Source organism: Halichoerus grypus, chromosome 2, assembly GCF_964656455.1.
Source record: "Halichoerus grypus chromosome 2, mHalGry1.hap1.1, whole genome shotgun sequence".
NCBI classification, from domain to species: domain Eukaryota; kingdom Metazoa; phylum Chordata; class Mammalia; order Carnivora; family Phocidae; genus Halichoerus; species Halichoerus grypus.
Window position 1 is genome coordinate 47,305,510 of NC_135713.1, and position 144,179 is coordinate 47,449,688.

Sequence of the window (144,179 nt, forward strand, 5' to 3'; positions counted from 1 at the left end):
TCATATTAGGGGGAAAGTTCCATTCCCTTTCACCTCCTGCCTTCCTGTTTGGGATCCTTTTGTGTGAGGGCACATTAGAGCTATGACAGCCATATTGCAACCTTGTGGGACAAGCCAAAAGAAGCCACAGAGACTCTAATATCTCATTTCCATGAAGCTGCCGAACCAACCATCAAACAGCCTAAATCCAGATTTCCAGTTATGTGAACTAATTAAAAGTCTTTAATTAAATCACTACTTTTTAGTATTCTCTTACTTGCAGCTGAATACCATCTTTCTAAGACAATGAATAACTGTGCCCTGAGAAGGGTCTCCCATTATTTTTAGGTACAAAAGGACAGAGAGTTTCCTTTTTACCAAGTTCTTTATTCTGCAACAAAGGTTTCCACTTAATCAGTCTTTCATGTTTCTTTTATAATCTTAGCATAATCTCATTATCCCTCTGATGTCTCTGAAAGATTAATAGCACCCCTTTGACCCCCAGACATTCTTTCTCCGTTTATCTTTTCTGTTTTCTCATTAATACTTTCCACAGACCAAATATTATATCTTGGTTTTTAATTACTTTAATGGGCCTCATCCATAGTAATTGGGACATTTAGGTCATTATCATGTCTCCTCAGATCTTCTTGAACAATTTTATTGATCATCTCTTTGAGCAAAATCATGTGGGGGTACTAGACCCACATAAACTTGTAACTTAGGCCAAAAGTTGTCCTGATGAATTAGCAACAATTCCTTCTGGTGTGAAGCTGCCCTCCCTTTAGAATTGTGGCTTACAGTCATTGCTGTGCCTTAGTGTTATCCGAGGTGGTCTAAGAACTCCTGAGAGCCAGGTCTCCCCCATGCGCATTAAAATCAGGATCCTAGAGAGGAGTCAAACATCAGTATTTTTTATTACTGAAATCCCCATATGATTTCCATGTGCAGCTGACTTTAAAAATCAATGCTTTAGGCCAGTATTTCTCAATTTTTAATGTTCATACGAATAACATGGAAACCTCATTAAAATGCAGATTCTGATTCTGGGCTCTACGGTGGGGACCGACCTTCTGCATGGATAACAAGCTCCCAGGTGATATCCATGGCATGGTCTGAGCCCCATGTTTTGATTAATAAGGGTCTAGCATCTAGATTTAGTAGTCTATTTTAAGACTGGATCTAAACAAATTAAATTCCACTTGGGTACTATTGCAGCAAAAAAATGATCACTGCAAGAGAGTCAAGAACTCAGAGGGTGGTTGTTTCCATCTCTGGTTTAGTTACAGACTTAAGTGGACCAATCATCCCAGTTTGCCTGGATCTGTAAACATGTTACAGTCATTAGGGGCTCCTGAAGGGATTCCCAGCATGTGGGACTTTGAGTTTTAAAATGGGACAGTTTGGTCACCCTCATTACGGCGGTGTTCTTCATAAAGCAACAGAACAGCCAGGCTTTGCACTTCCACATTCTCATTCCTCTTTCTGGGAACGGCAGTCCACCACAGGGCCAAGGGTGTGCTGGGAAAGATGGTTCAAGGGAAAGAAATGCTGAGTTGCATGCACCAGGAACTTAATGTGACCTCAGAAGGGTAAATAATCAGGCAGATCCAGGTGGACCTAGAAAAATCCAAGAACAGGTTTATGACATGGCCACAGAGAGAAGTTCAGGAGACATGGTTTAGGTCTGTGCTCTGGCACTGGGTTCCTGTGTAGCCTGGGGTAACTCAGTCCCCCTCAGTCTGGGCCTCAGTTTCATCAGATAAAACATGGGAGTTGAATTGCTGGATGAGTCGGGGTCTTTCCTGGACACCCAACCCCCACTCCACATGCAGCACGGATAAAGCATACAACCGCCGAACAGCACCTTTCCAGCTCAGATGGAAAGTAAACGCCTCTTCTGTTTCGTGAGCAGCTATCTCCAGCATGCTCCAAGACCCTCATAACAATATTAGCATTCATCTTAGTCCAGCATCCTTCTCTTCGCTGTTCTTTGATGTTCAGAGAGCTGAGAACTCACAATGCCTTTTTTTTAAATGACTATAACATGTTTACAAATCCAAATGAAATTCTATTTTGAGACCCAGCCTTTTGGTTACAAGTGGCTTCCTCCTTCTGATCTTGCCTTCATCCAGGGAGCTCACTTCTCAAATTTTTGTTTTCTTCAGAGAGACAAAGAGTCTCTCCAGCCACCCATTGCTGGATTCCTGTTAACCTTTCATTAAGCCTGCTGACAGCTGGCTCCAGCTCTTCATGAGTTGGTTCAACACATTCCCATTTAAATGTGTCCCACCTGGCTTCATTAAGATTCCTGCCAGGTTCTCCACTTGTGGCTTCCTCTGCGAATGCAAATAAGATTCTGAGCAAATAATATGGGGACAAGGGAAGATTGAGCTATAAAGGGGTTGGGATTGGAGAACCATCAAAACACTCAGGCTGCCATGGATTTGAGCAAACTAAAATCCATTTGGACCCAACGGAGGCCAATACTGCAGTTCTGTATGCACGGAATGTTAAATTAAGGCCCTTGCTGTGAAGTACAGGGTAGTGGTTAAGAGTGTGGAGTCCTTCCAGCCTTGTTCAAGGCCCTGCTCTGTCATAGGGGGTTGGTCCATGTGACCTTGGGCAGGTTCCTTCGCCTCTCTCTGCTTCTGTTTTCTCCACTCCAAAAGCAGGAGTAATATATCTGTTTTACTGGGCTGCTGTGAGGATTCCACGAGAAATTGGCCTTGAAACACTTAGTAGGATACCTAGACCATAGCAAATGCTGTTTAAGGATTGGATGTTATCTCTGATTTAGTCTAGAAAGGCCAAGGTCAAGGTTGCAGAAATAGGTTGTTCTAAACCCTCAAGGTTGGATTGTGGACCCACCATGTAAAAATCAGCTGTAAGAACCACGTCTCCATCAAAGTCCTTCCTTGTGCAAATGGAAAATCAACACTGATTCCATTCTGTCGCATTTCCCATGTGTGTTCCATCTCATTTAGGTTTTTAAGCTCTCTAAGTGAAGTGATCCTCTCTCCTGGGCCCTAGATACTAGGAAGTTATTTGTAGGAGACTACCAATTCATCCTGATTACACAGAGAGGGAAAGAGAGAACTAGACCAACAATCTCCCCTGACCAGGGAGTCTCAGCGTAAGAATTATGTATTTATTAATTCATCAGTTGGTAAAACCCACACCCTACCTCCTGGACTTTGGAGTCTCAGACTGGTTGCCTTGTTCCAGCCTGTGGCCACGTGTTGCTTGCCCAGGACGTTATCCTAACTAAGTTGGAGTGGTAAAGTCTTCAAGTGGACACAGGCATGTTGCACTTAGAACAGCCCCGGCACTTCCTTTGCCTCACTCATCTGTGGCAGCTGCCTGGGGCCTCAGGGTGAGCCCAGGTGCTTCTTCCACAGCAGAAGTCAGGAGACAGGGTTCTCTGATCTGCATTTAGAAAAGGAGATCTCTGCCACAGCTTGGAGAACAAATCGGAGAGGGGAAGGACTGCAGGCGGGGAGTCCAGGCAAATGCCAGCTTCAGTGAGGTCTCTGACACCCACCTCCACTGGGACCTTTGCCTACTGCCGCAGGAAACTCCTGACTCTGGGCCACCACACCCACCCCCACAGAGCCCTGGTTAAGGGAGAATTTTTTCTCAAAAAAGAAAAGGTGAGCCAAAATTATGGTGCGGTTCTACATCGCTTCTGGCATTATTGATGAGACTCAGACCCAGGGTTGCTCCCACCATCCCTGGAGGAGGGCGCTGCACTCCGAAAGTTGGGCATAAACAGAGAGATACAAATGCATAGGAGGCAAAGGCAACTAGGGTAGAGAAGGAACCAGAAATCGTGTCCCTGACACAGGGCAATTTGGAGAGACATGAGGCCCTCCTTCCAGTATCTGGAGCGCTGCCAGAGAGAAGAGAGATTACACATGTTCTGTGTAAACACAATGAGTTCCACTACGATCCATAGGCAGATGCTGTCCAGAGACAGACTTTGTTTTAAATATTTCTAAGTCTCAGAACTACCTGAGATTGAATGATCTCCTTTAGATGTGGTAGTGAGCTCACCATCACCGAAATTATTCAAGCACAGTCTGGAAGATCACTTAGCGTGATGCTACCCAGGAGATTAAAGCACCCGGCAGAGAAGGTGCCAAAGGTCTCTAAAGTACTTTCACTTGTGACATTAAAGCAAGACTGGATCATGACACCAATGGAATAGATGGGGCTTTAAAAACAAAACAAAACGAAACAACACATTCTAAGACTTATTTTGACAATTCCCACATCATGCCCCGGTCCTCAATCCTGAGAAAAAGTGGCACATTAGAGCGTGAAAAGACCATCTTCGTCTTCTCTTCCATGCTGCATGTCATCAAAGTTGTTTTTACATTCTCCAACATTGTCTAGCCTGTAAGGAGAAAAGAGAGGCTGAGAATGGGAAACACCAGGACCAGAAAGAACGGGATGTTGCTAACTCACAACGCAACTAACCATGGTTGTTAGAGTGAAAAGGGCTCAGACTCCAACCTGTCTAAGCCTCTCCATTCACAGATGGGAAAACTGACGCCGCGGGAAATAAAGGGCTTTTGCCAGTCTATTCCAATAAGGGAATTAAACGTTTCTATATTTACATTAGCAAAATATAAAATCAAGATCAAAATGTGTGTATGACCTTGGAAAGCTGCCTTGCTGAGTCTCAGTTCTCCTACTTGTTAATATTTATTTGTTAATATTTTCGTATTGATGCAATTAAGTGAAGCCACAGTCTTCATCACAGTTTACACCAGATCTTTTCATTTCTTTCCCAAAAAGCTATAGAACAAGACAGATATCCAAAATCTCTTTCCAAAGACTCTTCAAACTATTTAAAACAAAACAAAACAAAAAACTGCTCTTATGGTCTAATACTGGGCTGAGGAACCAAATCCCAGGAATGATATTCTACATGTTTCTCATTTTCCATCCTGCCAACTCTCTTCTACATAAACTCCTGTTTAACAATGTCCTTTTAAAATGAATCACCCAGGGATGCCGTGGAGGCTCAGTCAGTTAAGTGTCTGCCTTTGTCTCAGGTCATGATCCCAGAGTGCTGGGATCAAGTCCTGTATCAGGCTCCTTGCTCAGCGGGGAGCCTGCTTCTCCCTCTGCCTGCCGCTCCCACTGCTTGTACTCTCTCTCACACAAATAAGTAAATAAAATCTTAAATAAATAAATAAATAAATAAATAAAATTAATTGCCCAGAGTTGAACAAATTCTGAGCACAGAGGACAGAGACATATCACCTTCATTCTTTTGCATGCCATGCTTCTATTAATGCAACCTGCTTTTATATTTGTATTTCAGACAAATATAACATAGTGTTAACCAAGACAGAGGTTAAAGTGAGTTAAATCCCACATCTTTTTCACCTCTAATGTCACACTTCTCCAACCCTGTATTTAATCAGAACACGAGCACAAGTCATTAAACCACTGAGTAGTATCTAATCATTTGTAACAGCTTGTACAATCATTACAACAATCAGTCATGCAAGATGAATTACCTTGTGTGTTTCGGGAACCAACTGGTTTTCATGACTTTCCCTGAAAAGACAAGGCCATGGGATAAGCAGAGTAGCTGTGCTAGAACATGTGAAATGCTGGGAAAGCCCAAAGCTGCCTTACCAAGAGTGGAGTTGGACCAAAGGTGAGAATTGAGGGAATGGTTTTGGCAGGGAAAGCTGTTCCTTTAATCAGATCAAGTGATTGCTTCTTCGGGCCCCAAGGCAGTGCCCATCAATTACACATCTGTTCCCATGTTGTGGGCAATAGTGTTAAGCTGCTTCATTCTTTTTTTTTTTTTTAAGATTTTATTTATTTATTTGACAGAGAGAGACAGACACAGAGAGAACACAAGCAGGGGGAGCAGCAGAGGGAGGCTTTCTTCCTAGGGCAGCCCTAGCCAGAGGAGGAGGCTGGGCCAGGGTTTCCCCTGCCCTAAGACAATGATGATAATAATAGCACTTTTCACTTAAGGCAGTCATGAGAAGGAAAGCAGACACATCAGGAGTATAACAGCAGGACTGCCAGAGATTGAGTTTCCAGAAAATGAAGGTGCTCTTGTTTTTCTTTTCCAAAATATAAACTCCATCAGGAAGATGATACATGAAGGCTTTAGCATCCGAGGGAGAATGAGTTTCCCTGTTACCTCCTTGAGCAGGATGGAGACAATGATGGAAAGGGGACTCTGAGGGAAGGAGACAGGGGCAGGAAGCAGAATCAGTCCACGCCCAGATCCTCCTAGAGGCTCCACAGCTCCAAAGGGCACCATCCCACCCGGGGCCTGCCCTCCTTACCTCGAAGGAAAAACGCCACAAGCAGCACCAACAGCACGAATCCCAGGGAGGGAATGATGATCATTAGCAGGGCGGAGCTGAGGGCCCTTTTTACCTGGTGAGACACGGGGAAGGCGAGCCGGCCAGTCCTTTCTGAACATTACCCCCACACGATTTTCCTGTCCCAGTCATACCTTCCACTCGCCAAGTAGCTTCATTGCTTGTCCCCCCAGCCCCACTTTGCCCCATAGGGCTCAAGATCAAAACAAAACAGCCTTACAAATCAGAATTTCTTGGAAAATCTCTGAAAACCTGGAACATTTACCCAGACCACCCAATTTTCCTGTCTTCGACCTCAGGCATATGCTCAGGCATATGTTCAGGGGTGTGAAGATAGGAAATCTTCTACCCAGCCCCAGGCAGCTCTCCTCACAGCTGACTTAGACCTCCGGAGGCAACAAGATTCAAGAGAAAATGGAAGTCAATTTCAAATTTTCTACAGCACAGGTTCTCAAAGTGTAGCCAGGGGACCCATGAGATCAAAATGATTTTCACGAAACATTATTTGCCATTTTCACTGTCACTCTCATGAGATGGACAGTGGAGTTTTCCCTGAGGTGACTTGACAAATAATGTGCTGAGGTCATCCTTCCGATGCTAGAATATGCAGGCAGATAAGAGAATTTCTGCCTCCCAGTCAGGGATTCATGAGATTTGCAGAAACGTAAAACAATTCACGAGATTTGCGTAAAACGTAAAACATTCACGAGATTTGCAGAAACGTAAAAACAATGCCACCTAATGCCATTTTTCTAATATTTTTTCATTTGGGAAAATACAGTTATTTTTCATAGAATGTTACTTACGTCAACATATCATGGGTTTGTTTTGTTATTCTTGCTTTTAAATGAATTAATAAACATTGTTTTTAATTTCTGTTTTAATGTTTATGAGTATAAAGGGGTCCTGACACCTTTTCTTGACACAGCAGCAAGGAGGGGCAAAAATCTCCCTCTCAGGAGGGAGGAGGGAAAGAAGAAAGAAGGGATGGGGGGGCCTTCACTTTTCCCTTATAGGTGTCGATTCTGCCTGCAGTTTTTACTTAAAGCAGCTTGAATCACTTTTGTGATAATAAAAATTAATGAAGGGTACACTCAGCAAATAAGAAGGATGCTGGTGGCAAGTGTCGATCCTGCAGGATGTCACTAATCCTGGGCCACACAGAAGGCACACAGAATGATTTTGCCATGATTTTGTCCTTTTTATTTCTTTTTGTTTTTCAAAGTGTCTGCACATAGAGAGGCAACGATAGGAACGTTATTTCTGCCAAGAGCACAAGGCGCCAGCCTACAAATTGCTCAGCTATTTCCCCACAGTTGCTGCTCAGATATATTTGCCTCCCCAGTTCATTTCTGCAAACCTCTATTCTGGATTTTAAAAATCGAAGTCACATGCTTCAAATACTTCACAAAAATTTTACCTGTTCTGATTCTACTCCGTTTGGCACAGACATTTCTGTCTCCGTTGCTGGGAAGGAAAAAGGGGGGGAAATGTTTATATTTCCTGTGGGGGAATAAAATACCACATCCTGCAATAGGCATTTCAAAGCTCATCTGGAATTTTAGTTGATGTGTTTAATCTTTTAATCCCATCTTTCCTTTTTTTATATAATTTATTTACAAGACATTTGTTTTGAGATGATTTTATCTGAAGCTCATCTGCTATCCAACATTATCCCACAGGAACATCTCCATTTTACAGATGGGTAGAACGGGGTACTAGGCCAGCAGGCGATTGGGTCTAAATTTTCGGCAGGTGCCAGCAATGCATCCGGGATTTTTACCCAGTAAGAAAACGTGTCTATCAGTTAACAAATATTTATTAAGCATTTATCATAGGCCATGTACTCTGCTAGCTGCACCATCAACCTTGTTGACGAAATTTACAACTTAGTGCAGAAAACCAAATCTAAGCAAATAAGGTGAATAGTTGAAAAAAATAATGTTACAATTGTGCAACATTCTGGGAATAAATAGTACAAGAAGTACAATAAATAGATATGGATAGGGACATATCACAAGGATGGCTGATCTCTTCTGGAGGATCAAGGGTAGGTATCCTTGAGAATGTAAAGTTTAAGCTGAGTCATGGGCTCATTTATTTATAACTGATAGTTGAGTTCAACAAGCGAGACACTGTGCTAAGCACAGTCCCAGGCGCTTAGAATCCTAAGATGAATACAGCATGCCCCCCCCAACCACGAAATTCACAGTACATTAGAGAATGAGGACCAGAAGGTCATTTCGGCCTCATAGGCCACGGATAACGATGGGCTGTGAGAGGCTGCTGGGGAGGGCGGGCAGAGGGAGAGGCACGTAGCCCAACGTCGTACCTCAGTGCGAGCTGCTAGGATTAAACTCCTTGAGGACAGTGTCCCTCTCTACTTGCTCAACAGGGGAACCCTAACACAGCCTGGCACACACTTGGTGCTCAATAAGTGTTTGTTGAATGAATAATATTTGAGCTGAGTTAAGGTTGTGTAAGAATTAGCAAAGAAAGATGGTAAAGGCCTTTTAGGAAGCGCAGCATCAGCAAGGCCGTGGAAGCATGAAACAGTGTGCTTCTGGGTGGAATGGCAGGCAGCCGTGAAGGCAGAAAATGCGGGAGCCGGGTGGGGGGAGTGGCAGGGGATGACCACAGAGACGGGCAGGAACCGGTCAGGGAAGGCCTTTGTTTCATGCTGGTAAGTCTCTGTTTAATTCTGTAAGCAGTGGGACACCACAGAAACATTTTAAGCATGCTATGGTCAAGTTAAGAGGATAAGGAAATAGCCAAGATGAGATGATCAATTACCATCTGATCCCAGGTCTGAAATTCAGAGCTAACAGAAATGAAGGGAGAGAGACAGATTTTAGAAATGCTTAGCAAGGAGGATGTGGACACTGAACATCGAGGTGAGAAAGAAACAAGTCTTAGATAACTCGCAGGTTCCTTCTTGAGACTCTGGGCCATTGCCCCACTGTCCTCCTAGACTGGGCACAGCCAAAGCAGAAGGGTCAGTCCAGGGAAGAAAGATGCCGGGTTCAAATTCATAGTCATTGCGTAAGGGACCCGAGAGACACACGTAAACACCACTCGCCTCACACGCAGTCGATGGATCGAATCTGAACCAAACTCAGGGAAAGGTTGGAGTTGCAGATACTGGTTCGGGAGTCATCAGTCTCCCGGGAGCAGTTAACATCCACTGAATGTATAAGAAATCCAAGGGTTGCATGTCCAGAGAGAGAAGAGCAGGAATCCTAAGAAACCCTGGCACTTGAAAGGTGGACAGAGAAGGCAAACGAGAAAGAAGTAGAAGAAACCAACAGCAGGGAGCAGAAAGTGAGACCAGTGTCATGGAAGCCAGGGCAGGAGAAAATGCCTAGAAAGGATATGAAATCGTATGTGCAATAAAACCTGCCGATAGAAACAGAACATAAAGCTGCACAAAGACAAGGACTGAGTATAGTAAAAATCTAGGTGAATAATTACTGAAATTGATCATTGTTTCTCCCAAGTTTCCTTGTACTTGAGGCGGAAGAAAAAATGTGATAGGTTTTCTAAGGCTCATAATTTGGTATAAGAGAGCTTATTTGTTCGACAGGAAAGTGACTTGTTGAATGCCTACAAGCATAAAACTCAGAGGGGAAAATTCAGCATGTTTTCATATCCTACAACTCAGTTATTGTTGTTTTTCTCTCCGCTATTATTCCCTAGAGCTGGGAATTGCAGGTAAGAATTCAAAACTCCTACCCCTGTTCTGTCAAAATCCTATAGTATTAAAATCATTTGTGATGGATAAGACTGAAATTGGAAACCATCAAAGAGAAAAGCCAGCCTAGGTCAGTTTTGTCAGAGCTAATCCGTATTTTAAATTGGAATTGTCTAATGGCAGAGACATTTTGCAAACACAAACACTGTGGGGTGATACCGACCCCTACTTCCTCTCCTCCCTCCTCCTCTTCCTCCTCCTATTCCTTTTCTTCCTCCTCTTCTTTCTCTGCCTCTTTCTCCTCCCCTTCCTCTTTTTCCTCCTCCTCCTCTTCCTCCTCTTCTTCTGAAAATGCCAAAAGCCCCAATGAGAAGCACTCCAAAGCCACAGTGTTAGATGGTATTAGACACTGAATAGCAACAAAGAACACAAGTGGATGGTGATTTTTGTTCCTTGTGGAACAGCGATGCTAACAGCTAGGGGATGGGGTAGACAAGTGAAGACTACTCGTTTCTGGGTGTTCTGTGCTATCGTGGCCCTTACATTCTTAAGACCCTGAACTCTTAAACAAGCACATTCAGGCAAAGACAGGAGTGCCCCCCACCCCAGACTTGCAAGAAAAGCAATTCTGTGGGAGGGGAACTGTGGTAAGTTGAATAGTGTCCTCCTCAAATGTATGTGCACTCAGAACCTACAACTGTGAACTTGTAGAAATAGGGCATCTTTGCAGATGTAATTAGTTTAAGGATATTGAGATGAAACCATCCTAGATTTAGGATAGGCCCTAAATCCAATGGCAGGTGTCCTTATAAGGAGAGAAGACACAGAGAGACACACACAAAGAAGGCCACGTAAGGACGGGCAGAGATTGAAGGGATGTGGCCTCAAGCCAGGGAATCCCAGGGGCACCAGAAGCTGGAAGAGGCAAAGGGAGGATCTTCCCTTAGAGCCTTTAGAGAGAGCATGGCCCTGCTGACACCTCAATTTTAGGACTTCTGACTTCCAGAACCATAAGATAATAAATTTGTGTCATTTCACATCACTACATTTCTGGTAAGTTTTTATTTACAGCATCCCTGGGAAAATAATACAGAGACACAGTAGTCATTAAGATCTTCCCCTGGGGATGGGCACAAGGGATGCAAGGAAGAGTGACCTTTTATTTAAAAAAAAAATTTTTTTTTTAAAGATTTTATTTATTCATTTTGACAGAGAGAGACACAGAGAGAGAGGGAACACAAGCAGGGGGAGTGGGAGAGGGAGAAGCAGGCTTCCTTCTGAGCAAGGATCTGATGCGGGGCTTAATCCCAGGACCCTGGGATCACGACCTGAGCTGAAGGCAGACGCTTAACGACTGAGCCACCCAGGTGCCCCTCACTTAAAAATTTTTTATACACTTTGTACCTTCACCATATATATGTTTTCTACCTAAAAGAAATTAATTAACATGTAATAACAATAAAAGAATCTTCAACTTAACTATACTTTTCCCAGCTCTATGGATTCACCAATACTTGATTAATAATTAGATTTGCCTACGGGGTGAGAACATACAAAATATGGACCCTCTTGGCAGAGTTCTCATTGTAAATTAGTAAGTTGGCTTACCAGTTTAATTTTAGGCTCTTGATTGAGTTCTTGATAGGCATGGGTATTCTGGCAAAATGGAATTCTTGCAAAACTGAACCCCAGACCTTGGAGTGCTGTGAAGCTACACCTGGGCCTCCCCCACCCTTCACTGAGTGTCTGTGTATCCCACATTTCCTGACTGCATGACCTCAGGCACGACATCACCTCTCTCTGAGCCACAGTTTATTCATCCGAAAATGCTGGTATTGCACAACTGATCTCCTATGTCCTTTTTATCCTTTGTATTTCTGGATGCCTTTTTACAAAGAATTTGAATGACCCAAGAAAATGATCATTTCACAGTAATTTTTCAAAAAGGATGAAAAGCTATACTTAGTATAGGAATTGAGTATGTAAATACTTAAGAACATACAAACACATGCATACCTCTTGCTCCACAAAGAAAATTTAAAAATACTGAAAGACTAAATACATCTGACTTTGAGTGGAAATGTTATAGGCAATTAAAATTTTTTTCAATACTTTGTATACTTTCTAAATTTTCTCAAATGAGAGAATTTTAACTGTAAAGTATATACCACGTGTTAATCACTGGAAACTTTGCAAGATGCCTGAGTCAAGAGCAAACCCTTGGGGTGTGTATCATTTCTCTGAAGCAATGCCACAGTGACCTTCTAAGCGAAACTTTGAAGATCGCTGTTAGAAACCCATTAACTCTCAGCTAAAGAAGAGCTGGGTGTTGCTATTAGTAAGACACACCCCTAGATATAAGTACTGACATACAAAGATGTTCAGGATATATATATATATAAAATGAGCTTTTTTGTTTTTTTGCTTTTAAAGAATGAATGCATGTAAAAACCAGGGAAATCCAAGTAGAGTTTGTAGACTTGTTAATTGTATGATGCCAATGTCAATTTCCTTCTTTGACCATGCGCTATAGTTATGTAAGATGTTTGGGGGAAGGTGGAGGAATGTATAGATTTCTCTGTACTATTTTTGCAAGTTTGTGTTGATTCTAATATTGTCTCAAAACAAAAAGCTTTTAAAAAGTGGTTTAAATATCAGCATTTCATATGGTTCAATCTAATATATGCATGATACATAGTGGCTTTGCAATAAAGATTTGTTTAACAAAAATTGTTCAATAGATGTTAAAGCAAGCTTTAAAATTATTTTGTAAAAGATTTTAGAATTTTTGTAAAAAATAATGATAGATGTTACTATGTCATTAGAAAAAGAAAATGATCCGGAGTGCCTGGGTGGCTCAGTTGGTTAAGCATTAGGCTCTTGATTTTGGCTCAGGTCGTGATCTCAGGATCCTGGGATTGAGCCTCATGTTGGGCTCCAACCTGTGCATGGTGCCTGCTTGGGATTCTCTCTCTCTCTCTCTCCCTCTCCCTCTGCCCCTCCCTTGCTCTCTCTCTAAAAATAAATAAATATTTTTCAAAAAGAAAAAGAAAATGATCTGAAAGAATATAGCCCACACTGTTAGAGTAATTATTTCTTCTTCTTGGTCATTTGGGGTGAGGGGTTGGGAAGAATGTTTGGAATGCAAGGAAATTTCACTTTATACTGTTTTACTGTTTTCTTTTACAAGAGCATATACTTGGGGCACCTGGATGGCTAAGTCGTTAAGCGTCTACCTTCGGCTCAGGTCATGGTCCCAGGGTCCTGGGATCAAGCCCCGCATTGGGCTCCCAGCTCAGTGGGGAGTCTGCTTCTCCCTCTCCCACTCCCCCTGCTTGTGTTCTCTCTCTGGCTGTCTCTCTCTCTGTCAAATAAATAAAATATTAAAAAAAAAAAAAACACAAGAGCATGTACTTATTTTAGAACATATAAAAATAAAGTGTAAATGTGAAGACAGTAACATAAAAACACTCCCTTTACCTTTAAAGGACTTATCATCCAGGGTAGGGTAGGAAGCAATATTCAGTGCCTGTGCTGGAAGAGCCCTGTTGAAAGACTCACATCTGCTCTTCCTAAAGAATGTGTACTGTATCTGGATGGTGTAGATCAAGGGTTGGCAAACTATGACCTGAAGGTCAAATCCACTCTGCTGCCTGTTTTTGTATAGCCTGAGAGCTAAGAATTGTTTTTATATTTTTTAGTGGTTGAGAAAAAAAAAAAAGAATAACTCATAACACATGTAAACTACAGGCAATTCATATTTTCCATGTCAATCAATAAAGTTTTATTGGAGCACGGTGGTAACCATTTGTTCACATTACCTCTGGCTGCTTTTGCACAAAAGGGCCAAGCTGAGTAGTTGAGACTAACAGCATGGCTTGTAAGGCCTAAAATAGGTACTATCTGGCCTTTTACAGGAAAAGTTTGCTGACTTCTGGTGTAGTTATCAGAGCATAATTTTAATCTTAAAACCTTCAGACCTTCAGACCCTAGGGTGATGAGACTTACACTTCAAGGTGGTTATGCCTAAGGTGGTAGACTCGAACCCACCCACTAAAATAAAACTATGTGCTCTTTGCAGATCTGGAATGGCATTGAATTTTTAGATAAGAAAATCTTTTAAAATCCATTTTGAATTATCACCCCTGTTCCCATCCCATTGGGCAGAAATTGGCTTCAAAATTACTAGGTACTCCCTATCAAAATCAATTTATTGAACACTACAGTGTGCCTGGCATAGTGATAAGCACTTCATGTAAAAAGCATTACATGAAGTGATAAGCACTTCATGTAATGCTTATACAGTCCATTCTACAGACATATCAAATGAGGCTGAAAGAGTTTAAATCACTCACCCAAGGTAACATACATAATAAAAGGAAATTTGAACCCAACTCTGAATGACTCAAAAAATCATGATTATAACCACTCTGAGAGAAAAGAAAAAGAGCATATTAAAATCCTATTTGAAAATATAAATTTTCTAGCCAGTGGGCTTCATGCCAGAAATCAACTGGAAATAAAAGCACTCTATCTTCTCAGTGGGTACATTTTAAAACTGATAGTACATATTTTGACTCATCATTAAATTCATAGACACAAGGACTCATCTGTCTCTACTTTTAAAACAAATTTAGTTCTGATACAAGTCAACTCGATACAATCTTAACGTAATCATAGAATTTTTTAAAGTGACAATGAATCATGGAACACTACATCAAAACTAATGATGTATTGTATGGTGGCTAACATAACATAATCAAATAAAATTTAATTAGTAAACAAACAAACAAATAAATAAATTCAAGTCCCTAGGCAAAAAAAAATGACAACTTCAACCCTCCAGTGGTTTTTTTCCACGGCAGCATCTGGCTTATGCTGCCCCCTTCTGGACCACTAGTGGTATGGTCTTAAAAATTCCAAAGGAAAGAAAAAAAGATTCCCCTAATCCGTCTGAGTATTTTAGACTTGAAAAGAATTAGAAATTATCTCCTCTGAGACCCCCCTCTTTTTTCATCATCAAGAGAAAAATTAAAATCTAGAGACAGTTTCACTTACTCAAGGTTTCACAGCAATGAGTAAGAAAGGAAATGACTAGAACCCATATTTTCTGAACTTGCCTGGCAGCACTCCCGCAGATTTGGAATTTCAAAAAGCCTTTTGAAAATAGAAACGCACATTTATTGAGTTCACAGACTTCCCTTAAATTTTGGAGACCCCTGAATGTTTTTAATATGTGCAATGATCAAGAAGAGCACTATATACTTAAATAAATCAATTATTACATACTTGAGTCAGATGTTCCTTAGCACCAGGGGCAAAATTGGGTGAGGACCATTTTTTTTTTTTTAAATTTTGAAAAGGAACAGTGGGCAGATTGTTTTGGCACCCAATGTGGTTCCTAAAGCAGAAGGAATGGTAAGATGATTTCACATTTCATGCCGATGAGGTGACAGAAGGAAACCAAGGACTGTAGAACACCATTAAGACTCACTGAGTTCCAAACTTGGCCTCAAGCTTCCACTGCCTCCAAGGATTCCCCACCAACAAAAATGTCATCATTCTGAGAGCCCAGAGTTGTCACCTCAGGCTCCTGCTCTCATGTGCCAATATGTGAGGGTCTCAGTGATGCATAGATAAGACCCCATCCCTAATCCTTCCCCCCCAGACTCCTCCCTGAAGGGCAATGTCTGGCACGGCTCTTCCTACACCCAGCTGATCAATAAATCTTGATTGAGGAAGGTGGCAAAGTCCTCATTTTACCAAGAAACCTCAGAAGCATTAACAACAAGAACAATAATAATAAATGGACACCATATATCAAGCACTTAACTATACTACATGCCAGGCACAATGTGAAGGACTTCCATGTTTGATCTCAAAAAATGCTCTGCAGTAGATTCCATTATTGTTCTCACTGCACAGTGAGAATCCTGTGACCTAGAGATGTCAGGTGACTTGCTCAAGTCATGTAGCTAGGAGAGGAGAGAGCAAATCTCAGACCCAGGATTATCTACTCGCAGAGCCCAAGCTCTTATCCTCTGAGCTTTACAGCCTTTGGAAAACATGGCAAGTGCTCACACACACTTGCTATGGAAAGATCAGTGCTGGAGAGTGAATGATCTTGCTATTTCATGGCACAATAGGAAGGATCCGTTTGGAATGGAACCCTAATCTTTGGCTGCTTTGGTGGATGCAGTTTCTGGAAAGGAGATTCTATTATTATTGATGATGATGATGATGAGCACAATGTAAGCAGCTGAATGTGCACAAAACACTTTCACATTTATTATCACTTTTGAACTTCGAAAGAAATCTACTGATGTAACGCCTGGGTGGCTCAGTTGGTTAAGCATCTGCCTTCAGCTCAGGTCATGATCCCAGGGTCCTGGGATCGAGCCCCACATCGGGCTCCCTGCTCAGCCAGGAGTCTGCTTCTCCCTCTCCCTCTGCCCCTCTGCCCTGCTCATGATTTCTCTCTCTTTCTCTCTCTCTCTCTCAAATAAATCAATAAAATCTTTTTAAAAAGTATTTAAAAAAAATAAATCTACTGAGGTAAGTAAACTTGGGCAAAATTATTGAAAGAGGAGGAACCTGGAACTCAGAGAGTTCCCATATCTTGCCCAAGGCTGCATAGCTAGTAATGATTGCTAGCAAACGGTAAAGCTTTGCTCAGTGGCGGTATCATAGCCAGCTAGGTTTATCTGAGGCATGATTATTGTTGATTGAAAACTTTTCCCAGTGATATCTGATTCCACATCCCACGTCTGCCCGCCCTCTGCTCTGCTGCTGAGCATCCCAGGGTTCACAGGTTGCAAGTGCAAGGAGGCTCTTGCCAAAGGGTATTAGTAGCTTTAGTCAATGACTTGATCACAGTGCGAGAACAGATGCTTCACCTCCTCACAGAACTTGCTCAAGTGTGCCATTTATCCTACCTGCTGGGAGACCAGAGATCTCTCCAGTGCCTAGCTCCGTGTCAGAGGAAAAGTTTGGTCAGAGTGGTCACCCAGCTCACTTGGTTATCCAATAACGAGGACCCATCTTAGGACTGGCTCCCTGTTCTATTTCAGTGGCTGACATCTTACTTCTTTTCCACTCTGCTTGCTTTACCACGGTCGTACATCTCTTAAAGCTTGGCAACACTCTTTGTTCTTATTTGGTTGACCTTTTTGAAGGTGAGCGGTTAGATGTTAGAATTACACAGATTCAATCCCAACTTTATTAGTGAAAAGATATCATTTGTACGGTTGGTAGAATAGAAATGCTACTGTGAGAAGAATCATGAGAATCCATTCTTTGTCCTTTGCCTTTATCCCCAGACTGCCGGCCTACCAACTGATTCGAGCCTGTGGACAGCGTGGCCATGAGAGATAAAACAAATCAGCTAATGCCTCGCAAAAAATGTTGACTTTGAAATCAACTGCATCCAATTTCTTTCCTCCTAAAAAATGGCATTTGTGAGTGAAAATGAGCTTTGGTTCATTCCCCTGCCTTCCTCTGGTCCTTCCGCTGAACTTGTACTGAAAATGGTAATTCCCCCTACAACTTCCTTATGTCCTTGATCAACCCAGGACCCAGAAAAGTGTCAAGTTCTGACACGGCTCGATTTTGTCTTTAATGAAATAGCACAGTGTAGGGGAAAGAGTTCTGCTTTAAGAGTCAGAAGAGAGTCGTACCCGGGGCCTCGTTCCCACTTCTCTTTGAACTTTTTTATGCCTGTGCCTCAGTTTCCTTCTATGTAGAACAAGGAGTGTGCACTACACCAGTGAAATCTAAATGCCTTCTTGGGGCCAGGGATGGGCTGGCTTCAAAAGAATCTCCCGAAGAAGTTTGTAAGCATACAATTTCTTGGACCCACCCCCAAAGGTTCTAATTCTGTAAGTCTTGGGTAGACTAGAGCAATCTATATTTTTACTAAGCACCCTGGGTTCCAGGCCATGGCCAGGTCTGGTATACATGGACTAGATGCCCTCGAAGTTCAAGGTCTTGGTTCTGTTCTCCTGTCCCCCTGGGAGGTCAACATGAGATCAGATTGCTCCACACCTTCATTTATTCTAGCCTCACTCCCTTTTCTCTTACCTCCATTTCTAGACCAAACCCTCATTTTTGACTGATCCCCCTCTCCTACACCAGGACCAACCTTGCTCCATTCACTATCCCCCTCTCTAAATTATTCATCCTCACACTTCTTGAAAGAATACCTAACATTCATTCTTTAACAATTGCTCATCTTGGACTTCAGTGCCTCCACCCATAGAACTAACACTGCTCACCTAATGGTCCCCCTGTCACAGTTCACAGCCACCTAAGTGCTCATCCTACTTGACCAGCATTCTGAATTTCCTAATATTTGACTACACCCTCTATAATCTTTGTCAGGCCAGCCCTCTCCGCACTCATGCTCTCCTGGATCCCTTCCTACTTTTGTTGTCTCCCTCTCTGCCTCCTCTCCCAAAGTAGTTGTTACTTTATGGGCTTGTACCTCTTCATTTCCCTCTTCCTCTCACACAATATCTTCAGGTGATTCCACAGGAGCTTCAATTACCCCTGTGCTAATGAGACACTATAATAAAGTGCTTAGAAGTTCAGTTTCAAGAGCCAAAAGACCCAGGGTCCAAACTCTGGAAAATTTCTTTCTTTCTTTTTTTTTTTTAAGATTGATTTATTTATTTTGGAGGGAAGAGGTAGAAAAGGGCCAGAGGGAGAGGGGGGAAAGCAGACTCCCCACTGAGCATGGACCCTGACCCAGGGCTCAATCCCAGGACCCTGAGATCAGGACCTGAGCTGAAATCAAGAGTCAAGACGCTTAACCAACTGAGCCACCAAGGCACCCTCTGGCAAATTTTTTAATGTCTCCAAACTTCAGTTACTTTATACTTTATAATGGACATAATAATAGAATCTTTCTCACAGATCCAGACAATGCCTAACAATGAGACAATGCACCTAGGCCTGGTATATAATAGGCACTCAATAAGTGCCATTTATTATCAGTGATTCCCCAAATTGTATCTACAGCCCTGAACTGTCCCCTATGAGATAATATATATTAAAGTATTGGTTAAGTAGCAAGTCCCTGTTCAGCAATTTTAATGTGAATCACAGGAATTATTATTTGATCAGAAGTAGATGTCAATCATCAAAGACACCCATCCCCACCCAGGCATCCATACGTCAACCCAGCTCCACATTTCCAGCTGCTCATTAGACATTCCTCAGGGGCCCTTTGAACTCCAGCTCTCCCAAACAGATTTCATTCTTCCTCCTGGGGTTCTTCACTTGTTAACCTGTCACATCGATCTAATCTCCCAAGTACAGAGAATCTGTCATCCTTCATTCTTACTCGGGTTACCAAGTCCTCTGGATCTTAACTCTGAAGTGGCTCTGACTCTGTCTCCTCTCTGTAGTTACTGCTGCCATCATTCTAGTCTAGACATTCATCCCTGGCCTGAATTATTACGGGAGCCTCCTGGGTAGCCTCTCTGCCCCCAGGCTTGCTCTCTCTCATACATCTTCCACACTCTTACCAGAGCAGTGTCTCCTAAAACAGAATTGGAAATGTCATTCCCTAGCCAGAAAACATGAATTGTTCCTTATGACCCTGGAATAAAATCTAAATTCTTCAGCCCATCAATCAAGTCCTTTAAGAACCTAGGCCATTCTCCACTTCCCATCTCCATTAGATGAAACTGGACTATTAGACAATCTCCAAAGACTTCATGCTCTTATCAAGTCCTCCTCTCTTTGCTCATGCCATTCTACCTGCCTGTTTACCCTTCCCTGCACAATGAAATGTTCTCATCCAAGGAGGAAACCTTTCCATACTTCGATCTCAAAACAACTGGATGATTGTTTGCTCTGCATGGCCTGTCCATCCCACTAAAGTGTGACCCTTTGTGGAGCAGATGTCACAACTTATTCACAGAGAGGCCACTCAATCGCCATGTTTAATGAATGACACATTTGAAAAGCTTTTACCAAAAATCATGCTGCCTATTTCCACGTTTCCAAACCAAATGCCAAGATAAAGACAGAAAATCCTGTCTCCAACCACTTTGTCCTCTGAGACTCCTTTGACTCCATGGAAAGGCCAGCTTGCTCTGGACCATGAAGCTTGGGATGACTTTGTAAAACAGAAAGATCCAGGAATAGAACAGATCTTTCTAAAAGCGTTCCCTCCCCATTCTCTCACCATCCTACCCTGGGACCAAGAAAAAGTTACTGTAAGAATCTTAAGAAAGGGAAAATGTTATTATTATCAAAGCATGTTCATTTTTTCTTAATTTTATTGGATTGACAGCAAAGTCCTCATGCATATATGGGTGCCTTAAATTTGAAATGGTTTGGTAGCTTTGACTTCATGCTAGTGATGGGTATAATGATCTATTTGGGGGCTGAGAAAAAGTGAATCCTAATACTTTAGGAGAAAATATGAAATCCCTCCTTGGGGAAGCTCTGTTGAGAGACAGTGGCTGCCAATCCTGGAACAAAGGCCAACTACACATGGGATCGGAGAACTGGCCTCTGGTCTCAGCTCTCTTCCCAAGTCACTGCAAGGCCTCTCAACTCACAAGCCTTTCCTCGGTCTCAGTTTCCCATCTTCTCAGTTTCCTGGTTTTCCACAGACAACACCGCTCCCCAGGAGTTCAGAAACACAAGTTTAAACCCCCTGAAACCTGGGTGTGAGTCTCAGCTCTCCCCCTGTCTAGCTGTGTGATCTTGGGCAAGTCACTCTACATCTCTGAGCTCCATTTCTAGGCAGCCTTAGAGTGGATGTGAGGATTTGTCAGCCTGGATGGGGCTTCTTCAGAGGATGTCTGCAGCAAACGCCTTAAAAGTGGAGGGGGCACCGAAGCAGGAGATACATACTTGGAGTTGTCTTATAAAAGGAATAATAACACGAATCTAGAAATTCTCCCACGACACACCCAACTACAGCTCTTTTTCCGGCATGACTCGGTTTCCAAGCCTCCATTATAGAGTGGAGCCTCCCTAGACTGAGCAATGTGAGAGAGACAAAACAGTTGAGAAGCAGAAGATGAAAGGTGTCCAGAAGCAGGAATGAAACCAATAATTGGGAAATCCGAGGAGGATTTAAAAGGGACTCAATGAAGAGATTTCAGAATCTCGGATTTCCTCCAATCGCGAGTAGAGAATTACTACCATGAGATTTTAAAAGCTTTTCTAACTTTCCCAAGGTTGTAATTTTGTCACTCATTGGCTGTTTCCCTGGTATGGTTAGCAGTGAAAAAAAATCCTTAAACCAGAAAGTGTCTGTACTTCTAAGGAAGAACTAGGCGGCTGCAAGCTGGTGGCAGTGGCCTCTTGTCATCCTGCCGGAGTGGCCTGCAGACGAAGGTGTGTGAGTAGGAAGAGCAGCAGATGTGGAAAGAAGAGAGGAAATAGGAATCCGGCAAGATGACTATCATTTACTAGCCACTAATTAGGTCCTAGGTATCTGTCTCACGCATTTCCTCACTGAACAGTCCTATGAACTAAGTACTCCTGTTATCATCACTGTACATTTTGAGGAAACAGAGATTTAGAAAAGGATAAAACAAGTAACTCACCTGAGGTTCTGGAAAAAACAAAAAACAAAAAACAAACAACCCCCCCCCCCAAAAAAGCACCCTGCACACACACACACAAAATGTCAGAGCTGGGATATAAGCCTGAGACTTCAGACCCCATGGTGAGTCCTCAAGCCCATTCAATGCTTCCTGGGAGACAGTGAGGAGAAAAGACTAGGAAGAAAGGATCGGAGATGTTACTGAGGCAGTAGAAGGACCAGAGGCATAATGAATGGAAGACTTAATCCCAGGCCTCATGATGACAGCTTCAGGGTCCCTCCCCAGTTAGAGACTAGGTCCTAAGGGAAAAATCTGGGACCATTTCACACATTCCTCCTACCAAGCAAGAAATGAAATTAACCCTCAGGCTGGACAGAATGATTTGAGCTCCTAAGCACCTAGAGGGGTCAGAGTTTGTACTCCTCGAACAGACTCTCTTCAGTTAAGGGGAGAAACCTATGAGAGTTTTTATTGTTGTTTGTTTGTGTTTGAATTGTGGTTCCAAACCATCTGGAGCTTTGCAGCTTTCCTGGAGAATCTCAAGAAATGTCCTAGACTATTCCCTCCAAAAAATGTGTGTGCACATATACACACAGAATTATATATGTAATTTCAGGGGGTTCATACCACACTCCAGCCAATCCACAGACAACCCAGGAGCCCATGGCCACAGTTTAAAATCTTTGAGGTCTAGGTGTGAGTCCTAACTCTCCCTCTGCCCAACTGTGTAATCATGGGCAAGTCACTCCACATCTCTGAATTCCATTCTAGGGAGCCAGGGAGTGAGGATGAAGAATTGCCACTCTGGGTAATGCTAATTTTAGGGAATAATAATTTTGACCAGATCTTCTTTGGATTTAAACCAGCCCTCATCTATGGAAGGCTTGCCATCCAAAATTACATGAAGAAATGAAGAGGGAATCAGGGATATTTAGCCAAGAAAAAAACCCACAGAAGCATGTGGGCTCCAAAATGGATTGAAACCATTTTCATGGGAATGAAGAAGTAGGATTCATTCTGAATTATTCTGTAAGTGGCTCCAGAGGGGGGTACTGGTTGGGGTGTGGCGGGGAGGGAAGCAGCTCAGCCTGGTGTCAGAGTGGCATCACAGTTGAATAGACACGGTTAAAACCAGGCCGCCATTTACTAGGTAAGTTAGATAACTGTCATGGACTCTGAAACGGAAGTGACAATGGTATCTATCTCCTAGGATTTTGTGAAAAGTCAAATGAAGTAATGCACTTAACATGCACAGTGTTAAAACAAAGAGAGACTTCAGTGGGTGTCAGCTTCTCTAATAGTCTCTGACCCTCCATTTCTTTGTCTGTAAAATGGGGACATTATCTGTACCCGATCAGAAGGTCACTGTGAGATTTAAATCAGAAAATGCACATTAAACACCCTTAATACAGCACCTGACACATAATTAACTCCTCAGCAGGTGGGAAGTGCAATTATGATTACAAAGTTTTCGTGACAAAAACCAATGGGAAGAGAGGACAGTAAAGGAAACGAACTTAACCTTTTATTCCAAAATGGAAGGCAAGGCCTTAAATGAAGGGGGGGAATCAGAGGGGGAGACGAACCATGAGAGACTATGGACTCTGAGAAACAAACTGAGGGTTCTAGAGGGGAGGGGGGTGGGAGGATGGGTTAGCCTGGTGATGGGTATTAAGGAGGGCACGTATTGCATGGAGCACTGGGTGTTATACTCAAACAATGAATCATGGAACACTACATCAAAAACTAATGATGTAATGTATGGTAATTAACATAACATAATAAAATAAAATTTAAAAATAAAATAAAAATTTTAAAAATTTTAAAAAATGGAAGGCAAGGCAAAAAAATATATATCTAAGAGCAGGGACTCAGAGCTAGACTTCCTGCATCTGGCACCTGAGAGCAGTGTGGCCTTGGGAAAGTTGCACAAAATAGGGATATGAGCATCTGCTAAGGAAAAATTGAATGAAGTGACCCATGAGAAGAGCTTGGCTCTGCACCAGCACATAATACGTGTTCAATAAATCCTGGTTTCTTCCATAATAAGTAAAGGTAACACAGAGATAGACCTTCTTATAACAAGTTCCTCTCCAGCAATGCAGCCTTTAGTGGCTGCGAGTATTCTTTCTCCCCTGGAATTTATCAAGGAAGAGAGAACTGAAATTACCAGGGATATTACAAAAGAGGGTAAAACATCAAGATGACCCCTTGTTCCCTTGCAATTCAATGTAAGATAGTTTGAGATTTAAATGGACTGAATGATAGATAACATTTTGAAAACTCCTTGCCCACCCTCCATCATTTTTCTAGTTGCTACCTTCTCTTCTGCCAGAAAATAGCCCCTCACCCTCACCCCATGCCATGGACAAAGAAAGTTTAGATCTTGGGCATCTAGCTTCCCTTCAGTTCACAACAACTAGTCCAGATCTTCTGTCTTCCTGCTGGATGAGGGGGTGCATGCCAAAGCTTTTCAACATTAGATCACCCTTGCATTTCATCTTGATTTATACTCTTCCTTCAAAACGTATCCCCCTTTCACTCACTCTTGTCTCTCCCCTCCGATTGTTGTCTTCTGAGCTTTTGTGAGTAATGTCCCATTGCCTCCTTCACAGAGTTAAAGAACTACCATTTTCTGGCTAATAAACATATAGAAAGACACTTAAACTCTTTGTTAATCAGAACAACAAAAGCATAAGATGACATTTTTTTCCTGGGGAGATCGAAAAAGATTAAACAAATGGTCATATCAAGTGTAGGGAGGATGTAGGAAAGCCGACACCCCGTGGATGGGAAAATAAATTGGCAAACCCTTTCCGGAAGACAATTTTGTGATGGCTATTAAATTTAAAAGTGCACATTTTCTTTCAGCCGAGCACTTCTCCTTCTTGGTCACCCCCCTAGTGAGAGAAACACTGGCACAGACACTTAAGGAGACACCCACATACAAGGATGTCCCCTGCAAACTACTTATGGTAATGAGATATTAGAACAACCTCAATGTCCCTTAGTGGGCAATGGATACTATAAGTATCCATAGTATAAAATACTATACAGCAATTTAACATAATGATGCAGATCTACATGGACTGGAGAAGAAAGTGGTCCAATATGTAACGTTAGGTGCATAAAACAAAATGCAGAAGGCTGCGTACACTAGGACAGAATTTTTTTAAAAATCCACACACAAAACAAAACTGCATTTTTCTGTATCTATACACACACATAAGCAATAGAAAAAAGATCTGAAGAATGCTCATCTTCAACTAATAACAGTGATTATCTCAGAGGAAGGGCTGGGATTCAAGACAGGGAGTCAAAGAGCATGTTTTTCTACTCTTTTTATGTATCCCTAACAAAAATACATTAGTGTAGTATTTGTGCATTCTACCATAAATTACTAATATATTTTTAAGATGAATGAGTGATTTTCTGGCATTTCTAACTTCAAGGCAGAAGCAGCTAAGGAAGAAGGGAAATCCCAACAGAGGGGTTTCAGAAATGAGGCAGAGGAGGGAAGAAGTCAGCTCGGATGCTGTTTGCAGGTTTCACTTTCATCCTAGCTTGTGGGTAGATGGAGGATGTGACCACAATGGAACCAAAATAGCCGAATTCCAAGACAAGCAGGCAGATGACAGATCAGATCGTTCCCACAGTCAGACAAAACCACCCTCAGGAGCATAGCCCTCTACCTCTTGTCTGAGGAAACGTCACTGAGTCACTCATTTCCCACGTTGACTCCTGGGATGTTGACTGGAGAAACCAACCTTCGGACTCTGGGGGAGAAAAAAAAAGGGAAAGAGAAAACAAACTTCAGTAAACACCTGTCATTTTATTTTTGGTGCTTCACTGTCCCCTAAACTAACTTGTCATAAAAAAGAAAAGAAGAGCTAATTAAATTTTACTGAGCATTTAGTACATGCTGGACAGTGTTCCAAGTGATCTACACGCATTCTCTCATTTAATCCTCAGAAAGAGACACAGGATAGGTGTTATTATTAGTCCCATTTTACCAATGTGGAAGCCAAGGCCCAGAGAGAGAAAATAACTTTCCCAGAGTCACACAACAGATAAGAAGCAGGACTTACACCCAGGCAGTGTGACACCAGAGCACACACATGACCCCCCCCCACCCATACTAGTCCCCTATGTTGTACTAACACAAGAACTGATTGATTTTTTTTTTACTCCATAGATGTCTGCTTTCTTCTACTTGATTATAAGCCCCATTAAGTAATATCTACCCACTTGAGCACTTACTAACATGCCAGGCACTCACCTTCAGCCATCAGTTATACAACACTCCAACTCACCTGGGAATAAACCAAGGCCAGAGACCCCTGGCAAAAAGGAGTAGAACAGGGAGCCAAGGCTGGGCAGTTCTCTCTAGCACCCCCATGGATGAGAATCATGCCTTATTTTTAGGGTATTCTCTGCCCTTGGGCCCTAGTAAATACGTAAAGAAGGCTTGAGGGATAGATGAAAGGTCACATGAATGAAAGAATTCTCCCTCTACTACAGAAAGCTAGTGAGTCAAGTGAGAACATCCCTCAAGGGGATCTACAAAGATCATTGTGCTTGGAATTAGGCCGAGACAGCTAAGCACTAGCTCGCCTAGAATAGAAAGGCAAATATTCCAGAGATGTGCTACCAGGAAGAATTGCTCAAACAAATCAAGGTCAGTCCCAATCTCTCTCTCCCTACCTCCCTTTCTCTCTCAAAGCCACAAGAATGAATGAGCCACAAATGCTGTCCAATTTGTCCTAGGTGGGGCTCATGGCACACAGGAACCAAAAGTCATCTCTAATCATCTCATTCAACAACACTTTACTGTCCTCAATGTAGGAAATGAGAAAAAGAAAAAGAAAGCCAAGTGTCCACATACCTTTGGATGTAAGTAAGGCAGTGTTTCCAGAAGTCACCTCAGTGCTTCTCTCAGGGTCAATGGAGAGAAAGAAAGTTTCTGACTCTGGAAGAGAAAAAAAGTTCAATAAAAGGGAGCAAAAAATAAGTGTTTGTGCTGAGTGGTGGGATTCAGGGATATTTTTATAGTTGTCTTTGTGCTTTTTTATATATTTCAGGTTTTCTTCAAGGATTGCATGTAATTTTTAGGATCAAGGGGAGTAAACTACAAATGTTATATTTTAGGATGATTATTTTAAAGGCCAAAAGAATAAAAATACATACAAAAATTGACTGGTTTATGGTTCATGGACTTTAGGTGACTACTCAGAATATAAAAGAATTAGCCAATTCAATATTGTCAGGCTATTTAAACTATCGAGGCCTTACTGAGGCAGCTGAGACACCTAAGAAAGCCTTCACGCTATCTCTTAATGGTTTTCCAATATTCTTACATCAGAATCAGAGGTTGAAACACGGTGGGAGCTTTGGTAAGCCCCGTAAGTAATGGAGCTAGTAACTCAGAGAGGTTCCAAGATGCAGGATCAAAAAGGATTGGGGGGAGGGAAAGGGGGGAAAAAAAGGAACAGAATGGAAGGGAGGGAGGGAGGGAGGGAAGAAAAAAAGGAAGGAAGAAATAAGGGTAGAACTAGTTCATCATCAAGGAACATTTTAAGACATCTAGAGGCCTTTCCTCAATGCCCAGGCAGAGACTTAACCCCTGGCAGACTGAAACTGGATTCTGACCCCGGGTGACATTTCCTGGTTCTTCAATAAATATCTCTAAGATTCCTGGAAGGTCAACTGGAGAACCAAAAAAAAAAAAAAAAAAAAAAAAACTGACTTTCAAAAAAAAAAAGGAAAAAATAGGGGGAAAAAGAAATGATAAAACAAAGAAAAGGAACAGGTTAGTGAAACCACATCCTCACTGACACCCCCACACACAAACACACGCGCGCACACACACAGTTATAAGCTGAATTATATTCCCCAAAATTCATATGTTGAAATCCTAACCCCCAATACCTGAGAATGTGGCTATATTTGGAGAAAGAGGTAATTAAGATAAAATGAGGTTATATGGATGGGCCCTAATTCGTTATGAGTGGTGTCCTTATAAGAAGATAAGTTTAGGTCACACACATTCACAGAGGGAAGACCTCTGTGAAAACACAGGGAGAAGGTGACCATCTTAAGCCAAGGAAACAGTCCCCAGAAGAAATCAACCCTACTGACACCTTTATCTCAGACTTCTAGTGTCCAGAACTGTGAGAAAATAGATTTCTGTTGTTTAAGTCCCCCAGTCTGTGGCATTTGTTATGACAGTGTTAGCAAACCAGTATACACACACACACACACACACACACACACACACTGAGACCCAAGAGCAAGTCTCTGGACTGCCCCATTCAGTAAAAAGAACCCTGTTTCAAGGGATCCAAGATACATCTGACCGGCAGAAGGGAAAGAATGGCCAAATGTACCATGTACCTGCAGTGAGGATGGGCCCTTCCATGGAAAGCTCAGTGGTTGGAAGCACTGTGGTGGCTTCAAAAAGAAAGGTTGATGTTGCTGGAGGGTATGTCATTGCCACTGTTGTGAGAGCAGTGGTGGTTCTTGTCTGAAGTCGTGTTCTGGTTGTGAGCTCAGGTAGAGTCATAGCTGTTGCTGGAAGCACAGCTGTGGTTGTCGTCAGAGCAGTGGTGGTAGTTGGGAGACGCGTTGTTGAGTGCCTGGTTGCTGGGGCTGTAACCAATGGAAGATACGTCTGGTACCAAGCAGAGACGGAGGAAAAGGGAAGCATACAAATATATGTGGGATCTGTCCATTTCTCTCCATTTCTGCTGCCCTCACCTGGTCCACTGACCTGGACCACTGTAATGCCCATGGAAGTTGGGTTTCTTACCTCTACTCTTGGCCTTTCTGATCTGTTCTTCACACATTGGTTAAAATAATCTTTTTAAATGACAAATAATTATGTCAGTACCCTGCTTAAAACATTTTACTGGTCCTCCATGCCCTTGAGATAAAGGACCCAATCCCCAACCTTGGCCCACAAAACTCTATCTGATCTGGCTCTTTCTTTACAATCTCATGTCTCCACTCCACTCTTCTTGCTTTTCCCCAGCCCTCTGACCTTTCTTCATCTCTCTGAACAGTGACCTCACACTGGAGGGACTTCATACCTGTTACTTCCTAGCCTCTCCCTTCATTAGGCTGACTCCTACTGAGTCCTCTTGTTGCAGCTAAAAGGACACTGCTGCAAGGAGGTCACCCATATTCGGCAATCGCAATTAGGTTTCTTGGTTTTGCACTTTACCTTGGTTTTCATACTTTACCTTCACAGCATTTATTGCATTTCATAACTGCACATTTTATCTGATGATTATGGTTTAACACTTGTTTCTCCCATGAAACTGTAAGCTCCATGAGGGGAAATCTGGTATTTACTTTGTTCTCTGCTACAAATCTAATACCTAGCCCAGTGTCGGGCACATAGTAGGTTTCCAAAAACATTGCATCAATGAGCAAATGAACAATTGCATCAAAAGTGAGCCCAAACATAAAATTTCAGTCAAGCAAGATGAAGAAGCTCTAGAGCTCTGCTGTACAACATCGTACCTGTAGTTAACAATAATATATTATACACTTGAAAATTTGCTGACTTAGAACTCATCTTAGACGTTCTTTCCACAATAAAATAAAATTAAAATCTAAAGAAAGTGTGCCCAAAGTATGCAACAAGGGGTGAGAATATAGTCTCTTTCAGATATTAAAGATAAGTTTATGCCAACACCACTCACCCCTAACATTTGAATTTGGGTTCATCAGCCACTGTTATTCTGTATGTGCTACACTCTCTTAAATATGACAAATTTCAATTAACTCTAACAGATTCCAGTGAGCTTAGAAATGACCCATAGATATTGAGTTCAACAAGTATTTTATAAAATAATAGCTGGTTATACCAGGCTTGAAAAGAGAAAGCTTGGATTAGCATCATTTAACTTCAATAAAACTTCAATAAATCAGAAAAATACCTCTTTATCACAAAGCCACTTTTTGAGAAAAATACACTAATGTGTATGAAAGTTCTCTAATGAGAAGCATCCATATAAATTATTCTCAAAGTTTATGGGGTGCCTGGGTGGCTCAGTTGGTTAAGTGACTGCCTTCCGCTCAGATCATGATCCTGGGGTCCTGGGATCGAGCCCCGCATCGGGCTCCCTGCTTGGCGGGAAGCCTGCTTCTCCCTCTCCCACTGTCTCTCTCTCTCTGTCAATTAAATAAATAAATAAATAAAAATAAATAAATAAATAAATTGTTCTCTAAGTTTAGAGTGCATTGGAGTCACCTGAGAATCTTGTTAAGTACATGGCTGTAAGCATATGACCTTGCCTCCCAAGATGCCTACCCAGTGAGGAACAAAGCACAAGAATCTTCCATCTTTGATGCAGGTTGAACACAGAGCTTACTCTGAGAGGCTCCATTCCAAACAAGCAGGAAAGCTGATTACTGTTAGCATAATTCAACCATAGGCTGCCTTCCATGCAGCTCAAATCTTTAAGGGTTGCACCCTATTCCAATTTCATCAAAAGCAACTAATAGTAACAGAACGAAAGGCCACCTAAAAACTGTTATGACTGTCTCCAAATCTCACGCCCTTTCCCCTCTGCTGGAAGTCACAAACTATTGGCTGATGGACTGAAGCTGACCCATGGACACATTTTATTTCGTTTACATGGTAGTTCTTTTTTTAATCTTTGCCAACATGCAAAAATCAATGTCATGCCCATAAAAATTGGGAGATCCGAAAGCACTGCACATAAATTTCTGCAAAGTGGCAATCTCCTAGATAAGAATCAGATGCCCTCTGCACATTGACCCTGCAATTCCCTGCTTGTTTTCTCCATGTGCCCTCCACTCATTCATTTCTAAGGTCTTCTTGGCCCCCATGGGCATTTGCTCCATCCTGTGGCTCCTCTAGCCATAGAGACACAGCTTAGATTTAATCTGCCCACTCATGCTTAAGCACCTACAGCCTCCCCAACACCACCCACTGAATCCATTCCCCATTAACTGTTGGATCCCTCCTTCCACAGACACAAGCCCCTTCGTGCACGCACCTCTCCTCAATTGCAGGCGAATGTTCTTCTTCACATCATTGAACCAGCCAGGGACCTCTATGCGGCAGCAGTACACACTGCTGTCACCTTCATTCGTGTTGAAGATGGTCAAGGAGACATTGCCTCTCCAGATACTGCCCTGAAGATCATATTTTGGTGACTTCCTGGACAGTACCCTCATCCCATTGGTGTGGAGAAGCTCCTCGCTGCATTTGGATTTGGGACACTCACCCTTGCCCCAGCACATGCTGTTCCTGCTGTGAGCCCAGGATGAGTACTTACAGGGCAAAGTCACCGTCTGACCCAAATACGCTCTCACAGTCTCTGGTACAGGTGAAGCTGTGAGGAAAGATGAGAAAAATAGACTGTGTGGTTCTAAAATCTTTCAAATATGCTACACAGTGTTTGTGTAGAACGATGCTTCCAGGATGATGAAAAGAGTTATAGTGTATATCTTTTTAGCCTAATTCTGATGTGCCCTTAGCTGCTGCTGAGTCCCTAACTCCACACCCTTTTGTCCCCTAACTGGAGACAGTTGACCCACATGAGTGTCTGAACTCGTCTCCACAACAAGACATTTTGGTTGATTTAAAAACTCTGATCTTGGGGCACCTGGGTGGCTCAGTCAGTTAAGCATCTGCCTTCGGTCAGGTCATGATCCCAGCCCACATCAGGCTCTCTGCTGAGCAGGGAGCCTGCTTCTCCCTCTCCCTCTGCCCCTCCTCCCTGCTTGTGCTCTCTCTCTCTCTCTATCAAATAAATAAATAAAATCTTTTTTAAAAATAAAATAAAAATACCATTCAATAAACAAAAAAATTGATCTTGAGTACCATTCAATAAACAAAAAAATTCTCCAATGAAAAGGCCAACTCTTTAATCCAATTCCACTAACTAATATGAGCAGATCCAAAACCAGCACCCTACCCACTGTATCTCAATAAGCAGTGAGCATGTACTACAGACCCAAATGCCTCAAATGGGACTCCCTCCACCCTCCAATCCAGAGAATGCTATGGCAGTAACATAGGCTTTTGGACTACATTCTGTTTTCCTTCTCTTCTTTCAGTACTGGATACAGAAATTAATTGCTCTGGACTATTTATTCATTGTTAGAGAATATGAAGTTAGGTGAAGTATGAAAACATTTTTAATGTGAGAACTGGAAGGGACCACAGGAATTAGATAGAATGGCAGCTGTGACATACAGAAATGCTGGAAGTTTAGTCTTACCAAATTAGCTGTGTGAGATGGGAGGTATCACTATTTCTAAAATGAAGTAGTCATCTTTGCCAGCTTTGGCTGCTCATCAGCATGACCTGGGGAGCTTGTTAAAAATGGAAATCTTATTGTCCAACCCTGAACCAGAATCTCTGAGGCCAAGACCCATGGAAAAAATATGCATAACCAAATTCTCCAAGTCATTCTGATGTCGTTTGCTACTCACAGTGTTTGAGGACCACTAGACAAGCTCTTCTAAGATAACTTCCATCTCTGAGAATCTGTGAAACATTTTCACTGCTGCAAATATCAAGCCCACTGGTTTAACAGAGTATCAGCAATTGTTTTCATTCCCCACCCCCAAAAAATGCTATTGAAGACAGGCTGAAGCTCCAGATCATCAGGACTCCATCCTGCTCCCACTGGGGTACATAGATCCTGCTTATTGTTTTCTCCAATGTAACTTCCTGTGAGACTCTCCATTCACTAATTTTGTGGACCCATTTGGCTCAGTTGTATAAGACATGGCCAGCAGTACCAGGTTCCTCTCTGACTCAGGTGTCAGGAATGTCCACATATCCCTCTCTAGAAGAAGGTGAGCACAAACCCTAAGAGTCACCAAATTCAGACCAGCCTGGAGCCTTCCCTGAAATCACAGTTTCTTCATTTTGTCGTAGTAGAAATGTTTCAATGATTGTAAATGCTCTGGAAGTCTCTTTTGCCCACCATGAAACAAGGAAAAATAAATAAATAAGAAATTCATTGTCATCACCTTCACCTATATTAGCAACACAGAACATATGCTCCTAAAACTAGTAACTCCTACAATATGAGCTTGTCCTATATTTGGAAAATTAATAACAAATATGTGTAGGAACTATTTCTGCTGGAAATTGGACAGTTTATTTTTCCAGTATCATAGTATAGAAGGAGGCATCCTACTACTCAGGAGGAAAAGACCACATAGGGGCGCCCAGGTGGCTCAGTCGTTAAGCGTCTGCCTTTGGCTCAGATCATAATCCCAGGGTCCTGGGATCGAGCCCCTCATTGGGCTCCCTAATGGGCGGGAAGCCTACTTCTCCCACTCACACTCCCCCCGCTTGTGTTCCCTTTCTTGCTGTGTTTCTGTCAAATAAATAAATAAAATCTTTTTAAAAAAAAAAAAAAGAAAAGAAAAGAAAGAAAGAAAAGACCAGATAGAAAAATTGACAGCAGACAAAACAGGCATAGATGAGGAAATGTGAGCAGCCGGTAAATTTCACCTGGAAGACAGGCAAAATTTTAGAATGCCAGTGATATTAAGGTTGGCCAGACAGGGACTTAGGAAATGACATAGACTACTGGAGTATACTGGAATAAAATAGGAGGTTAATTGGTAGAGCCACATTGTGGGGCAATCTGGCAGTTTCCATTAATACTGAACATGCGTGTATCCTAGCTAAGTCTTAGCAATTTCGTGTTTTGTTATGCACCCTAGAAAAACACACTTGCAAAGGAAACCTATTTGTAAATGTTTGCTGCATCTTTCATGTATATGTGAATGAAATGAACAATGTGTGCATGGGGAATGGCAAAACTATGGCATACGCATTCCAAGGAATCATGAATGAATCATTCATTCCCTGTAACCATTCCAAGGTTAGTAAAAGTAGAGCGATCTATATCAGTTGACATGAAAACTCCAAGCCTTATTAATGTATGAAAAGGGCAAATTCATAACAATACATAAAACATAAAAGCATCTGTTAACATAAATAAAACAGTTTGCATTTTTTTTTTTTTTTTTTTTGTGGGCACAAACGAATGAAGGTAAATGCATAGAAAAGTGTCTGGTGGGATATACACCTAACTCATTGTACCAGTCACCTCCATGATCAGAGAAAAGGAACTGGGGCTGGAAGTAGTAGTCAAAGGGATTTTAGCTTTATAACGGCTATTATTTTTTCACCAAGAGTGTTTCTGTATCACTGATCTAATTAAAAATTAATATTAAAAAAAGGAAGCAGGCAATTTGGTGCAGCAGAAAAACACTCATTAGGCTTATGTTGTAAACCTCATTCTGCCAGTTAACTGCTTTTGTGTTCTTGGAGGAAAGCCACAATAATCCTGCCCTCATTATCATCAAAAGACAAAGGGGATATATAATACTTGCTTCAGAAATAGTTCTGAGGTTCACATGAAATGAAGTATCAAATACCACATGAAATTAATAAAGTACTGGTACAAGTAACCAAGCATTTCAGAATTTAGAAATAGGATGAGAAGCTGTTCCTTACTGTTACAAAAATATCTTGGAGTACAGGAATCATTGGCATCAAGTCAATTCCCCTCTTTGGAAATTACCCAGGATGGTAGGTGCAACGAAGGTTCTGGTGCCCGCTGGTTTCCTTCTCCAGCTAGTGACCTCAAGAAAGGTCCTTTACCAACCTGGGTTTCAGTTTCACCATTTACAGAATAAAGGGTTTCATTCCACATCTTTTTTTTTTTTTTTTAAGATTTTATTTATTATTTATTTGAAAGAGAGAGCATGCACACAAGCAGGGGGAGGAGGGGCAGAGGGAGAGGGACAAGCAGGCTCCCCCTGACACAGGGCTAGATCCCATGACCCTGGGCTGAAGGCAGTTGCTTAACCAACTGAGCCACCCAGGCGCCCCTCATTCCACATCTTTTAAGAGCATCTCCAGCCCTGATTGATCCTTGGTAATTCTGAGCAGTAGCTCTCTTCTAAATTGGTCATTTTAGAAAAGGCACAAATGAACAGCACCAACAGACCATTCTCCAGGTGCAGCTTCCTTCAAGTAGGATTAGAGAAGGCCACACAATCAGTGTCCAGCCAGTAGCAGGGAATGTGGACCTAGACTCCAGCAACCTTCAGCATAATAAAACCTCCACACCTCAACGTACTCAGGACAAGATAAGGACCAGTGAAGACACAGATAAAGAAAGTAACAGGGACGCCTTCATTCTGTGAACTCCTACAGAGTCTGGGAAGAGAGGCAATTAAATGATCATTTACTACAGGGAGATAAGTTCTCTGATGAATGACTCCATAGGAGATAGGAACTCAGAGCAGAAACACCTAAACCACTCCAGAGGCTCTGGGTGCTCAGGAAAAGCCTCACTTGGGTGGAGACCTGAGAATGCATATAGTTTCAGAGTAAAGAAAGGCAGAAAAAAATCAGCATGACAAAGTTTTGAAGGGTAGAGAGGACACATTTGTTTTCCTTGGAATGTGGGTGTTTTCTCACGCAGCATATTGGAAAGATCATGTGCAAATAACTATGAACTTTTAAAAGTGCTAAGGACATTAGATACTATCTAGTTCTAGAATCATGGATTGTTCAAACTGGTCTTACCAAAGTCCCTCATTTCATACATAGAAGAGCCAGAGCAATTTCAACAGGTTCCTAATGTTAATGGTTAGTGACCGAGACACAACTGCAGCTCAGTGTAGAGCATTTTGCCCTATGCTGCCAGGATGCAGAAGTCTAAGCTGGCCCAAATTGAGTGTGTACATCTGCATCGTCCAAAACCTGGAAACAATGTGCAGAAAAGAAACCTCACCTTGAAGCCTCATCCCCAGCAAAATAAAACAAACAAAAAGCAAACTATAACTCCTGAAAATCAAGAGGAAAAATAAGAATTATAATAAAAGCACTTGTAGAACAAATTCCCCAGGCTCCGACTGTGCTAATAACACCTGCAGATGAAATTTCTTTTCCCCATTTCATCTGACCCCTTATTTTGTGTTTCTTCTTAAATGGTCATTTCTGATATGAACACAAATTATCCCACCCTGAAACTCCAAAACCAGTCACAGGATAAAATAACAAGGAAGGGGAGAGACCCTACAAAGAAGGAAGCCTGGAAGGAAGGAGGAATGAAGCAGGCTTCTGCTCTACCGAGGCCCGATCAGCCATGGGAATCCATCACAGGATGCCAAGCTATCCAGGGACTCTTGCATGGAAGGATTCAGAACACTTACTCAGAGAAAGCCGCCCAAGCTCAATCAGCAGCCAGAGAATAAGAGGCCCTTTGGACATTTTGATGGTTGGCAGGCCCCAGGAGTCTGTCTGTCTGTCCAAAGCCCATTTCTTATACTCCAGTGAATGCTGACAGGGCAGGACCATTTAGTTTCATTTCTCTTTCTGCCTCATAATCTTCCCTTTCCCCCTCCTGAATGGTCTCCCTCAATCTGGAATGTATGATAAAATGTGCTGAGCACTTTTCTCCTGGCCACTAGCCTATGTACAAATATGTGCATGGATAGTGCAGTTGCACCTGTATTCCTTTGTCCATGCATATCAAGGGATTTCCTACTTGTGTGTTAGCATCCATGCATGTGCTTGTGTGTATGTGCATGTGGTAGCTGTGCTCGAGCTACAGTCCTCCTGGCTACTGTGCAGCTCAGAATAAAATGCAATGAACTCTCCTCACTGGCAGCTGTTTATACATAGAATCCTCATAGGGGCCAAAGAAAAGTTAGCCTAGAATTTGCCTCTGCTCCATTTATCTGATTCACCTAGTTCTCCATCACTCAGATTTTTGGTTCCTTTACCCCATGGAAAAAGAAAAGCAGGACTGCAATCAACCATCACATAAGCCAAAATCACCATTACAGTTTACTAGACAAGGAAAGAAGAATTCAATAGAAGAAGCATACTGTGGCCATTACAGGATGGGCTCAGGTATTAAAGAAACCCAAAGTCAGGACCCAATTCTACCACTTTTTAAGTGAAGCCACTTGATAGAGAAGAGCATAAAAGATAATTCACGAACCAGATTACAAGGCTTGACTCTAAAGATACAATGATCTATCCAAGACCACAGAACCAGTTAGAGAAGGAACCAAATCAACCAGATGTGTTTTCTAAAATAGACTTAGGGGCACCTGGATGACTCAGTTGTTAGGCAACCAACTCTTGCTCTCAGTTCAGGTCTTGATCTCAGGGTTATGAGTTCAAGCCCCATTCTGGGCTCCATGCTGGGCCTGGAGCCTACTTAGAAATTAATTAATTAATTAATTAGACTTAGATCATCATCATTGGTTATTGAATCCTTAGTTATATACCAGGTACTCTGCTACATGATACAGATGTATTATTTAATTCTCACAACCATAAGAAATAGATAATATTTTTTCCCATTTAACACATGAGGAAACTGAGGCTTAAGGGAGCTACATAAATGACATTGACAGCTAAGAAGGTGTAAAAACAGGACTCAAGCCCAAGTCTCCCTGATCCCAAAGTCCATGCCCCTAATCACTACACCCTCCTTTGACCTGTGATCCTTAGGGTAATACAGACATGAGACCACCCATACCAGTGGCTGGCCAAATCCCACCCAGCCCCAGAGAATGAATTTAAGGATTCACAAATGCTCTAGATTTAAAAAAAAAATCCTCATTTGATTGTAACCCACTAAATGAGCCTCAGACATTCAACATTGCTCACGGTAAAAGTATTGGTGAAAATACAAATATCAGATAAGACTCTGGACTCAGAGAAGCCAGAAAAACAAGGGGAAGGGATGAAAATAGAGGGACTTGGAGAAAACCTTCCCATTGAATACCCATTGAATTGTGGAATCCTCTTCCTAGGGAACTGGGGGGTTTAATCTCTGGATAAACTGAATGGCCCTAATAAAACACTTACAGATATTGATATTTAGGTATCCCCCAACAATATCAACACAATTGTCCTTCAATAAAGTTACCAGTGCATAAGCCTCAATCTTATATGCAGCACTCCTAATTAGTTTTTAGTGTGTCACTTTAAATACAAATAGACAACCAAGGATCTGAGACATTTGGGGAAAGTCTTCAGTATGAAAAAGATGACAACATCCAAGATGACTTTTTCTACTCACATGTATAGCAAATTGATAGGATGACTAGAAGCCCTAGGAGCTGGACAGGCAACCTTTCTCTCCACATGGCCTTTCCTCAAGGCATCTTGGGCTTCCTTACAGTATGGCTGTCTCAAAGTAAATGAATTTCTTACATAGTATTTGGCTTTCTCAAAAATGAGTGTTCCAACAGGCTCAGGAAGAACCTGCAAAGGTTATGACCTAAACCTACATGTGATTCAGTATCATTTCTACTGCATTCTGTTGGTCAAAAAGTAAGTTATAAGGCCATCCCAGATTCAAGTAGAGGGAACAATACAAGGGTGTGAATATCAGGAAGTTCATTGGAGGTGAAGGGGAAGCATCTTTGCAGACTAGTTACCACAACAAGCAAACCAGGTTGGAGCAGAAGGGCAAAGGGATAAGGTTTGGGGTGGCAGTGGTAAATGTAACTGGTAGATAGTCTCATGCATTTGGGCATTTTGAAAATAGATTCAATAGGTCTTTGACAGAAAATGGTTGAATCATTTGGGATGAATTTTGATAAACACTTGGAAAATTAAGAAAAGGAAAACGAGACAATTATTACAATGATGAAAGATAAAATATTATACAAGAAAGAATATGTAATTATAGTACATTTGCTCAATGTGAAAGGTAGTTATACAGTCATGATAATGTAAACTCTGGCTACTAGTTTAACAAAAACTGTGATATGAATACATTGGGAAGATGGACAGAGAGGAAGTGGAGGAGGGGTGCAAGAAAACCAAACCCTACTCACCCTTAGAGGAGGTCAATAGTTGGTGATGAGAGTGATCAATCAAACAATACCAGTATAAGCACATTATTTGTAATATGGAAGGAAAAAAAAAAACAGAAAAAAAAACTCAGAAGAGTTTACATTTTATGGGAAAGAATAGGAAAGGAATTGACTATTTTTTCAGTTATGCCTTTTAGAATAATTTTACTTTTAAAAAATGCACATATTGAGCACTCCTAGCACCCAGATATTAGTTTCTAAATACCACTCTCCAATAGAAGGAACCAGGGCTCTTTGGGGAAATGGCTGATTCTAGGACTAGGGCAACAAATACTTCAAATGAATCTGGAGCATCTTATACTAGAAAGTATGAAAGTGCTGAATAAATAGATTGATGATGATAGATAATAGATAGATAGATGATAGATAGATGATAGATAGATAGGTAGATAGATAGATAGATGATAGATAGATAGATAGATATAGATAGATGATAGATAGATAGATAGATAGATAGATAGATAGATAGATAGAAGACCCACAATGGTGCAATTGTTAATGGGACACCAGAAACAACTAAAAGAGCTCTCAATGACCAAAGCTGGAACAACCTGAGCAACAAAATAAACTAGTACTGGATTATAACCCAAAGTATAAAATAGATGTCTATACTGATATAGTGATTGAATCAATAAATAAGTGAGGGAGAAGAGACTAATCTTCTGTCCAAAAGAATCCAAATAATTTATGTAGAGACTTACCCTTAAAGGGAAGGTGGAGCATAACTCCCACTCCTTAAGTGTGGGCTGGACACAGTGACTTTCTTCCAAAACATCCAGCAAAGACAGAGAGAACAAAGACTACATTTAGAGTGGAGAGATCTGGCAAACGCTACCTTGAGCATGTGATCAAGGTCAGCATCAAGAGAGAAGTCACGATGATGGTTTGCACCCTTGATATGTGGTGTAAATGGCACTTTACCTCTGTGGTAAAGTCTTCCTCCCAAGAAATATAATCCTAGTATAATCATGAGAAAAACATCAAACACAACCAAACTGAGTCACATTCTACAAAATATTTGACAAATACTTCTCAAAACCATCACAATCATATAAAACAAGGAAAATCTGAAAAAATGTGAACAGCTCAGAGGAACCTAAGGAGATGTGACAACCAAATGTAATGTGGTATCCTAGATAGGCTCCTGGAAGGGAAAAAGGCTAGTAGGTGAAAACAAAGGAAATTTTGGACTTTGGTTAATAATAATGTATTAATATTGGTTTATTGATTATTACAAATATACCATTTCCACAGCGTAAAATGTTAACAATAGGGGAAACTGGGTGTAGGGTGTATGGGAACTCTCTATTCTATATTCATCATTTTTCTGTAAATCTAAAGCTATTCTAAAACAAAGATTTTCCTAGTGCACATATTCTTTTATTTTAGAAATGCAAATGTTAATTTAGTACCTGGAAGGGGTCACACACTGGAAAGAGAGACTGAGACTAAGCTTGGTTATCTTCTCTTCCTAAGTTAAGGTCCCTGGACAGTCTTAAGGGAATTCACAAACATCCTAATATTGGATGCTCAATTTGTATTACTGTATTAAAGCATATTATTCTTGAGAGAGGGCCATAGCAGTTTTTGGTAATTCATGTCTTTGCCATCTTCCTCTGCTTATGGAGGTTTGTGTCTGGAGAGCCGGTCCTCCCTCATTCTCAGTAAGTGCAGTTTAGATGGCATTGATTTCATTCATGGCCATGCTGTTTAGATCAAGGATGAACAGTTGATCCAAATAAAGTCAAGGATACATAATCTTGACACATTTCCTGGAACTTTTGAGAGGTAGGAACACTCCCTATTTTCCACAGATTTTTCAGCTGTGAGAATATGAGCCTGAATCCAAAGATATCCATTATGTCACCAATGGGTGAAGACTGCCTGATGAGAGAACCGATCAGGCAGAAGGTAAGTGGAGAAATAGAGAATCCTAGGTCCTTGACAAAGTTTGAACCCCTGAAACAAGACACATCAATGTGCCCATAAATTTCCTTTTGAGCTTAAACCAATTTGTGTAGGGTCTTCAGTCATTTGGAATCAAAAGACCCCATGTTCTTAAACCTAGAAAGACTTCTATATAGTGGTAATTCAGCTGAATGACTAAAGTTTTTCCAATATATAAGAATTTACACAATTATCTGGCCCAGGTACCTGCTTCACAAAACACCTGCTTCACCCTAACCTTTCAATCATTCAGCAAGTGGCTTGTCAATCTATTATACTTTAGGCATGTGGGAATTCTGCTAGGCTCTGGGGATAAAGACAAATAAGGCATAGATCCTACTCATAAGGACCTGACAGTTTCAAATTTTAAGCAAAAGAGGTATTATTTAAATTACTATTTAAAGATAAGGCTATCGGAGGCCAGAGAAGATAAAAGACTGTTAAGTAATATGAAGGAAATAGAATCCAGGTTTTCTAATAAAAAGTTCTTTATGTTAAACAATATTTCCTTTCTGATAAATGAGGTTAAATGTAATCCCACTCATTCATTTTTATTCATTCATTTCTTCATCAGATATAGCAGGGGTCAGCAAACTGTGGCCCATGGACCAGATCCAGCCCACCACCCATCTTTGTAAATAAAGTTTTATTGCAACACAGCCATACCCGTATGTTTACATATGGTCTATGGCTGCTTTCACACTACAATGGCAGAGTTGAGTAAATGCAACAGACACTGCATGGTCCACAAAGCCAAAGATATTTACTATCTGGTCTTAATACAAAGAGTTCACCAACCTTTGAACTACATATTGAATTCATGCTATGTGCCATGCACTGTGCTAAACACTAAGACAGGAATATTAGACCAGTCATTCTTGTCCTCAATAACTCACAGGCTAGTGCCTCCTAGTGGGAGACAAGCAAGTTAACAGACAATATAGCATGTTTTGATAGGGAAAGGACAGAACAAACAGTATGGGAGTGTTGAGAGAAGATTCCTAGCCCAGTCTTGAAGATGGAAGAAGAGAATCAAGGACACTTTAAATATAGACCTCAAGGACAATGGAGAGGGTTGGGATGTCATGGAAAGAATTTCAGGCAGAGTAAAGAGAGTGTAAAATCTCAGTGGTGGTAACAGTGAGGTATTTTAGACTAACCAAAGAATTTCAGCTTCACAGGTCTTTATTATAGTATTTAAAAGTAAATGTGGAACTGGGGTGCCTGCAGGGCCCAGTCAGTTAAGCATCTGACTCTAGATTTCTCACAACCATCTCACGGTTGTGAGATTGAGCCCCAAAGTGGGCCCTGCACTGGGCGTGGAGCCTGCTTAAGATTCTCTCTCTCCCTACTCCCCCTGCCCCTCCCCCTCCCTCTCTCCCTCTTAAAAAAAAGTAAATGTAGAACTTAAATGTTCACACACACACACACACACACACAAAAGCAAATGAAGAAACAGAATAAAACAGTGCTATGTGGGTTGCCTGGGTGGCTCAGTTGGTTAATCGGCTGCCTTCGGCTCAGGTCATGACCCCAGGATCCTGGGATCGAGTCCCGCATTGGGTTCCCGGCTTGGTGGGGAGTCTGCTTATCCCTCTGCCCCTCCCCCCAACTCATGCTCTCTCTCCCTCTCTCTCTCTCTCTCTCTCGCAAATATAAATAAATAAAATCTTTAAAAAAGAAGAAGAAAAACAGGGCTATGTGTAGACCAACACTGAGACAATGTAGTGATCTGAGGATTATGATTAGTGTGCGTGTGTGTGTGTGTGTGTGTAAATTTCTCTATGGCTGGATGTCAAATCAGGAGGGAAGAAATGGAAGTGCCTTGTAAGAAGGCTGAACACAGGCCAGGGGCAGATCATGAAGGGCCTGATAAGCCACATGAAGGAGGGCACTGTCTGAGGGCAAAGAGGAATCCATCTTCTATGGATGATTACTGAGCTTGACAGTAAATCCATAAAATAAAGAATTCCACAATTGGGAGCATTTTCATCAAAATGTGCCTAGAACTAACTGGTTGTAAGATCTCTATATCTCCTCCAGCTTTGGCAGGTTAAGACTACATATTCTCTTAGGTCAGGAAATGACTTCAACCTGGGAGGGAGCTATTTTCTGAGTTCTTTTACTGGGGGTAGAAGGGTAGCCTCCCTTGCTTATTGTCAACCATGGGAGTCCATTTAGCAAGCTTCCTCTCACTCTATGACCCCTGCATCAGCTTCTTTATTTTTTGTGATTTCCTGTGGAATGAGAAATCACACTACCTGGGTTCCATCTTGCACACATACCAGCTGTGTGGTTATAAGCAAATTACTCAATGTCTCTGTGCTTAATTACCCTTCTACAAAATGGAGATAGTAGTACCTACATCTTGGATTGCTGTGAGCACTAAATGAGATGGTCTATGGGAAGCATTTAGCAGAGTGCCATGCAAATAGTGAACCCCCAACAAATAGTTATTATTCAAGTAGTAGTATTCAGGGAGAGTTAGAAGAACACAAAAGACAGAATGACCTATTATAGTGGACATATCTTGTAGTTACCTGCTCTGCATCCCTTCCTCTGTGGAACCAACCCTTTTTCAATCTATATGGATCCAGTCTGGCATACCCTACCAGTAGGGTAGCCATATGCCTTAGGTATAACCATTCATTTTAACCCATTCCCTTGTGGGGATTGATACAAGGCAAAGAAAATAGACTGGTTTACTTGGAGAAGTTGGTTCAATCAGAGACATGGAGAACCATGGAATCTTGGAATCTTAGGGGAAAAAACGGCAAGTAAAGGATCACTAATTTACCCATTAATACAAAGCTTGATATATGTGGTCTCACTTCTGCTTGCATACTTCCTTCCAAGTAGTCCATTCTACTTCTGTGTAGCCCCAGTTGTTAGGGAAAATAGAAAGGAATTAATAGTCACGAAATTGTGGCTATGTGTTAAGCACTGTGCTAGGTGTTGTTCACATATTATCTCAACACATCTGCAAAAAAAATTATCTTTTGCACTACACATACAAGGAAAGAGGGATTAGAAGATATGTAAAATTTAACTTAAAATATAGCTGTTATTCTCTAGTATGTTAGAGCTTATTTGAGGACAAGAACAGAGGTTCACTAATATTGCCCCAAAGAAGAGCTGACTCATGACACGGGCACACATGGCCTGGAATCAGTACCCCATCAGGAATCTCCAAGGCATCACTTGCTCTACTCTTCTCTTGGGTATCTCTGCCTCTCTCTGAACCTCTCCCCATGACTAGCTTCCTCATGATTTCAACTCGCTCATGGTCTATATCATATATTCCATCCCCAAATCCTCTCTGTGACCCTCAACTCAGCTCTCTGAGCTCACTGACTCATTCTCTCAATTCTAAATTCCAGATTTCTGAAAGAGAACTCCAGTCCCACCAGTTCTCATTTTCCATGGTAGGCCCAAGCTATAGTTCGTTGGCAGATCGGTAGTTGGCTACCTTAGGATCAGCCTTGTCCATGGGGAGAAAGATCCTGTGCAGAACTCAATCATCCCATTTGCAATTTGGGAAATGGGAGCTATGAATGAGGTATAGTCCCTCAGAAGTGGCTGAGGTAGACAGGCAATAAATAAGAACTCTAATACAAATAAGAATAAGAATGTGCATATGAGTCGGTCACCAAAATAGTCCATTGAATCACTTGGGAATCCATTCAACTGTGAGTAACAGAAAATCCAATTAACAGAAGCCTTAGCATTTAGGGTATTTTTTTTTTCCTCTCATAACAAGAAGTCTGGATGCAGGTAACCCAGGGATTCAAAAATATCATCAAGGACTTGGGCCCAGGTTGTTTTGTCACAACATGATCACAGGAGGGCTGATATACTTCCAAACATCAAATTCATCTTTGGGAAGGGGAAAGGAGAATCATAGAGGCTTTTACATCATTATTCCTTGACTTTTATTTGGGAAGGGAAGCCCTTCTAAGCAAATTTCCCCTAATAACTTACTATCTAGAATGAGGCCACCAGTCAACTCTCAAATCCATCCTATGACATATTTATGACTGGTTTAGAACAATTAGGTCCATGTGCTGAGCTTGGGGTAGGGACCTGGGGTCTCTGAGATCAAGAGATGGAATATGCTGGTTTCCTGAAAAAATTAAAGAAGGATATTAAGAGAAGGAAAGGCTGTTCGTTGAGCAACAGACAGTATCTTTTTTAACAGAGCATTCCTCCAGGACAAGGGACCATGTATACACACACCTTGCAGCTGGACCCATGCCAGGCATCTGACATATAGCTAGTTCTTGTTGAGTGAATGAAGGAATGAATGAATTAATTAATTACTATTTTGACTCATTAAAGGGATAAACTAATAACAAAGAAGAAAGAAGACTAGGGCGGCTGTCCGGAGATGCAAATATTTCAGAAATCTCCATGAGAACCTTGTCTTACCTCTCTGAATCTCAATTTCTTCATCTGTAAAATAGGATTGAATAATCTCTTCACCATAAAGTTGATTTGGGGATTAAATGAGACCATTCCAAAGTACTTGGAATCATAAAGAATTAGGAAGGTATTGGTTTGATTTATAAGCTATGGAAACAAAGATAGGAGGAAGCTGGCATGAGTTAATTGGCCTTTGAAGTCATCCTCACAAATAGAAAAGGAGAAATGGTGCCTGGGTGGATACATGTTCTGACAGGTTCAAGAAGTCACTGTTACATGGATTTTACCCTCTAAAGATAAAAGAGAGTTTCTATCTGAATAATATGGAAAGTGCTGAAATCTTGGAAACCCAACTCTTGTTTTTCTGATAAAACCAAAACTTGGATTAAGAAATTGAAAGTGGAAGAATTAGATGTAAAAAATGAAAAAGTACATCATTCAATTTCCCTGGGGCTATCCTAGTTGGCTCAAATATAAAGAAATCATTATTTCCAGGTCACATTATATTGCGGAACCTCAGATAAATATAACTGGCGGCTTTGGACAGTTGAGTTCAAGTTGATTTCATATAGCTTAGTGATAGTTTTTGCTACAGATATTTCAGTTATCTTGCAGGCCTATGGTGGAGTAGCGTGCCCACCCTCAGGATGTTAGGTATGGTCGCATCACTTGATTGGGCCAGTGCCTGTGGGCAGAAGTGTCATGGGTCATTTGGGAGTCTATATGAATTTGCATACAATTCACTATTTTCCCTTCCCCCTGACAGAGCAACTGGCTCTAAATAGTGTAAGTTCCACAATCCTGGGCCCCTGAGTGAGAATGACATTAAGCCGGAACCCCTCCCTCAATGACATTCACTGAAAGCCAACAAAAACAAATTTTTATTGTTCTAAACCAGTAAATTATTTGTTTAACTGCAGCATCATATAACATATCCTAATATCACCTGAGCTCTATGGAAACAGCAATGAGGAGTGGTAAAAAACATTCAAGTGAGACAGTCCACAATCAGAGGCTCTGACACTTACTAGCTGCATGGCTACCATTTAATCCTCTGTAGCTTTGCTCTTGTTCCTGTATCAGTCTAGATCTGTGGTTCTCAGATTTGGCTGCACTTAAAATCACAAGAGAAACTTTTCTTAAATAAATAAATAAATAAATAAATAAATAAATATTTTATTTTTTAAATATTTTATTTTTTTTAAGATTTTATTTATTTATTTGGCAGAGAGAGACACAGCAAGAGAGGGAACACAAGCAGGGGGAGTGGGAGAGGGAGAAGCAGGCTTCCCGCAGAGCAGGGAGGCCAATGCGGGGCTCAATCCCAGGACCCTGGGACCATGACCTGAGCCAAAGCAGACGCCCAATGACTAAGCCACCCAGGCGCCCCTATTTTTTTATTTATTTATTTGAGAAAGTGAGAGCAAGAGAGCATGAGCAGAGGGAGGGGGAGAGGCAGAGGGAAAGGGAGAAGCAGAATCCCCACTGAGTAGGGAGCCTAACATGGGGCTTGATTCCAGGACCCTGGGAAAATGCCCTGAGCCATAGGCAGACACTTAACTGACTTAGCCACCCAGGTGCCCCACAGAAACTTCTGAAAAATATGCCCAAGTTCTACCCCAAACATTGCGATTTTATTGGTCTTAGGTGGAACCTAGACATTAATATTTTTTTAAGCTCAAATGTGCAGCTAGGTTTGAGAACCACTTGTCTAGGCTTCCTTAATTTTACGTAACTGGTTCATCTTTCAACACTCGGACTGAATCCTCTACAAAAAGTCTTCCTGAATTCAAAGGTCTCACTTGAGCTTTGGTGGCAAGTTGGGCATACCTTATCTCTGTAATTAGAACATCGTAGTAAGGTTATCCACGTCCAGATGTACTTTCTAAATGGAGTGTTAGATCTCCCAGAACACAGGGACTATACTAGAATCTTCTTGTGCTGGCACCTCATGTCATACTATGTATCAAAGTGTGTACCCAATAAATGATTATTTATTTAAGCAGAGAAAAGACCACTTGATGAAAATTAAGAAACCATTGGTTGTCCTTGAGAAAACAGCTCTAAGAGAAGGGTGGAAGAAATAAGTAATCATTCTACATTGAGAAGTGGATGTGAAGGTAAGTTTGGTTATCTATTTGAGGATGTTGTCTTGACACAAGAAATAGAAAGACAAATGATGGTGGTCAAGAGAATGGGTTATTTTTAGGATGGGCAAAAAGCAGGTTTTATAGCATTGGGAAAGATACCATTCAAAGGGGGAAATGTGTTTCTGCAGAAAAGTTTAATTTTTGTTAGTCAAAGATTCAGAAATAGAAGAAGGAGTTGGGGGGCGGGGAAAGCACCGGTGTACAAAATGTCAAGAGTGGTTATTTCTATATGGTGAGATCTGGGTGGGATGTTTTCTTTCATTTCCAGCAGATGCTCAATAAGTATTTGTTCAATGAATAAATTCTCTTTGTGTGAGTGAGCGTGTGTGTTGCTTCACAGGTGCAGAGTGGAGTTCAACATACAGTTTAAGACAAAACAACTTCACGGTCTGTTGTACCTCCTCCTATTTTCTCTGCTTTCTGCATAACTATGCCAGGCTTTCTTTAATGTACTGAATAAATGTCACTGCATATGTAAGTATCCTTGAAAGATGCAGAGTAATGCTTTGTATGTTATTTTTTATCAAACATCTTGCTATAGATCTCATTCTGCTTCTCTTTTTTTTTTTACTTAACCCTATGTTCTTAAGATCTGTGTTACTATATGTACATTAATCTTATAGTTTCTAATTGGTGAATATACCCTTGTAGGTATATCCCCCGTTATACTCATATATTCTCTTAATGATGACTACCTAGTTTGCCTCCAACTCTTCAATAACACACACACACACACACACACACACACACAAAAATATTTCAATGAACAATCTCTTACATATCCCTATATGGACCAGAGAAAGGATTTCTTAGGGGTAGATATCCAGGAAAGGGATTGTTAAACCATAGGCTAGCCACACACTTAATTTTCATAAGTACTGCCAAATATCTCTCTAAAACACCTGACCAGTTTTACTCCTACCAGTTGTGCATGAGAGTCTTGTTTGTTTCCCCACATCCTTGCTAACAATATCCCTCCTTTTTTTTTTCTTTTTTTTTTTTAAAGCAGGTCACAGCTCCACACCAGAGAGTCATTTATTAATGGTCTAACCAGAAGAAATAAAATGGAAATCTGGAGAAAAACAAAGGTGCCAACAACAAAGGGAGACTTTTTCTCCTCCACAACAGAAACAAATTCTGAACCTCCTATAACCTGAGCTAAAGAACCAAGATTTGCACATCCAGGCAAACATCTGGGCGGCTCTGGGCCCTACTCAGAAGCAGCTGGCTTCAGCAAGGGGAGAGTAACCATATCCCTCTTTATAATTTTTGCCAAGCTGATGAATGTAATGAGCTACTTTGTTCTCTTTAGATTTCTTTTACTACTATGAGTTTAGTCATCTCTTCACATACTGGTTAATTGTTTTATGTTTCTCCTTTAGTGAACGGATTTCTCTTATCTTTGCCTATTTTTCTAGTGTGTGTGTGTGTGTGTGTGTGTGTGTGTGTGTGTGTGTAACGTCATCTCTAAACGTTAAAAGCAATTTTTCTGCTCCATCATCCCTCTACCAATTTTGTCCATTGAGTACTTCACTGAACTGAAATCCTTAATAATGATTTACTAAAATATATCAAGCTTTATCTTTATGACTTCTACTTAGGGGGACTTTTATTTGAGAGTTTTTTTTTCCACTCCAAGATTACTACAATATTTGTGTATAGCTTTACCACTAATTTTATAGTTTGGTTTTGCAATTGGTCTCTAACTGGTCTCCCTCCAGATCTCCATTATACATGATATGAGGTAGAAATCTAACTTTATTTTTTCTACGTAATAAGCTAGTTTTCTCATTACTTTCTCCTAAAACTCCAGCCTTTCTTCACTGGTTGGTGATGCTATCTCTATTGTATGCCATGCAGAATATTAGGCAGATAAATGTATGTGAATATGTGTGTGTTCTTTGTTATTTATTCTGTTGCATTTGGGCTTTTTGTTGGTGTTCTTGTTCTTGTGCCCTTATCACATTATTTAATATGATGGCTTGGTAACAGGATTTAATTTTTTTTTTTTTTAAAGATTTTTATTTATTTATTTGAGAGAGAGAGCACATCATGAGAGGGGGGAGGGTCAGAGGGAGAAGCAGACTCCCTGCCGAGCAAGGAGCCCGATGTGGGACTCGATCCAGGGACTCCAGGATCATGACCTGAGCCGAAGGCAGTCGCTTAACCAACTGAGCCACCCAGGCGCCCAACAGGATTTAATATTAAGAGGAGTGGTTTTGATCACTCCCATTACTTCAGTTTTATTTTTATTTATTATTATTATTTGCTATTTTGTATTTTATACTTCCATGGAAATTCTAGAATCAATTGTTGAGTGCTTAAAAAGATCCCGTTAAGAGGATGGGGAGGGCGCAGTGAAGGTAGTCAGAAGGCACAAACTTCCGGTTATAAGATAAATAAGTTCTGGGATATAATGTACAGCATGGTCACTGAAGCTAATAATACTATATTGTATATCTGAAAATTGCTTAAAGAGTAGATCTTAAAAGTTCTCATCAAAAGAAAAAAATTGTAGCTACATGAGGTGATGGATGTTGACAAAACTTATTATGGTCATCATTTTGCAATATATACACATACCAGCTTATCATGTTGTAAACCTAAAACTAATACAATCTTATATGTCAGTTATATCTCAATAAAACTTGAAAAAAAGACCCTGTTGAATTTTTATTGGAATTGGCTTAAATGACCTGATTTTTTAAAAAAGAATTGATATCTTTACAAATGTTAAATCATTCCATTCATTAACTTAGCACATCAGGTTGTCTTGTGTTCCTTAATAGAGTTTTCATTTTTTTTCATAAAGGTCTTGTGCATCTTTAATTACTACATACTATATGCTTTTTTTTTGCTAATGTGATTTATGCCTTATTTTTATATTTTCCAGACAGTTATTGCTGAGATAGAGATTGCTGTTGACAGCTACTTTCTACTTTGTATTCAATTAACATGGATTACTTTTTTAAAAAATTTATGAAACAAAAAGAGGGAAAAAGAGTAATATGAAAAGTTTGCCTTTGTAGGAAAAATGCTATTTTTTCCTCTAAAACAGGAAGGAAGGAAACAAGAAAGGTTAAAGATAGAGAAAAATGTAATGGATTAAGTGAAGGAAGTTGAACAGATCATTTCTTGAATTGAAATAGTCCTGAGAGGTTTAAACCACATCCCCTAAAGAAAGAAAATATTTTTATGTTAGAAAACCCAGTCCAGTCATGGTGATCAAGGAGTTAGTAGGGAAACAACTCTTTTCAAAAAGACTTACAGAAGCCCAAAATTGAAGGACTAGACCTTCAAAGGAAAAGAAAACAAGATCAAAATGAAATCAAAACATTATATTCTCCACCTACTTCCCCATCTATAAAATGAGGAGACTGAACTAAATGATATTTAAACTTCCTTCTACCTCAAGTTTCTGAAAATATTCCTTTTAGAAAATGAAGCATTGGGAGTGGAAAAATAATTTTAAGTGTGAATTAATCTCCTCTACTGCCTCTCCTCTTCTACCGTTTTCTCTGGCAAAGAGAATTTTGAGAAGAATTATTCTCTATGGGAACTCAAGGGGAGTAAGTGTAGTTCATGTGACTGAACAGAGACAATTTGGGAATGGCTGCTTTTAGAGAGGAACTGGATTATTTTTATCACTGTCATTTTGGCAGATTACTGAATTGGCTCTTCCCTGCCATCAGCTCTACCCCCACTCTAATATTGAAGCTCTTTTCTTTTTTTTCTCTTTTTTTTTTATTATGTTATGTTAGTCACCATACATTACGTCATTAGTTTTTGGTGTAGTGTTCCATGATTCATTGTTTGCGTATAACACCCAGTGCTCCATGCAGTACATGCCCTCTTTAATACCCATCACCAGGCTAACCCATCCCCCCACCCACACCCCTCTAGAACCCTCAGTTTGTTTCTCAGAGTCCATAGTCTCTCATGGTTCGTCTCCCCCTCCAATTTCCCCCGCTTCATTTTTCCCTTCCTGCTATCTTTTTTTTTTTTTTAACATATAATGTATTATTTGTTTCAGAGGTACAGGTCTGTGATTCATCAGTCTTACACAATTCACTGCGCTCACCATAGCACATACCCACCCCAGTGTCTATCATCCAGCCACCCCATCCCTCCCACCCCCTACCACTCCAGCAACCCTCAGTTGGTTCCTGAGATTAAGAATTCCTCATATCAGTGAGATCATATGATACATGTCTTTCTCTGATTGACTTATTTCACTTAGCATAATACCCTCTAGTTCTATCCACGTCATTGCAAATGGCAAGATTTCAGGGTTTTTTGATGGCTGCATAATATTCCATTGTATATATATCACATCTTCTTTATCCATTCATTTGTTGATGGACATCTTGGCTCTTTCCATAGTTTGGCTATTGTGGACATTGCTGCTATAAACATTGGGGTGTATGTGCCCCTTCAGATCACTACATTTGTATCTTTGGGGTAAATACCCAGTAGTGCAATTGCTGGGTTGTATGGTAGCTCTGGAAAACAGTATGGAGGTTCCTCAAAAAGTTGAAGCTCTTTTCAACTGGCTCCGTGCATTTTAAAGGTTTTTCTCACTTGGGCAGAGAAGAGGAAGTGGGAGAAGTGAAACTTCTGGAGTTGCATTGTTAAAGAAAACTTGTTCTTCTCAGACTCTTTGCTGCCAAATTTTTACTCCAAGTTCCTCTTTTGTGAGGTAGGAGGGATATTTTCATATTCAAAAAAAATATTTGAGACAATGTACAAAACCTACCACCTGAGTGTCTTGCATAACAGCTATTTCTTCACTCAGATGTGTTCTGTTTCTCATTTCCACAGCGAGCCCAGTCCCCTCACCAACATCTCTAGGGTAACTTGGAAAGAAATCAAAGTCATGCTTTTGAAGAACAGCAAATCTGAAAATCAAACAATTCATCTCAAAATGCAAAAGTACATTTTGCAAATAGGTGGAGATACAAATAAATTCTTAAAAATGAATAAAAGATTATTGCTAATAATAGCACAAAATTGAATATAACCGATTGTCATGTGCCATCAATATAAAAATTCATACTGCATCATCAATATAAAGATTCAGCAACCTCTGAAAAGAATGTTGGAGGTGTATATTTATTGTTGTGAAAAGATCTTCAGGATAGAAGTGAGGAAAATGATCTTCATGATTGAATGTGGTAATCAAGACACAAAAGATTACATACAATCTTAACTGTCTTTGTAGGAAAAAAAAACACACACACAGGTAGAAGCCTGCACAATGATATAAAAATCATGAACAATGGTCCCCTCTGAGCAGAGGAAACAGGTAATTTTGGGCTCCTTTTTCTTTACGTATCTATATGTTTAAATTCTGTGTAACAATTAATTTATATTCTCACATTAAAACAAAAGATCCAAAGAGAAAGAAAACATAAAAAATGAAAAGGCAATGAACACCAGATATCTATGTCTTAGTCTTAGCAAGTCCAAAGTTTAACGGCAGAGAAGTTTGAGTAAAGCACCAAACTTTCCTTGTGCCTTAGTTTCTTATCTGTAAGGTAGGAAAAGCTGCCTTCCTCTGGTACAGAGTTTTTGTTATGCATCAAATCTTCCTGCAAAACATCTTCCTGCAAAAAATTAGCACTAAGTTAAATGTACACTTGCCAAAGACACAGCAATTCCACTCTTAGGTATTTACCCAAGAGAAATAAAAATCTGTCCACACAAGTACATAGTGCCTGTAATATTCCCAGTAATCAAAAACTGGAATGTTCACAAAACAAAATGCTAGTCGGCAATAAAAAAGAGGAAACTACCGATACATACAACAACATTGATGAAACTCAAAAACATGAGGTCAGGTGAAAAATCTACACACAAAAGACTATATACTGTGTCATCTGTATGAGATTCTAAAACAAGGCAAAACTGTAGAGATAAGGAAACAGATCAGTAGTTGCTTGGGGCTGGAGAGGAAGGAAGGGGACTGCCTGTGAAGAGGTCCACGGGAACTCACTGGAGTGATGGAAAGCTCTGTATCTTGAATGTAGTGGTGGTTACATAAATGTACATATTTGCCAATAGGATATATGGTTAAAATGAGTGAATTTTATTATATGTAAATTATACCTTCATTTAGCTGCTTTTAAAAGCACATAGCAGAACTTAAGGGGAAACACTATCCAGCCAAGTATGTAAAAATACATTGTAAAATGTAAAGCCCTATGGAAATGTAAGGAATTTTTCTTAAGTTTATTTCTCTTAAAACTAAAAAAAGCACAAAGAAACTACCTTGGAATATATTCAGCTAATGACAATTTCCCTTTGATAAATGGGGGAGTGGGTGTAAGCAAAGAGAAAAAAGAATAATTGTTGTCTGTTCCTTTTTCTTTTCAGCAGTGTTAAATTTTACATAACAGTTCAGGGGAAAAATATATATCCTTTAAATTATTTTAATTCTTTTCTCTGCTAAATACTTAGTTGGAAAGTAGAGAGGAGAAAAAACATCCTCAGTTTCAACTCCAAAATCTGCCATTGGAAACCTCCAAAACTGCCATTGGATGTCACATATTTGGAAAACCTTCACGCTCACATTCTCTGTTTCTAATCACACTTTAGAGAAACGGACTCAGAGCTGTGAATTACTTGCTTGAAGACTCATGCTAGCAAGTGGGATGAGCCAGATGCTTCCACGTGCTTGGAGCCTGGACACCTGGTCACCACGCTACCCTGCCTCAAAGAGAAGCTTTCTGCAGAATACATATACAGTAAGAACCAATGTGGGTCTGGTGAGGGAGTCTGGGAGGAGGAAGATTTCTGGAAATAAGAAGTGCGAAAGGTTGGGGGGTATACAAGGAGAAGGAGCCCAGAGAGGAAATGGTGAGGCCTCCAAAGTCAGGTCCTCCCTTCACAGCTGTGGCCTGGCTGTCCTCTGGTGCCCCTTACCGTGGGCATGGGGGAGGGGTGCCCACATGACACAGCCTGGACTGTGCCTAGGGTGACTGCCCAGTGTGTCTCAGTCACGGGGTGGGGCATTCATGTGCTGAAGACTCCCTGAATCTCTGGGTTGAAAAGGAGCAGCTAACAACCCTACTTGTTAAACTGGGGGACATTTACATTTTGTTTCTAATTTGTCTTGTCTGCCTTCTTTCCCAGGTTCTGGGCTCCTGATGTAAGAGGATCCTGAAGCCAGGCATGTGTCGCTTGGCTTCACTCTGGAAGCACTGAAGGACCTGCAGGAAGCCACAGTTTATACCCACTTTATAGCATTTTATTTCTGGGGTGCAAATTTAAATTATTTATTTAAGTTTTTAATTTTTTAAATTTTATTATTTTTATTAGTATTTAAAATATTTATTATAAGATGACATCCATTGGTTTTATATTAGTATTATCACCAAATAATGAATGATCATTATGTATCTCTCTTTTCTTTATTTCCTACAAAGGAAAAACAGGACAAATAGCTTATTGATCCCACCACTAATCGATACTGTTGTGATGTAGATCCTGCCATTCATAATCACACAGGGCATATCTTAGCTTTGGTGATCAGCTTTTTTCATTTCTTGCAATATGAACATGCTCCATATTCTCAAATTTTTATTTAAATGCTCTTTTTACTGCGTATTTTTTAATGTCTTCAGTATTGATTGCCCACTATGGGTATGTCATAATTTATTTAAATAAGTCTCCTTTACTAGATAGTTAAGTTCTTCCCCTCAGTGTTTCACTGTTAGAAACAGCACTTTAATAACACCTCTTATGAAGTATTTTTCACAAAAATATTGAAACTGGATCTAATCAAGCACTTAGTGTAACTTCCAGTTTACAGGAAATGAAACAATTTGAAAAGTCCACAAGGTGGGACATTTCAAAGAACAATTCATCTAGTTTTTCAACAAGTCAATGGCATGGACAAAAGGGAGTAGTCACTATTCGAGATGAGAAGAAACTAAAAGACAAAAAAACAAAATACATTCTATAGGTCTTGTTGGGATACTAATTTGGATGAGTCAATTATAAACAGACACTTCGGGGAAATCAGGAAATTCAAATATGGACCAGTATATATACATATACATACATACATACATACACACACACACACACACACACACACACACACACACACAAAGATGAAGCAAATGGCAATCATGGAACTGAAAAATACAATAAATACAATAACTGAAATGAGAGCTTGACAGATGGGCTCAATACTAGAGTGGAGGTAATAGAGGAGAAAAGCAGAGAACTTGAGGACAGATTAATAGAATTTACCCAATCTGAGTGACAGAGAGAAAAAAGACAAAAACAGCAGCAACAACAACAAAAAACAAACCCAGAGTCTTAGCAACCTGAACTATTAAAACAAAAGAGTTAACATTCATATCATTGGAGGTCCAGAAGGAGAGGATAGAAAGAGTGGAAGTGAAATAATGGGGAGAAATAATGGCCAGAAACTTTTCAACTAGGCAAGAAAGAAACATATATTCAAGGAGCTGAGAAAACCTCAAATAAAAGAAATCAAAAAATCATTCCACACCAAGAAAAATCATAGTCACATATCTGAAGTTAAAGACAAAGAAAAAAATCTTAAAAGCAGAAGAGAGAAATGACTCATTGCTTTGGGGGAAAACACTAATTTGAGTGACAGTGGATTCCTCATTTGACCCATAGAGGTCAAAGGAAGTGACACATTTTCAAGTCATAAAGAAAAGAACTGTCAAACATGAATTCTATATCTGGCAAAAATACTTTCAGGAACAAAGGGGAAATAAAAACATTCTCAGATGAAGGAAATTCTTAATTAATGTAGAGGAACTATTTAAAACAATTATGAGTGGGAGGAGGTGAAGGGAGATTAAGTTTCTATACTTCATCCAAACTGGTAAAATATTGACACTAGTAGACTGTGACAAGTTATGCATATATTATGCAATACATAGAGAAACCACTAAAAATCTATACAAAGAGACACACGCAAAAACATGACAGATCAATCAGATTGGAACTCTAAAAAAAATTCAAGTAACCCACAAGAAGTCAAGAAAAAGAAAAGAGAAAGAAAAACAGAATAAATTTAAAAATGAAACATCAAATGGGAGACTCAGGTCTTAATGTACCAATAATTTCATTAAATGAAAATGGTCTAAATACCTCACTTAAAAAGAGAGATTAGAAGAGTGGATTAAAAAGCATGATCAGTTTATAAGCATGATCAGCTGTCTATACTTCAAGTGTACACAGATAAACAGGTTGAAAATAAAAGGATAGAAATATACTATTATGGGCTGAATTGTATTGCCCCCAAATTCATGTTGATATATTAACTTCCAGTAAGGCAAAATGTAACAGTATTTGGCAATAGGGCCTTTAAAGAGGTAACTAAGTTAAAAGGGCCATGGGGTTGATCCTAAGCCAATATGATTAGTGTCCCTATAAGAAGAGGGAATAGGACACAAAAATAGAGGGATGACAAAGTGAAGACACAGTAAGACTTACCAGCCATCTCTAAGCCAAAGCGACCTTAGAAGAAACCAAACCTGCTGATACCTTGATCTCAGACTTCTACCTTCCAGAATTGTGAGAAAATATACATGTATATATTTTTAAAGATTTTATTTATTTATTTGAGAAGGAGAGAGAGAGAAAGCATGAACAGGGGGAGGGGCAGAGGGAGAGGGAGAAGGAGACTTCCAACTGAGCAGAGATCCTGACATGGGGCTCAATCCCAGGACCCTGGGATCATGACCTGAGCCATGAAGGCAGAAGCTTAACTGACTGAACCACCCAGGCACCCCAAAAATTTATTTTTTAAACCACCCAGTCTATGGTATTTTGTTATGGCAGTTCTAGCAAACTAATACAGATACTACCATGCAAACACTAATGTAAACATTAATCTCAGAAAGCATGAGTGGTTATATTACCATCATATAAAGTACACTTCAGACCAAAAAATATTACCAGAGGCAGGAAGGGACAATGACCCATCCAGCCAGACATAGCAATCCTAAATGTATATGCATGAAACAGAGCTGCAAAATATGTGAAGCAAAAACTGACAAAACTAAAAGAAGTAGAAAAATTCACAATTATAGTTGGAGACTTCAAGACTCCTCTCTCAATAACTGAAAGAGTAACTGGACATAAAATCAGCAATGATATAGAAGAATTCCACAACACTACAGCCACCAGGATCTAATCAACCTTTATAAATGCCCCTCAATAGCAGAATACACATTTTCTTCAAGTTATCACAGAACATATACCAAGATAGACAATATCTTGGGTCATTAAACAAACTTCAACAAATGTTTAAAAATTGAAATCATCTAGAGTATATTCTCTGTCCACAGTGAAATCAAACTAGAAATCAGTAACAGAAAGCTACCAAGAAAATCTCCAAGCACTTGGGAACTAAACGACACACTTCTAAATAGTCCATGAATCAAAGACGATCTCTCAAGGAAGTAAAAAAATATGCTGAGCTGAATAAAAATCATGCTGGAACTTGTGGGACACAGCTAAAGCAATGTGGAGAGGAAAATTTATAGCACTAAGGCATACATTAGGAAAGGAGAAAAATCTCAATCAGTAATCTGAGCTTCTACCCCAGGAACTTGCAAAAAGATGAGTAAAAGAAACCTAAGCCAAAAGAAGGAAAAAAATAATAAAGAAAGGAGCAAAAATCTATGAAATTTAGAACAGAAAAGCAATAATGGAAATCAATGAAACAAAGAGCTGATTCTTTGAAAGAACAGTAAAATTGACAAACCTCTAGCAAGACTGACCAAAAAAATGTAAAAGGAAAGAAAAACAGAGAAGACACAAACTACCAATATCACAAAAGAAACAGGAAACCACTGAAGGCCCCACAAAAAAATAATAAGGAAATACTAAGAGCAACTCTACCCAGATAAATTTGACAACTTATTTAAAATGGACCAATTCTTTGGAAAATACAAATTTCACAAGTCACCCAATATGAAATAGATAATTTGAATAGCTCTCTAAGTATTAAAGCAAACTGAATTCATAACTTAAAACTTTCCCCAAAAGAAATCTCAGGGCACCTGTGTGGCTCAGTCAGCTAAGTGTCCGACTCTTGGTTTCAGCTCAGGTCATGATCTCAGAGTCCTGGTATCGAGCCCCACATCAGGCTCCATGCTCAGTGGGGCGTCAGCTCAGGATTCTCTCTTTCCCTCTCCCTCTGCCCCTTCCTCCATGCTCTCTCTCTCTCTCTCTCTCTCTCATACATAGGTAAATCTTAAACAAAAAAAATCTTAAAAAAAAAAAAGAGAGAGAAGAAATCTCCAGGCCTGATGATTTCATTGGAGAATTTCACCAAACATTTAAAGAAGAATTAATATCAATTCTACACAATATTCTCAAGAAAATGGAAGAAGAGAAAACTCCCAATTCATTTCATGAAGCCGGTATTACCCTGATACCAAAACCAGACAAAGACATACAAAAAAGAAATCTATGTACCAATATCCCTCAAGAATATAGACACACAAATCTTTAACAAAATATTAGAAAGTAGAATTCAGCAACATATAAATGGAATTACACACTATGACCAAATGGAATTTATTTCAAGGGTACAGGACTGATCAACAACAAAAAAACATCAACCAATATAATCCACTGAAAAATCATATGACCACATTAACTGATGGTGTGGCTCATAATACTGTATTGCATACCTGAAAGCTGTTAAAAGAACCTTGAAAATTTTGTAACTATGTATGATGACAGATGTTAACTAGATTTATTGTGGTGATCATTTTGCAATATATGCATATATCAAACCATTACATTGTGTACCTGAAATTAATGTCATTATTAATATAAAATAATGTTAATTATACCTCAATACAAAAAAAGAGAACCCAGAAATAAACCCATATATATATATGACCAATAAATTTTTTGACAAAGGTACGAATGCAATTCAATGGAGAAAAGATACCCTTTCAACAAATGATGCTAGAACAACTGAAATCTATAGGCAAAAAAAAAAAAAAAAAAAAATGAACCTCAACCTAACTTCAAACCTTATACAAAAATTAATCGTTAAAATGAATTTTGGTCATGAATTTAAATATAAAACATAAAACTATTAAGTGTTTAGGAAAAATTATAGGAGAAAAATCTTCTGGATCTAAGGCTCAGCAAAGGCTTTTCAGACTAGACACTAAAAGCATGCTTCACATAAGGAAGAATTGATAAATTGGACTATATCAAAATTGTAAACATTTTCTCTGTGAAAGATCCTGTTAAGAGGAAATAAGATAAGTTACAGACTAGGAGAATATATTTGCAAACCACATATCCAACAAAAGACTAGTATCTAGAATGTATGAAAAATTCTCAAAACTCAACAGTAAACAAAACAAAAAATTGCAATCACAAGATAAACAAAAGACATGAATTGAAATTTTACTTAAGAGGAGATACAGATGGCAAATAAGCACATGATAAGATGTTCAACATCATTAGTCAATAGTGAAATACAAATTAAGACCATAATGAGATACCACCATAACCATCAGATTGGCTAAAATTTAACATGGTGACACCACCAAATACTGACAAGTATCCAGAGACACTGGATAACCCATCATTGCTGGTGAAAATGTAAATGGCACATCTGCTCTGTAAAACAGTTTGGCAGTTTTAAAATATCTGATGTGGAAGTAGGTCCAAGATCTATTTTAAGTAACAAAGCAAGTTACAGAACAATATGTATAATTTGATCCTGTTTTAAAAGTAGGTCCAAGATCTATTTTAAGTAACAAAGCAAGTTACAGAACAAAATGTGTATTATATGGATATTTATATTTGCATTTGTTTAGAGAAAGTTTGGAGGGATATACAAGAAACTGAATAAGGGTTACCTCTTCATTGCAGAATGAGAAAGAAGACTGAGGAAAGTACTTTTTCCAGATGTGATTAGAGGAAGTCTCTAGAGCAGCAATATTCAATAGAACATTCAGTGATGATGGAAATGTTTTATACTGTGCTTTCCAGTAGGGAAGCCGCTAGCCACATGTGGCAATTGAGCAATTGAAATGTGGCTAGTGTGACTAAGAAACTGATTTTTTTTTTTTTTAAGTAGGCTCTACACCCAATGTGGGGCACGAACTCACAAGCCCAAGATAAGAGTCACATACGCTTCCGACTGAGCCAGCCAGGCACCCCAAGAAACTGAATTTTTAATTTAATTTTAATTAATTTAAATTTTAAACAACCATATATGGCTAGCAGCTAACTTATTGGACAGCACAATTCTAGAATCAAAACGGATGGAATCACATCCTGTTTCTAGAACTTTCTAAGTGTCAGTCTCTGAACTCAATTTCTTCATCTGTGGAAAGGGATTTTCTGCTACTAAATTGTGTGTAATCTGCTCAACACTCCACTTCAAAAAACATTGATAATATAATTATCACAACTGGGTCTGAAGCTAAAGAGAATCTGACTGTAATAGAGATTTGGGGCTCTCCAGTAAATGGGGAATAGATGTCAAAAAAGAAGCAAGTGCTACTAGGTTGAGTCCTGGGGCACATTAACACTTAGGGACATAGAAAAAACGGATCCAGCCACAGATATTAAGAACAAACACAGAACAATAGGAAGAAAATCAGTATAAATGGTATCGCTCCCTGAGAGCAAAAGGAAGAGAAAGTTTTAAGAAGTATGGTTTAGATAGTGGGGTCAAATGCTACCAAAAGGTCAAGTGTGATAAAGATTAAGAAATAGCTTCTGCACTCATACTGAACTTTTGCTTAATGGCTTCATTGGAGGACTGGAGCCAGAAGCCAGATTGCATTAGTTTAAGGGGTAAATAGGAGGCAGGGAAATGGACATTTGGAACAGAAAAGTTTGGCTCAGAGGTAAAGGAAAGAGAAAGAAGAGTTTGCTAAGGGGTCAAGGGAAAGTTGCTAAGGGGTCAAGGGAAAGTTGTTAGGGGCTTTTGTTTCTTATGCTCACAGGCAGAGGGGAAGGCTCCAAAAGAAAGCAAAAGACCAGAGATATAGATAAGAATGGAATGTACATATATCAAGACCTCTTATAAAGTTCTCATAGTCATGGTCCTTGTTCAAAGCCCAAACTAAATGCTTTTCCACTAAGATCAGGAACAAAGCAAGGTATGCCCTCTCCTTTTCGACATCATACTGGCAGTCTTAACCAATGGAAAGAGACAAGAAAAAGAAATAAAAGGTATATAGATGGGGAAGGAAGAAATAAAACTCTTTTGTTCACATGTGACGTAACTGTCCACATAGGAAATCCCAAAGAATTGCACCCCCCCCAAAAAAAATTCCTGGAATAAGCCATCACAGCAAGATTGAAGGATACAAGATTAATATCCAAAGTCTATTGCTTTCCTATATATCAGCAATGAAAAATTGGAACTTGAAATTAGAAACATGAAACCATGTATATTAGTACCAAAAAAATGAAATACTTAGGTATAAATCTAACAAAATTTGTATAAGATATATATGAGGAAAGCTACAAAATTGATGAAAGAAATCAAAGAATTAAATAAATGTAGAGATATTCCATGTTCATGGATCAGAAGACTCAGTATTGTTAAGAAGTCAGTTCCTCCCAACTTGATCTAGACACTCAATACAATCCCATCAAAATCCCAGAAAGTTATTTTGTAGATATTGACAAACTGATTCTCTCTGTATAGAGAGAGGCAAAAGACCCAGAGTAGTCAACATAATATTGAAGAGCAAAGTCGGAGGATTGACACTACCCAATTTCAACTTTATTATAAATCTACAGCAATCAAGAGAGTGTTCTATTAACCAGAGGATAGAAAAATAAATACATGGACAAAATAGAGAGCCAAGAAAAAGAACTACACAGATAACAGTCATCTGCTCTTTGACAGAGGAGCAAAGGCAATTCAATGGAGAAAGGAATGTTTTTTCAACCAACGGTGCTGAAACAACTGGATATTCGTGGGCAAAAAAACCAAATCTAGATGCAGACCTTATGCCCTCAAAAAAATCCTCAAAATGGATCATAGCCTGAAATATAAAGTGCAAACTATAAAACTCCTAGAAGATAATGTAGGGGAAAATCTGGATGACCTTAGGTATGGCAATGACTTTTTAGATACAAGACCAAAGATATGATCCATGTAAGGAAAACAATGATAAGCTGGACTACATTAAAATTAAAAACTTCTGCTCTGCAAAAGACGCTGTCAAGAGAATGGGAAAACGAGCCACATATTGGGAGAAAATTTTTGCAAAAGACGTATCTGTTATGACCAAATGCAAAATGCAAAATATACAAATAACTCTTAAAACTCAACAGTAAGAAAATCAACAACCTGATTAAAAAATGGTCAAAATATCTGAATAGACACCTCAGCAAAGAAGATACATAGATGGCAAATAAACATATGAAAACATGTTCAACATCATATGTTATTAGAAATGCTAACTAAAACAATGATGTTGCTACATACCTACTAGAACGGCTGAAGTTCAGCACCAACTGCTGGCAAGGATGTGGAGCCTCAGGAACTCTCATTCACTGCTGACGGGACTGCAAAATGGCCACTTTGGAAGACAGTTTAATAGTTTCCTACAAAACTAGACCTACTCTTACCATGCAATCCATCAAATATGTTCCTTACCTGCATGTGAATATTAATAGCAACTTTATTCATAGCTGCCCAAACTTGGAAGTAACCAAGATGTCCTTCAGTAGGTCCATGGATAAACAAGCTGTGGTACATCAAAACAATGAACTATTATTCCATGATAAAAGAAATTAGCTGTGAAGGCACAAAAAGAAATAGAGGGACCTTAAATGCATACTGCTTAGTGAAAGAAGTGAATCTGAAAAGACCACATACCATACAATTCCAACCACATAATGTACTGGAAAACGTGAGACCAAAAAAAGGTTAGTGGTTGTTCCAGGTTTGGAGGGAATGAGGGATGAAGAGGTGGGACATAAGGGCTTTTTAGGGCAGTACAACTATTCTCTATGATACTATGATGGTGATTCACGTCCTTATACCTTTTCCCAAACCCACAGAATGCACAAAGCAAAACATGAACCCTCATGTAAACTATGGACTTCAGCTGATAATGATGTGTCAGTGCTGGTTCACCAGTTGTACCAAATGCCCCACACTGGGGAGAGCTGTTGATGGTGGAGGAGAATGCGTGTTTAGGAGAGAGGAGGGTGCTTATATGGAAACTCTCTGTACTTTCCGCTCAATTTTGCTGTGAGCCTAAAACTGCTCTAAAAAAAAAAAATAGTCTATTGAGAAATGTGTGAATCGGCCATCATCCAAGGTGCAGGAACTGCCAGATAGAACAAAGCCCATCTCAGCAATCCATAGTACAAAACAAAGGTTACCTTAGAGCATTTCCTCACAGGCCGAAGGGGATTTTCTTCTTTGCTTATTTTTACAACTTGTGAAAGAAAACATTTAGTTCTTAGGAGGCCCAGGGACAGTCAGCTAGACAGCCATGGGCCAACTTCCTGAGAAGCTTTACAAAAGCATGGCAGCATCCAGACTTCTCATTCCCAGGGCTGCCAATATAATGCTGTTGCCATGGAAGCCAGGTAGGACAGGTCTGCTGTTAACCCAGCGGCATGCCCTTTCCTACTTCGCTGTTCACCTGCCCCAGCCCATTGTTGATATTTTCTTGTTTTAGTTTGTACTGTGTCATGTTTTCCAGAGCACTGGTCACACAGAACAAGAAAACATGCTGTCATTTTCCCTCCCCCTCTCTCTAGGTCAGTGGTTCGCAACCTCAAAAGTACATTGAAATCACCTGGGGAGATTGAAGAACTATAACATCTGGGCCCCCACCTCCTGAAATTCTGATTCAATTGGTCGGGGCACAGGTAGGTTGGCCAAGCTTTGCAGGTGATTATAATTTATAGCCAAGGTTGCAAATTACTGGTCTCAGAGAGTCCTTGAGATTCAGAGAGACTCCTACACTCCAGCCAGTCATATGAAAAGAGTTGTTTCTATCTCATAAACGAGTTTTAAAGACACTCTTCCCTTCCCCACCCCATCCCAGCACATACAGGAAGGTTCTAGGAAATGTTCTTTCAGACAATTTATTCATTCCTGTTCCCAGATATGTATTAAGCACCTACATGTGAATGCTAGGCGCTAAGAAACTAGATACTTCCCTCAAAGAACTCAGTATAAAAAGCATTATCGAAAAAAAAAAAAAAGCATTATCAACCAAACACCTTTAATACAAAGGACTGAGTTATAGGGTCGCTATTTTTCGTTGTAGTTTGTACAGGCTCCATTTGACAGGTCTCTGCCCTGGCTCAGAGCTGTGTCAGCCAGGAGGAGGAGGGAGCCTGTTTCTAATTCACTCAAAGATGCCACACATGCTAGGGAGGGTCCTGGCATCATGCAGAATAAGGTGCTGGGCTAGGCGTGAGCACCATGGTTGGCATTGGCAAGGCACTCCACTATATTCCCCGAGTGAGCAAAAGGGCTGAACAGAAGTATTCATGAAACTGTCGAGGAGGATGGGGTCCAGACAGGCTGAAGAAGTAACCCTTGAGCTGAGCCTTAAAGGATGACATAGCCAGTGGAGAGGAAGGAGACAAGTGTTCCTGGAAGATGAGTTGACCTACAGAGTACAGAGTGGGTATCCAAGGCATTTCTATCCACCGGAGCACAGCAGAGAGGGGCTGCGCGAGGCAGACAAGGAAGCTGGGGAAGGGCTTATGACAAAGTGGAACTTCTACCCGCTGGTGAGCAGTGGGAGCTTTTCGGCTAACATGCTACACAATCAGATCTCGGTGTTTTAGATTATACTGATGGCCCTGTGGGGGAAGGATGGGAGGGAGTGGGGAAAGACACTAATGGCAACCAAAGACTCTAAGTCAGAGTTGGAAGGGCCCTCCAGAGGCCCAAGGGAACTTTACAGTTAGATTCCTGGGAGTCCTAATGATGAGACTCTCCCATAGCCCTATGTACACCATGCTCACATGCCACATCAAAGCGACTTGTTGTTGTCGTCTGTCATTGCCTTTGCTGTGGGTGGAGGACTGCCCTTCTGTTAGGCCATCAAGAGCCAAAGAAGAAACCAGCTCTTGGAAGGATGTGTATCTAAAGCAGCCCACAATCAACTGACAAAAGACCTTGACCAGGGGAAGAACAAATGACAAATTGTTATTTCTTTCCTTCTGGAGAGCACTATGAACCCAGAAGAAAGAGTTCTGCACAAACTAGGCTATGAAATGCAGTGTAGATATGCCTCCCCTACATTTCTTATGGTTTTCCTATGTGGGGGCCTCTGAGGAATTTTATTTATCCTCAAAACTGGCATCAGAATACCCCTCCATTCTAATTATAAAGGTGCTGCATTCATTTCCTGAGAGTCACTTCTGAAATAGGTAGAAAAGAAGGACAATTACATGCTCTTATTTCTACATACTCTTTCATGAAATCTGAGTATTTTGGTTGAAATGTGAAATAATTTGTAGTAGCCTGTCTTCTGTAATTTAAACAAACAAAAAATAAAATACTTAGACGCACCTGAATGGCTCAGTCGATTAAGCTTCCGACTCTTGATTTTGGCTCAGGTCATGATCTCAGGGTCCTGCAATCAAGCCCCACATCGGGCTCTGTGCTCAGTGGAGAGTCTGTTTGAGATTCTCTCTCCCTCTCCCTCTGCCCCTCCCCAACTTCCCTCAAATCAATAAATATAGCTTTTAAAAATAAATAAATACTTAGGTCCCACCTGTCTTACGAATCTGAATCTCTAGGAATAGGGCCCAGGAGTCCGTATTTTAATAACGTCCCAGCTGATCTAACCTATTGCCTCCCTGACTTCATGCATCTACAGGACCTTTGCTATCCTCACATTGCCCCTTTGGCTATTTGACTCAAGTTGTTTTAGATGAACTATAAAATTGTAGTCATCCTAAACAATATCCATTACATCACAATTTTAATGCACTGTTTTCCAAAAATACACATCAAAACCTAACTATTTTAAAAATTTCTTATGGGCCAGCTGAAGGTGCCCCTGCACCACCCTACCACTGAAAACAGCAAGTTTGGGAGGAGTGGGTCCACCTGCTGCCGGGCCCAGGGTGATAGGAGCCAAACTGGCACCCTATCCCCGTTCTTCCAGGATGCCTCTTGCTAGGCCTGGGTGCCCTCACACAGCCCTGTAGGAAGCCCCTCACTGCCAGGATGCATCCCCCTTCCCCTCTCCTTCCCCTTCTTCTGTTACCCCAACCAAACTAACTCGTAAGGTCTGATCTGAGAACAGTGTCACTGAAGCACATTAAGGCACTTTACAATATAATTTGGTGATGGATAGCAGGTTTAATCCCAAATATGCAATTGTTTTCCAAGAGTGGGACTCCTCCCACAGATGTGTTCGTAGAGCCCTTTCCACCCAGCATCTTGCCAGTTACTGCACCCCCTTCTCCAGTGCCATTTGTTGCCAGTCCTCTGGGGGGTGACTGCTGCAGCCATACTGGTTTTCAGTCCCCAGAACACACCCTGCGTTCACTCTCTCAATACGCAAGCTTCTTCCTGACGCAGGGCCTTTGCATTTGGTGGACTCCCTGAAGAGGCTGCTGCCTACACATTTATTTGGTTTCAACTTAAATGTCACCTCTCACTCAGAGGCAGCTCCTGACCAACCAACCCAGCTAAAGTGACCCCACTCCCCACAACACCCACATCCTCCAGGTCTCTCTCTCGATGGCTTTCAACCAGAGGTGATAGTACTTCTCAGGAGACCATTTATCGTTGTTGCCGCTGGAGGGGCCCAGCTGTCTCCTCCAGGGGGAAGAGCACAGGGATGCTGCCATATACCCTACAATGCACAGGACCGCCTCCATAACAAAGGGTTATCTGGCCCCAAATGCCATAGTTGAGAAGCCCAGCTACCACCATCTTCTTTTTCCCCTCCATATTAATTAGTACCAGAATTGATAGTTTGGGGTTTTTTTCCCCTACTAAATTGGAGCTCCTCAGGAACTGGAGTTAAATCTTGCCCCACTTGCCCTTTTCCTGGGAGTCCACAGCAAGTTGAAGATGCCAGGCTCCAACTAACAGATGAAGCTGAGAAAGCAACAAGTCAGTTTTCAAAATGAAAACAAAAATCTCTTTTATTAATGAGTGTACCTACAAATGAAACTAGTCACAAAGAGTCCCTCATACTTTCATGTACTCACAAAATTATCTTAGTGATTAGTGATTAGCCATTAGTGAAAGCTTGGTTCTGCTACTTCCTGAAGACGTGCAAAATTTCCCAAGTTTAAATATCTTACTTATACCAGTGTCCTAATGTCTCAAGACAGATTATAGAAAATGGAACCTCAATCGTCTCAAAGGATTGAAAACAAAAGTCAATACATTCTACAAGATGGATATAGTCACAGAAAAGAATTAAGTATTAACTAAATACCTCCCCTTCCTCTCTTACCACCTATTCATCCTCTACAGTACACATTTTTCTACAGTATAAAATTAGCCAAATTACCCAATATCAACTTTTCCAAAGAAGATACATTACTCCCACCCACCCACCCCCAAAAAAGTACCATATAGCAAAAGACATATGAATGCAACACCATTGAAATTATTTACTGAGCGCTAAGGCTAAATCTGTTACTGCAAACTCAACAACAAAAAAAAAAAAGCTCTTTGTATTTCTGTAGTGTTTTCTACTTTCCAAAGACTTGAAGTAACATGTCATTGGAATTACTGCTACACACCAATATAATTATGGAAATAATTATGCCTGATAGATTAGAAAATGCAGGCAACAAGAAAGATTCACCCTATTCCTGATAGATTAGAAAATGTAGGCAACAAGAAAGATTTACCCTAATGTCATCCAGTGTTTCTGTTAAGAGTTAAGACTAGAACTCAGGTCCTAGTCCTAATGCTGTGTACCACCTCCTTTCCCACATGTCCTTATATATTGTTTCACAGAATGCTACTGGATAGGCCAGTAGTCACCGTGTTCATGGGTTTCAAGCAAATTTTGAAAATGCTGGATTAACAAAATTAACCAGACTCCCAGAACTTTAATGTGGCATCATAAATCTCCAGGAAGGGAATGGAGAATAGGGCTGTCATAAATTCAAAGTCCCAGTCACAAAGCAGGGAACAAACGTGTCTGTGTGCAGGCAAGGCGAGGACTAGGGGCAGAAGGGATGTAGCACCATTTAATGGGGCCCTGACAATGTAGGAATTCCATCCAATGTTGCCAGGTCTTTCCAGAGAAGCTACAAATCCAGGCTTTAATCTGAGATCTCCATGTTCATGCATGTTGTCTTGAATTTTAAAAGAAAAACACTACAGTTTAAACAAAATGCCCTGGGCCAGATCAGGTCTTGGCCCCATTTCGAAAACCCAGTATAGCATGTTTAACAATCTTATTTGCCCATATAACCTTTATTCAGAGGTCCTGTCCATTTCCTAGGACTCTGCAGAACAATGTCAAAGATGTTGTCTTCAGAAATAAACTAACATCCTGCCCCCCTAGACCACTATGGTGTAACTCTGAACCCTAAGCAGGAGTTATTTCAGGGTGTACTCAGATTGAAAATAATACCCAGCCTCCTTAACTGTTCACGTAGCAAAGCTTCTGGTGACCACAGATATCCTCGCCATTAGCCTTTGTTTAACTCTTGGAAAAACCAAAAATTTAATTGAACTGTGAAAAAAGGAATAGCATTGGAATTGGTTTGCTATTAAAAAAAAAAAAACACCCTTCATCTTTCCAAAACAATTTTTAAAATTGCAGTGGTTTGAGGACAATTTAGAATTTTGATTCAAACTAGTGACACTCTCAAACAACACTATTATATTTGCAAAGTAACTATTCTAAAGCAGGAAGCCTTTTAGCCTTCTCCCTTTTTTTCTTCTATTTATTTCTGCCCTGCCTCATTCTAAAAATTAGTTCAGAGAGCATGACAATTGTCTATACAAGTGCTTGGAACTGTGGAACAGATGTAGCAGAAATAGCATGCAATAAATCATATGGCAACTGATTATCTTTCCCTGGTATCTTACTTCATCCACTTACTACCCTAGTTTCTTCTAACTGCTAAAATACCCACTTTGGGTCCAAGGAAAGCCTTAATATGGTATATTTCCAGAGCCATGAGAAATCAGATTGACCTATAATGGTGAAATCACATTCATTTCTATTTCCCCATGGGGAAATAAAGACCTGTGTACCCCTGTGATTTGAAAGCCTTGGGGAACCTAAGAAATGTAACATTGGGAGTTACAAGGTAAAAAACAAGAGATTATCATGAAATGCTTCCAAGTGAAGTCCTTTAAGTCCCAAATCAGATTTACTGATTTTAACTCCTAGTCTGCTCTTCTTGACAGCTTTGGTGACCAAGGTGGTAGTTCTTCTCCTGTCTCACCAGTGAAAATACGTTCATGTTTGGGAGAAAGATTGAACAAGTTTTAGCACAAAAAATTAAAACTCTGTGACCAATGAGGTTGACTGTACACAGATGAACCAAAGTCACTCTACCCAACATAACTGACATGTTGGAATATAATTGGAAATTGACAGAAAAATCATTCTAGAGCTTAAAAGAACTCTGACATGGTGATATCTTGTCACTGTCTTCTGAAGCCAAGGACATAAATCCTCAGAGGGCCACTGGGTCTTAATCCATGACATAAAGATTGTCCTCGATAATGTAGATATTGTCTTCTGCTCGGACACCCACTTCAGCTGCACTTTGCAAAGCTCCAGTCCGAGGGTCATTCAACGAAACCATGCTACAGAAAGAATAACATGAGTCTTTAAGGAAAAGCAGACCACTTCTAAAGTATGATGAGCACATTTATGTACATGTAGGCAAGGCTTAGTATTTGCAACTCCCAGAGCCCTATGAAATAGTGAATAGGAGATCCATATTAAATTGCTGGAGAGTCTAATAAGCAGGTAGAAAACCTAAGTATTCTCCTTGAGAAAACTCATGCAATAGAATACAAAAATTGAAAATCTAAGAAGAGTGGTGTCAGACATCGAATTGAAGTCCTCAATCAAGATGCCTATTCTCAAAGGTAACTAAGAAATGGTTTGGTTGCTGTTTTTCTAACTGTGGATTGTACTCTTCCAGAGAGGGTCATTAAATCTATTTAGCAGTCTACAACCTGCATTTAGGATATACACAGAATACAAAATATATCAGAACATACTGGATACAGCAAAATAGTATTGCTTCACTAAGTGTGTACTGGATCATGGTGTCAGAAATCTTACAGAAAACATAGTATCTTAATGATCCGAATTTGAAAGCCATGGGTTAGACAACGTTCGTAACACATACACTCATACAGCAAGTGTACAGAAAGGGCATGTGTGGTATTTTGATACAGCTGCTGTTTTCTAATTGGTAGAGAGTACCTGTTTTTATTACTTAAGCCTGCCCAGAAATGATAATGGAACATACTGAGGCTTCACTCAGCTCTGATCTTTAAGTGACCACTCACACATGTGTGAGAACAGGTTAGGTGTCAGTAGCTTGAAATGAGTCAGTGTGATATAACTGCAAAGAAGAAAAAAAAAAAAAAACGAAAAAAGAAAAGTTACGAAGAAATGCTCAGGGTTTTTTGTTCTTGGTTTTTTTATATATTTTATAAGATTTTCTACAGTAACTATTTTCTTTTATGATTAGGTGATAAAAAGCCTTTAGAAAAAGTTAGCAGTGAAAGAACAGAGATCAGCTAAATGGATGCTATGTTCCATGCTTTTCTGCCTGTTAGGAACAATTTCTTTCTTCCATTCTTGGAAGCACATAGTCAAAAACTTCTATAAGTATGGGTGTGGGACTTTAAAAGACCTAAGACTGAGTTTTTTAACTGCTGTGTGGTGTGACTCTGGATGTCACTTAACACTTCTAAACCTGTTCTCCAGTCTGTACACTGAGAATAATAGCTCCCATCTTTTGGGTGTATTGCTGCAACAGGCGTAACTGCAATAATAGAAAACCAGGATTTATGGAGCACTTACAATGCGTTGGTGCATTCAGCAGATTGGCTCATGTAATTAACTCAGATCTAGGAAAGACTGTGTGCAAACATCCAATGAAAGAGCACTAGAAATAATGTGTGGCAATCTAAGAGGGATGGATTTTGAATCAAAGACCTTGCTTAAAGCCCAAGCTGTACCAAATGAAGCAAGCTACTTGGATTTGGAAGTAAGTAGTGGCTTCCTACTATTGTAATTATTCTAGCAGAAGACCACAGGCCATATGCAAGTAAAGGGGATTTAAGTTTTAATTGGGCAGTAGGATGGATTTACAAAAATTGTAAAGTCCAATGCCTATGAGGCCAGATAACCAATGCAAATGAGCAGAACAGGCTGGGAATGGAACAGCAGGGGAAGACAGGAACTGTGGAGAGCTGAAGGCATTTGCCCCACCACAGTGCCTTTGCACTTCTTCAGCCTGGAGTTGTCTTCTTCCAGATCTTTGCAGAGCTGCCTTCTGTTCCTTCAGGACTCCCTCAAATAGCCCATTACCTCGCTCTGTTTTCCCCCATGGTATTTGTCTAGAAGCATTAAAAGGACTCTGTTTATTTGCTTATGTGTTTTCTGTTTTGTTCATCTCTTTGAAATATAGTAGACATTCAATAAACATTCAATAAACAAAGCACTGAATGAAATTAAAGAACAAACCAAACAACGCATTCAAATGTTCCATCAAACAAAATTTGTGATCTCTTGCTCTAAGAGGTTAAGACTGAGATGCTCGTTCTGTAGCAGTTAGGGGACAATTCCAGAGAAATACAGAGAGCTAAAAATATCACTAGAAGTTGTGGATAACAATAGAGGTGCTCATTAAGCTAGACTTTTCAGGATCTAGGGTATAAAATGAAGAGTTTAGGAGAAAAAGAGGACAGAGAGAAATTTTTCTTTATTTTTGGTAGAGTAGAAATATCAAAAGGTATTGACACAAACTCTTTCAAACTTACTTTAGTTGTTCCAGCTTGTTTCTTATGCATAAGTATTCTAAATTGGAGAGGAGTTGAAAAGAAAATTAAACACGTTGGCCAAAGAGTTTATGAGATCTTTTTTCAAACAAGTATATTATTTCTATTACTTTCCTATGAACAAAATCTGTACAGAGCTAGAGCCTGAAAAAATAAATTTAGAAGAAAGAATGTTTAAAAAAAAAAAACAACAGACTGGACGATTCCCAAGTTACTCAGGTAACTCCTTTTGAATCAGTAAGACCCAAACAAATTTCTGAGTATAAAGTATTTCATTTTCATGAATGATTTAGTGTATTCACCCAGATGCCCAGGCTTACTTTTAATGCAATTATTAATAATTAAATATCATTTTTAAGAAATGAATGATTGTGGCTCTTTCATAGGAGACAGGCTACACACACACATACCACACCGCACACACACACACACACCATACACCATGCACACACACATCACACACACACACCACACACCATGCACACACACATCACACACACATTACACACACACCCCCATACACATACCACACACGCCACACACATCACGCACGCACGCACACACACACACGCACACAATACACCCAAATACAACAGCTGGATGGCTACCTTTTGAAGCCCTGCTTCTAGCCCTAGCCCTGAAGTCAGTTTCCCTTCCAATGTTTCATTTGCCTCTCCTGTTAAATGGGTCTTATAAAACTCAACAACATCATCCCTCATGGGGACAAAAATTGGTTCTTGAGGGGAGTGGAAAAGGAGTGAACAAATCATATATGGTTTGTTGCCTTCCAAATCCCAAGTCTACCCAAAACATTCTCATTTCTTAATATTTAATTCCATGTCTGGAGAATTTATATTGCATCTTTCTCTTTGTAGGTCAATAATTTAAAAAAAGAGAACAGTTTAGGAAACAAATTTATGTGAAATCTCAATTACATGGCAGTTTGCCTCGAGGACCCCTTGCTCTGTTCCCTTAGGTACAATCCTGAAATAACTTACTTTTGGTAATCACGACAACCAACACAGCGAGCAATACCGCAGCAGTAATGCAGATGCCAATGTAGAGTCCCTTACTGGTGGTCATCCATGGATTTTGTGCCAGCGACACATGCTAAGGAAACATCGGTGGATCAGAAAAGCATCTTGTTAGAGTTATGGATAGAAGACATTCCCTAAGGAGCACCTGGGTGGCTCAGTCAGTTAAGCGTGTGACTCTTGATTTCAGCTCAGGTCATGATCTCAGGGTTATGAGATTGAGCCCACATTGGGCTCCGAGCTTGGCATGGAGCCTACTTAAGATTCTTTCTCTCTCCCTCTCCCTCTGCCCCTTCACTTGCCCCCACCCTCACCTAGCCACCCCCTGCTCTCTCTCTCCCTCTCTAAAAAAAAAAAAAAAAAAAAAAGACATTCCCTAAAATAATGTACTTGGACCCATTTATCTTTGTTGGCCCTTGGCTATTTCTGGCTCAAGAAAGATAAGACCAAGTGATCCGAGGTTATAACCATATGGTGAAATTCAAAGACCATTTAAAATTCAAAATGTATTTGGGGATGGTAAAAATGTTTTGTATCTTGAGTGGGTGGTATTTACAAAGGTGTATGCATTTCTCAAAACTCAAACTGTATACTTCAAATGGGTGTACTTTATTATATGTAAATTATACATATTTTTAAAAATCAATAAGCTATTTCCATAAATATATCCTGATATTAAAGAAGAAAACATAATTTTTGTCATATATAAGTTGACCTAGTGATGTTACCTGAATATGCTCAGTTATTGAAATTGGTCCTTGATTATAGTCCTTTTTTTTTTTAAGCTATAATTTAAGACTCTTTGTCTACATAAATGGACTTGAAAGTAGGTGCTCACAGACATGGCCCTCTTTAACAACCAACCTGAAATGCTGTCAATTGGGTAGAGATGCAGAAATTTGTTTAAACATCTTAGTGCAGTTTGTAAAGGATCACCACCTTCTGGAATAAGCCTGAAATACGCCAAGCATCACTCTCAGCCCTTTTACATAGCTTAGCTCTAATCCTAAAGAGATCCCAGAGGGTAAGTATTTAACAGAAAAGATCAGAGAGAAGGATCAAGTCTCTTCCTGTATAAAAGTTTAATCTCTGGAGTCAGGATCTCTTCTCTTCGACTTAGTTGCTGTGTGACCCTGGACAAGTTATTCAGCCTCTCTGAACCTCTGTGTTTGTGTCTGTCAACTACAGATTAAACAGGGTTCTTGGGAAAGGTACTTTTAGGTACCCCCTGATAATACCATGAGGAAGATAGGGATAAGGGAAAGTACTTAGTGTTTGGGCTTAACGGGGAAACAGCCAGGGTCTGGGATGGAAGAGCTTGTGCTATCATTACCTTACCAATGGGCGGTAAAGTGGTTAGGTGGAACATGGGGCTGCAGGAGGGAGGCTTTGCTTTCATTTTTAAAAATATGACATGAACACTACATGTTCATTTTAGAATGTGCAGCTAAGCATGAAAAAAGGAAAACTAAAAAAACCATAATCCTAACATCCAGAACAAACACTATTACCATTTTTCATTATATACTCTTCTAGAATTTTATCCTCCTAGTGTTTTTCTTAACATAAACAATTACTATATTCAATATATGCTACCACACATGCACATACACACACACACACTATTTTAACAATTGCTTTTTTCCCTTAATCAGTAGTAACTGTCTTCCCATGTCAGTAAATGCACTGCAGTGACTCCATTCTTAATGGCAGTATGCAGGCACACTTAATTGACTAATTAATCCCTTACTATTAAACATTTAAGTTGTTTTTAACATTTTCATGATTATAAATAGCAACAATGAACATCTTTTCTCATACATCTTCATGTACTTGTTCAATTCTCTCCTTAAAATAGAGTCCAGAAAGCTGATCTACTGGGTCAAAATATATGCTGCATGTTTTCAAGATATGTGGGATACCTCTCAACATCCTCAGAGCCAAGACACAGAAGGCCCATGATTTCACTGCTGCCTGTTGTGAACTTGCTTCTAAACCGCTTCTACTTGCTGCTAAACATACCTGTCTACAGGTAACTGAGGTCAAGAACAATCTCACCACTCAGAAGGGTTGTTTTTGTTTTTTTTTTAATCCAGCATAGGTCTGGCCACATAGCAATAGAAGAATCATTCACACAGTGGCAGTTCCAACATTCAGTAAGTCAACCCATATCCATTAGATCAATCAGTGCCCATGCCACATAAGTTGTTCAAAATTTTTATCTCTCTCCTATGTAGTGTTCTTATTGTCACTGATGTATACAACATAAAGCCACTTGACCCCACGCTAAATAACCCCACCATGCCTCAGCTTGAATTTCTCTTATCATGGCTGTGTTGTCATTTCTCACTACTTGAGACCAGTAAGATTATTCTCATACCTCAAACTCTTTTTGTTTGCTGTTCCTGAGAGTTATTTGCACATACTAAAAGGAAACTTATTTCTCCCAGAGGAACCAAAAGAAAAAGTCCTATTGATAAATTTGTCTAACTTATTTGCAAAGATGAGACTTTGATGAGCATCATGAGACTAAGACCCCTTAGATTTTTCTCAAGCTCACTGTGGAAAAAGTATAAGAACATCTTTCAAAGTCACAAATTTATATGGGGTGCCTGGGTGGCTCAGTCGGTTAAGAGTCTGCCTTCGGCTCAGGTCATGGTCCCAGAGTCCTGGAATTGAGCTCCATGTCTGGCTCCCTGCTTAGCTCCCTGCTCAGTGGGGAGTCTGCTTCTCCCTCTGCCCCTCCCCCCTGCTCATGCTCTCTCTCACTCTCTCTTTCTCTCAAATAAAATCTTTTTTTTTTTTTAAATCACAAATTTATTTAAGATGTTAATACCTTAATAAGATATCATATGGGGAGGTTTATGTATAGAAAAACTCAACAGTGGCCTCAAAATTTCTATAAAGGATGGCAACTGGGTTAGAAAAGAATATGAGGGAGGATCTGCTTAAGCAAACTCACATTCGCTGACATAGTATTTTTGTTCTGGGTGGCCTCCACTCCACTGATTCAAAGTGTGTTATTTCCCTAATGATAACTGAAGTCTTCCTTGGTTAGTTAACTCATTCTCTTGAATTAGTTCATTCTTTCTTCCTAATTTTTGGCCAGGAGAAAGTCTGTAGTATGTTTTGTATGTATATGTCGTTTATCAGGCAAACTCTAACAAACCAGCCTACCTATATGAACTTTTCAAATTAATTAAAGTATCCCTATTTGAGTCAAATTATTTTCTTCTTTTTTTATTTTAACTGGAAAGAATCAATCTTTGGGTTAGTCTTACAGAAATAATCTCTAAATGTAACTTGCTTCCAGGGAGACATACAAGTGAATCTGGCTAATAAAGTAGGAAGAAAAATGCTTACAGTTTGATTGCTATGCCAAAGGCCATCTGAAGACTGTGTTACAGTGCCATTCCCATCTGCTCAACAAGAAAGAAAATTAATTATAATTACAAAAAAATATTGAATTTTCACTGTAGATACTAAATATATTCACATTGCCTTCTGGTAGTGAATGAAAAGTTGAATAATAATATGGCCAAATGCTGCAGACATTGCAAAAGTCATACCAAGTTACTAAGCTGTATTAATTTATCCTGTAAGGTTCTGTTTCTTGACCATTTTGTCTTGGACCCTTCAAAAATGGAAAGTCTTCCTTATGGAAAAAAAAATGCACGTATACACAAAGTTTTACCTACAGTTTTAGGGGAATCACAAAGGCCCATTTTTGGAACTGCGTCAAGAATGCCACTTAATGGTAGGTAATCAATATTTTCATGCCAGCTAAGAACCTGTCAATGAGTTCCCCAAAGGCCACATGTACATCCAAAGATCAGGACCACTCTATTCCGAATGGACATTACATTGGTTTTATTCAGAACGTGAGTAAAATGTACTAAGAGATCTAAAACAAGTGGTATATAACTCCTACATTATATGCCAATGTGCCCAGACTTTGATCCAGAAGTATTTTATAAAATATCTGTTATATCAGCTGTGAAACTAATATTAATCTTATATTGCCAAAAATCCTAATATAAAAGGATATTATACCTTAAAGCTTCGATTGTTCAAGCTTTACTAGAGTTTTGAAATACCGATTTTGTAAATATAGCTAGAACTACAAGCTATAACAGTACCCCTCTCATAAAGTTGTCGAATTAGATGGTGTAAGTAAAGGACTGAACATCATATTTGATAAATATTAGCTGTTATTAATTATTATGTTACATTGGAGGGAGCAGTGGGGAGAGAGACACTGTGTAATGCACCTCCCAAACATCATATCCTTCTATCATCGTTAACATCCAGGGACACATGCCACATCTTGCCGATGGGCATGCAGCTAGTAGCTGGCCATTGAATGGGGAGCTGCCTGTCTCTAAAGCAGAACTATAGGGCCTCCTTAATCTAGCGATGGCAATCAACGAGACCTGCCTTCAAAGAATTAAGTGAGATAACGTATGACAGTTGCCTGGCATACACATCTATCCAATGTGGGTGGCGGGCCATATGAGCACCAAAATCCCTTCCAGACCCAACTAACATTCTTTGCTCCTGTGAGTCTTCAGTTCGCTGAAGGCTGACGCAGGCACAGTGAGGATTTGGCTTGAGACCCTCAGGTACACAGCGAAGGTGGCAATGATCACATAAGTCATAGGGGCCACAGCTGCTCCCATATCTGTTCCACTCTGGAAAGCTCTACCTTGACCAGGTTTTAGTCCTATGATTCCCTACTCTGATGCACTTCCCACTCAAACCCAAGAAGTGTGCAGTACGTCTGCTTCCTACTGCTGCTACCTTGTGTTTCTATTTATTTTCACTCTGTTTTTGTGCCCAGAAACAGTTCACACTAAGGATTCCACTTTCAAAACCAAATGTCCTCATTATCTAATCCCAGCTGAAGAGGCCCCTCTGTGAATCTCACTGCAGGTCCATTTTAAATTAACCAGCTTCCAGGAATGATTGGCAAAAGGTAAGCCATACAGGGGGGCCCCCTACAGATTGGCAACTCCTGAGCACAATGAGTCACAGACATTAAGGAGGAGTCTTGCAAGGCTGGACCTTGTTTGGATTCAGCACAGACACAAGCACGTATAAACCAGCTCCACATTACAAAGGGGTTCAGCCTGTGGCACTCCCCAAAACCACCACTATGGGTAACAGAATTATCTGGGGGAAATGAGAGGATTTAGCATCACCTTTCTCTACCACAGGAAAGACAGGTGAATCTTAGGTTTCAAAAAACAAAGATTATATGAGACCTGCCCAGAACAGGGACAGTGGGAAAAAATTGGAGAAAGCAATAGACATTCTGAGCAGATATGCCTCTTGGTGGTGGTGCTGATGCCCTCAGCCCATCTCAAAATGTCCATGTGCAAGCCTCACAGGCAGCAGGGGAACTTCCTAGATGTACTTGCGGTCTGGGTCTTCGATGAAGCATGAATACGGTTGACCAGTTTGGTCTGGATAATGGAGGGCTGGATTCAACTGTTTTATGGCTCTGGACCAAGAGAGCAAGCCCACTAAGAAGTCTGGAGTCAAGAGTGGTTCATTTGAATAAGAAAAAGAGTGCTTTGCATGTGGGTATTATGCATGTGGATGTTCCCAAATCATACAAGCTCCCTGGGCCAGTCAGGTATATGGATTCTGGACTTTGGAAGCTTAAGAGTCGCAGTTGCTATTGTATCTATTACTTACCACCTTTTAACTATGTCTTAGGGTTTTTACCCTATTTAATCCTCAAAAGCAAGATCGTTGTTATTCCGTCCATTTCACAAATGATAAAAACAGATTCTAAATGAGTAAGACACTTGCTCAAGTCACATGGCTGATTCGAGTGGCCAGTATGAGCATTCATGTCAGATTTGCCTTTTTCAGAATGTGGTCTTTTAACAATGCATCAACGATTACCCAAACGTGAGTATGCCCAGGTGTCCAGGAAAGAAAACGAAGTTACCTGTCAGGCAGGTGTACAACGGTGAATTGGTGGGTTGCCTTGTGCTCGTTTCCTGTGGCGGCGCAGTGGGCTGGGTTCCTGCTGTCTGCACTGTAGAAGATAAAGTAGCTACTGAAATGAAAAGAATGAAAGAGCTGTGCTCTCTTTGTAGAGGAAAATTCCCACCCCAACAAAAAGAAAAAAACAAAACTAAAATCAGGAATCACCATCAACTTCCCCGCAGTGCCCACACCCAGCCATCCCCTGAAGGCATGCTTTGCACCCACCCACTTCCATTCCTTCCAACTTCCTCTTAGAAATTTCCCTTTCCTTTCTAAAATCACTCCTTTATTTTTTGTCAGATAGCTCACCTTACATGCAGCACTGATCACTTGCCTCTGTGTATTTTATTAACATTTTAAATATTTTATTTTTATACACTTTACTCCTAGAGCACCACAAGTTTTAGAGCAAGTTAGTGGTGCTGGCTGGACAAGAATTCCCAAACCTGGGCTTTTCTTGCCTTTCATTGGTCTTTCTGTTTTCCCTTCCCCACAGTGGCCTCCACATTTCAACATCACCCTTTTTCATGTTCTGAACTATTTTCCTGCTTCTCTCTAATGCTCAAATCCATAACAAGATGTAGCTCTGTTTAAGAACTAAGAACAGGACAATACAATGAAGTCAGGTGATTAGAAACTTTATTCAACTTGGATCTGTGCAAAAGACCTCTTGGGCTTAACTTTTTTTTTCCAAGTTTGGGTCTTAGCAGGCATCTTTCTTTTCTCCCTGTTTCTAAAACCTTACATCCAACCATTTCATGAATATTTTAGGCAACTAGTATACACAAGAGGCACTGAGCACAGGAAGAGTGTGGATGTAAAGATAAATGTCCCCTTGTTGGATCTGCTCCAGCGTGCACCTCCTTCCTGTTCAACTCAACTCAAGCTCATGAGAAAACCATCAAGACAAGGATAAGGCTCAATTAATACTATCCCTGAGGAGGTCACACGGACGTATAAGCCAACACCTTTCTTCTGAATCTTTGCTTTAAACATGCATATTCACCAAACCACGTCCACTAATCCACCCACATTTGCAGGCACAAACTAAGTATTACAAAGCTAAATCAATACTGAGAAAGTCAACAGATTCTTTAGTGCGTTCCGCTGCCTCTAATGAACAGAGCTGTTTTTCTTACAAACTTCTATGGCTCTAAAATCCCAGTTTTAACCTAAAGCCCTCTCTTCCAAACTCAGCTCAAAGCCGAATCCTTCAGATCCCTCCTGATTAAGTATACATATGGTTCAATAGGAGTCAGGGGAAATCAGTATGTTTCGTCAGATTTTTCTGGCTGAGAGGTTGTGCCATCTCTGTTCTTCCTCAGAATCCAGTGTTACCCCAAGGGGTCAAAGAATTTTGGAGCCTTTAAGAATCTTCACTAAAAGTTATCTTTTTAATCCTAGAGATAGAAGGTTTGAGCCTAACCTTGTCCTCAGAATGGCAAGCTATTTCTCTACCTTTAAGTCAAATTATTCTCCACTCGTATTAAATCTAAGCTCTTCTTTATCAGAAGTTTGAAGTATGAACCATGTGGCCTGAATAAAAAAAAAAAGGTGTGTAAATTCTAAATCCCTGAAGTCTTTAATCTGATGTTTACTTTTTCATCAGTATAAGTAGCATCTTTTGCTATTTCCATGCCACATAAATAAATTAAAGGTTGCTGGAAGCAAAACTGTGTAAGTAGATTGACTGCCCAGAGAAGACAGGGTAATCGTATAAAGGATTGTTCAGTGAGGATGTCAGATCAAGACAAATTCACCTGAACAGAAGCTCAGGGCTCATGGCAGAAGGCGCAGTCAAGTCTTTAACGACTTGGGCACAGGCCCAAAATTCAAATACATGGAGAAGGAATTCTGATTCGAGTAGTTTCTGTCCATATAACTTTCCACAATGAACTCAGACTCTGTGCCTTAGTTCTCACAACTATAAAATGGAATTGAATCACACCTATAGTGCATAGGGGTTGTCATAAGAATTAAGCAATATAATACTTGTAAACCACTTAGCATGGGTCCTGTCACATAGGAAACAGAGTAAATGTTAACTTCACTGAAATCTCGTCCTCAAGTGGAGATCTGGCTTCAGAATGGACGAACTGATCTCTACTCAGAGCTCCTTGTAAGGACAGAATCTCATTAACCTGACCCTTATTCTCTGATATTCCTACTTTTGTCTCAAAAACCTGTGCTCAAGGGGAGGGTATGTGTTCTGGTAAGCGCTGTGAATTGTGCAAGACTGTTGAATCTCAGATCTGTACCTCTGAAACAAATAATGCAATATATGTTAAGAAAGAAAAAAAGAAGAAGAAGAATGTAGCAGGAGGGGAAGAATGAAGGGGGGGAAATCGGAGGGGGAGAAGAACCATGAGAGATGATGGACTCTGAAAAACAAACTGAGGGTTCTAGAGGGGAGGGGGGTGGGAGGATGGGTTAGCCTGGTGATGGGTATTGAGGAGGGCACGTTCTGCATGGAGCACTGGGTGTTATGCACAAACAATGAAGCATGGAACACTATATCTAAAACTAATGATGTAATGTATGGGGATTAACATAACAATAAAAAAATAAAAAATAATAAAAAATAAAAAAAATAAAAACACACACACACAAAAAAAAAAAAAACCTGTGCTCAACTGGGCCAAATCCACTCCACCCTCGTTAGATGTCTAAGATCAACAGTCTCGCTTTTTGGGGGGCGTTGCTAATAATGAATGCCTTGGAGAATCTGACCAAAAGCTATGAGTTCCCTTGCTCTAAAAATGATTATATGTAGAAGGGTGCATATAATCTGGGACAGGGGTTCACAGACCCTGTGAAGCCCATGTCTGGAACCCAGGTAAGAACCCTTAGCCTAGATTGTACTTCTGCCTTAACACAATGCCTTGGATGGTCGACATCTCATTAGAAGACCTCTGGGCTCAAGAAACACATTTGTTTACCTGGCTTGAGGTTCTGCGTGGGTGCTGGCATTGAAGAAGTAGAGGTAAAGACCCTAGGTGACGTTGGAACACTGGTGACCTCAGCTGGAGTTAGAAACCAACATGAAAGCAAGGATTAATCAAGCAGCAAGAAACAAGAGCTGGACCCACGTACTAATGCAACCAATGAGAGACTGTCCCGGGGCAGAATTAGGCACTGATCTTCCCTGAATGCAGAGTTCTTGTCATTGGTCAACTAGAATCTGTGACAGAGGAGGGCTCTGAAGACATACTTGCAAAAAAGGAAACAGCTGCATTAAAAGGATATATTTGGGGAGGTTCAGAGGTGAAAAATGTCACCTGGGATTTGCATTGAAGCACTTTGAAAGACCGGTCATGCATATCAGATTTCTGTATCTTCATAAACATCTGTGAGATAAGGAAAATGTCTAGAGCCTGGAGCTGCCTTTATCCTCTCTGTGGTGAATGACTAAGACTTCAACAGTAGTTCCCAGGCCTAGAATGCTTACCAAATAAATAGCATTCAGTCCAGTCAGGCCTGAGGAAGGCATACCGAAAGAGGGACCTGCATCCTAAATGAGGACTAACTCACACCCATTAGCATATGCTAGATAAATCACACAGATGATTTCTACATTTGGTTAGAAGGTAAACTAGACCTTTTGCATTCCTTCCCACCTAAGAGGTAACAACAGCTAGTAACGTTGACTCTGGTGCTTTCCAGATTCGGCAGCAGTACAGGATTCCAAATCACTTAGTGAATGTGTCAGGGCTACCCAGACGGAGCTAAAACCAGAGGTTAGCCCAAACAAAAGCAAACCAATGAAGGACTGAATCAAGAATGTATACTTTTGATCTCACTAGGCACCTTTTTTCTCTGCAAGAAGTTTCCTTAAATTTCGACTTGACTTACTACAAAAGAAAACCCACGTCACGTAAATAGGGGACAGTTGGTTTGAAAACCTTTCTTTCTGAAAGATCCAATTTAATTTAGAATCTGAAGAGGAAAAATCTTTTTTCAACAAATATTTGTGTCTATTATATGCAAAGCATTAGTCCAAAGCAGAGGTCAGCAAAGTTTCTGGAAAGGTCCAGACAGTAAATGCTTTAAGCTTCAGGAGCACTTGCTCCACTCTGCCTATGGGGAAGCCACGGTGGACAATGTATGTACCAAATGGGTATGGCCGCTCAAATAAAAACGTATAAAACAGCAGTCCTGTTTTGTAATCTGATCTAGCCCTGGGGCTTCGATCTACTGACCCTGATCTAAGGTGTAGTTAGCGACTTTTTAAAAGAGTACGATCCAATTTCCTCCTTCCAGTTTAAAATCTAATCTACAGGGGGAAAAGCACATATGCAGAAAATCTGATCAAAGGAGAGTAAGGGAAACAATAAAGAGGAGGTAACCTAATCAAATTGTCTAATGAACTTGGTATCTTCAGTGGCAAGTATTTTCCCCAGGCGGAAGCAAGGAAACTGTAACTGTAGATGCCGGTGGAAAAAAGCCTGAACAGAAGCTTGAAGAGTAAGCTCAGCTGGTGAAAAAAGCAAGCAAACTTAAGCAAAGAATTGGTTATTGGAGGCAGTCTCCTTGGCTCAGTTAAGGACCCTCTTCCCACTTGACAAGAGCATCGCCCTTGTAAGTGCACACCTATTAAAGAATTTCGAAGCACTTCACAAGTGTCCTACTAATTTCTCGGCTATGTCAATTCTTAACATTCAGAAAAATCAATAATAAATTTCACGAATCCAAAAAAGTTGCAATCATAATCTTTTCTCCCCATGCTGCTTCTTTGCATCTGTCTAGAGCACACGATTATCACCAGCCTCTTTTGGCTTCCCTAAATTGCTTCCCACAGATGGTTTCCCCCACGGTCATCTATTTTCTCCATCAGAATTGACCTTATGTCACTAGTCTTCACAAAAGAGACAAACCAAGTCCAAAAGTTGGGAGATTGCAAAACCAAGTTCCTCTTAATTCAAAAAAAAAGAAGGAAAAAGAAAGAAAGAAAGAAAGAAAGAAAGAAAGAAAGAAAGAAAGAAAGGAAGGAAGAAAGAAAGAAGAAAGAAGAAACAAAGAGAAAGAAAGAAAGAAAGAAAGAAAGAAAGAAAGAAAGAAAGAAAGAAAGAAAAGAAAGAAAAAGAAAGAAAGAAAGAAAGACACATAGTTTATTAAGGCCACAGGTATTGGGTTCTATGGTCAATATCAGAGCTTAGTGGAAGGAAATTCATTAGGAAGGAACACCAGAAACCAGGAAATCCTGAAGAATCCACTCCATTCATCCAAGGTAACAAAAATAAGGATGTTCACATCAAGACAGATTTTTGAATTTCATCAAATTCTTAAAAGCAACTATTGAATAGTTGTTGGGATATAAATGTTTTCATATTGCAATATGTCACTTTAATTTTTAAACAAGCAATTTTGTGATATGATATGAAATATGCTTCAAAAAATCCCAGGCAGGGCAGAGGGAAGGATGAAACTATATATCCCTTTACGATGTATATGCAACTAGATCGAGTTGACAACTGTTAGAGCTGGGTGATATCCCTACTTGATAAGACCTTATATTATATTACCTACTTTATATGTTTGAAATTCTCCAAAACAGTTTTAAAATGTTAAGGACATTTAAAAATTCTTCTAAAACATAATCTCAGAGAAAAAAAGGGCAGTTCTTTAAGCTGAGCAAATTCAGCTTGATAGGAATGTTCACTCTATTTCACAATGGAACACTGAATGTTTTTCATGAACCAACGAGCACTTTTTTTTAATTTATTTATTTGAGACAGAAAGACAGAGATAGCGACAGAGATGGCAAAGTGGGAGGAGAGGGAAAAGCAGGCTCCCGGCTGAGCAGGGAGCCTGACTTGGGGGTCGAGCCCAGGACCCCGGGATCATGACCTGAGCCGAAGGCAGATGCCCAACCAACTGAGCCATCCAGACACCCCTGAACCAACTAGCATTTTTGAAGCCCTGCTCTAGGAGATAGTTTGCTGACTGGAAAGATCCTCTCCCCTATAGTCTTGCTCAAGATTGGTCTGAACACTTCATTTTATACCAATAGAAGTTACTCTATTTTCCAGTACTTACTGAAAAACAAGACTGGAGGAACCTCCCCTTTCCCTATTAAAGGAAGAGAAAGTTACTACCAAACAGGAAGCATCTCAGTTCACCCATATGAAGTGATCAAAGGAAGATGGAAAGACAAGCTCACCTGGCTTTATCTCCAATGATAGGGTGAGTTTCATATCATTGAACCACCCCTTGTGCTCAACACGGCAACAGTACAGACCCCTATCAGTCTGGGCCACGTTCTCTATGGTCAAAGACACGTTCCCTCCTAAAATGTTTCCCTTTAGCTTATAACGCGGGTCCTTCTGAACAGTGACATGGGATCCATCAGTCCAGACCACTTCATCTGAGCAATGGGACATGGGACACGGCCCCCGGCCCCAGCACATGGTTGTGACTCCATTAGCTGTTGAGTAGGTGCAGGGTAGCATGGCGGAATGACCCACCACTCCAATCACTTGAGTGTGAGAAACTACAGCATCTATAAACAAAGAGAAAACAGAGCATGAGGCCTCAGTCTTTCAATTTTACATGTATTTTCACTTTTTTCTTTTTACACAGTTTATTTCATTTGTAATGATAGGACTCTATATCTTCAATTTAAAAAATTATAAGCATTTTTACATTAACATATTCTTTAAAAGCATTATTTATTTGATATTTGTAGATAAAATATAATTTAAACTTTTTTTCTGTATTTAGGAATAGCAGAGACATCTAAGAGAGAAATTACCAAGACAAAGGGCAGCAATATTTTCAGTCTCTTGATGAACATGGCCAAATTTCTTTCTAAAAGGTTTCAACCAAATGACACTCCAATAATACATGAGTGTGTATTTCATTCTGTGTCTGACAGTTATATATATGCTTATTAAATAGGTAATACATACATGTGGCTTTCCCCCTCCCCCAGATTGTCACTGTCTCAATTAAAATATGTTTGAAAAATTCTATTGCATTTAAAGTTTTAATTCTTATTGCAACTTTTTAAACTGCTATTGCAAGTGAAGTCACCTCACACCTCTCTTATAAGAAAAGCAGAGCTAATGCTTTGTTTAAAGTATTATTGGCTTTCATTTGCAAGCACATGGATGGAGCTAGAGAGTATATATAATGCTAAGCAAAATAAGACAGTCAGAGGAAGACAAATACCATACGATTTTACTCATATATGGAATTTAAGAAACAAAATAAATGAACAAAGGAAAAAAAGAGAGAGTGAGAAAGCAAGAGAGATGAACCAAGAAACGGACTCTTAACTATAGAGAACAAGCTGATGGCTACCAGAGGGAAGGTGAGTGAAGGGATGGATGAAATATGTGATGGGGATTAAGAGTACACTTATCATAATGAGCCCTGTGTAATGTACAGAATTGCTGAATCACTATATTGTACACCCAAAACTAATATAACACTATGTTAACTATACTGGAATTAAAATAAAAAACTTAATTTAAAAAAGTATTATTGGTTTAAAGGCAGAAGTCTAGTAAACTCTTCAGAAATCAACTTTTAGAAAATGGGTTTCTAGGGGCGCCTGGGTGGCTCAATAGGTTAAGCATCTGACTCTTGGTTTCTGCTCCAGTCATCATCTCAGGGTCATGAGATTGAGCCCTGCATCAGGCTCTGCACTCAGTGAGGAGTCGGCTTGAGATTCTCTCTCCCTCTGCCCCTCCCCCTGCTCACACACTCTCTCTCTAAGATAAATAAATAAATAACATCTTTTTTAAAAAAAGAAAAGAAAATGTGTTTCTAATACTTCTAGGAGGAGCTGAGGTTTACCAGGGGCTTTAGGATCAGTCCAAAAAAATCCAATAGGGACCCCTTCTCATAAGTAGATAACAGCCCCACAATTGAGCGAGGCCCACTTTCCCCGTGAAAAGAGAGAATTGGAAAATACTCGATCATGTACTAAATAATGCCACTTAAAAAATAAAACAAGAAGTCTCTTCTGGAACAGCAGCATGAAAACCCTATAGTGCCAAATGCAGTCAAGGTAGCCCTTAAAAGAAATTGGAAATTCACCAATCACTCATATTTAGTAATGCTATGACTTTGGGAAATGCTTTGGGAATAAAAATGCTCATTGTTACATAAAATTAGAAAATGACTTTTTCACTGAATTCTTATATTTCATTTTGCCTAACATCATTTTTAGATTATAAATATAATAATATGCTAATCATAAAAATCAAGTTATACAAGTTATAATAAGAAATGAACTTTCCCCCATAATGTGACTTCTGGAGATTATTGTTTTTAAAATTTCAGATTACGTCAATTCCTAACTTTCCCCTCTATCTCATGGAATGCTTGAACTAAAATATTTTTAAAAGAGATTGTTGCACATCATTTTTTAAAAATCAAAAGATGGTGAAGGACTGGTCTCCTTTCCATCTGAGTCCAGTCTCTTCTCCCCATCCCCTCCCACCCATGCTAACACTGTTACTATGTTTTATATACACTTGAGTAGTCCATGCTCACACGACTATCTACCCACCCCTTTTTGTTTGTTCGTTCGAACACAAATGGCAAGATATGATACACGGTTCTGCATTGTGCCTGGTTCATTTACCCATGGATTTTGCAATTCATAGTATTTAAGCAATTTATTTGAGTAAGACTTAGCCTGGTTCTTTGCTCACTAGCTGACCCACTAGCTTCCACCAAAGCCCAAGCACATCCATCTTCCTACACTACACTCACACATCTCCCACACTCTCCCATCCTCAGGACTTCCAGATCCCAGCCCACCTATTCACTTACCTGTCAGAAGTAGTATGAAGCTGGAGATGGCTACCCAAGGTTGCATGATGGTCAAGGCCTGAAAGAAAGAGAAAGCAGACTGGTAGGTGTTCCCCTTACCAGATGGTCTTAGAACAAGTCTTAATTCTGTTCGCAACTTCTCCTTTCGCCCTGACTGGGTGAATCACATGAGCCTGCCCCGTTAGCAATGAGAGACCAAGCACAACAGCTGCACGTCTCCGTTAGCTCCGGGGTGGCTGATGGTTCTGCACCTTGCAACAGAGAGCAGCCCCTCAGGTTCAGCTCCCTCCCCACAGAGTCCAAACTGACTCCTGATGTCGACACAGGGAATAAGGGAGCAAACGGGAAAGAAACCAGAGGCAGGTTCGATGAGGGGAACATCACAGCAAAGGTTAGTCTTCACCTACCCTTGGCCTCTGAGAGGAGCATCAACTGGCCTGTTGGTGAGTGCAGGGTACCCTGGGCTCTGTGGCTACAATGATCAGTCCCCAGTCTTTGTCATACTGTCAAGTCTGCCAGCAGCAAGAATTAATCACTGTGCCCAACCATTCGTGTTACAGAAATGATGACTCAGACCACATCTTACTGAGTGATGACAGGAGAATGCTTCAGGAAGCAGATTCTGGACCACACTTGGGTTCAGATCCCAGCCCTGCCACCTGCGAAGCTGGGTAGACCTGCCAGTTACTGAGTGCCTTCAAGCCTTGATTTCCTCATTTGTAAAAATAGCATTAAAAATGCTTGCTCCGTCTCCCTCAAAGGATTGTTATAATGAGCAAAAGGGATGTGGGAGACCTTTGAAAATGAAACCTAAATACGCATTAATGCTAAGCAAGATTTTTGGAGAACTGACTGTGTAGCAGGTTCTATGCCAAGCACCCACACACACTCAATCCTCACAGACCCCCTTAGGCAGGTGTTGCTACTAACCTCATTCATGGAGGAGGAATCTGAGGCTTGGGGAGGTTAAGTGAGCCGGGGTTCCAGCCCAGGTCTTCTGATTTTTGCTCTTAATTATTAAGCCATACGATTATGTGTAAGCCTGACTAGTACTTCATTAACTGCCTTTCTGGTCTAAAGATTCAGTAATTTCCCCCCAAGGAAGCACTGATGCTCATTTCTAGGCTGCCTGCAGCCCATCACAGGCTTCACGGAGACGTGGATGATGGGCTGGATATACTCTGGCACTGGGTCCTGTGCTGCCCGGGAACACGAACCCTGGACTCCAGCAGTCTCCGCACTTGGAGAAAGACCTAGAGCCCGATGCTACAAACTGGTGGCTGAAGACTATATTTGGCCCACAGAAGTACTTTGTACCACAGTGTTTAAAAATTCATTTCTTAATTAATGGCCAAGATTTAGAAATCTAGAGAGCCCGTGTGAGAACTCAGCTTTTCAGCTTTGTTATGAGATATAATTAGATGGCCATACATGGCCCGTACCACCCAGCGCCCTTAGAGTGTGCCCTCTCAAGCCTGCCACTACACTGGTCCAGCCCTGTCTGAAGAAAGCCTTGGCTAGAGGAGGCCCTTGCTTTAGACTCTGCTCCACCTCCATGAACACGAGTTCCTTCTTGACACTGGGACTTCACACAGGCTGTCCCCTGGCCTAGTTGCTGAAATTCACCTCTTCTATAAAACAGTTGTACTATATGATCTGTAATAGCCCTCCTGGCTTTTCAATGCCACACACTTGAATTCAATTAGGCAACAAGATGAGTTCTCACAAGGGAAACGCTCATTTCTGGACACGTGTTTTGCTCTTATTCTCCACCTTTATACACTTGGAGGGAAAAATATTGACCCCCACCTTGACCACCACCAAAAGTGAGGGGACAAATTCTGAAATGCCTCAAAAAGAAGTAGGTCATACCTTATATTTATTTGGGAAGCAAAATATGTCATGCCTAGTTTTGTTACACTCTGAGACTCAGCCATAGCCCAGCAGGTCAGTGATAAGGATTTTTCTAATTTAATTCAATCCTACCACAGTTATTATCCATATATGGAGGCTAACAGGACATGACTCAACAAACTAAGAATGAAAAAACCCAAGATTGTGCAATCAGGTGGAGAGACTGGTAAGTAAGCAACTAATAAAATCGGGTAGAATGATGTAAAGGTAAATATATAATCAGACTGTGTCACTCTTTCCCTTAGAACACTCCCATGGCTGTCTCAGAAAACAAAACAAAACAAAAAAACAAAAGCACTCACTTCCTACCCAAATTCACAAAGTCCCTCACAGTGATCCGGCCCCTGCCTACCTCTCAGATTTCTTCTGTGTCTCTCTCCCCTCCCACAGGGCTCCAGCCATTTGGGGTTCTTTCAAATGTGTCCCCACGTTAAGACTTCTCCCCTAGTGGTGCCCTCTGCCTTGATCTCCATTCCTTCACCCCACAATTTCAGATTTCTCCTTTTCTTCTCAACCCCTGCTTAAATGCCACCTTCTCAGACATCCCTCGGGTCCCTCTGTCTAAAATAGCCAACCAGTCACTCTACTACACTATTCAATTCTCTATGCAGCATTTATTCCCTTGACTCTGTGTGTGTGTGTGTGTGTGTGTGTGTGTGTGTGTGTGTGTGTTGTTCATCCCCCCTCTCTTGTACTGTCAGAACTTTCCATGAAGATGGGGTTAATCCAGCACGTGGGTATTGTGTAACACAGTAGCTGCTAGCCACATCTGACTATTGAGCACTGGATATGTAACTAGCACAACTGAGAAGTTAAAAAAAATTAATTTAATTTTAATTAATTTAAATAGCCATGCATGGCTACGGTCTTGGAAAGTACTCAATTCTAGACCATAGTCTCCTCTAAGATAGTATTCCTGCTGTATTCCTGAAACATTGTAAGGGATCCAATTAGTATTGATTAAATAATGGAAGCATGAAGGCATGGGGGGAGATCATTCATTGGGTGGGGGGGTGGGAGGGAGTGGCAGAAAAATCCCTTAAAAAAGCGACATGTGAGGTTCATCATCAGAAAATGGGGGAAAGGCACAGAGTGTTTTAAGTAGAAGTAATAATGAGCAAAAGCCACAATAGGGACACAGAACCAAGGCTCCGAGATGTCCATTGACTGTACAATTTTGTAGGACTGAATTTTCTGGCAAGTCCATCACCCATGACAACCTCTATTGTGTCCCAAAGGCTCCCCAACAGCATAGTGTTGTTCTGTTTTGTTTTTAATTTGAACTAAACAACCTCCATGAATCACTACTCTTTAGCGCCAACTTTGTGACCCCTTGAAGGCTACACCCCGAGTTGAGGGGTAAGGCTCCGTGGGTGGCGATGCTCAGGCACCAAACACGAATTTCCGGCTGCTTTACTCTACCTGAGAGGAGCACAGAAGTGACAACATCAGGCTTACCTTTGAGAAGGGCTCTGTAGCTGCTAAGTTGAGAAGCATGAAGACCTGTCAGGAGACTTTTTTTTTTTTTTTAAGATTTTATTTATTTATTTGACAGAGAGAGACACAGCGAGAGAGGGAACACAAGCAGGGGGAGTGGGAGAGGGAGAAGCAGGCTTACCGTGGAGCATGGAGCCTGATGCGGGGCTCGATTCCAGGACCCTGGGATCATGACCTGAGCCGAAGGCAGACGCTTAACGACTGAGCCACCCAGGTGCCCCCTGTCAGGAGACTTTTGCAGCATGTCAGGAGAGAGGAAGGGATGAGAGTGGATAGTTCAGGCTCTAGATGTTTACAAAGTAGAGCAAACAGAAATTCTTACAGGATATGAGGTGTAGGAGCTTAAACATGACTCCAAGGGATTTTGGCCTGAGCAACTGGACAAACTGGAAGTGTCACCAACTGACACAGGGAAGCTGCATGTGACGCGGGTTTGGAAAGGAACAGTCTGGATTTTGAAAATGCTGAGTTTCAGGGAGAGGCTGTTGGAGTTCAGGAGACAGGTCTCGGACAAAGATACATATTTGGGAGTCATGGGTACAGAAACGGTATTTCAAAGTCACGAACCTGGACAAGACGCTCAAGGGAATGCTTGCGGCTAAGGACTAGGCCCAGGGGCATTCCCCAGAAGGCTGGAGTGGGAGAGGCACCAGCACACACAGAGAAGCAGAGCAAGGAGGTAGGAAGAAAAGCAAAAGGTAAATGGGATCCTGGAAGTCCAGTGAAACAAATGCATCCAATGAAGAGGCAATGATCATGCAGCAAATGTTACAAAGGAAAGGGATGAGATTTGTCCACGGGCGGTGCCACCTGGGAATCACCAATGACCTTGACAAAAGGAGCTGTGGTGAAAACAGCTGAGTGACCATTCCCTTTCCCCATGGATGTTACCCCTCGGAGAAAGACGTTCACAAGGAAAGGGAAAATCAAGAGAGAATTGGAGATAGGGAACTCTTTCAAGGAGTTTTACAGGGAAAAGAAATGGAAAAGGGAGTTGGGGAGAAGGGTAGAGAAAAATTTGGGGAAAATGATAAAAAATAGCAGCAGGTTTTTATGATCTGGTGATGATCCAGAGGAGGAAGAAAAATTGCCTTAGGAGAGGAAAAATGTGTGGAGTAATGGAGGGATGAGATCCAGTGTCCAAGTACAGGGTTTCACTTAGACATGACGAGGGAAGCACCTCGTAAGAACAAATGGACGAGGAACTAATGTAGGACCATCTGGCAGCAGGAAAGTGCCCCTGGAGGTAGGGGCATGAACATGAGAGCAGCCCAGGAGGCTGGCGGTGCTCTCCAGCTACCTGTAAGCACAGGCGATGGCAGAGGGGTGGGAGACTCCGCATCGGAGTACAGCTTTTTTTTTTTTAATCTTCTCCAGTCTCTCTCTCTCTCTCTCTCTCTCTAATCTAACCCAGTGCCCCCACCTTAAAAGCATTCAATGACTTCCCAATGCCAAAGTCCAAACTCTGAAAGCAGCCTACCTTCCCAAAATGACCACACCCTTCCACCCCAAGCCTCACAAAACTCCCACCATAATAGGAGACATAGAAGAGACTTCTGACACAGAAGAGACTACAATGAAACCCGCGAAAGTCAGAAGCCAATACGAGGCTCCTCCTTGACTGATCATTACGCTTTATACAACTAATTATCTTTTACAAATCACAAATATTTTTACTTTACAAATCACAAAAGTCAATAAGCCAAACTGCTAATGTAGCTATGCTCTAGACACACATATTCCCATTTCCATAATATTATCCACATCCATTTCACAGATGAGGGGAGGCTCAACAAAGGTATGTGTTGACTCTAAGGCCACACAGCCTCCAAGTAAGACTAAATGAATACGGCTGCCTCCAAAGTGACACTATTCCTCTCACGGATGTCGCCCAGGAAAAGCATAAACAACTCCGACTGTGTAAGTCCATGATTCTATCTATTTGAGACATCTACCTCCCAAGAAATGCAAAGATTTATCCAATTTTATGCAAATTTCCCCTAGTTCCTCTTGGCTCCATCATCACTGTCCTAAGATCCCACATGATACTGAAAAAGGTCAAGCAGCAAAGCTTCTGGTTTCCGGAGGACTTACGTACAGGCAAGCTAGGAGGTAGTTTTCCTGCTCCTCTGGTGGCCTCTGATCCTCCCTCAAAAGATTTTCTGGAGAAAGACAACCTTCTCCCAGCATTCCATTCTTTATCTCTTTGCCACACCCGTATCTTTGAAAGTTACGCTTCTCCAGTCTCCCAATCTTTCTTGCTGGAATTGATCTATTTACTACCTCACATAGATTATAAGGAGATGTTGGTGTGCTGGGACAGTATGTGTTCTCTGCTAGGTCATTTTTTTAAAGATTCAGCACAGATCTTGGTGTTAGGTCAGGCTTCAGGCCTGGAAAGCCATATAGACTTTGAGACTGCTTACACATGAAGGGACCTGAAATGGGGGCCAAACCTCTCAATCCATAGATGAATAAAATGAAGAATAAAAAGAGGAAGAGTGTGAGACCCATAGAGGTCACTCGGGGCAGATGCAGTAGCGAAAGCCGGGTTTCCCTACTCTACTATTCTTGTCATTCAACAAACATTATTTCACCAAGTATTTATTAAGCACCCATGCTAAGCAATGGGACATTCTAAGCACATAAAGCAGATCTCCAGTCTCTGCCCTCAGAAGTTTAGGAAAACAAGCTGCCACCTTTAATAAGAAAGAAGTAGAGCTATACTATGCTCCAGTGGAATTTATATATTCATCTTTCAGATGTTAATAACATGCTGATTGCGACTCAGAGTTTTGAAGTTGTGTATGACAAGAATGTCAGAAAGCTGGATGTGAGCCAAGCTCCTGCTCATACAGCTAGGGGGCACTATTTGTATAAAGCAGAATGTTTCCCCAAGACATGAGATTACAGGCCTTTTTTTTTTTTTCTGCCTGAAACTAAAACAATGTCGTCTTCTTAAAAACAACGACATCACAGATTTGTTTTTGGATTAAAACTTTCAGTCTTCACCTGTGTCTTGCTGCATAATCACATGATCCTGAGACTTTTCATCCACACCCATTTTAGGGGAAATGGGGGATCAAAGACAGGTAGCAGCATTGGGCTTCTGTTAGATAGGGTTAGGGTAGTTTTCAAAAGGACTCTCCCAAACCAAGACCATTGCAGGACTGCGGCACCAAGTTAAATAAACTGCCTGTGCTAGTAGCAATTAGGCAAAATACACACTGAGTTCGGTCGAAACCCTAGGCGAGGCGCTCTGTTGGCGGTGGGCGTTGCGACTTTCAACAATGTCCGGAACCCCCTCTGTTCATTAATAATATACTTTGATAGGGTGTCAACATTTTATTGGAACACTCACATAGAACTGTTCCCAAGAAATATTAAGTGGGGGGAAAAAAGCTCACACAACAATCTATTTCATAGAAACCCATTTTTGTAAAAACACTGTGACCAAATGACAACAGTGGGGATACCCATCCAACATGGTCAGAGTGTCCTCTCTGGCAGGGAGGCAAGCAGAGGCAAGGGGGACTTTCAGTTTAAGGCTATGTATGTATCATTTCAGTATTTTTTTTTTAATTTTTTTTTTTTTTGAGGGAGAGAGAGCAAGCATGAGCGGGGAGGGGGGTGGCAGAGGCAGAAGCAGACTCCCCGCTGAGCTGGGAGCCCGAACAGGACTCCATCCCAGAACCCCAAGATCACAACCTGAGCCGAAGGCAGACACTTAACTGACTGAGCCACCCAGGCGCCCTCATTTCAGTATTTTAAAACAAGAATGTACCAGTGTACTGCTTAAATAATGTATGTAAAATGTTTTAACTAAATAAAAATTAAAAAACCAAGCAAGTCCCCAAACTGCATGTTCTCACAAAAGCGAAGTCTTTTACATTCATGTAACATATTTTTCACAACCTAATTACAACCATCTTTTTCTTTATCCCAGATGGAAAAGAAAGCAGCTTAAGTTGCCTAAAGCCACATTCAGACATCACCAAGCACCTAGAAAGATGGCAGATTATGAAATAATGCTTTAATAAACATACAAGTGCTTATACTGTAAAGCACATGTTTTTCTACAAAATAGAAAATACATCAAGTCACTCTATGTTTACTCGGGGGTTCTGCCATTAGAATCTATGACACCTGTATTGCTTCATGCAGTCACCCAATTAATATTTATTGAGCAGGTGCTGTGTGCCAGGCCATCTTTATTCTATGAGAGTCACTTGGAATTTTACAGAGTTATATTAAGGAAGTGGTAAAGACAAGGACTAGAATAGGAAGGAAAGAGAAAAAAAAATGAAGACATCACCAAAAAATGCTTTTCTGTATTATTCAGAATCTAGTAGGCCGGTCTGCTATATGCTTACAGTCTTTCATTGTAATCAGTTGTTTGGCTTTGGGGCTGCCCTGATGAACTCTGACTTCCTTGAAGGAAAAACTTACAAATCTTTGTTTCTGTGGCACCTGTATCATGGCTTGAGTTTGTAACAGAGCAGGCAGAGATTCATTCCATCAGTCTACAAACGCTTATATATATATATTGTTCTATAGTCATAATACTTGAAACACAATCGTAACTTTCGATACTACAGTTCCATATCTAGAACTCTATGCCTTGGAGGTACTCAAGTACACACAGGTTTTTGTATAAAGGATGTTCCTTGCAGCCTTATTTGAAATGGAAAAAAAAACTAAATATCTATGCATGGAGAAATGATTTAATAGATTATGCACATTTGTTCTACTTAATACTACACAGTTATCTCAATGAATGTTTCTATCCCATATAATCTGACATGGACTGATGGACCTCTACAAACAGTGGAAAAAGGAAGTTGCAATGTGCTTCTTTGTGTATGAGAGAGAATAGGGAACGATCTAGAACTGTACTAATACTGTAGCCACTAACCACATGTGGCTGTGGAGCTCTTAAAATGCGACTAGTCAGAAATGAGATGTGCTCTAAATAAAAAATACTCACTGGATTTTAAGGCATAAAATGGGGGAAAAAAGGAACTCATTAAGGATGTTCATATTTATTCTACATTAAAATAATACTTCAGATGGTTGAGTTTTAAAAATCTACTAAAAATTAATTTCACCTGTTTCTTCTTACTTTTTTAAATGTGGTTAGTAGAAATTTTTTTAAAATTACCTATGTGGCTTTTGTTGTATTTCTACTAGATGGTGCTGGCTGAAAAGAATGAAGCAATAACACTGATTATTCCTGGGGAGTAGGACTGGGGAGAAACTTTAATAAAGAGGATGGGTAATAGGGACACTGACCTTTAACCTAAACTCTGTTATACTTATCAAAAAGCATTTAATTTAAAATTTTAAAAATCAATAACAGTTCCAAAGTCTGTAGTTAATAGTATTATAGCAATGCTAATGTCTTAGTTTGGGCAAATGTACCAGGGTTACATAAGCTGTTAACATTAGAGGAAACTGGTGAATGAATATAGGAACTTTGTACTATCATTGCAACTTTCCTGTAAACCCTAAAGTATTTCAAAATAAAAAGTTAAAAAAACAATAATAAGGGAAACAAGCAATCTAACAAGATGTGTGTCTTCCATTTCATAGAGATTCTTACTTAGTCTCAATATACTGTAAGGCTCCAAATCGGCTGTCCCACCCAGACTGCCCCTTGTAAACACACTTGCTTAAAATAAGGGAGCTAGGATAGCATCATATTTCTTAGTTTCTACCTGAGATTCCATAAGTTTGGATAACTCTTTTCTCCCACGGTGATCAGAAGCTATTTGGCTGCTGTTTACATAATAGGAATTGTTGAAGTCAGAGAGTTGCTGGAGAGAATGATGGAAGGCACCGCTCCCCCCAAGAACCTTCCAGAGACCCAGGTAGCTGAAGGCTTTTAAACTCCTTTCCCTTGGATCCCTACTTTAAACTGTCAGATTCAACCAATACTAAGGTCAAGATATTTTTGCTAAGACATAGTGGTGAACTTTGGGATAAAGAAATGAGTCAAAAAGTCTGTATCATAATATAGCTATATATATTAGAGTATATAGTCTATTTGTTACAATATAACAAAACTGTGGGAAACAATCTTCCCCTACGTTTATACTACTTTTTACTGAAGTGTTTTCTGAACAAGAACTAAATTCAGCATACAGTTGATCAGTAATAGCAAATGAAACTGCAAGTAAAATTTAAAACAGATTAGATATAGATGTATAGATTATGGATATTTCAGAGCTGACCAAAAGAAGGTAAACACTGCATTGGAGTATAAAATATTTCTATTTTACATGAACTGGGTCTAAAATGAATGAAAAAGTACAAACACAAAATGTAGAAATTACAAAGGACAATGTACCAACTTATCATGAAACAGGTTGCAGGTATAGAATATAAAACTATAATGAAATATTTTCCAAAGGTGACCCACCCACAAAACAATTACATTAAAATAATGTGTACTTTTAAACAGATGTCCCACTGCCACCACACATGAATAGCTTAAATAATCATTAAAAGAAAAAACAAAAACTCACTGCTTTCTCTGGAAAAGGAGAGTCACACCATAAGCAGAAGGAATTAGAACAAGAATTCACAAAAGATTATCACTGCTATGAATAAATGAGTGACTTGGAATGATCTCTATAATTGTGGTCACCATTACTGAAGAAATGGCACAGAGGTTCTACAAGCCTGAAACACTTCTGATTCATACTGCTTCTTGGCACAGATTTTCCAGTGAAAATGGACTAAAATCTGAGCCCTCCTCAAGCTTGAGAAACTTTCAGCCAAATGATCCAGCTGCCCCTTCCCTTTTCCTCTCCTCCCAACTAGGTCCCAGAAAAGGATGGTGGAAAAATCTCAAAAATTGCTGCTCTAGGGCATCTATCTATACTGATCTCCAGAAGGATACAGACTTTCTGAATAGAAACTGGAGCCAAAAGTGTGTTCAGCTTCATTTTTCAAATTTATATTTAAATGAAAATTAAGTTTAAATGAGTATAGGCATGAGGGGGTACCCAAAAATCAATTAAGGAGGGACTGAACTGCTTGGAACTTCTGCCTCAGGAATCCCAAATCTAGAAGGAAGTGATATGCAGATAAAACATGGTTACACCACGTTTCTCAGTCTCAAAAGATCCAGGAGCCCCCTCTCATCCTGTGGATCTCCTATGGAAGAAAAATCCTAAGATACTTCTAAGAGCAAGCCACACATTCAATCTTATTCAACTGTTTTTAATTAAGTGACCACTTCTCTCCTGGGCTCTTTGTAGTAGTCTTGTAGGGGTTCTTTCTCCTTTCTGCCAACTTCCCCTTTCCACATCATTGACATAGAGTAGATCCTACTCTGAAAACCGGGACTCCAGTCCTGGCTTACTGCCAGCCTTGACCTTGAATCTAACTTATCTGAGTCTTCATTTCCTTCTATGGTCAGGAAGGCAGACAGGAAAACATTGCTCTAATGCTGAAATCTCATTTTCTGTTACAAAAGAAAATAATTTGAACAATTATAAAAGCACATAAAAGGAAAAAGTCTGTCTCATGGCCATTTGCCCCTATGGGGTGGCCATATTAATTTTGGTATATTCTTCCAGATTTCTTTTTTAAGGCAAAAGAAAAAATTAGCATCAACTACATACATTGTTCTAGAACCTTCTTTTTTTTGGTTAGCAAGATAGTGTTCTCCTCAAACAAGTGACATAAGCACCCTGAGAGTAGGGATTTTGACTATTTCCCTCATGGCTGTATTTCTAGGGACTAGAACAGTGTCTGGCACAAAGTAGATGCCAATAAGTGCTCACTGACTGAATGAATGGAATGAAACCTCTTACATCAGATCAAATACAAGTTCTATGGGGTCAGGGATATGTCTGTCTATTTGGGCTCTCTCTAGGGTCTCAGCACAGAATACCTGGCATACAGTAGGCACTTAAATATTCATTTAATTAGCAAAACAACTCAATGAGGAAACCACTTAATTCTTTTTAACTGCACCAGCATGCTGACATCACAATAACCGACTATTCCCCAGTTGATGAAAAAAGTCTCTTACAAGCACCATTGCAATGATCATCCCATATACATTACCCTTGTTTAAAGATTTTTGTTGGGTAAGAATCTCTTTCTGCTGGGGAAACCATTGAGCTGGTCTCAATATGTTCTGAAGTCCCTTCCCTCTAGAATTTCATAACTTTAAAATACTTATGATTAACTTTTAGTCTTGTATGAGAGCTACTGCCTATAATTTTACAAAATGATCTCCCTTCTATATCTCCCTGTAGAAAGCCAGTACTTCCTAAAACTGTCTAAATGCAGCCTGAACATTATGACTCACACAAGATTGCCAGAAAGACTCTTAGAAGAAAACAGGCTGCCTATATCCTTGGTGACCAACATTTTCTGCATAGAGCATGGTAGCTGTTTAGTTATTACCTGGGGAGGGGCAGTTTTAAGGCAGCAACAGGTCTTTATTGTTGATTCTTTATGTGCTAAGGAGGCTCAGCAGAAAGAGGAACACTGGGGTGCCTGGGTGGCTCAGTCAGTTACATGTCTGACTCTTGATTTCAGCTCAGGTCATGATCTCAGGGTTGTGAGATTGAGCCCCACATGGGGCTCCATGCCAGGCATGGAGCCTGCTTAAGATTCTCTCTCTCCCTCTCCCTCTGCCCCTCTCCAAAAAAAAGAAGAAGAAGGAGGAGGAGGAGGAGAAGGAGAAGGAGGAGAAGGAGAAGGAGGAGAAGGAGAAGAGAAGGGATGGGAAGGGAAGGGAAAAGAAGAGAAGAGAAGAGAAGAGAAGAGGGGAGGGGAGGGGAGGGAGGGGATGGGAGGAGAAGAGAAGAGAAAGGAGGACACAGACAAGAGAGTAATAGACTTCCTGAGCTAGAGATGATGCTAAGAAACAAACACCACTTTGAACTAGGTAAGAGCAGATATGGGATCTTAGGAGTAGGTGTGAGTTCTCCGAGAAGAGCTCTATCTAAGCCTTGCAATAGAAAAGACTGCAGAAGACTACATTTCTTATGTTTTTTCACTCCAAAAATATTTAGTAAATTTCTATGATGTGTAAGAGCTGTGTCAGGCACTAGGCAGGCAACAAATAAGCAAGATAAACAGAGTCGCCACCACCTTGAAATTGAAGCTTGGGGACCACAGTCTTTCCGCCAAAGGACTTGATGCTGATAAATATAGATTGCTGGGTGGAGGCCTTTGCCTTCTTTCCACCAGAATTTGTGTCCCAGTCACTGCTTCTTCTTCTTCTATGAAAAACAGAGTTCCAGTTCTCTCCATGAATGGAGAAGTTGCTGGGAGATATTTCCTGTTGAGTGTGCCCCAGACAAAACTTGGCACAACACACTCGGAGCACACTTCCTTTTTCTCTGGGAGCTCCTGCCACACCACAGGACCTGGTGGGCAGTCTACCTAACTGGCAAAGGAGAGCTCTGCAGTGGCACTTACTGTCAAAGAATCAATATTCAGAGAAGCTTAAGTCTTGAGACTCAGAGAGAACATTCAAGACCATCTCCTCCTCCTCCAGTAGCTTAACTTTTTATAGGTCACAGATCTCTTTGAAAATCAGCAGCACCTTTTGACTTTCTGTTCAAAAAGACATGCACGTATCTCAGCACGTAATTTTTCCTATATTTTGAGGAGCTTTGTGGATCCATCATGTGACTGAATTTCCTGGCATTTCAGGGACCGCATATTAAGAATTCCTACTCTATATAAAAGCCCATTTGAGCTCTAATGCCCTGATTAGCAATCTCTGAGTTGGGTAGCCCTGGTGGCTGAAACACAGAGGTAATGTTGTGCCTAACTGCAGTGCAGGTCACAGTTCCCTCCCTGTGGGAGCTAATTATCTTCAGAAAATGTAAAAACTCTGCTCGGTGGCTGTGGACAGAGCCTCTATAACCAATGAGCTGACACATTTCATAGGTTCCAAAGATGAAACCACACTCAAAAATGACGTAGTGGGATCTGGTGGCATTTAAAGGGTTAAACCTCTAAGTTGTCAGGATTGCTGCCCATCGTTGACATAGCAGTAGTATTCATACGGATCTTCCATTTCATATACGTTCTCTTCAATGATATAGATGTTTTCCTGCGAGCGCATTCCTTCTGCTCCTGTATTTGCTAACCCCGAGGGAGGGGGGTTGGCCAAAGTGACGAGGCTGTGGAAAGAAATGTTGCAGTTGAGTTCAGCATCTCCTGGGCAGCACAGAATAGAGTTAAGACAACAAGGTTGGCTGAAGAGACAACAACCAAATGTAGCACATGATCCTTGATCAGGTCCTAACTAGGAGGAAAAGGCCATAAAACATCAATAAAATAATGTGTGGAACAATTGAGGAAATTTGAATTCATCTTCATTTTCTTAAGCACAAAAATGGCATTGTATTATAAGGAGGGACAGAATGAGGTGTTGAGGTGAAGTGTCAAGATGCCTGAAATGCCCTTACAAATGGTTCAGGAAAAAACTGTGTATATAAACAGAGAAACAGACCAAGCAAGTACATCAAAATGTTAAATCACGAGTTTCCTTGAAAGGTTCTATTGTTCCTTGTACGGTAACTTCAGTTCTTCTGTGGGCTTGAACAATTTCAGAAAGAAAAAAATATGAATATGTAATGAACCCAAACAGACTTGAGTTTGAATTCTGTCTCTTACCAGCCATATGACCTTTGGTAAATTGGGTGGTTGGTTGTTTCTTTTTTCATTCACTCAATCAAGAAATATTTAATGTGTTACATATTGTTCTAAGAAGTAAGAAATGCTTCAGTGAACAATACACAAAAATCCCATGAAGGCTGCATGTTAGTAAACTTTGTGTCTCAGTGTCCTCGTCTGTAAAATGGGAATAATAAGCATTCTGTTTCACAGGGCTGCCATAAGGAATATTTATTCACTCAATCATCAGATATTTAAGTGCCTACTAAGCATCATGTGCTGTATTAAGGGATATAGATACTAATGTGGCAATAATGCCCTAATTTTCTATGGAGCTTACATATATAGATAGAGATGAACATTAACCAAATAATTTCACCAAATAATTTCAACCAAATAAAGAATTAATGAATGTAAATATTACCTATGGGTAGTATCACGTTTCAAGTTTCAGCTCTAAAAACAAATCCTGGTACAGATGATTGAAAGCCAATGATAATTAAATATTTTATTTGGCCTTGTTGGACTTTTTTACTGTAGAGTATTTTGTCTTCATAAATATACTATCTATACTTTGTCTATAATTACTCGTGGTTTAGATAGTATTCAATGGGCAGAGTCTTTTTTTTTTTTTACTGCATTCTACCCATGTACCAAATATCACTAAATTCCACTAGAAGTTATTTAAGCTTTGTGTATTTGGAATGGAGGTGTGTGTGCATGTGTATATATGTATACATGTGTATATAGTCAAAAATGGATACCAAGACTGCAGTATAATAGACCCGTAGATCTCAACCCTGTTCCCACACTAGAATTACCTGGAAAGCTTTTAGAAAAACACCTATGCTTAGGTCTCATCCCCAAAGATTCTGATTTATTTGCTCTGGGGTTGGCAGCAATATGTTCAAGTGCCCTAGGTGATTCTAATAGACATGTAAGTTAAGAATGCCTGGGCTTAGCTATAAAAGCCCTAAGAGTAGATTCTGGGTTTCTTGCTCACTTTTGTAACCCAGTGCCCAACCAGAGCCTGAATGTAACTCAATCACTGGAAGGGTCAATTCACTGAAAAAAAAAACATTAATATACAAAAAAAGCATTTCCTATCAATAGCGAGATGAATTCTATAACTTTAGGCAATGAAGCTAGAGAAATCAGAAAGGAAAACAGAGCAGTGTGTTTAACTGGGTATTGCATTAATCCATGCCTAAGGTAAGAACGAAGTATAAGTTTAAATCCTAGGGCAGGACTTCTAAGAGCAAAGCCATCTTAGAATAGGGGCCTCCAAAATTCCCACCTTCCCCTACCCCACCCATTATTCTTACCTTGAATTCTGTAACTTCTCTTTTCTATAAGAATACCCTAGGTAAAAGGTGGAAGAAAAGTCAATTAAAAATGTTCTCATAAAACAAATGAGATAAGAAATAAAATGAACACACTGGAGGCAAGGATTGTTTAGGGAAATCTGGTCTCCCCTTGGATTGAAACAAATCAAACTATTAGTGTGTGTCTTGATTTATTACATGGATTATGCTAGTAAGTAATAAAGATGCATTTCTTACATTCAGCAAATATATGGAGCATCTACTATGTGCCTGATAGTATGCTAGGCACTGGGGATGCAAAAGTGAATTGTGAGCCCTGATTTCTTAAAACTTGTGTTCTAGTGAGGGGGGCATTTAAAATAATAATCTCTAATGGTGGAACTAACAATGTACTGGAACAGATGATGGAGAAGGCAGTCAGGAAAAAACTCTCAGGAGAGGTGAACTTTAAGCTCAGTTCTGAACAAAGAGAATATGTCAGCCAGGTGAAGAGCCAGGGGGAGAATTCAGGTAGAGGGAACCCCTAATAAAGATGATGGTGGGTTCCTGAAACTGAAATAAGAGAGTGGCCCAAGATAAGGTCTGAGAGCTAGGCTGGGGCTAGCTCCAAAGGACCCTTTAAGTCATAATCAAGATTTTGGATTTTATTCCAAGACCTTTAAGATATAATTGGAGAGCAGAAATATGAGAGCTGATTGGATTTTAAGAACACCCTAGCTGCTATGTGAGGAAAAGATTAAAAGGAAGTAAAAAAAAAAAATGAAGAAGTAGAGATCATGATGCCTCAGATCAGAGTAAGGTGGTGACCAAGAGAGATGCAGAATAATAAATGGATTTTACATGTATTTTGGAGAAAGTCTGCAGGAATTAAAATTGGATTTTGTGTTAGGAGGAAACAGGATTCAAGGATGGCCTCTGGCTTTCTGGCTTAAGCAACCAGATGGATGGTAGAGAAACACTATAATGGGAAAGACCAGAGAGGCAGAAGTTGTGTTCTGGGAAGGTGAAATATGGACTCAAGACCTCCATTTTGGACATGTTAAATGTGGGAGACATCTAAGTGGAGGTATCAACAATACAAACACTCTGAGTTGGAGAGGGAAATTAAGGATGACCTGTAAGCCTGTGGAAATATAGATCATCACCTAAAGGGTGTAGAAGAAAGGGAAAGGGCCAGCCCTGAGGAATATCAACATCTAAAGGTCAAGCAGAAAAAGAAATAACAAAAATGACTGAAAAGAAATGGCCAGTGAAGTAGGAGAGTGGTGTTCTAGAAGCCCAGAGAAGGAAGACTTTATAGAATGAGTGAGGATCGATTTGGTTAAATATTGCTAAAAGATTGACAACAATGAAGACAGAGGTGTCTACTGGATTTAGAAAATGGAGGTCGTCGGTGAGCTTGACTAAAACTATTTCCTCGGTGCTTCAGGTGTAGAAGCTAAAGGATGGGTTGGAGAGTTCAGGGGATAAGAAGTAGGAAAAACTCATCTGAGAGATTTGCCTGTGAAGGAGAAAGGAGAAATGGGAGTAGCTAAGGAGGAATGTGTGAGTTAGAATGTATTTTTATGCTAATGAAAGTAGAATAAATAGAAAGGGAGAGGTAGATGATTCCAGAGAAAGGGGTTAAAGGAGGAATGAAGTCTTGGCTAAGGCAAAGGAGAAGGAACAGGTCTTTGATACTTCACCGGTTGAGTGAGAAATGAGGGAGGTTTGAGTAGCACTGAGGTGTGGATGCTCATTGCAGAGAGTGCACTAGAAAGATACAGGATTGCTGGTTGTATTGCTGCCAATTAATGGCTTTGATGTCCTGACTTAAACACCCATCACCTTGGTTTTAAGATCTTCTCCAGCAACTTCTAGGGAAAAGATCACAAATCAAACAGGACTTTCCCATCTGTTTTTCTAAGTAGCCATGTTTTTGGAGTAATACAGATGTGGGTACAAAGTGTCAGACTTCTCCCGTTGAGAAGAAACCTCACTTCAAGCCACTTTACACAAACTGGAATGGCCCCTAATATCCAGGCCATGGCAGAACTCAGAAAGGTAGTGGGGGCTATTATTGCTCTTGATCATCTGTAGGCATTACGTTCATGTGATCAATTCACAAACTCCCCTGCTACCTCTCAGTAAACCCAGGTAAGTGTGGATGGGGTAGCTTCTTTCTTTGAACAATCCATTTACCAATAATGGCAGAACAGCATAATGGGGAGGAACAGGAGAATCTTGTCTTCAGATTCCATATCTATCAATTAACCATATGACTTTGGACAGCTGCTAGTTCTCCATTTGGTAAATTAGAATAATATTAGTATCTTTCTCAGTAGGGTAGTTATGAGGATTTAATGCTCATAAAGCACTCAGCAGCTTTAAGCCACACAACTAGGGTGACCAGTTCGTCCTGGTTTTCCCGGCACTGTCCCAGTTTTAGCACTGGAATCCCACATCCTAGGAACCCCGTCACACCTGGGCAAATCTGGGATGGTTGGTCACCTGATATGCCCTCCATGTTTAAGTATTAGTAGGAAAGGCTGCTAGAATGTACTAAGCCCTGGGGTATAAGGCCTTGGCCTCTGCCCTCGAAGAGAAGAGAATATATCGCAATTACAACAGTGTGTGAGGCTTCTGGGGCAATGGCAATAGTTGGGTCTTGATTGTAGTGATAGGTCCCCAAGTGTGATTCTCTATTGAAATTCATCAAGTTGAACATACTTTAAATATGCAGTTAGAGTATATAAACCATACCTTAAGATTTTTTTAAATAAAAATAACTTAGAAAACAACGTGTGCATGAGTGCCATGAAGGAGCAAAACACAAATGCTGCAATCCTGGCCAATGACCCATTGGTAAAAGGACTTGTCATCTCTCTCTAAAGACCTGTGCCTAAGGAACAAATAAGGTAGGAACATGCACAGAAAGAAATTACGTTTGTTGTTGTGCTTCCTAATAAACCTAATGCATGGCTTAAAGAGGTTTGTGTTCCTAGCCAAAGGTAAGAGACTAGGTGCTAGAATCAGCCTGCCTGGGTTTGAATTCCAGCTTTGCCTCTTAGGGATTCTGAAAACTTGGCAAAGCAGCTTACTCTCTCGTAGCTATACTTCCTACATTACAAAACGGTGATAAATACTACCTACTGCATAAGGCGGTGACGATAAAATGTAGGTAAAAACATTTAGCACAATGCCTGCGTATTACATGGTAAACGTTGAGTAAAAAATAGCTATCACCTTCAGGTATAAATATAAGCTTATATTTATATCTAGGTTTGTGTTGGTTCCTTTGTTAACAGTTCCTCATCAGAGGGAGAGAGAAGTAACATGAACCAACTTACATGTGAGAATTAAAGCGCCAATGATAAGAAGGAGAGCCAGTCCAGCAGAGATTCCTGCTCCGATGTACACGGCCATTCTGGTAGTCGTACCAGCATCTTGTAACTCATTAGCCCATGTAGGTATTTGCTAGGGAAACACAAACTGGACTGCAGCAGATGGCCAGAAATCAGTTGTGTGCTCAGCCAGTCTTGTGACCTGTGCATCAGACGGTCCCTTTCACAGCACCACAGCGGTGCAGGGACCTTGAGACTACTCGTGATGTGTCTCCTTCCAGACAGGCCTCAAACCACCAAAGAAAGGCATGAGCATACTCTTCAGAGTTAGTAAGGGAATAAAACGTGTCACTTCTATGCTGTTAGGGGCACAAGGAGCCCTTAGTAAATGGAATCCCCTCCCCCCCAAATAAAAATGGGCTTTAGAGTGGAACCCCATTCATTCAAGGTCCCTGGCATTCCAGGGAGTTTCAGAGTGGTTGAAACTTGGTGTCTTGCAGAGAAACACCCATGCTCACAGAAAGACAGTGATTTAAGAGCCGGGCCTTTGCAGTCAGACAGTTCTGAGTTCAAGCCCCAGCTCTGCCACCATTGTGTAGAGTTCTTGGGAAAATTAAGTAATGAGATTTATAAAATGCTTGGCACAGGGCCTTGTATACAATAAATGCTTAAGCAGTGATAACTATTATGGCTATTGCTCTAATCAATTGGATTTTTTAACTGAGAGTCAGAAAATTCTTCTGCTTCCAAAACTTCAGCCCATGTTCCCCTTTAAAAACAATAATAGTAAACATTTTTAAAACAAAGATGTCAAAGGAATTAAATCTTCCATTTATTCAATAAACATTTACTGCAGGAGTGCTATAATATGCAAGATACTACGCATTAAACACTATGGATGTCCAGAGGTACTTGAGTCAGTCCTTGGTCGCAGAGGGGGGGAGGGACAAACACAAAGTGCTGAGCCTCGGTAGTGAACACACAAGTAGGGGACTTAGTCAAATGAAGGCAGACTCCTGGATATGTCCCCAAAGAATCTCTAAGTCGCTACTATAAGCTTGCTATCTAGGGGATTCCCTTTTATTCTGAAAAGGTGGGAGACACTAAATTTGTGGTTAATTAAAATATTGATTTATTTATAGTTGGATATAGAAATTCTTGGCTTCAAATATTCCTGACTGGTGTCTTGTCACATATAAAAAAATTTAAATAATCTTTCTCATTAGGGTTGCCATGGAAATGAGAAGAAATATACTCTAGGGAGCTGAAGGGTCCTTGAACCGTCCACAGTGGCATACAGTTGTGAAATAGGAGAAAAGGGACAAGGGCGTAGTGTTTCTTCGTTTTGGTTTCCCAGCACTTACCACGTGCCGGGCACTTTACCTCCATCCCCTCATTTCACCCTTACAATAGGCCTGTGCAGTTGGAACTGGTGTCATCAACATGTTACAGCCAAGGGCTCTGAGGCTAAGGGAGATTAAGGCATTTTTTTTTTCCCCAAGCAGAGAGCAAACAAGAAGGAAGACTAAAGCTGAACTTCCTTTTCTCTGAGGTGAGCATGAGGTGAGTGCACACACCCACATAGACACACACACACACACACACACACACAAAGTCACTTACAGTTTGTTGGTTATCATGGAGGGCCTCCAGTGTCTGTGTCTCTGCCATAAAGAGAAAAAAAATAGCCAATAGAACAGTTTAGAATGTTTTCTTTTATCTGACTTTTTAAAAAATCCTGAAGATGCCTATGCCTATGATCCTATTTGAAATTAATTCTACTCTATACTCTTCACAATAATTTATTGTGAGACCAAAATTTTCTAAACACTTGCAAATCAATTTTAGGATGACCATATTTTTTTTAACCAGATAATGAACCCAACTACTTAGGTTCCATGAAAAGGAGACCTCTGCCAGGAAGACCTCTGTTGAGTATGTGGTTTGTTGTGTCCACAGGGCCCCAAAGAGGGCTGCAGAATTCCAACAACATTGATAACACTCAAGCAGGCATTATATTGTAATTAGACTTTGAAAGATAACAAAAGTTAATTTTCTTGAAAAAGTTTAACCTTTACTCATTAAGAGGGAGATAGGGTATTTAGTTGTCTAAAAAGGAAAATAATAATAACCATGGCTCTAATTTACCATGAGCAGACATTGTGCTAAATTCTTTGAGCAAAGGATCTCATTTAGCGTTCAAAACAATTATCCTAAAGTAGGGACTATTAGCCCCATTATACAGATGAAGAAGCTGAGAATTCGGAAGGGAAGGGACTTACCCAGGGTTACACAGCTCAGCGAATACCAGAAATGGCCTTCCGGTTTAGGTCTTCACGGCTTCAAACATATACTCCTAACCATGCTGCCTTCAACAACCTTCGCCTTGGCACGGTCACTATCAAGTGGTCACATTGCCCAGTTGCCAGCTCACCTTTCCTTTTTACCCATTTATTTATTCGTCTATCTATTTGATGAACATGTCTATACCCTGACTCTGTGCCAGGCACAGGGGGCAGAGCGGCCAACAGCATGGGCACAGGCCCTGACCTCACAGACACAGCCTTCTAAAAATCAATAGATTGTCAGCCTTGAGAAAATTAAGGATGCCTGCTCCTGTCTCTGGCTGAGTCAGAGGCTCTGAAACGTCTTCTTTTTTTTTTTTTAATTTTATTTTATTATGTTATGTTAATCACCATACATCATTAGTTTTTGATGTAGTGTTCCATGATTCATTGTGTGCGCATAACACCCAGTGTTCCATGCAGAACGTGCCCTCTTTAATACCCATCACCAGGCTAACCCATCCCCCCACCCCCTCCCCTCTAGAACCCTCAGTTTGTTTCTCAGAGTCCATAGTCTCTCATGGTTTGTCTCCCCCTCCGATTCCCCCCCTTCATTTTTCCCTTCCTACTTTTTTTTTTAACATATAATGTATTATTTGTTTCAGAGGTACAGCTCTGTGATTCATCAGTCTTACACAATTCACAGCGCTCACCATAGCACATACCCTCCCCAGTGTCTATCACCCAGCTGCCCCGTCCCTCCCACCCCCACCACCCCAGGCTCTGAAACTTCTTAAACGTCATGGCCACTTTCTGGAAGCCTAAAGGTCTAAGTCCTTTCATTTAGAGCCCTTGGTTTAACAAACCATGATTTTAATATTAAAATTTTAATATTCTCAGCCTAAAAATATTTTTTTAAAAAAGGAAATAAAAGAAATTCTCTTCCACTTACCTTTGCTCTTATTACTACCCAAAAAGAATTTAAAGTGTAAAAACCACATTGGTGGAACTGCTAAGTAAACATGAATCTTAACCACACATAAGATTTTCTAATGTAATTCCAGTTTCTGCTTCCCTGTAATTATTTTTCTTGGTCTAAATGGTAAGACTGACTTCTTCTTTTTTTTTTTTTTTCAATTTACAGTGAAAATACTCCAACAGCACTCTATTTATTGATTATCACAGCTTAATTTCACATGGATAGCCATCAACCAAAGTGACTGGGACAGTTAGAAAAATCTGCATTCGTTTCCCTAGAGAACCCAAGACTCGGCTGGAGTGGAGAGGGTAGTAGGGGTGGGATGCGATGTTCTTAAAAGTACATAAATCTGTAGTTACCATCTAGCACATATTACCTGCCAGACATGGTGCTTAGCACTTTATTTGCATAATAGCTTTTAATCTTCACCTCAATATATAGGTACTATTATTTTTCCATTTTTCAGATGAAGAACCTGAGTCTCAAAGAGGTACTTTCCCTAAGATCACACAACCAGTGATTGGCAAACCTGAGATTCAAACCAAGTCTACCTTCAGAGCTGAGGACTCACCATAACCTGGTTCTGCCTCCTTCAGGTGGAAGAGACAGGACATTGTTTTGTGTTCAAGGTATGTTTAGGAGCTTCCAAGACCCTTGGAACTTTTACTTGTTAATGTTCCACTCCACTTAATAGCAAACATATTCAATGTACCCACATTCCACACTAAAAGAAAAGGTATATATACCTACACCAAGTTGACTTGCAAGAGGAGACCCCATCTTTGTTGCCCTAGAGGGAAGGAATTAACAAGTAAAAAGGGAGAAGGACTTGTTTATGATCTCGACAACCCTGAGGAAAGGCACTGCCTCGTGAGGAAGGTGTGTGGGCATACAGTGAATGCCCACTTGGTGGTGACGTTGTAAAGAACATTGGAGCCCAGGATGGGAACATGGGCACACAATAAATATGGGGTATGACTTGATTAGGGTTAATTACAGGGAAGCAGAAACTGGATTTACGTTAGAAAATCTTGCGTGTGGTTAAGATTCATGTCTACTTAGCAGTTCCATCAATGTGGTTTTTAAACTTTAAATTCCTTTGGGGATGAGGGTTGTCATCTGGTCCCACCATATTTAGTTTTCTCACTAATCGCATAAAAGATGTTGGCTACCAATCACTAAAGAACCACCAAAGATTAAGCCAGTAGAGAGCTGAAGTTAATACTTATAATAATAACTAATATTCCAGTGCTTTCTGTGAGCCAGGTACTACACTGAGCACTTTGCATACATTGTCACACTGAATTTTTACAACAATCTTATGCAATAGACACTGGGATTACCCCCAGTGAAGAGGTAGGGAAATTGAGCCTCATAGAGTTTGAGCAATTTTCCTTTGAGCTCACAAAGGTAGTATGAAGAGCTGATATTGGAACCCTGTCACTGACGTACTTAACCACAATCTCATTCTGCCTCCAGATCTTACTGGTAACATTAAAGACAATAACCAACATGTACTGAGTACATACTATGATCAAATACTGGGCTAAGCACTTGAGACACCCTTTCTTACTTATATCTCATGAGGTGGGACTTAAGAGATTTATGAGATTAAGATACAGGATGCGCCGGTTATTACCCTCATCTTACTAAATGGAAGACTGAGCTCTAGAGAGTATAAGAAGGACCAGGAATCTGACAGGAGACATTTAAGATTAATCTCCCTGCTCAGTGTGACCTGAGGTCTGCTCTTTTGACCCTATCTTCTCACCGAGCAGCATGAAAAAGTCCTTGCCGAATTACTCAAAGAATTTAGCTGCTATTTCTGAGGATGGAATCGAAAGAAGATGGTGGGCTTCATTCTAGTTAGAAGAGATCCTTGAAATCACCGAATCCAACCCCAAACATGGACTGGAGCCAATCTATGACAAAACATCCCAGTTTGGGAGTCAATTGGAAAATAATGACAATGTAATGAGTTTTTAATTAGATTAAATTTATTTAATTTATAAACATGTCTTTTTTAATGCAATAATGGCATTAGTAGAATTTTTTTTTCTTATTTGGCAAAATATGTAGATCACCAGAATTTTGGTTTTGGATGGAGTGCGAATTTTACTAGGTTACAAAATCCAAAGTCTCTAAACCCTCTCCTTGGAGAGAACAAGAAGCAGAGATCCAGGGAAGTGAAAGGTTTCGGCCAGGTCACAGGGCTGCTTGTGACTAATTCCGAATCCTAGCTCAGGACCCCTTTTTCCCAGCAAAGGTTTGTCCCCACCACTCCCCTCCCCACGCACAACATCTCAGGTGCCCAGGGACGTTCACACCTCCACTCAAACCCTTTTCTCCTCTCTTTCCCATACTCAGAATCCTCCGAGCTCTGAAAACACCTGAGGGCTTCCTGCTATACCTCCCATATAATTACCTGCGCCATGTCCCTTGGTGGTGAGCATCCGTGGAAAGGCTGCAGTGAAGTCCTTCCATGGAGTCCGAGCAGAGGTGACCTTGGCTAATATCAGAAACCAACATAAGGATGCAGCTCCTCTGAGAGCAGAGAGCTTGTGGCAGGGAATCAAAGGGGCAGCAGAAAAAATAGGAAACGCGACAAATGAAGAGAAGCAGATGCCCAACTGCCAAACCTACCTGGACACCTTCCTTGAGAGTGTACGACACTCTTAAAATGTTGGGCAGAGGCGTGTTACAGTCATCATTGCCACAGTCTAATTGTTAATAATAGAACTAACAGCCACCCAAATGGCCATGCTAAATGCTTTCCATAAAACGCTCGTAAAATCCCTCCAGGGTCCTGCGTGGTAGGAATTACCATATTTCATAGAGGAGGAGTTCACGGAGTTTGAATAACTTGCCCAAGATCACACAGATAGTTAAAAGGCAAAGTTGGATTTGAACTCGGCTCCATCAGCCACACACTATATGCTCTATAAATCTTTTTTTTTTAAGATTTTATTTATTTATTTGACAGAGAGAGACACAGCGAGAGAGGGAACACAAGCAGGGGGAATGGGAGAGGGAGAAGCAGGCTTCCTGCTGAGCAAGGAGCTGATGCGGGGCTCCATCCCAAGACCCTGGGATCACGACCTGAGCTGAAGGCAGACGCTCAACGACTGAGCCAGCCAGGCACCCCTATGCTTATAAATCTTAAAACACGTGAGCACATGCACCCCACCTGTGCTCCGTCCGGTGGTTCTCAATCCTGGCTGCACAGAGGGGAGAATCATTTAAGGTAGACTTTGTAAAATCCTAGTGCTGGGGCTCTACCTCCAGAGACACCGATTTCTCTGGTTCGTGGGTAGGGACCAAGGAGCTATAGGTGTTTAAAAAACTGTCCAGGTGATTCTAATGAGCAGTCAGGTTCTTGAACCACCAATCTTGACCTTTCCTCCCATTCTGTAGATTCTTTCCATGAGTTTTAAAATAGATGAAGGGAATTAAAAGTGGCTGGCCATCGATGGTGGAACATGTTAAACTTCAGGTCTTAGGGACCCACCCCCAGGGCTGTAACTGGGGAGATCAGAAGGGAGACCAAGCAGTATATTTACTATTACCTGCAGGTGATTTTATTCAAGAAGGCATGCAAAGGTCCACTCACCTGGTTTGATGACCAACTCCAGGTTTAATTTTTTATCATTCATTGGGCCTGGGAATTGGATCCGGCAGCAATAGGTCCCACTGTCTGTTGTAGTCACGTTCTCTATAGTCAAGGACACATCTCCTTTGTGGATATTCCTCTTTAGCTGGTATCTGTTGGATGTCTGATATTTCAAGTTCCTTCCATCTGTGCTGAGCACCATACTATGACATTCAAACACAGGACAGGGTCCCCTGCCCCAGCAGACAGGCACAAGATCATCAGAAGTGGTTGGAGAGTAGATGCAGGGTAGATCAGCATTCTGACCCACTTCAGCTACGTATACCCCTTCCAAAGACCCTGAACAGACAGGGAAAGAAAGCAAGATCAGGCAATGAGTGAGGTTGGTTTGTTTCAAGAAAACTGTAAGTAATGCCTTATAGAATAAAAACAAACCAGTGCTGCTATCCTGTTTGGAAGATGATTTATTATGACAATGATTCTCAGACTTGAGGAGCATCAGAATCACTGGGAAGACGTATTAAAACACAGATGGCTGGGCTCAACTGCTAGAGATCCTGATTCAATAGGTTTGGGGTGGGGTAAAAGAATTTGAATTTCTAGCAAGTTCCCAGGAGCTGTTGAGATGGCCGGTCTTGGAAACTCACTTTGAAAACCAATGCCCTAAGAGAGAATTGTGGTCCAGCCCTGTGAACACTGGAGGGCAAGGCCGATGGAAATAGATAATCAGAAAATGAGTCATTGTCAGCCAGTAAAACAGCTCACAGGTCTGGGCTAGTCGGATGCTCATTGATGAAAGGCAGTTAAACTGACATAAATCTCTCTTTTTTTTAATTTTTAAATTTTTTTTAAAGACTTTATTTATTTATTTGACAGAGAGAGAACACAAGCAGGGGGAGTGGCAGGCAGAGGGAGAGGGAGAAGCAGACTCCCCGCTGAGCAGAGAGCCTGATGTGGGGCTCGATCCCAGGACCCTGAGATTGTGACCTGAGCCAAAGTCAGATGCTCAACCGACTGAGCCACCCAGGCGCCCCTCTCTCATTTTTTTTAAGCACTCGGCACATAATGAATAAAAAACCATTGGCTGAATAAGAAGCTTGTGTATTTGAAACCACTCAGGCTATTTTGAGGTTTAAAATTAATTGCCTTTACATATACATATTAATAAATATATGTATATAGTAAAATCTTTAAACCATATAAAAGGTATATGAGAAGGATACTCCCTCTCTCTGCTCCTTCCCGTTTTCCAGTCTCCCTTCCCAGAGTCCATACAGTAAGAAGCACTCATGTATTCCCATTCCTGCAACACACATACACAAATAAAAGTCTAATATACGCATCCTTCCGCACCTTCTTTTTTCAACTGACATTTGGACTCAGAGACATTCCATATCTCTATGTGTAGTCGGCCTCCCTGTTTGCAGCATCTATCACAGCTTACTCACCTACTCCCCCACTAGTGGACATTTAGGTTGTTTCCAAACTTGCTACTGCAAACATCACAATGACCATCCTTGTATCTTTATCCTGTAGTATCCAATTGTGAAAGTCCGTGCCCAGACTTACCTGTGAGTACTAGCAGACACACCAGGACACAGTCAAAGCAAAGAGGTGAAACCATGGATTCTGAAGAGGCCAAGTCAAAGAATGGCTCTGTTTAGTTTTAATTCTCTAGTGGAACTGGGTGGCTCTTGCAATCCAATCTCCTCCGCAATCACAGGAGCTGTGGCCACCGTCCCCGACTGCTGGCACAGCACACCAGGGCATCTGACTACCAATCTTCGCTCTGTTATTGCTGCCAAGTGCACAGTTACATCAAAGGAAACCCCAGTTCTCTGTCATGCTACACCACAGACATCCTGTCAGTCTCTGGTATTTATCCCTTAGTATCAACGAAGAGGAAACTACACTCAGAGGAAGCAGTGTCTCTCAGTCAAGAAAACTCTCGGGCTCCTGGGTGGCTCAGTTGGTTGGGTGACTGCCTTCGGCTCAGGTCATGATCCTGGAGTCCTGAGATCGAGTCCCGCATCAGACTCCCTGCTCAGTGGGGAGTCTGCTTCTCCCTCTGACCCTACCCCCTTTCGTGCACCCTCTCTCAAATAAATAAATAAAATCTTTAAAAAAAAAAAGAAAGAAAGAAAACTCTCAGCAAGTAGAGAGAGGCCTCGTAGCACCTCCAGTGAAATAATCCTCTGTGTGAAATGGGTGGTGTGTGGGTCCAGCTGGTTACCAGGGAACACAAGGTAGGAACATAGCATCCATGCGTTCATTCAGTCAGATCAGGCAGTTGGTTGGTCATGTGACCAATGTTAATGAGGCTCGTAGCTACTGTGAGTCAGGAACTGGACAGGGAGCTGGAGAATACCACGATGAATGGCATCTTCCTTGTCCTCACATTTTATGTCAGTTTAACTGCCTTGTACTGACACAAATTGGGCTGTGTCATATAACCTCGCTGGATCTCAGTTCCTTCATTTGTAAAATGTATAAAATGAGGAAACTGTGTTCGGTAACATAGGTGCAGCTCCCTGCTCTAATATTCTGGCTTGGACCTGAACTTTCAAACCCTTCCACTTAAGAAAGACACATTCCTTTCTGCAATGTTTCTTTTCCCCCACCGTGGGGGGATATTGAGAGGACCTCAATATTCTATTTCAACTCATGTACCCAAGATGTCCCCTTGCCTCCCACCCCAGGGGCTTCGGGCATGAATTGTCAGAAAGTGTGGAGCTCCAGCCACACTCTCCATCACGGAGGTAACATCTCAGACCCCGACAGTCTCAGCCCTGGGAGAGTGACATTTGTCTGGGAACCTTAAAAGCCAATGGTTCTTTACAAAAGTGAGCTCAGAGACTAAATAGTTTCTGAAAGCCCTGTGGCCCTCCTCCATCTTTTCTTGCTGAACTTCCTTGTCGCTCATCTTTATGGCACTAAACGCATTCAATGTAAATATCCAGCTCTCGTCTTATGTGTGTACTTCCTTAACATCAGAGACATAGCCATTACTCGAGAGATCTCAGTCAATTTCTTCATCCTATGGATAGAGAAACTGAGACCTGATAAGGTTGATCTGCCCAAAGGCATATGATTGGTAATTTCAAATGAGAACTGAGTCCCCCAACCTCCAGATTCTTTTCCATTATAAACTGTTTTATGAATTTCATATTTGCCCTTAATACGTCTGCCTACATAACTAATAACAACCAGCAAATGTCCATGTTCAAGGGGAAGGCAGAATGGATTAAACATGGGGTCAGAGGTCATGTTTACTGTATGACCCCAAGCAACACTCTTAAAAGTTTCAGCCCTCAAATTCTGTGTTCTGTTTTTTTCTTTTTCTTTTATTTTTTTCTGTTTTGTTTTTTATTGTTATTACTCTGTTTTCTGTCCATCTCTAGAGTTACTACTGGAACCAGCTTTATAAAATATTAACTATTAATTTATTGAAGTCTAGACAAAAGGAGCCTAGAAATCTACTCTAAACCCCTTCTCTTTTTTTTTCTTTGTATAGGGAGCTGTTTCGGAGCATTTTCATGTTTATTTAACTTTTATTTGTTTCTTTAAAAAAACCCCAACTGTTTAGATAATTCATCCAAATGGTTAAAATTCAAAGCAATATCAAAGGTTTATGAACAAGACTTTTCTCACCGTGCCCCAAGCCTACCAATTTCCCCCACCCACCCTGTAGGTTTCTGTTTTCCTAACTCTCTTGTGTATACCCCCAATGCAAACACAAGAAAATAAAATATATATTCTCATTCCCTCCTTTCTTAGACAAATTGTATATCCCTGTTGCACCTTACATTTTCTATTTACTGTTTTATAAAAAATAAACTTCTTTGACATACACAAAAGCAGAGAGAAAAGTATGAGTTCCCAAAACACAGATTCAAAATTATCAACTTCTATTTTAAAATGAATCCCAGATCATGTTATTTCACCCTTACAGACTTCAGTGTGCATCTTGGTTTTTGAAAGTGGACATTCTGGGGGCGCCTGGGTGGCTCAATCGATTAAGGGTCTGCCTTCGGCTCAGGTTGTGATCCTAGGGTCCTGGGATCGAGCCCGACTTCAGGCTCCCTGCTCAGTGTGGAGCTTGCTTCTCCCTCTCCCTCTGCCGCTGCCCCTGCTTGTGCTCTCTTGTTCTTGCTCTCTCTGTCAAATAGATAAATAAAATCTTAAAAAAAAAAAAGTGGACATTCTGCTGCATAACCACAATACCATTATCACACATGACCAAATTAATAATGATGTCTTAGCACCTAATTCTTCAGTCCATAATCAAATTTTCCCTGATTATCTCAAAAATACCCTTTTACCGGGGCGCCTGGGTGGCTCAGTTGGTTAAGCGGCTGCCTTCAGCTCAGGTCATGATCCCAGGGTCCTGGGATCGAGCCCCACATCGGGCTCCCTGCTCGCCGGGGAGCCTGCTTCTCCCTCTCCCTCTGCCTGCCTCTCTGCCTGCTTGTTCTCTCTATCTCTCTGTCAAATAAATAAATAAAATCTTTAAAAAAAAAAAAAAAAATACCCTTTTACCATATGTTTGTTTATATCCAGACCCAAACAAGTTCCCTACATTGCATTCGGTTGTTCTGTCTCTTTAGTATCTTCATCTAGGACAATCTTCCTTCCATCCCCCCCGCCACTGACGGGTTATACAAACAAGTTCTTCTGCAGAATGTTCCACATTCTGGGTTTGCCAGCTTCCTTGTGGGGTCATTTAAATTATTCCTCTTTTCTGTGTGTTTCCTATAAACAAAACTTAGCTCTAGAAGTTTGATTAGATTCAGTTTGACTTTTTGGCAAGAGTACGTTACAGCAGGTGCTGTGTGCCTCAGATCCTGCCACAATTGTCTGCTCCCTCTACGTGTAGGGGACTAACATTGATCAGCTTGCATCGTTCTTTCTACCCTTAACTCCCTATTCCAAAGATCTCTCCATTCCAGCTCGTATAGAACTTCCTCATTCTTTATTACAGCCCTGTGTGGATGCCACTGGATGAAAACATTACGTGAAAGCAACAATGTTATCGTGCCCTTGAAATGGACACTTCACATCTCAGTTTGTCAAGTTGATCCTAAAAGATCCACAGAGGCCTATGATTCTTTACATGCAATGGAAGTTTGCTTTTTAAAAGGAGCCCTTGGTGTTTCTGGTAAAGAAGTCTTTTGTATGGGAATTAATTCATTTCTAAACTGCGTTTAGATGGGGCGCCTGGGTGGCTCAGTCATTAAGCGTCTGCCTTTGGCTCAGGTCATGATCCCAGGGTCCTGGGATCAAGCCCCATGTCAGGCTCCCTGCTCAGCAGGAAGCCTTCTTTTCCCCTCCCACTCCCCCTGCTTGTGTTCCTGCTCTCGCTATGTCTCTCTCTGTCAAATAAATAAATAAAATCTTTAAAAAATAAAAAAAATAAATTGCGTTTGGAAAGTTGTATTGTGAATTCTCATAAGGTGTGCTTGTTGAGTGTTGGCTACAATCATGTAGAGGGGTGCTACGTACAATACCACTATACAGATTAAGTTTGTGTTTTTGCTCTTCTCCTTTGGCAGCAGAAAAATCTCAGACTCCTTAAAGATAGCCCCCAAGCACCAAATGAAAACATTAGGATTATGTGTAATTAGAATTCACAATTATAGATAACTAAAGGGCCACTAGACAAAATTCCTAAAATGGAAGTTAGAGAATTTAACCCAGGTCAGGAGACGGGAGAACATGGGTGATAGAGATGGGATTATCTGGAAAAACTCAGTCCGATTAGAATCTACTTTGTACAATGGAGGAGCTGCTGAAGAATGGGTATCAGAGGGATGACTACATAAGGAATCCTGTGTATACTTGATTTGAGTCAAAAGCCCTCTCTTATTTAAACCACAACATTTTAGTTTCCATGTGGTGTTAGTCCCAAAATTTTGCAAAGGGAGGCACTAAGTTTGGATATTAAGGGTAAGAAGTTAAGCAATTTTGAGCTAGATCTTCTGACTTCCAGATTGCATCTAGCCATGTGACTTCCCTTTAAAAGTGCTTGTACGGAATAAGTCAGTCAGAGAAAGACAAATACCATATGACTTCACTCACATAGAAGTTAAGAAACAAAACAAAGGAGCATAGGGGGAAAAAGCGAGACAGAGGCAAACCAAGAAACAGACTCTTAACTATAGAAAACAAACTCATGGTTACAGAGGGGAGGTGGGCAGGGAGAGGGGGAAATAGGTGATGGGGATGAAGGAGGGCACTTGTCATGATGAGCGCCGGGTGACTTATGGAGGTGCTGAATCACTATATTGTACACTTGAAACTAATTTTACACTGTATATTAACGAACTGAAATTTAAATAAAAACTTTTAAAATAAATAAAGTGCTTGTAAACTTGTGTTTGTACAGTACTTGAAAGCTTTTATTTATTATATAAGACATACAGTAGAAAATTCTGAAAAAAAAATAGGAATATAATTAAATAAATACCATAATCTCAGTAGCACAAAATACCTACTGTCAACATAATGGATCTCTTTTTAGATATTTTTCCACGTTCATCTCTAAATATACAAACAGGTTCATGTCAGTACGTCTTGTGGGTATATCACCGGAAAGTCTCACCTGTGGACAATTAGGAACATCATGAACACAAGGGGATCTGGGAGAAGGTACAAAACATCTATATACTTCCCATTAAACCACCTGTCAGTTCAAAGACTCCACCTTAGATGAAAGTCCTGTTGTTTTTATTTTACATTCATTTTTGTGGTCTCAGTGAGCTCATTTGCATCAGGTTGCATTCGGCATTGCCTTCCCCAGCAGGCCCCGCACCAAGAGGGCGACTTCAGGCCAGAGATCCTGGGTATACCTGATGCGGACTTCAAGGTCTTCAGAATGATGATACATTTACAAGACAACTAAATTTCTCCCTTGCTATGGACCGCCTCTCATAGCTAGGTCTTAATGTTGTTCTTATGCCAATAAACCTTTGCCTCATCAGAGACTTTAGGTTGCAGTTAAGAGAAAGCCCAACTTCAAACTAGCGTCAACTAGAAAGTGAATTTATTGACTGACATTATTGAAAAGCAGACTTGACTCAATGGCCCCATGAGGTCACTGGCGACCTGGTTTCTGGCTGGTTCCAGTTTGGGCTCCTTCCTCAGATTCTCCACGGTGTCCCTCTGCTGCCCCCGCAGAGCACACAGCCACCTACCAAGAACATCTTTGGGCTGCTCTCACACAGGTCCAGTGATTCACGTTCCCTCAAAAGCCCACACTGGGTCACAGACTCATTCCTAAACTATGTGTGTCCACAGGGTCAAAAAGGACTAATTGGGTTGAGCCTGAGTCATACTCCCAAACCTTGTGTTCTAAAGTGAAAGAAGGTGGTTCCCTCAAAATTTCAAGAGGAAAAATGGATTCTGGGTAGCAGAAGCAATTGTCCACCACAGAAGCCCTCCCAGAAAGGGATAGGATGGAAAGATGGGAAAACAAAACCTGCCCTTCCAAATATGCATGGTTCTTTTCAAAAAAAAAAAGGCATTTTACTAATAAAGTGCTTTTTAACTTACAAGGACATTCTCTTCACAACACTGGGGAGATGATAAAGAGCTTTCGTGTTTATAGACAGTTTTTATTTTTAGTAACTACAGATGAATGCCAGCAAGATTAAGCTTAAGGTCACTCTCAAACCAGTGCAAGAGCCAGTTAGAGCCCTCTCCAGTGCTCTTTGCACAGCATAGAAAACAGTAGCCCGGCAAGGACAAGTCAGCATTCTGAGAAATCACAGTATTTGCCCAGCAAGGAACTCCTACAGGAAGTTAATGCTGCCCCTGCCCACATAACCAGTCCTCTTCAGAGTAGAGGAAGTGGGGAAGGCTGTAAAATTATTTACCCTCAATAACTCAGCGAGACTCCCAGTGACGAAACTGAAAAATGAAAAGGGGTCTACCATCAAGAAAATTCTGTTGAGCTCTGTATGAGTCACTGCGGGAACTCCTACCCGCAGTTCCATCTTGAAACTGCAGGGCCCACTACTTCCGACAGAGACCACGCCTGCGTGGGGAGCTGTGTGAGTGGTCCCCCCTCCTGAGCATGTTCTCCAATGGGGCTCCTCTTCTTTCTTTTGTTGGCTTATTAGTCTTTTACTCTCGGGTCAGAGAGGGAAGCTAATCATACTCCTCAGTTCAAGACACATAGTCCTCATCAATCCGGTGAGCCCTCTATCTTCTTTGCTTTGCTTTTACTATTTCCCCCCTTCATCCCTGACCTACATTCCCATTTTTCTCTTTTCATAGGCATCCACTTTACAAGAATGTGGTTGAGCAGTTTTCCAAAGCACTTATGCCGCCTGACATTCTCACTGCCAATGAGAATAATAACACTTAGGATGCTCCACGACTTTGCCAGTTACAGTCCCGTCGGACTTTTGAATTTTTCCAAGACGATGGGTGCATGATGATGCCACAATATAGCTTCTCTTGTCCGGTGGGAAACATAAGAGATGTACAAGACATTGCACATATAAATTTATAGTGTACGAATATTTATAAAGCAAGCCACCGGGTAACCAGGACCCAAAACAAAAAGTAAAACATTGCCAGTCTCTTCAAGTTCTGCTGACACCCACTCCAAGCCCATGTGTCCCTTCCTGATCACAAAACCTTCCTCCTCTCCTACAGATAATCACTATTCTAAATTTTGCAATAATCATTCGTCCTTTTTATGGTTTTACCACCTGTGTATGCATTCCAAAATTATATGTAGAGTCTTTCTTGTTTTTGAACATATGAATATCATATCATCTGTAAGCTTTTGTGTTCTGTTTCTTTCACTCGACAGTGTATTTGTGAGGTTCATTCATGCTGTTGTGTATTCCTGTAGGTTGTTCGTTTTCATTACTGAATATTTTTCCAGGAATGGATATGCCTCAAATTATTTGTTCATTATATTTTAGATAAACACTTCACCTTCTGTTTCAGTTATCATGAACAATGCCACCCTGACCATTCTCATACACAAATCCTGGTGCACACATACAGAATCTTCTCTGGAGTATACTTCTGAGAGTGAAAATTACTGGGTCAGAGGGGATATACATTTTGAAACTTATGAGATAATGCCTGTTTCCCAAGACATCTACCAGCAGTGTATAAGAATTTCTCCTATTCCACATCCTCATCAACACTTAGTATTACCAGATTTTTTTTTCCCCAAACTGGTAAAGGATATGATTGATAGCATCTCACTGTGTCTTTAAATTGCATTTTCCTCTTTACTACCAAGGTTAACAAGCACTTTTTCTTTTGTTTATGAACCATTTGGATTTGGGGAGTGCTAAGGGGACAAATGCTTATTTTGCCCATTTTTCTGTTGGGATTCTCAATTTTTTCTTATCATAAATCGATAATTATTCATATAAATTATGAGTAATTTACATATTTTGGATACTAGTCCTCTCCTGATTTAATCTGCTGTAAATACACTATTTTTCTCCCACTTTGTGGAGTAAATTTGATCTCTTTACAATACTGAGTGTTCCAATCCATAAACATGTTTTAATCTCTTATATCCAGATTTTCTTTAATATCCCTTAATAAAATGTTTAGATTTTCCCCATAGAGATCTGCAGCTTATACCTTGACTTTTTCCTGGGTACTTCATATTATTGATGCTATTTTACGTGTATCTTATTTTTAACTTTTTATATCATTTGTTTTTGGTATTCTGAAATGCACTTTATTTTTGAATGGTGATTTTTTCCCCTCCAACCAGTAAACTCTCTTATTAATAAATTATCTGTAGATTATATTGAGTTTTCTATGTAGACAGTCATATTTCCTGCAAGTAATGACATTTTAGTTTCTTCCTTTTCAATCCTACATTTTTTTTTTCCCTTACCATGCTGGAGAGAAAATCTAGTTCCTATTTTACAGAAGTTTTGATAGCAGGCATCCTGTTTCATTCCAGCTCTTACAGAAAAGGTTTCAGCTTCCACCTGGGGTATGTATTATGCTTATGCTGTAGGTTTTATGGAGCTACTGTTTATTACATTAAGAAAGTTCTCTTCTGTTCCTAAATATCTAAGAGATTTTTTCTTTTTTTCATGAATGGATACTAAATTTTATAAATGCCTTTTGTGCATCTGTTGAGATGATCAAGTGATTTTTCTCTTTTAATCTACTATTGTGACAGACTACACTAATTTTCTATTCTGCATTCCTAAAATAAACAGATTGGCCATAAAACATTACCTTTTATTTTTACATATTCCTGGGTTGAATGTGCTAGTATTTTATTTATGCTAGCCTCATAAAAAGAGAATGTTCCCTCTTTATCTATTCTCTGAAGGAGTCTATATAAAATAAACTTGTTTTTGTTTTTCTTTTTTCTGGCAAGGTTTCGTAGAACTTGCCAGAAAAGCTATTTGAACTTGAAGTTTCCTTTGTGAGATTTTGACTACTGGTATGTTTAAAAAAAAAATCATTAGAAAGCTATTCAAGTTTCTATTCTTAAACCATATTGATAATTTTATAAGAATTTGTCCATTTAGTCTAATTTTTCACATTTATGGTATAAAGTTTTCCATAATATTTTCATATTATTTCATACGGTCTATAAAATCTATAGGAATGTCCCTTTTTCATTTCTGCTATTATTTGTGCCTTCCTTTTTTTTTTTTTTTATCACTCTCTCGTGTAAGTAGCCCAGGCTCCTGCACCACGTAAGCCTCCCAGGTAACCCCTTAGCCCTTCCAGATCAGATACTTCTGCACAGATGATTAGCAAGCCTGAGACCTAACTGTGTATGTTGCTTGGGGACAAATGAGTTTCAAAAAAGAATTAGGATGGGTCTTCTCTTTCATTCTCAACATTAACAATACCTACCCATGAGATGGGTATAAGAATTACCATAGTTAAGGAAATTGAGTTTCAATTGGCTACACAGCCAATAAATAGTGGAGCCCCAATTCTACCATGTCTTCTCTTTTCTTTTAAACCTGAGTTTTAATTCTGCCATTTGCTAGCTGACGTGTCCTTGATGTATAGCAAGTCACATTCTTGAGTCTCAATGTCTTCATCCACAAAATCATTTTTATTTTTCCAATTTGAATATACATAGACAGACACAAATAGGAACTCAGACTACACACAGACTACAAACTTGCTTTGATCATATCTAGAATATCTTTCCATGTCAGTGTTTTCATTTTGTGGCTCTTAACGGTTGGTATTCGAAGCAGATGTTCATGTTTGTTGAATGAATGAATGACAAAATCAGTAAAGACCCAAATGACATCTTTCCTTGTAGTTGATACAATGCATTCCTGGTCAACCCAGCCATACCTCCCCATCTGACTCCCATCCTTTGAATATCATCCCTTACTCCAAATCAGAGTGGGGGGCAGGGAACCAGCAGCTTCATAGACCTTGGTCATGTGTTAAGCAAATGGGAGAAGCATCTGTCATTACTCACTCAGTACTAACCAATAGTGCTGAGGCCTTCCCCAGGTCTTGTCCAGGACAGAAAGGCTCTGATCGAAAGACTTGTATTCACAACATAATACTAAGTATTTTGAAAAATTCACACCCTGCTCTATCCATGAGAAAAGATTTTGTAGGCCAGAGGCACAGGCAACAAGTCTCACTGGTTGAATGAAAACAAGCTCAGAGTCATAAGCAGCACCTGAATTTCTCCAGCCTACTCCCTGGCGGCAGCTTCTAAACTTGAGACAAGAGTGCCACTTACTGTTAGACTAATCACATTGCAATTTGAAAACAGTTCTTAAATCTCTTGAGTCTAAATGCCAAATGAAGACAAAGGATTTATCAGGAAAGATACTAACTGACCTTTGATAGCTTACTAAATACCACAAATTGTGCGAAGTGCTTTGTAGCCACAATCTCATTTAGGCCTTACAACAATCCTGTAATTTTTATTTCTGTGGCTATTACTGGTTTTGTGAGCACATTCCAGGATTTTGAATGCAACCACCTAGATCACAACCTGTGGGCCAAATGGTCAGCTGCCTGTTTTTGTACAGTCCACAAGCTAAGGGTTATTTAAGTGGTTGGGAAAAATCAAGAGTATTTCATAACATGAAAATTATTTAAATCAAGTTTCAGTGTCTATAAAGTTGTATTGGAACATAGCCACACTCATTTGCTTAGATACTGTCTTTGGCTGCTTTTTACCATAGTATAGTTCAGTAGTTGAGACAGAGACCTTATTGTCCTCAATCCCTAAAATATTTACTAACCTGCTTTTTACAGAAAAAGTCTGCCAACTCCTGACCTAGATTCTAATTTGGATACACCACCTGGGCAAGCCACAAAACTGATCCTCAGTCTCATAAAGTGGAAGAACACCTACGAAGAGCGGTTTTTGAGGAAGATTAGCGCTATAAACACAGTATCTCCTTAAGATACCTGAAGAAGTCTAAGACATAAACGCCTTAACATGTTCAAAGGAAGCTCATCATTTCCATCTACAAATCTGTTCCTTCCTTAGACCAGTATCGTGTAGTGTCTTGAGTATGGACTTTAGGGTCAACATATGGGATTCCACTCTAGGCTCCACTATGATTTACTAATTATATGATGCAGTAGAAAGGTGCTCAAGCATGGAGGTTGAGTGCTTAGGTTTTGAAACTAGATTTCAATCCCGGCTCTGCCTCTCACTAGCTTGGTGACCTTGGGTAAATTACATAACCTCTCTGAACCTCTGCTTCCTCATCTGTAACATAGATGTAAAAAGTCATACTGATTTCATTAGGATGCTGTGAGGATAAAACAAATTTATGTATGTTAAGTGATAACAACAGCGCTAGCAAAGCTCTCTATATATTTGCCATTGATTTCCCATCTAATTTAGGATAAAGCAAACTTCCTCCCTTGACCGTCTAAGGCCTGTACTCTGCCCTCCATCTGCTTCTCTAGCTCCAACCTCTTACCTCTGTTGCATCCATTAATAGCCTTTCTCACCCAAATCATGCTTTTTATTTCCTCATGAGACACTTGTACTTGCTGTTTTCAGTGACCTCAGAACCTAGCACAGGCCTTCTCTTTGAAATACAGCACGGCACAGATGAAGCTCCCTTCAAAAGCCCTTAACAAATGTGAACATGTAAACATAACTTGAAAAGATAATGTGGACAAGGAATTTAGAGCAGGCAATAGGAATAAAATTAGAAGCAAGATTCTTCTGAGTGTTGCAATGGCTGGATAGTTAAAACACAAACTTAGAACTTCAAAAACTAATTCATTTGTGTTCTTGTTTATCTTTCTTTCACTTTCCTCCCCATTCTCCATTTCCGTGGTAACTAGACCGGTGTCAGGCAGAGGACCACAATTTTCACTAAATGGATACAATTAATAAATGAACAGTGATGGTGGGGAGTTTGGGAATATAAATAAGCACAACCTGCTTATTTTTATCAAAAATTTACATGTGCTCAATTTATAGTGGATATCTACAATATGACCAACTCAGCACCTACTTCCTTCTCCCATACATGGACATTTTGGGGACTGCCAAATTCTTACAGGATTCAGGCCCCAACTGACTGGCCCAGCTAGAATCAGAAATACCACCCCTAATTCCCCCTCAGGGCTGGTTAGTTAGTCTTCCTTTTTTCTAACAGTGGTGCCTGAAGACTTAACACTTGGGAACTGCTAGCAGCTGTGTTTTCCATCCATTCACAAAAAGGCTGGTTTGTAAAGAGAATGGAGCTAACAGAAAGAAAACAGACAGGAGAAGCAATGAAAGGATCTGAATGAAGTCTGAGTCCCAGTTGCCCTGGAAATCCTCCTAGTCCTCTTCATAGTTTGTTCAATTTATCCTTCAATCATGCAACAGCAGTTATCTTTTCAAAAATTTGTCTTTTTGCTTCAAATAGGTGGAGCAGAGTGTACTAATACAATATTCCTTTAACCCACTGCACAGTCAAGCCATCTAGAGATTTCTTAAAACCAGTGCCAAAGCCCCACCCCAGAACAATGAAATCAGAATCTCTGCAGTCAGTAATTTCAAGAGGTGCCAGTCTATTCCAGAGATTTCACTTTGAGGAATCCGTCTATCAGGAATATTCACTATAACTAGGTAGGCAGAGATGTATTTTGACCCTCACAAGATTGAAAGACTGTAACTTTTAAACTTGTAACAACTATCAGACCACTAGTGTTCCCACTCTCATTGTAATTGCAGTTCACATTAGCACTCTAGTTTTAGTCAGGTGCCACCCAGGCCTCCAAGATCAGATCCTCCCAAAGTCAAATTAGATTCCTCATGGAATTTTAACCCCTAATCCTCCCTACCTACATACACACACACACACACACACACACACACACACACACTTACACAAATGATGTGACTCTTACATGACTCACTTAGTTTTTTCCAGAATTGTGAAGCAGCCAAAAATTGGTTTAGTACCTCCTAGCCCAACATCCTCAAAGTTATAAAATGGTTGAGGCCAAAGGAGAGATTTCTTTGAAGAGCTGCTCAAGTGTTATGCAACATCCAGCTGCTCCCCCACAGACGAGGTGCTCCTCTCCCCCTTCAATTTAAACTTGAGAGCCTGGACTATGTTCCCAGTGCCCAAAAATCTTTATCAAACACATATAGAAAAAAAAATTGCCCAACTAGCTGCCTGTCTAGTAGAGAGGTATCTACTTGGCAACAGTCTACACTCCCAAGAAAAGGATGCATGAATGTTTCATATACAAAATAGGCCTCTGGCCACATTAAACTGGACTTCGCCAGCTCTAGAACTATAAACCTCAATACAGCAAATCCCTGAAGGGTGGTATACTTGGAACCAAGAACTGGGGGAAGAATTAAAAGTAGACCTCTGGAAAAGGTACTACCTTTATCAGTGATTCTTTTTTTTTTTTTACTTGAGAGAGAGAACAGGAGTGAGAAAGCACAAGCAGGGAGAACAGCAGAGGGAGAGGGAGAAGCAGACTCCCCAGTGAGCAGGGAACCTGATGCGGGGCTCGATCCCAGGACCCTGAGACCATGAGCTGAGCCCAAGGCAAACGCTTAACCAACTGAGCAACCATGGCCCCCTTCTCAGTGATTTTTTTTTTTTAAGATTTTACTTATTTGAGAAAGAGAGCACAAGCAGTGGAGAGGGAGAAGCAGGCTGCCTGAGCAGGGAGCCCGATGCGGGGCTTGGTCCCAGGACCCTGGGATCATGACCTGAGCTGAAGGCAGCTGCTTAACCGACTGAGCCACCCAGGCGCACCTTATCAGTAATTCTTAATCTTGAGTGTGCATCAGAACCTGAGGGCTTTTTTAAACCACAGCTTGTTGGGCCCTACCACAGAGTTTGACTTAGTAGGTCTAGGGTGAGGTCTGAGAATCTGCATTTCTAACAAGTCCCCAAGTGATGCTAATGCTGCCAGACAACACTCTGAGAACCACTGGCCTACATGAAGAGAAAGACCAGCAAAGAACTTCAAATACAAAGTACACTCTCCACTAAGACCCTGGTGGAAGAGAGGATGGAGGGCAGGAAAGAAAGTGCAGAAATAAAATGTCAGTGCTCAAAAACAAGCTGACTTCTTACCCACATAGTCCAATCAGCTAGGGTGGGTGGGTGGTTAATAAACGGAGGGTCTAGTCCTCAGTCATTTAAAGACCCAACTGACTGAACCTTTATCATCTTCAAGTGGCTTCCAAAGTTATCTCAGGTGTGGCATTCCAACCAGGAGCTAAGAAAATGGAGGAAAACGTCAAGAAATTGTTATGGAAGAGGCCTGAATTTTTGCACCCATATTCCACCGCTAAGAACTTAGTTCCATGGCTGAATGTAGACCCAAGAGGAGTGAAAAAATGTAGACCCTGGCACGGCAGCCGTATCTCAGGGGAACAAGCATCTCCAGTACACAATCCAACGGTCTCTGTTACCAATCCCCTTCCCATTGCAGGATTCCAGCCTTAGCAAGTCTGAGTATAGCTTTAAAGGAAATGTATAGCTAATTACATAGACATTTTACTAAAATGAATGTACAAAAAGGGATCAAAGGATTTATTATCTGAGTGACTGGAAAAAAGTAAATAGACCTATCCAGGGTAGGAACAAGAAACTGAGATAGTGTGTTTACAGAAGCAGTCAAGAGGAAAAATAAAATTGCTGTTTTATAACTCTATGGGGTTCCTCTCTTTTAACATGTTATACTACATTTTTAGAGATCAAGTAAATTTTTAAGTAAAATAAATCTAAAGATTTTATAATTTCACATTTATATAACTTGATATCCTTTATTTGTCTACCATTCTTAAAGCAAATGACAAATCTACTTTTCAAAGATGAAAGCTTGCTATTACTGAGGATATCTTCGATGTTTTCTGCAACTCCAAATCCAGGAATGTTCCACACAACCGCAGCACTTTCCTTTTTAAGGTGATTACTCTTAATGTATACATATATACTCATTTCCCTATGTTTGCCATACAGTGCAATGCCTGTGACATCTCATAATTGATAAAGTTGGAGTCAAGCCGTTCACATGACTTCTAGTTTAGCTCTTTTAAGACTCTCCAAGAGCAAATTAATGAGTATATATCATTTACTGAAAAGGAAAAGAGAAAAGCAAAAAGAAGAAACATCCTTCATGGTCTTTCATTCATTTCATCAATTAGGACACACAAGGCAGCATCTTTCTCTATAATCTGGTCTCTCCTGTGACCTGAATTTTCTCTCTGTTGTTCATTCTGTCCAGTACAATTGTTGCTATCATCAGCATCCATTGGTTCAGTTTTTACTCTCATTCCTGCTTCTGAATGAGGCAAATCATCAGGCAAAGAAGCCAAGCAATTCTGAATCATCTCAATGACTCGTTCCAGATGCTTCTGAAACCGCTCAGCTGTTTCAAGGCGTTGACGTTTCTGCACCTCCATCATGACTCTCAATGTCTCTCTTGCTTGGTGGGGTCGGTATTCATTTATGAGATGATGCACATGTACAAAAAGCAGCTTAAGATCTTCTAGTTTCTCTTCTCGTTTTATACTCCCAGGACTCCTTATCAAGATATCTAAGAGGTCTAAGAAATTAATAAGAATAGACATATTGAGTTTTCTCAGTTCCTTCTTGTGATCAAACTGCATAGGATGAAGCCGTTCGATGCCCTGACTTTCTAAAGGGCGGATGATAAGATCATCACATTGGAACTGATTGCCAAACATCATGTAACTGTCTTTTATTGGAGGTGGAGGCTTGGGAGCTAGGCCTTCCTGAATATTTTCATCTGTATATTCCTTGATGTACTGCATTGGAGGTGGTGGAAGAGCACTCACTTGTTGTGGCTCACCCATTGCGGAAGATCAAGAACCTATGGAAAGAAACCAAAGATTTAGAGTAGAGCTACAAAACAAACCTGTCACACTAGGTGACTACAGACAGTATTTTCCTTTTTTTTTTCCTTGGCAGTTTGGGGCCCATGACAAAATGATCTCCTTAGTTTCTAAAACAACATGGAAAGGCTGCCATCTTTACTAATTAGCATTATATCTTCAATCATCCAACTATTTCTCCTTCTCTGCCTAAGACTTTCATTGGCACAAAAAAATGTATGTAGTGTATTTTCATCTATAGATAAAATCTGGATCCCACACCCCTCACCAGTTATGTCATTTCTCTACCCCCTCTATAGCCAAATCACACATGCTATCTCTCCATCTCATATCACAATCACTTTTGTTTTATATTATAGGTTGATTTCCAAAAGCAAACACTTACTTATAACATCAACATTGCTATATTTCAGACAGCTGGTATCATCACCTGAGCTTCTTTGATGAAATGATGATCCAATTCCATACCTTTTTCCCTGCAATGTACACTACATTTTTTATAGACACGTTAACTTTTTTATATCAACTGCAGAATTCCAAACCCAAATGTATCCTCTATACATATGCTCTAAATAGAGGTTCCATTTTAAGCTTAGGTATATGATAAAACGAGAAGACCCTGACTGCTCATTTACACTGATCTTATCATATTTTCAAGGTATAACACCACCATCCAACAGCAAAGATGACAAATACACTGGAGACAGTTTTACTCTGGGAATTTGTGAGGTACTAAGGGCAACTGTGGAGCAGCCCTGAGGTACTACCAAGCCACAGCAGTGAACAGGATGCTGCTGAGAACCGATGAGGCAGTGGTCAAAGGCATCATGATCTACTATAGTTTTACCAATTCATAATTCACTGCTTCTGCATATTCATTTTTGTCATTAACCAATCTGGCCTCAACCTCTTAACTCCACAAAAACTGCTCAACAAGGTTATCAACAATCAGCACACGAGCAAATCCAATAGATATTTTTCTAAGGTGATTTTACTCAATCTTTCAGCAGTATTTTCTTTTTTCAACACACGTCCCTTCTCCCTCAGCTTCTGTGAGCTTCCATTTAGGTTTTCCTCCTACCTCACTGGCCACTCCCTCTCAATCTCCTCTAGCGCCACTCCTCTACCCAAATTTTAATGTTGACCTGTCTCAAGAGGGTTGCTCTGGGGCCCTCTTCTCACTCTTAAATTAAGGAATCAAAAACTCAAGTGCCAAAGGGAATAGGCAAGCAACTTTAAACAGTGAAGTACTCTGGGGCAGGGATTCATATGAATTAAGCATATGAATGCCAAATCTCAAAGCCTCCAGCCATTAGCATTCATGTGGGAAAGAACTCATTGCTCCTCAGTTTCTTGATTTCTTAAAAGAGGGCAAAAATCAGATTTTATGCAGAAATCTCTCAATTTGTAAATACCGGTAATTAATTCCAGAGATTATCAAATTCTGTGGAGTCAAAAAGAACTTGTCTACAACAATCTTTGTGGTCTTTGGGCCAATAGTTTTAGACCTCTGCTTTTTATTTTCCCTGGGTTATATCAGTCAATTCCATGGCTTTTATAAAACACCATTTCTACCAGTGGTTCTCAACCAATGGCAATTTTGACCACCAGGAGACATATGGCAAGGTCTGGAGATATTTTTACTTGTCACAACTGGGGGATGGGGTACTACTGGCATTGATGAGAGAACAGAAGGCTGCCTGAAGACAAAGCATAAGCCCGACACCCTGCAACCAACCCCCACCCCCCATTCTGGGTGAGACATGTGTGACATTCTTCCAGGAAGTTCCCAACTATCTTAATGTTAATGCCTTACTAGAAGGGTAAACAACCTTAACTTGACAATGGCAAGGGCTCCCGTATCCTGTGAATATTCTTTAACATACAAAAATCCTTTTGAAGCCTCCCTTTTCCTTACCTTCCCCAACCCCATAGTATATAATCAGCCACCCCTCACAACCCTGGGGCAGCAGCTCTTTCTGCCCACGGGTCCTGTCCCTGTGCTTTAATAAACCACCATTTTGCAACGAAGACGTCTCAAGAATTCTTTCTTAGTCGTCAGCTCCGGACTCCACCCCACTGAACCTCACTTATATTCTAAAACTTCATCAGCATCTAATGGGTAGAGGCTAGGGATGCTGCTAAATACAATGCATATGACAGCCCCCAACAAAGAATTATCCAGCCCCAAATGTCAACAAAATATTGTGCCAAAGTGGAGAAACCCTGTTCTGTGTTTATGACTCTGTACTTTCTGCCTCCAATCCAGACTGCCTGAACTCCTGGGTGGTTCATAAAATATTCAGACCCCCTCCCCTCCCTATCATCACAAATTTATCAAGTCCTGTTGATTCCACACCTTCACCATCTCAAGTTCATCAATTCTGACCAAGCCACCATTTCTTCTTGCCAGGAATATAATGGTTTCCCCAGGGCTCTTTTTGCTTTCACTACTGTTCTTCCACATAATAGCCAGCGTAACTGTTTTCATCCAACATTCCTTCTCTTTCATTATATCCTAGCAATACTGTCTTTAATCTAGTATTTCTACACTATTCTTTAACTATACCAACTTCTTCTGCCTTTGGGTCTTTTCATATGCTTTTTTTCCTGCTTCAGGCAGTGGCTTAAAATGTCACCTCTAAAGAAATAACTTAGTTGATTAGTCATCAAAACCAGATCCTACCTTCCTTCTTTTATTCTCTGAACCAGTATTTGATGTCTCTCCCTAGCCAGACTATAGGCTCCATGACGGGAAGGACTCTATCATAGTTCTACGTCCACAACCTTGCGCACACATAAGCTTCATAAATATTTGTTGAGCAGCTTCATCCATTTCAAGAGGGCTCCAAATCAATGGAATTTGGAAATATGTACAAACATCCTTAGTGTATTCACTCTTTTGATTCTTTATTGTTTGTCTAATATAGGACAATGAGTATCCAGGGATGATGATTTTGACAACAGATAATATCTGAGTACATACTATGTGCCAGACAGTTTACTTTTCTCAGGGCTGTGAGAAAAGGTGCTCTTTCCATCTTGGAGATGAGACAGTTGTGGCTCAGAAAGGTTGAACCACTTGCATAAAGTCACAGATTAAGTAGTAAATGATCAGGGAACAGAAGGCAAGCTGATGACAAAGCAGAAGCTGACACCCCACAACCCCCCCCCCCCAGGATACATGTGACATTCCTCAGACACGCCTGGCTGCCCTAAAGGAAAAACAGTTAACTTAGATCACAATCCTACAAGACAGGTGTCTCCCTCAGTTTATAAATGTCTTAGCAATCTACAAGAACAAAGCATTCCTATTATCAATAACCTAGCTTTCAGAAGGAAATGCAGATACAATTAAATGCCCTTATAACCTGCAGCCCATTGACAGATACTTGAAGTGGGCAGTGTAATGTTCCTCCAGGAAGTTCCCAACTACCTTAATTAATGTTAATGCCCTCCTAGAGGGGTAAACACCTTAACTTGACAATGGCAAGGCCTCCGGTATCCTGTGAGTCTTTAGCATATGAAAGTTCTTTTGGAAACCTCCCTTTTTCCTTACCTCCCCCAACCCCATAGTACACAATCAGCCACTCCTCGCCACCCCTCACAACCCCGGTGGAGCAGCTCTTTTCTGTCCACGGGTCCTGTCCCCGTGCTTTAATAAAACATCGTCGGCTCCGGACTCCACTCCACTGAACCTCACCTATATCCCAAAACCTCATCAGTAAAGGATCCAGAGTCTAAAGATCTCAAACACTACACTATACTATCTTTCAAGGATAAACAAAACACTCCCTCCATCCTAGTGTTGCTTAAAATATCAAGGAAAACAGACAAAAAGTAACTACGAAGTTCTAAGGCTACTACAAAAGACCCAACAGATCTAACTACCAAAAATAAATCTAAAAATAGGAAAATGCATCATAAGCAAAATTAAAAGACAATCCCATTCTTCTAGAAGAAAAATGCTTGCAAGCTAACCAAGAGCAAACACTAGAAATTTTACTTTGAGTTTTTAAAAACATTTTTTGACTCCACCCCCACCAGAAGGAAAGCACCAGGACTTCAGGAACTGCCTATCTTGTACACAACTCCACTTCGACCATCTCAACACCTAGAAGATCCTCAATAAAGGCCCCCAGGATGAGGTTTTTTTTTTAACCTCATTTTTTAAAACCTAGAAAAAGAGACAAAAGACGAAAAGCATATGCTGAATAAAGGCAGGAAAATATTCAGACTAATACATTTCTAAAAGCAAATTTCTAAAAAGGATGCTTTTCATCTAACAGACTATCAAGATTTCAAATATTCCATCACTATGGAATATAATATTATATATTATATATTTATATAATATAGAACACCTTCCACGTGACAGGCGCTGGATTCCAGCAGAGGTCACACTATCCTTTTGATGTAGTTCTTTTGGAATGTTTTTGGTGAAGTTTGATGGCGTCTGGAGCCGACAGCCAAGAAAGAATTCTTGAGACGCCTTTGGTGCAAAAAGGTGGTTTTATTAAAGCACGGGGACAGGACCCATGGGCAGAAAGAACTGCACTGGGGTCCTGAGGAGTGGCCCATTAAATAAAGTTGGGAGGGAGTTAGGGATAGTGTAAGCCTCCCAGGAAAAACAAGGTTTCCAGGATCCTGAGGGGGCTAGCTATTGTTAGGAAAGGTCATTTATTACTGGTTAGTAAAAACTAAGTCATGAGACCCTTCAGATGTCTATCAGTAGTGGGTCATATACTTCAGGGATGATTGCTAACATGTATCTGGGGGTAGAGACGAAGTTTCCAACAGAATTTTTATATGTTAAAGTAGACTCACAGGATCCTGGGGGTTGGGCTAAGATTACCTGTTGCCCTTAGCAAAATATTAACATCAAGGCAGCTGAATCCCTAGAGGAATGTCACTCTGCCTGTTTTAAGGACTTGTCAATGGGCTGTAGGTAGTAAGGAAATTTAGTAATTCTTGTTTCCCACATCGCCTGTACCAATATTTTTACAAGATAAAATTCTAGAAGTAGAATTGTTGGTTCAAAGAATATCAGCATTTAAAATTTTGATACTGCCAAATTAAATTCCAAATATATATTTGTTTCCTGTCAGTTGTGTGTGAGAATTCTCCCATATTCTCTTGGGTAGTACTGGCCCACCACCCAAGAATGTTGTGGGGTGGTTGTGATGATGGCTTCTGTGAGAACTGAGGTGAGTGGGTCCTTTCCACCCCAACCAGTTTCCCTACAGAGCCAGAACAGCTATAAGCCTTATTCTAAAACTGGGATGACCTTCTGAATGAAGAAAATTAGAGAAAGTAAGGTGGGAAACAAAGGCAGAAGGAATGTAGATAAAATTAAATCTCCTTATAAAACTGCAGCCCATTGACAAATACTTGAGATAGGCAGATTATAACACTCCTCCAGGATCCTGCGAGTCTTTACATATGAAAGTCCTCTTGGAACTATCTTTACTGCTCCCAACCCCAAGGTATAAAATCACTTGTTCCACATCACAAGTACATAAAAATGTGTATTAAGGGTGTTTAATGCAGCAATGTTTGAAGAGTACGAAAAGTCAGAAATAATACATGACTTCATCAATATGAGTGGGTAAAATATTTCTATATAATATTATGCAGCCCTTAAGGAAAAAGGGGTAAAACTTCATGAGGGTGGTGGTTATACCCACTGTCCTGTTTCACTAATTTACAACACAGGATAGCTGCAAATAGTGACAATTTTTTAACGTAAATTCTGATTTATAGAAAGCTGAATTAAAAGTACAAAGAACATTCCATATTCACCCAGAATCTCCAAATGTTAACATTTTCCCTCACTTGCCTTACTGTTCTCCCCCAAATAAGAATGTTCCCTTATAACCATACTACTATCAAAATCCGAGAATTAGCATTGATCTGGTACTTCAAAAGCACTTTTAGCCCAAGTTTCACCTCACTCAAGCATTTTTAGTTGGGCGTCCTGTTTTGTGTTTCCCAACACCACGTGCATTCCTCTTTTCAAGCTGCCATTTTCCAAAGGCCAACTCCGTGACAGGTGCGTTTTAAATCCTCTCCGTCTTCCTACAAATTCTTAAGTACCACTGTCGATTTCATTTCAGAGAAGTGTTTGCACCAGATCAAAAGGCTAGTAAAAAGCACAGCAAGAATTCTTATTCTGGGTCCTTTTCGTTACACAGTACAAGCTCTCTTGAGTCAGTAAACCATGAATCTTAACTGTATAAAAGGAACTTGACATATTACAGAAGTTACGTTTATTTCTCTATCACTTCTCTAGAATGAACTTTTCAAAGGCAGTATCTTCAGTAAAACCACCGCCAAGCGTTACAGTCGGTTATCTGACTCAAGATTCACCTTCTACAGTGTTTATGTTCCAAGCTAGGGGCTTAACCAAAAAAGGAAGGTATTCTAGGGTCCCGCCCCCAGACATGTGATTCGTTTCGTCTACGGTGAATGGGGCCGCTGGAAAGCAGCTTTTAAAAAACTCTCCAGATGAATGTGACCATTAGGCTTGGAATCAGCCGGCCTCCTCCACACAGGCCCCCTCTCCCCACCCCCCCCCAACCCCCCCACCCCACCCCCCCCGGCTAACTCAGCGGGTTTCAGCATCTCTCCCCGAGGAGGGAGGGCAGGGATGGTCACTCTCAGCTGACAATAGCCGGAGGCTAAAGTACTCGTCAAGTCCACACAGCTTAGCAAACCAGCGGCGCGCAGGACTAGAACTCAGGTCTCCCAACCTGAGGTCCGGCTCGGCCTCCCCACACAGAGAAAGCCCACCGAGGGCACCTTCCACCCGGCTCCCCACGAGCAGCAGAGAGGCGGCAACCTCCGACGGACGCGGGAGAGGAAGGTGAGAGAGTATACCCCGCGCCAAGCCTTCCCCATTCCCAGCCCGCCTTGAGAAAGCCGCGAGGTCCGGAAGGAGAAATGCACACGGAACGAAGTCCCAAGCCGTCGCCGCCCACTCACCTCAGCTCAGGTTTACACCGTAGCCGCCTTCGCCTCCGCAACCGAAATCCGACTTCCGGCCGCCTCCTACAGGAAGAAGCCCCTGACGGTGTCCTTTGATTGGGTGAAAGAGCTGTCTTTTAGCTGAGGCTCTAGTTCCGCCTCCAACCAATAGCTTGCTAATGCGCCTGCGCATATCTGCCCGCACTTTGGAGGTTTAGTCGCCTGCGGGGTTGGAGGTGGGGGCGTATGTGTTAGTACTTTCTATCAGTAAAAGTAGCAACTGGTAGCTTCACTCCTTTTTAAACAACGCATCCGTATGCCTTACATGAAGTTAGAAAATACAGATAAGCAGATGTTTTTAATTTTTTTAAATTATATCTAATCCCACTGTCAAAAATAACATGAAATTTATTTTTAATCTGGAAATATTTGTGAACATGATTGGGAATAACATTCTCAGTTTCCATTTCTTCACTATACGTTCATATTTATTCTCATTTAGAAATTGAAGCATGTGTAATTATATTTCCAGGTAACAGATTAACAAATTAAAAAATGTATCAAAGATTTCTTTCGGAGGTAATTTTCATAAGTCACAAATTATAAATTCGTGGGGATCTTACAAGAGCATATTGGACATAAAAAATAAGGTTGTTATTCTGATAAAAAGTTTTCAACTTTACCTCTTTAAAATAAGATTATTTGAATTTCATTTTTTACAAAATTATGGGGTTCAAGTATATACAAAAGTAGACAGAAGTGTACTCATCCACCTTCAATGAGTAGCTACCCATTAAAGCCAGACATTATTTCAACATGCATCTCTAAAATAGGACTCTTATTTTCCCCTATAAACACAGAACCATTACTTCATTTAAAAATAAATTAGTAATTACTTAAAATCCTCAAAATCAGGGGCGCCTGGGTGGCTCAGTCAGTTAAAGCATCTTACTCTTGATTTTGGCTCAGGGTCATGAGATCCAGCCCTGTGTCAGGCTCTGTGCTCAGCCTGGAGTCTGCTTGAAATTGTCTCTCTCCCTCTGCCCCTCCCTCCCCACCTCTCTATCCCTAAGAAAAAAAAAATCATCAAAATCAAGTCATTATTTGGACACCAATTGTTTCAGGAGCCAATAAGCCTTTGTGACTGGCTGATGTGTCTTTCAATTACCTTTTTTTTTTTAAAGATTTTATTTATTTATTTGACAGAGAGAGGCACAGCAAGAGGGGGAACACAAGCAGGGGGAGTGGGAGAGGGAGAAGCAGGCTTCCCGCTGAGCAGGGAGCCCGATGCGGGGCTCGATCCCAGGACCCTGGGATCATGACCTGAGCCGAAGGCAGACGCTTAACGACTGAGCCACCCAGGTGCCCCTCAATTACCTTTTAATCTAAAGGTTCTGTTAAGTAATAAAAATTTAACCCAGTAAATTTTAAAAGATCTAATTGGCTATCTTAATCTATTCATAAATTGGGCAGAATTCCACCCAGTAAGTAAACGGGAACTCTAAGGATTTGTATAAAATGGAAGGTTTTTATAGAAAGGAGGGTGCAGCAAAGAAGTTATTAGCAAAAGAAAGTTTTGTTTCACACAAGGTCACATTGCCTTAAGGGGAAGAGCAGAGGCCTTATTATGAAGATTACCTCTTCTTCCTTTAGGAGTGAGGGGCAATGTTGCATGCCATAGATTACCTCATTTGGTGCTGACCAGAAAATTCCAGATTGATTGGTTTAAAATCAAACCAGGAGAGACTCTGGACTCAGGGAAACTGAGGATTACGGAAGGGAGGAGCTTGGGGGGATTGGGTAACTGGGTGATGGGCATTAAGGAGGGCATGTGTTGTGATGAACACTGGGTGTTATAAGCAACTAATGAATTGTTGAACACTACGTCAAAAACTAATGATGTACTATATGTTAGCTAACTGAACATAATAAATAAGTTAATTAAATAATAAATAAATAAAATTCCACTCCTTGTGGCACCTGGGTGGCTCAGTCAGTTAAGCGTCTGACTTTGGCTCAGGTCATGATCTCAGGGTCCTGGGATGGAGCCCAACATCGGGCTCCCTCTTCAGCCGGGAGCCTGACTCTCCCTCTCCTCTCCCACTCCCCTCTTCTTGTGCTCTCTCGCTCTCTCTCTGTCTCTCAAATAAATAAATAAAAATCTTTTTTAAAAATTCAGATCAAAAACTCAAAAAAATCTTTTAAAAAATTAAAAATTAAAAAAATAATAATAACAAAATTCTGCTCCTGGAAAGGTTGAAACTGCAATTAAGTCTTAGTTTGCTATCCTGGGGGCAAGTGACTCCACCTTGGACCTGGATGGTTTTCTTTTCCTTTTTTTAAGATTTATCTATTCATTTTAGAGAAAGAGAGCACATGACGCTCATGTGAGCGGGAAGAGGGGCAGATGGAGAGGGAGAGAAGCAGACTCCTGGCAGAGCATGGAGCCCACAGGGCTCCATCCCACAACCCTGAGATCATGACTTGAGCCAAAGCCAAGAGTCAGACGCTTAACCAACTGAGCCACCCAGGCACCCCTTTGTGGTTTTCTTTTTAATAGCCTTCTCCATCTCAATTTCCCCCCCTTATCAATGTATTTGTTGAAAAAATCCATTCACTTGTGAGCATACCCCAGTCAGACTTTTCTCCCCCACTAAGACCAATGTTGTTACAGGGTTGCAGGATTCTTGTCTCACAGAGTGGAAGAATGAAAGATGAAGTGAAGTGAAAGTTTATTAAGTGAAGGTGAGAACAGAAAGGAAAGAAAAAAACTCTCTAGAGTGAGAGGGGTCCCAAATGGGTTGCCACTGTGGGCTTTTACTGGCAGTCTTTTATTGAGAAATGACCAGGAAGTTTGTGGCCTTGAAAATCTTGTGCTGTCTTGGTTTGAGCAAGGATGGTTGATAACATCCTTAATGGCTTACTTCTTTGAGGTCTGGTCAGTTTCTGTGATTACAATGTAGCTGCAAAAAAACAAACAAACAAACGAAACACTCCCTAACATTCAGGGCCAGGCAGTCTGATTTGTTCCCTTTATCTCTGGTTTTGTACGCCTCAGCATTTCTCCACATCTGGGATTTCTGTGAGCCTAGTCACGTAGCCCCCTCGTGAGCCTAGTCAGGAGAGTCAGGGGCCTCCTATATTTCCTGCCTGGACCTTAACCCTTTCCTTATTCAATGTGACCTACACCAGGCCCTCCCATGGTTATTCTTAGTCCTCATTTTACTCCACGCTCAGCAACATTTGGCACATTTGATCCTTTGAATTGCCCCAGCACTCAGTTCTCACTTCTTAGTGGGATCTCATCCAGGTGATAATATCCAGGTGATATCCAAGCCCTGACAACACACTCTCCTTTATCCCTGGACCCCCTTAACCAACACTATCACACATCGTTTACTCAATTGCACTTCACTCAATTGCAAAGACTCAAATCTAAAGATGTTTTACTCCTCTTTCTCTGAGACTACCATACCTGCCTTTTTGTATTACTTTTATTTAGAATAAGTAAAAGTCCCAAATATAACCAATTTTCACCATTCCTACTGCCATGGCACCATGCCACAGGACTGGAAACCGGAAATAGCCTTCTAAATGGTTTCCTTGCTCCTACTTCTGTCCTTCCCTAGCCTACTTATCACAGTCTTAAAATATAAGACTTATCTTTATTCAGAATTCTCCGAGGTTTTCTGTCATATTTACAATAAAAATCTAATGTCCTCACAATGGTCTATATAAGGCTCTACAAAACCCAGTCCTTGGCTGCTTCCCCAATATTATTTCCTACCATTTTTTTCCATGCTCACTATTCTCCAGGCCTTATTTCTTTCCCTCAAAATTGCCACCATAACTCTTGCCTCAGGGGCATTGTATTTGCCTGGAACTCTCTTCCACAGATATTGACATGCCTCACTTTCTCACTTCATTCAGGTCTCTGGTCAGATGTGACCCTCTCAGAGAGGTCTTTCCTGGTCACTATATAAAATAGCAGGTTCCCTAATCATTCTTTTGGGGGATGCCCCAATCCCTTTACAATGCATTATTCTTTCTTCATAGAACTTATATGTGATATCATATTATGATATCATATTATGAAGTGATATCATATTATGTGATATGATATCATATTATGAAGTATATTTATTTATTTTTATTGTCTTTCTTCCCTATCAAAATACAAGGTTCATGAGTGTTAGGGCCTTTGTTTCATTCACTGCTACATTCTCAGCACCTAGAAAGGTGGCTGAAATTGGCAAGTACTCAATGGACATTTATTGTATAAGTAACAAAATGAATTCAATCATCATTTTCAAATGAATTCACAGTGTGACATGGAAGAATAAATCAGTATATTTAGCCAAAGCCCCATTGTGTGAAATTATCTTCCTCTAATTTTTGCTATTATTAATACACTGGATGAACATCCTGGTACATACCTGTTTGTACATCTGTCCAGTTTTTTTCCTTGAAATAAACTCCTGGAAATTGAATTGCTGGACCCAAAGGTGCAGTGTCTTTCAGGTAATAGCAGGATCAAGGCTAGAATCTAGAACTCTTAACTCTCAGTCTGGTGTTCTTTACAATAAACTACAAATAAATAATGGTATGAAATTCATATTGTGAAAGGGGCTAGTGAAAATATAGCATGTAATAAATATTTATTTATGTGGCTATATTTTCAGAACTGAAAGGCAAGTTTACTCCTTAAAGCTGCCTTCTATAGCTTGACAAGGAATACGTCCATTCGACAAATCTTTACTGTATGTCTACTGTGCCAGGCACTTTACTAGAAGGTAAAAAAGACAAAGTCTTGCCTTCTAAGGGAGAGACACAGACAGCAACATGCAAACAAATAAGAATTCCAGATAGTGATAGGGCTATGGAGGAAAAAAATAATGCAAAATAATGTGATAATTATGTGGTTTGGGTGGGCAGCTATTTTATTGAGGGTGATCAGGGAAGCCTCTCCCAGAGGTGACTTTGAAGATAGGACATGAATGATGACAAGGAGACAACATGCAAAGTCCTGGAAGATAGCAGGCACAAAGAGCCCCAGGCTGCCATGATCTTCCCGAGTTACAGAGACAGGGGGCCTGCGTTCTCTCCAACTAATGAGCAAAGAAAGAGTGGTAGATGAGGGGCAGAAACAGGCAGGGGTCCATGGTGACTGGCATCTTACCTTTAGGAGTTTGGCACATCATAAAAGACATCATTATTTATCATTTGAGCCTTAATGGCAGCAGAAATATTTTCTCTACCTTGTTGATTTTTTTAAAGATTAGTTTATTGAGGAATAGTTTACATACAATAAAATTAACTTCAGGTTAATTTCAGTTCAATGAGTTTTGATGAATGCATACTGTCCTAGAACAACCACCACCAGAATTAAGATATAAAATACTTCTATCACTCCAAGCAATTCTTTTTGTGCATCCTTTGTATTCAACCCCCTCCCTTCACCCCCAGCCCCTAGTAACCACTGATCTGATTTCTGTTCATATGGCTTTGCCTTTTCCAGAATGTCATATAAATGAAATCATACAGTATGTGGACATTTCACATAGCATAAAAATCTTTGAGGTTCATCAGTGTTGTTGAATGTATCAACAGTTTGTTCCTTTTTACAGACAAGGAGAATTATATTGTGTGGATGCACCAAAATTCATTTCTTCATTCACCAGTTGATGGACGTTTGGGTTATTTTCCTATAAACATTCATATACACATACGTTTTCATTTCTTTTGAATAACTACATAGGAATGGGATTGCTGGGCCTTATAATAGTTATATGTTTAGCTATGTAAGTGTCAAGCAGTTTTCTCAAGAGACTGTATCATTTTTCATTTCTGCTAGCAAACTATAAGACTTGCAGTTACTCTGCATTTTCAACTGTACTTGGTATTTTCCTTTTACTCTTTAATAGCTATGTAGTGCTTTAGTTTGCACTTCCCTAGTGTTGAATATCTTTTGTGTACTTATTTGCCATTTGTACCTTCTTTGGCAAACTATCTGTTCAAATTTTTTGCCCATTTTTCAATTGGCTTTTCTGTTTTCTTGCTATTCCGTTTTAAGATCACAGGTGCACACACACACACCCAGGATGTAAGTCCTTTATCAGATATGGGTTTTGTAAATATTTCCTCCCAGTCTGTAGCTAATCTTTTCATTTTCTTAACAGTGTCTTTCAAAGAGCAGAAGTTTTTAGTTTTGATGAAGTCCTATTTATCTGTTGTTTTCTTTTTATGGTTTATACTTTTTGTAGTCTATCCAAGAAATCTTTGCCTAACCCAAAATCACAAAGATTTTTCCCATGTTTTCTTTCTTTCTTTTCTTTCTTTCTTTCTTTTCTTTCTTTCTTCCTTCCTTCCTTCTTTTCTTTCTTTCTTTTTTAAAAAATATTTCATTTATTTATTTGTCAGA

General features: G+C 40.4%; 4 protein-coding genes and 1 pseudogene across 11 annotated transcripts; 1 reads left to right on the forward strand and 4 right to left on the reverse strand.

The window, feature by feature from the left end:
- Nucleotides 1-345: 345 nt before the first annotated feature.
- On the reverse strand, nt 346-60,329 carry TIMD4 (T cell immunoglobulin and mucin domain containing 4). Of its 3 annotated transcripts, none has more exons than XM_078066785.1 (9): nt 59,932-60,329; nt 30,635-30,973; nt 27,999-28,253; nt 26,491-26,574; nt 25,298-25,381; nt 7,765-7,811; nt 6,306-6,399; nt 5,514-5,553; nt 346-4,378 (listed from the first exon to the last, which is right to left on the reverse strand). In XM_078066785.1, exons 2-9 carry the CDS (start codon nt 30,879-30,881, stop codon nt 4,294-4,296), a joined length of 936 nt encoding a protein of 311 aa, XP_077922911.1. In that variant the 5' UTR covers nt 30,882-30,973; nt 59,932-60,329; the 3' UTR covers nt 346-4,293. The 3 variants fall into 3 exon arrangements, with proteins under 3 accessions (XP_077922911.1, XP_035952107.2, XP_035952108.2); XM_036096214.2 differs by lacking the exon at nt 59,932-60,329 and adding an exon at nt 35,838-35,918; XM_036096215.2 differs by lacking the exons at nt 7,765-7,811; nt 59,932-60,329 and adding an exon at nt 35,838-35,918.
- On the forward strand, nt 16,700-16,779 carry LOC118538346 (U4 spliceosomal RNA; annotated as a pseudogene).
- An 8,828-nt stretch (nt 60,330-69,157) lies between the features above and the next one.
- HAVCR1 (hepatitis A virus cellular receptor 1) lies at nt 69,158-92,495 on the reverse strand. 3 transcript variants are annotated; one of them, XM_078066787.1, is made up of 9 exons: nt 91,395-92,495; nt 87,863-87,920; nt 85,239-85,577; nt 82,018-82,101; nt 79,038-79,145; nt 76,442-76,497; nt 73,043-73,154; nt 72,027-72,063; nt 69,158-69,827 (listed from the first exon to the last, which is right to left on the reverse strand). In XM_078066787.1, the coding sequence occupies exons 1-9, from the start codon at nt 91,515-91,517 to the stop codon at nt 69,713-69,715; spliced, it is 1,032 nt and encodes a 343-aa protein (XP_077922913.1). In that variant the 5' UTR covers nt 91,518-92,495; the 3' UTR covers nt 69,158-69,712. The 3 variants fall into 3 exon arrangements, with proteins under 3 accessions (XP_077922913.1, XP_077922912.1, XP_077922914.1); XM_078066786.1 differs by having other exon boundaries at nt 79,038-79,148; nt 91,395-92,493; XM_078066788.1 differs by lacking the exon at nt 82,018-82,101 and having other exon boundaries at nt 79,038-79,148; nt 91,395-92,493.
- Nucleotides 92,496-97,527: 5,032 nt separating this feature from the next.
- On the reverse strand, nt 97,528-115,416 carry HAVCR2 (hepatitis A virus cellular receptor 2). Its single transcript, XM_036096228.2, has 7 exons — nt 115,021-115,416; nt 113,452-113,790; nt 112,267-112,350; nt 108,201-108,241; nt 106,584-106,710; nt 103,255-103,291; nt 97,528-101,433 (listed from the first exon to the last, which is right to left on the reverse strand). Exons 1-7 carry the CDS (start codon nt 115,073-115,075, stop codon nt 101,274-101,276), a joined length of 843 nt encoding a protein of 280 aa, XP_035952121.1. The 5' UTR covers nt 115,076-115,416; the 3' UTR covers nt 97,528-101,273.
- Nucleotides 115,417-124,504: 9,088 nt separating this feature from the next.
- On the reverse strand, nt 124,505-137,866 carry MED7 (mediator complex subunit 7). 4 transcript variants are annotated; one of them, XM_036096230.2, is made up of 2 exons: nt 137,777-137,866; nt 124,505-130,770 (listed from the first exon to the last, which is right to left on the reverse strand). In XM_036096230.2, the coding sequence occupies exon 2, from the start codon at nt 130,751-130,753 to the stop codon at nt 130,052-130,054; it is 702 nt and encodes a 233-aa protein (XP_035952123.1). In that variant the 5' UTR covers nt 130,754-130,770; nt 137,777-137,866; the 3' UTR covers nt 124,505-130,051. The 4 variants fall into 4 exon arrangements, with proteins under 4 accessions (XP_035952123.1, XP_035952125.1, XP_077922916.1 ...); XM_036096232.2 differs by lacking the exon at nt 137,777-137,866 and adding an exon at nt 137,545-137,729; XM_078066790.1 differs by lacking the exon at nt 137,777-137,866 and adding an exon at nt 136,742-136,925.
- Between the last annotated feature and the right edge of the window lie 6,313 nt (nt 137,867-144,179).

Bases quoted from the DNA above. Each gene is read 5' to 3' on its own strand.
- HAVCR1 (XM_078066786.1), bottom strand. From the start codon at position 91,517: ATGCTGCAAAAGTCTCCTGACAGGGGGCACCTGGGTGGCTCAGTCGTT. The intron at 82,102-85,238 runs GTGAGCTTGTCT...TTCTAACTCCAG, and splicing joins ATCATTGGAGATAAAGCCAG to CTGAGGTCACCAGTGTTCCA. The intron at 73,155-76,441 runs GTAAGCATTTTT...ATGTTTCCTTAG, and splicing joins TTTGGCATAGCAATCAAACT to CATGTGTCGCTGGCACAAAA.
- HAVCR2 (XM_036096228.2), bottom strand. From the start codon at position 115,075: ATGGTTTCACCTCTTTGCTTTGACTGTGTCCTGGTGTGTCTGCTAGTA. The intron at 112,351-113,451 runs GTGAGTGGACCT...TTCTGATATTAG, and splicing joins GGAGTTGGTCATCAAACCAG to CCAAGGTCACCTCTGCTCGG. The intron at 108,242-112,266 runs GTAATTATATGG...TCTTTATGGCAG, and splicing joins CACCAAGGGACATGGCGCAG to AGACACAGACACTGGAGGCC.
- TIMD4 (XM_036096214.2), bottom strand. From the start codon at position 35,895: ATGTCCAAAGGGCCTCTTATTCTCTGGCTGCTGATTGAGCTTGGGCGG. The intron at 25,382-26,490 runs GTATGTGGACAC...TTTCTCCCCCAG, and splicing joins TGCCTTACTTACATCCAAAG to AGTCCGAAGGTTGGTTTCTC. The intron at 4,379-5,513 runs GTAATTCATCTT...TTCTCCTTACAG, and splicing joins TGGTTCCCGAAACACACAAG to GCTAGACAATGTTGGAGAAT.
- MED7 (XM_036096230.2), bottom strand. From the start codon at position 130,753: ATGGGTGAGCCACAACAAGTGAGTGCTCTTCCACCACCTCCAATGCAG.